Here is a 126,193-nt window from a genome sequence, read left to right as displayed (position 1 = left end):
TTTAAATATTAAAATATAAAAAAATCATCCATGTAATTACAAAACATAGACATATTCATTTACTAAAACTACTTGAAAAAATGTTTATACACATTTTGATTACAAAATACAAATCGTAGTTAGTAACATAATCCATTACATTAGACATTTTAGTTCTGTCTGTTTTTAGAATACTTTAGATTACTGTTCACATAACTCGTTTATCACATTGGTTTAAACAGTATAGTCTTGTACTGTATTGGTATAAAAATACAAGGAGTAACAAAGTATATTTCATTCGTTGCAATTAACAACATGACGTGTATTAAATCTTTCACAAACTTAGTTACTTTTTATGGAAAGTAATGCGTTACATTACTTTTGCGTTACTTGTTTTTTATATAAAATGTTTGATTTTTAGCCTAAGGCTGAAGGAAAAGTAAATTAACTTTTGTACAGTAGAACTGTAGGAAAAGGAAGTTAAACACACTTTAGCAATGAGAAACATGAAGAACAAATGTTAGTTCATCTACTTATCACACTGGTAAAAATAAGGGTGCTTTACAATGCCATAGAAGAATCTTTTTTGTCTAAATGGTTCCATAAAGAACCTTTAACATCTGAAGAACCTTTCTGTTTCACAAAAGGTTCTTTGTGGTGAAAGAAGGTCCTTCAGATTATAAAAAGGTGAGAAAGAGATGGTTCTTTAAAGAACCTTTGACTGAATGATTCTTTGTGGAACCAAAAATGGTTCTTCTAACGCATCACTGTGAAGAACCTTTTAAAGCACCTTTATTTTTAAGAGTGTAGTGTGGTTGAATTAGATTAATGGCATTAAGTCAGCGGCAAAGACATTGGTTAATAAAATGGGATTAAATACATAAAGAAAACTAAAAGTAATGCATTACTTTACTAGTTAGTTAAAAAAAGTAATCTGATTAACTTAATTAATACTTGTAATTGCTTTACTCCTCAACACTGGTGAAAATTATTAAAAAGATTTATTTTAAAAGTTTCGAGGATACTTTAAATAAATTAGATGAAAGAGGATCAGCTAACAAAAACAAAAGTTTATGACATGTAAATACAAAATAATGTGAATTGGTACATTTTAAGGTGTTTGAAAGACAAAAGCCTTCCAAAGACATAGAAATACATGGATAAACACCACAGAGCAATCTAACTGAAGTCACTTTAGTTTAAGTGAGCGTTTAAACAAGGGGGTTAACTATGTGGTATTAAAACAGTACATTACAAGCACTGAAATAACATATTTACTCAATAGTTAGCAATAGACTATGCATAGCAAAAACAACCATTCATGAATTGTTTACTAGAACAAGTGATTAGTTTATGTCTATAAGTCCATATCATGCATTTGACACAACATCAGCACATTTTTAATATTCATTGTAAATTTACAGTCAGTTTAAGTGCATATTAAATTCTGTTAGGCAGCGTCTCATTCACATCTAATACATGACTGCCATCTAGTGGTGTTGATGTGTACGTGCAGGAGAACATGAAAACTTTAAAGGGAGAGACTTACGAGAACGAATAGGTGCAGTAAACGAGAAAGATTTAGCCCATTTAGAAGATGTAAACGCCATTACAGCAAAAATTAGTTTTTTTTTTTAATTTATTTTTATTTTTTTTTAAATACAATAGCCTACATCATATATTGCAATGGTCAAATTGCCTATATAGTGTATAGCCTCTCCAGCAAGTATTTTTAATGGTTCTCTAGATTCACATAATATACATAGACAGGCTTATTTGTAAAAATAGGTCTATATGTGAATTTAAAAAAGACTAATATATTTATATTATCTTTTCGTATTAGAAACGGAAGTTATTGATTATCATAATCACAACAATAAGAATACCATAGCAATACTTACAACAATACAAACAAACATTGATTATCAGTTAGTGAATTTATTAATATTGAATTGCGTCTCTTATTAGCTTCCAATAATTTACAAAAAAAAAAAAAAAAAAAAAAAAAAAGTGGTCTATTTCAATAAGGCTGTCATGACACCACCTCTGGTGGTGAATGAACGTGCTGCACTGAATTCCCAAACTCATTTGAGCTTGAAATACCAAAACCATCCCGTTACTGATTTTAAAACATGACACGGAACAGATCAGAAGAGTTTTACCCGCCATAAGTTTTTAAAACATCAACATTCACAATTTTAAATTAATCAGATTATCACTAAAATGTTCTCCAACCCCCAGATCAAAAAGTCTTTCTCCTATATTTGTTTAAATTCTAGTTTTTTATTTATTGCCTTATGTTATCCTTTTGACTTGATTTTTCTAGTTCTTTTTTAGATAATCTTATTTTTTCTGTTTTAATTAGAATCAGAATCAGAATGAGCTTTATTGCCAGGTATGTTTACACACACTAGGAATTTGTTTTAGTGACAGAAGCTACACAGTGCAACAGAATGACAGTGACAAGACGACACAGATTATGTATACAAGACAGACAATGTGCAAATATAGCAGACACAATATACAAAAATATTCAATTTACTATGTACAGGTATATTAGGTGCTATATTTGAATGTAAGTAAGTATGTGCATTAAATAAAAAACTGAGTAATGAGTAAAGAGTGTATAATAGTGTTCCATGATCAAGTGTTCATGAGATGGATTGCCTGAGGAAAGAAACTGTTTTTGTGTCTGGTCGTTTTGGTGCTCAGTGCTCTGTAGCGCCGACCAGATGGTAAAAGTTCAAAAAGTGAGTGTGCTGGATGTGCGGGGTCCAAAATGATTTTGCCAGCCCTTTTTCATACTCTAAGTACAGATCCTGTAGGGTAGGGAGGGTTGTACCAATGATTTGTTCAGCAGTCCGGACTATCCGGGGTAGTCTTCTGAGATCAGAATTGGTAGCTGAGCTGAACCAGATGGTAATTGAAGTGCAGCCTCTGCTGGGCCTTTTTTGCAATGGAGTCTATGTGAATGTCCCACTTCAGGTCCTGAGAGATGGTGTTGCCAAGGAACCTGAATGACTCCACTGTGTTTACAGTGCTGTTCATGATGATGGGTGGGGGAAGAGCAGGGGGGTTCCTCCTAAAGTCCATGATCATCTCCACAGTTTTGAGCGTATTCAGCTCCAGGTTGTTATGACTGCACCAGACAGCCAGCTCTTTGACCTCCTGTCTGTAAGCAGACTCGTCACCATCCTGAATGAGGCCGATAAGTGTGGTGTCATCTGCAAACTTCAGTTTGACAGAGGGGTCTTTAGAGGTACAGTCAATAATATACAGGGAGAAGAGCAGTGGGGAGAGGACACAGCCCTGAGGGGCGCCAGTGCTGATAGTACGGGTGCTGGATGAGAATTTTCCAAGCCTCACTAGCTGCTGCCTGTCTGTCAGGAAGCTGTTGATCCACTGACAGACCGAGGTGGGCACAGAGAGCTGAATTAGATAGGTTTGGGATGATAGTGTTGAAGGCTGAACTGAAGTCCACAAACAGGATCCTCACATAAGTCCCTGAATTATCCAGATGTTGCAGGATGAAATGTAGACCCATGTTCACTGCATCATCTACAGACCTGTTTGCTTGATAAGCAAACTGCAGGGGGTCCAGTGATGTCCTTCAGATAAGCCAGAACCAGTTTTCATGACGACTTCATGACAACAGATGTTAGCGCCACAGGTCTGGGGTCGTTAAGTCCATTTATTTTGGGGTTTTTCGGAATGGGGATAATTGTTGACCGTTTGAATGTGGCGGGTACTTCACACAACTCCAGAGACCTATTGAAGATCTGTGAGAAGATGGGCGCCAGCTGATCAACACAGGTTTTCAGACAGGCTGGTGTCACACCGTCAGAGCCTGGTGCCTTTCTTCTTTTGTTCTTTTTGAAGACCTTGCGCACCTCATCTTCACTGAATTGAATGGGAGTTGCAGGAGTGGGGGGGTGTAACGAATACAAAGAGGAGGAAGCAAATGCAGTGAGAAAAACCAGGTTTATTGAAAGTTATGAAGATGATAGCGATGATGATGATGGTGAAGGTGATGGTGGTGATGATCTCCCGGCTGAGTGGCACAAGGGCTAGATGGCTGGTGAGATGAAGCGTGGTGGTTCCGTGATGAGTGCGTGAGTCCAGTGCAGATCCGACCTCGACAAACCAACAACGAAGACAAACCCAAACGTACATCCAACATCCACGACGACCAAGACGAACTGTCAGACAGGTGAGAAGAGATACAGGTGAGTATAGGTAGCCGGAGGGAAATGAGTGACACCTGGTGCGGGACTGATCAGACATACAACGTAAACGAACACGCAGATCACATGACATGAGAACACGGCAGATGTGTGAACAGTGACAGGGAGAGGGGTGATGTTGGAGGTGTAAATGGTGTTTCTCAAACCTACAATAGAACTCGTTCAGATCGTCTGCCATTTGCTGATTCTGCACAGTGCTGGGGGATGGTGTCCTGTAATCGGTGATGTATTTTAGACCTTTCCACACTGATGAAGAGTCACTGGAATGAAATGGTTCCTTATTTTTTCGGAATAATTTCTTTTTGCCACTTTGATCTCCTTTTCCAGTGTGCATTTGGCCTGTTTATACAAGACTTTGTCCCCTTTCCTATAAGCATCTTCTTTGGCATGACAGAGCTGTCGTAGTTTTGCAGTGAACCATGGTTTGTCAGTGTTGTAAGTTAAACAAGTCCTGGTAGGAATGCATATATCTTCACAGAAACTGATATATGAAGTTACTGTCTCTGTGAGCTCGTCCAGATCGGTGGCAGCCGCTTCAAAAACACTCCAATCAGTACATTCAAAAATTTGCCTGTAAAACCTGCTCTGTTTTGCTGGTCCATCTCTTTACAGACTTTGCTACAGGTTTAGCAGATTTAAGTTTTTGCCTGTATGTTGGTATAAGATGAACCAGGCAGTGATCTGAGAGTCCCAAAGCTGCCCGTGGGACAGAGTGATATGCATTCCTTTTGTGGTGTAACAGTGGTCCAATATGTTACTGTCTCTGGTAGGACATGTTGTCTGTATTTTTGGCAGTTTACGAGAGAGATTTGCATTATAAAAAAAACGCTACTTTTGGCACCCACAGCAATTTGCAGGGCTTTCCAGAACTTTTCCTTCCTCGTCCAGCCTGTTTTACCCTGGTTGCGTGTTCCCAGGCCTGTTGTGTTAACTGTCTGTCCGATTGATTGAGTAACAGTTAGTTAGTGATTTACCTCCGTAAGTAAGTTTGTTTGACAGATGCTATACATGACAAACAGGATATAAAAAAAAAAATTCTGGTAAATTCAATGGAATGTTTTTCTCAGTGAGTACTAGAGCTGAAACGATTCCTCGAGTAACTCGATTACAAAAAATGATCAAGGCAAATTTCTCTGCCTCGAAGCCTCTTTTTAATAATTTTAAAGCGTACGACTGTTTTTTTCGCAATGATTTTGTTTGTATGACACAATGCGCTTACGTCACCCACAAAGCGGAAGGAAACACGAGGAAGGAGTTGGAAGTGTTTTGATTTGAAGGCACGGACCAGTGCTGGCAGCAAAATGGAAGGGAGTGATAACAATGGCGACGAGCAAAGAGAAGAAACAAACGGGAGAAAACGACAGAAAATGTCCCAGGTTTGGGATCATTTCAAATTGAAATGTAAAAAGGGAGGCAGTGGTGTGTGTCCACTGCAAGACTGAGCTAGCTTAGCACAACCTACCTAGCTGACAAGGATCACTCGGTTGCTTTGTGTCAAACTCAAATGCAGTTACACCGCAGGCTTTTGACCAGCGAATGTGTGCAATTTATCCATCATTAAACCGACGACATCACATTACGTCAACATCACACCGGTGTGGTGATGCACAATATGAACCTTTATAAGTATTTATTTCATAAAGACAACGTTGCATTTATTCAAACAACAAGATATTTTACCGTTACAAGACGAAGACGTTCATCTGCTTCTGCTCTATGACTCTGACTGATGTGCTGAAACTTAAGTTTGCAGCGCTCAGAGGGCGGAGTTGTGAAGTTTGACTGACAGTTTGAGCGGTTTTAAGAGATGCACTTTTTAATGCCTTTAATTGGTTAAATATTTGTTAAAAAGACAAACAGACGTAAAGGGTTACCAATAGCATTGATGTATTAAAAAAACTCCCCAAAAAAAGGGCACTTCTGAGTGTAATTACAAAAAGGGCATGTGCTCTGCACAGGTTGAGCCTGTGCACGTGCCTGTGCTGCAGCATCTCAATAGAAAACGCCCACTCTACTCAGAGACCGGAGGACTGTCACCCGAGACCAGGTAAATTTAGTGTAACTTAGCGTTAAATCAGTGTGATTGCTAGTCGAGCTGAAGGCTGTCAAATAATGTATGTCAATTATGTAAGGGATAAACCATGATGGCCAGTACAATTATGTGAACATACATTGTTTTCTATTAGTGTACGCACACCGGCGGCGCCCAGCTAGGACGCTTTTCAAATTCCTGCCGCGCCACAGAGCGCCATCTGAATAGTTTTATATTAAATAACATATTTGTCTCAAATCGTCGTTAATACATTATACCAAGATACCACTGCTGCAAAATACTACTTACATTAGTTTTACAGCTAAAAAAAAAACCTATAGAATTTAACGTATAATAAATGTAATCGTTTTAATCTTATTTTTCTCTTGAGAAAATTTTTACCTTCGAAAAATATTATAGCATAGGCCTATGTAACGTTTGCCTGTCTTGATTAAATTCGCTGTCTTCGGCTGTCACCTATTGGAATTACTAGGTCACAATCGTCACAACACACTTTAAATAAATATAGAATGTGCGCGTCCAGTGTGCAATATCTCGAGTAGTTGCGATGCAGTGCTGGGTTTCTCGTCCGGTGTGCGACCCTCTTAAGCCTAATGTGATCCAAAACAGCAGGTGTAGTCATTTTAGTTTGATTACAATGAATAGGGTGTATAAATTCACAGCCATGAACTTACTGTGTGATAATGATATTTTGCCTTATGGATGATATTTATTACTAATCATTTTTTTCAGTAAAACATCACAGCTTCGTATGGACAGATATGTGTGAACAGCTACTTCATGTTCCACTGAGCAAGCAGCTGAGTTTTCTGACAGCCTTTTAAACATGATTGTCACAGACATGCGGCCATTGTCCATGGTGGAGGATGATGGCTTTAAAGCGATGATTTCCACTTTCTTCCTTCAAGACCCTTCTTCGTTAAAAAGATGGAGCAAAAGTATGAATGCATCAAAGGCAAGTTAAAGAATGCACTTCAGGAGACTGACAGCATTGCACTTACAACTGATATTTGGACGAGCGTTGCAACAGAGGCTTATCTGGGGGTGACATGTCACTATCTTGGGGAGGATTGGGAAATGTTGTCCCACTGCCTGACAACGATGCCCCTTGAAGAGAGACACACTTCAGTGGATTGAGAATGTAACTGCCAAATTCGACATTCCACCAGAGAAAATCAAGGCTGTTGTTCACGACAATGGTGCTAATGTTGTAGCAGCAGCAAAGATTTTGCAAGAAAGGCGTGGATGGGCATCAGTGCGATGTGCAGGGCACTCCCTCAACTTGGTTGTACAAAGCTCTCTAAAGATCCACCAAGCTATTTCTAAGTGTGTGGCTGCGGCGAGATGCCTTGTTGAACATTTTAAGAAGAGTGAACTTGCATGCACCAAGTTGAAGGAGAAGCAGAAGCAAATGGGCACTGAGACAAATGTGCTGCTGCAGGATGTATGTACACGCTGGAACAGCACCGATCAGATGTTGTCCAGGCTGCTAAAACAAAGATGGCCGGTGACTGCTACACTCTCTGACCCAGCAGTGACTCAGAAAGGAAAACACAACCTTGATCTCAAGCCTGAACAGTGGAACCTAATTGAGGAGGTTCTTGAGCCCTTTGAAGCAGCTACAGTGTTTCTGAGTGGACAGCAATATGTTACACTCTGCACTTCCACAGCTAGTGCTCAAACTTAAGAACAACATACAGAGTCTAGATCTTGAGACTGCACCATTGAAATCATTCCAGGCTCATGCAACAGAACAGATCGCAGCAAGATGGCAAGGGCTGGCAGAGTTTACACCAGCTGAATCTCCAAACATCACCCTGCTTGCTGCTGCTCTGGATCCTAGGTTTCGAAAACTGATGTTCTTGCCTGCTGACCATGTATTCAAGGTCCAAAGCACAATACAAACCATGGCACTTGCTGTTGCTGCCAAAAAGCAAACAAGGCAGCCCCCCGCAAGTAAAATTGGAGCATCCAGCACAGCACACGACTCCCCAGAAGTGCATGCCAAGAAAGTCACATCGTTCCTCGACATATTGGGATCAGACTCCAGCACCAGTGATGAAGAAGATGAGGATCTGCAGTTAAACCAAACTGTGCAGAGGGAGGTAGGCAAGTTTTGCAAAAGTATTCCAAAAGATAAATAACGAAAACAAAACACATTTTTAATTCTTTCGTTGTCACAACTATTTCACAGATCTTAATGTATTTCGGAGAACATCCGAAGGAAGGAAAATCCACTGTCATGGTGGAAAATGACTGTAGCGCGCTATCCAATACTGGCAAAACTGGCAAAGGCCGTGCTGTGTATTCCGGCCACATCCACACCATCAGAAAGTCTGTTTTCAGTAGCAGGAAACATTGCTTCAAAGTGCAGGGCAAGCCTCAGTTCTGAGCATGTTGATATGCTTACCTTTCTTCATTGCAATCACATGCTCCTTTAGCTAGAGAGAGAGACTATTATATTCTCATAAATATATTGGCTTAAAGCACTTAAAGTTAAGTTGCCAGATTTAAAGGCAGTGTTTTTGCATTACTATTGATTATTTATTTTTCTGTATGCCTAAGTTTTGATACTTGAAGAAAAAAAAAAGTCTTCTGAAAGTTATTTATTTTTATTTGTTTTTGTATCTCAGAAAATGCTTTATTTTGAACCCAGATTGTATGGCACATAAATGCACTTAATTCATTTCAGTCAACTTTGTTATTGTTCACAATTCAAGCATAGACAGTAAAAAAAAAGGGTAATAAATAAATGTTATTTTTGATAGAAAATATTGTTGCATATACTATGCATTTAAAAAATAAAAATGTTGATTTTTCCAAAAAAGGGCACTGACTAGTTGTTGTTCATTTTAAGGAACCTGTCTTATTTTTCTTGTATATTTAATATTGCTCTTTAATTAAGCAAAAATATGTTTTATCCGATTACTCGATTAATCGATGGAATTTTAGTGAGCACCACCATGTTCTATGGCAAGGGAAAGAAGAAAATGAATTTTCATGAACTGCAATGCTTTTGGTTTTATACTGTGGGATTACAAATTTAAGAATCTGTTTACGATATGCTGAACCTAGATTCTTACATAGCATCCTAGGAAAATCTAAAGTGAAGTACACTGAATTTAGCTTCTAGGGGTACAGATGATGACATTCGAAGAAGATCAAATCAGGCAGCCCCGGTGTCTGAGACATTAACCTTTTTGTTCTCAAGGTCCAGCTATTCCTTTGTCTCTATATGTTAATGTGAAGGTATGGGCAATACTGTAGCACATGTGCCTTTGAATGTGAAGGTGTGGGAAATACTGTCAGACTGATTGGATTTGTAAGGGTGTTTTGATCTCCTCGTAAAGTCAAAACTCAGGAACTTCTCGCGACACAGACCGTGCAATAAAACAATTCACTTCCTAATCTGGGAGAAAGATCTTGAAGAAAGACCATTTGCTTATCTGTCTCCTCACCCATCCCTAGGCTCCTCCTTTCCCTCTGGGCTTACAGTCCAGGTCACTAAAAGGTGACTTAGAAGTGTTGGGAGATACTTGCACAATGCAATATATATAACTTCAGAATTCACAATCATAACCTATTCATGTTTAGTACCATTTTCATGGTCTTATTGTGGTTGTAAATGTGATCTCAGTCCCACATCAGTGGAATATACCAATAAGAAAGATTTCAAATCTGAGGAAAACTCTGTTCCATTGATGAGGGGTCTACCCTACAGATGTTAAATTTCTACCCCAGGGTGCATGTGGCTATCATATCATCTACCGTCCCAGCAAAAGGCCTGTGTAGCCATTTGTATACTAAATTTACGACTGTTTTGTTATGATTTGGGTATTTAAAGAGAACTGACGAAACATTCAAGGAAGCATTTGTAAGCAGATCTTCCCACACGATTGCCGTGTGTCTCTCTATTTGCCAGGTATGATGACTCTCTGAAACAATTTCTTATTTTTTTATGTTTCCTGCTGATCCGTTGTGTAACTAAATGTTGATACATTCTTTTGAATTGATATGCGTATTGAATTGTTTGAACTGATATTTTACTATGCCTGGCAAAATAAACATTGTTTTTTAATTCATTTTAGACTGCTGAAATCATTATGACCAGTAAATTGTAAGGACGCTTTTGTGCGCATAAATATACGGTCAGGATAAGACAAACTGAAGGCTCGGGAATGAACGAAGCAGTAGGCGCGTTCTCTGAGACCTCCTGATTTCTGCTTATCACTGGAGTTAACAAGTTGTGTATGGGAAAGACTAAATAACCTATACTTTTTGTAAAAGCAAGTAGGCAGCTGACAAGAAGATATTAGGTCCCAACAACCTCTGATTAATTATCAGGCTGGCGATTTTGTGTTACGAGATTGGCGCTCCGGCCGACGCCAGACTCAGACGACATTAGGTTCCCAATGAACTAATAATTGAAAGTATAGCATGTCCAAAATAATCAGGTATCTAAATTATGACACAAATAAATTTATGATCAGTATTTAAATTTACTATTGTAATTTGAATTTAATAAATACCTAACATTGGAGTCAGATTCAAACGAAGAAGGAGTCAGAATTAAATTTTATTTACAGAAGCGCAAGAAAAGACATACACGAAGAACACCTTCACTCGATCCGCTGGACTTCGCTTCCGGGCCAGTGAATCATTTCTTTCAGATTAGCACATATGGCTTTGAATGATGCCATTGTCTCTATGATAATGTTAAGGTGTGGGAAATACTTTCAGAATGATTGAATTAGCACATATGGCTTTGAATGGTGCCATTGTCTCTATGATCATGTGAAGGTATGGGAAATACTGTCAGACTGACTGAATTTGCATGCTTTGTTTAAATTATCTACCCCTCACTCTGGAAATGTATATAAACTATAATGTATCTGACTTAGTCAGATGACTTTTGATGACTGCAGCGACGCACAGCTAGGATCTCAATAAAGAGAAACTTCTGCTTCAAGATATCCAAAACGTCTCCTGGGGCCTCATTTATAAAACTTTCTTACGCACTGATTTGATCTTAGAGTGTTTGTACGATCAAATCCACGTCAAAGTACAGATTTATAAAAACCGCCTTTGACGTGGAAAAGTACTTATCTCCACGTCAGATTCCAGCTTGGCGTACGACCGTTTCCTTGTGGTAATGCCTGGTATTGCAGATAGTTCAGCCTCACTATAATTTGATTTCTTGCGCTCCTTTTTACTTGCCATTGTCACAGAGTTTTTGCTTTAGGAATGAGCTCATTTTATATGTTAATTAATTAAGCAGGGGCATTTGACGGCGGAACATTCAGCTGCACACAATTCCACGATCATTTGTGATTTATAACCGAATGACTGGCGTACGCATGGATTTCGTGCGTACGTTCGTTTTCTCTAAATCGCTCTTACGATCAAATCAGAAAAGTTCTTAGATAAAATCAAGGATGGTTTCTACGCAAGAAAAAGTTCACAACAATACCAAGTTTTATGATACATGATAATACAATATTATTATTATTATTTTTAAATAATCATCAAAAAAGAATGGAATAAATAAAAGCCAATGGAATAAAAGTTGTTGGAAAGTATATAAGGTGTCATTTTTAAGTTCTGTGTTAAACCTTATAATACTGCAACACCAATTAAATCAACACAAACAACATTTCAAACAATACAATTATTTTTTATAGGTCCATCATAATGCATGCAGTAGAGGGTTAAATTCTAGTTTTTTATTTATCGCCTCTTGTTATCCTTTTGACTTGATTTTATTAGTTCTTTTTTTATATTATTTAAATAATAGTTTTTGGAAGTTTTACTTTTCCTATCCAAGTTGAATCTTGCTCCTATCTTCTTTAAATTCTAGTTTTTTATTTATTGCCTTTTGTTATCTTTTTTACTTGATTTTTCTAGTTCTTATTTTAGATATCTTATTATTTCTGTTTTACCCTTTTTCCCCATTTCCCCTAGTCATAGTTTTTGAAGTTTTACTTTTTATTCGTGTTTTCTCATGTCTCTTATCGTCTTGTCTTTTTTTATGTCTGTTGATTACCTGCCATGTCTCAGGATTTGGCCCCCTTGGTTGCTGCTTTTGGCACCCACAGCAGTTTGCGGGGCATTCCAGAACTTACCTTCCTCATCCAGCCTGTTTTACCCTAGTTGCATGTTCCCAGGCCTGTTGTGTTAACTGTCTGTCTGATTTTGCAGTACATGACAAACAGGATTTACAGTTATTCATAAGAATGATAACAAAAAAATTCTAGTGAATTCAATGGAATGTTTTCCTCCAGCAAAACATTTCCTGAATAATGGGAATATATAGCTCACTACAGAAACCCAGCAGGCATCACAAAGCCTGGCTTCTACAAACTGAAGACACAAAGAAACTACAGGTGAGTGAAGACTTTATAAATGTGTAAATAGTCACCAAAAGATAATAAACTACTTAGACCTTAACAATAATATTGCTGTGCAGATTATAAATAATTATAAGAAAAAAAATTGTACAGGATTCACCAAAGAAAAGATTTACTTCTTTTACAATTTTACTGGATTATAAAAAAAAAAAAAAAAAAAAAATTATAATAATTGTTCTGTGTAGTGTAAATATCAATGTAAAGATGCTCCGGTGGCAAGTGGATAGAAGAACACTGACAGGGTTTGTGAAAATAACACTTATTTTAAAGGCATTTTAAATCATTGTGAAAAAAAAAAAAAAAAAAAAAAAAAAACTAGTTACGTATTATAAAAAAAAAATGCATGAAAGTAGATAAAAGTTTGTTTTTCTAACCTGTTGCTTGACTTATATTTCGTTTTTATTTTTACTTCCCTTACAAATTTTAGAATAATAAGGTTGAAAATTCATTTTTTTTTCTTTATTATATTAGAGCAATGGAACCAAAGCCATTTGAAGTTGCAGCCCTAGGAAGACCTCTGTTTCCTGGGATGCTGTATGACTGCCGCAGTGATTCCTTTATTCCAGGTGCTGTCTACTTTTATTTTTTAATAGTTTATCTTTTTTATAATTCAGTGAATGGATTAAAGGTAGATGATGATGGGGCAATAGCCTTGTGGGCAGTGGGCAAGAGCTTTTGCCAATCCTGTTACTCTCTCTCTCTCTGCCCTGCTGTTTCTTTTTTTACCTATACTGTCCAGTCTAATAAAGACTGAAAATATGGTAACTTAGCTAAAACATGTTGAACCACTGTTTATTTAACAAACAAATAATTTTATATCTAACATGCTTGTTTTATTAATTAAAACCTTTCTGGTTGGATGATATGACTCTATTCCTCTATTATGAGGTCTATCTGGTAACACTTTAGAAGACTGTTCCATCATGAATGAATAACTACACAGAAACAAATGAGTAGCACTATAATGACATTCTAGCAACTAGGCTACTTTGAGGAAACACTTTCTAAAAATTATAAAGTAATAGCACTAAATGAGGTAGTTCCCAATTAGACAATAAGTAACTACTTTTTTCCATTCTTCCTGGAGGGCTACTAAGAACTACTATATACTCTATACTATGAACAACAATGCATACCGAGGAATTCCAAAGTGAAGGTCATGGTAACCCCATAATACTGACTTAAGTAATTCAGAAGAAATTACAATTTTTTAGAACAATATTTTTAGGTGAAAAGCATGATAACACTCTAGCAATGACTGAAGTCAATATGTTGAGTTTTGGAGAGTAAGTCTTACTACATTCTTTTATAGTAATTAATTAATACTATTTAGAAAAGTATTGTTAAGCAGTATTGTATAGACTCAAGTCCTCAATCATATTTCATCATTACCCTCATTTCGTTCCAAAGCCGTAAGATTTTAGTTCATCATCGGAAAACAAGTTAGGATGTTTTTATAAAAAAAAAAAAAAAAAAAAAACGAAAAACTTTCTGACCCTGCATAAAGCATGAAGCAGCAGAAAGCAATTGGAATGTTCTCACGGCCAGAAACACATTATGAATATTGTTAACATGACATCAGTGGCTAAGCCGTAATTTTCTAAAGCTTTAAGAATACTTTCTGAGTGAAAAGAAAACAAAAAAAGAAAAAGAAAAACTTTAAACAATTATTCTCTTCCAAGTCACCGTCTGCTGCAATTTACGAGAGTGTTACGATCGTGATCCATATTCAACATACAACACAAAATCTCCTATACATTTTGCTGATATAACTGCTTATTTCTGATGATCGTATAAGTAATATAGGGAGGTAATAGACAAGAAAAGCAGTTTTATATGATCCTGCAGTTTACTATCCATCTAAAATGAACTGTACTGTAAAACTACCCCATAAGTACTAATGTTTTTACATTTAAAAAGTATTATTGTTTGTATGTGCTGCGGTTGCAGCATCCGAGGGACTTTCGTATATATACTGTATCTATGCTTTCGCATGCTCAAAGTCTAGTGTAGTCTCAGCCTCAGACGTCACGCCCACGGAACGTTGGCTAAACGTCTGATGCATATGGTACACTTAACTGGAAACACTTCAGGAATGTCGAAGTCGTCATCTGATTCGTTGAATTTGACCGGATTTCCAGAAGACGCTAGTGTCGCGTTTACATTCGGTCCGCCGGGAAACAAAGCGCAGGCTGATTAACTCAGTGTTTTGCTAAAAGGTGCTTATGCAGACGCCATTGTTGTTATACACATTTGCGACGTTCGCGAACAAATTGCTGACTTACTGCTTGTTCTCCCTCTTCTTCGTTATCTTTCAATGCTGGTTATTTCAATGACTGACTTGTTGCACGCCAGATTGTTGTTGTGGGGGCATTTCGACGCACCGAACGTGACGCTGAACGAAACGAACTGTGATTGGTTGTTTGACATGTCGATCAAACGGTCTTATGGGCGGGCCTTGGCCAACTAAAGCTGCCATGAATACCAGACCTTCAGCCGTCAGTCTGAAGGTCTGGCTACGCGAGACTAAGTCTAGTGTGACCGCAGCTTCATTCTATGTGGTGACGTATATTTAAAGGAACCGTATGTAGGATTGTGGCCAAAACTGGTACTGCAATCACTTTCAAAATACTGTAGAACGGTGGTGTTTCCCCTCCCGCTCCCCCCTGACTCGTAGTGATGGGAAGTTCGGATCATTTTACCGACTCGGATCTTTGAGTCTCGGTCAGCAAAATGAACGAATCTTTTTTCGAGTCATTTCGTTCATTTAACAAAATATAATTAAAAAGCTATGTTTTACTTCCATAACACATGTAATGCTCATACACGTTTATATAACGTTGATCACATTACAAACAAGACAAAACTATAAACTATTAGAAACAAAAGATTTATGCATTTTTTACCTGGGTCTTCATGATTATAGCTCCCTCACTTCTATCTGTCCGGGTTCGAGTCGTTCGTTCATTACGTGACAAACCCATATAAGCTTAACTAAGGCAGTCTGACTCTGAGCCGGAAAGAGAATTGATTAGTTCATCTCTCGAGTCTTTGGGTCCGAGTCGTTCGTTCATCACGTGACAGCCCCATACGCTTAACCTATGCTGCTGGAGCCGGAAACAGAATTGATTAGTTCATCTCTCGAGTCTTCGGGTTTGAGTCCTTCCTTCATAGTTGCGCAATTGCGCATGCGCGACTGAACGAATCACTCCCCGAGACGACTCGTTCTTCTCGAGTCAAGAACGATCGTTCAAGAACGACCCATCACTACTGACTCGAGGTTGCCAGCTAAGCTGCAGGAGTAGGCTGCAACAAGGAGTTTCCAATGGCAAGTGACGAGTCCTACACAGAAATTTGTTTTTCTTCTGTTAATTATGTTTATGCTTCAAAAGAGATGTTTTGCGAAGTAATTATGTATCGCAAAAAATAACAGGTGGCGATTAGCCAAATATTTCGTAAAGATGGACTGTAATACCACATTTCAGTCGGAACATAGGTTGTTTTCATACCCTGCTAGTGGTGCGATATATAGCTTATACAATTGCTTTTTATGAACGCATTTTGCACGGCCGATCGTGGGAAATCCACTGTGTACTGAAGCAAAGTTAACCAAACATAGATGAATCTTACCTGTCCAGGAGAAAAATACCAATAATGGCGTCTAACTTCAAATTCTTCTCCGTTTTCAGCCGTCTCCGTCTTTCAAAGGCATATCCTATAAAAATCCTTTTTGTATATTTTATATACACGTTCATCTCTATACCTCAGTAAACACATCGCGTATATCTCTATACCACAGTAAAAACCACACGTTCATCTCTATGCCACAGTAAATACCACGGTATTGAGCATCTCAGCATCAGGGGCTTCAGTCAGGCTTTGAGTGAGTGAAATTTGGGGACCAGTATTAAAGTTTGAAAACTGGTATAAAAGTCTCATAGAAAAAACCCAATTGGAATTTGCAAAAAATATACTAATAAATAAAACTCAAGCTGAGTCTGACTCCAACCACAACCCTAACATCCATAAAGAAATTGACAAAAATCTAAAGTATAATTATGATGAAAAATGTAAAAATTAATTTAATCTCCAAAACAAACTCCAGTGTTATTCGGCCCTAAACAGAACCACCAAATTGGCAGATTACTTATCAATTAAACACGTCAAAGAAAGGCAGATTCTTACAAAATATCAACTCAGTGACAATGAATTAGAAATAGAAAAAGGAAGACACAAAAAAACATGGATTCCTAGAGAACAGCGAATGTGTAAACATTGTAAGTTCAGTCAAATAGAGGATGAGAAACACTTTCTTCTTGTCTGCCCCAAATACACCACTGCAAGGCAAATCTTCTTTCCACAATTGAAGCATTGAATTGTTCATTTTTGTCTCTAAATGACTCAGAGAAATTACACTTTATACTCGTTGAGGATGATGTGGCAGTCAAACTAGCTGCAAAACATGTATATACTATACACACCATACGAAATGGTTAATTAATTATATTTCATTTCACATATTGTTCATTATATATTTAGAAATGGGCATCCAATGACCCCTTTAAATTTGAACTACAAAGTCTCTTCATCTTATAAAGAATAAAAAAAAAAAAAAAAAAACTTAGGTTCCTGAAATATTATACAGAGTTATTTAAAGAAAAACCATGAATTTAGACCCTTTTCTTTATATGCGTTTGTTGGAATGTCTCATTTTAATGTCATTCACACTCTGGTGATTTTTTTTTCTTCTTTTGTTCAATTTCTTATTAATGTGTACACGTGTATAGTAATGTGTATGCATTAATACTAATACTTAACTTGCCATGTTTCGATCTGAGGTCAGTATAGTATTGTCAAAGACAGTTTGTGTCGGGTTTTTTTTTATTTATTAAAAGCTGCTAATATGAGTTAACTTTAAATTGAGTAATGTTGTATTCGTATGGGTCTGTATTGGCTAATATATCAATCTATATAATCTAAATGAGGAAAATAATCCCTATGATGGTGTTTACGGAAGACAATGAGGAACATATGCATATGTCCTCGGACTAGAAATTATGCTTTTCCATGGCAACACTACAAACGCCGGAACAGAGCCTATTTTGGTCAGGTGGTACAGCGGTCTTGTGGTACAAGTAGTAGCTCTCAGAACACTCCCAGTTCACAAGTTGTAATTACAAGTTCTACGAGGATGTGAAAGTTTTTACAAGTTGGAATCTCGCAATTACAGGAATTCCGCTATGGCGTAAACGCACCTATAACATGCATTTCTGCCTAGACTATCTGTACTTACAAAGAATTACAAACAAGTCTGGGGAAACGTCATTAAGTGCATGTGTAGACAGGTCATGCAGGCATCCCAGATCGTGTTCCGTCGCTGACGTCTCTCTTAACTGTCAAATAACGCTGCAACCTTAATTGATGCTCCATCTTGCAGCTTAATTTAAAAAAGAAGACTAAGTTGTCATATGCATTTACTTGACAAAAGCAAGGCTGGTTATAAAACTGTAGGCTATAGTAATTAATGGTTATGTGTTTTGCGCAGAACGATTGGTGTTTGACCTCATAGTACCGAGTTGAACAAGTAGTTTGAGTTGAACTCCAGATGATTCGAGACATGACTTGGGAAAGCCAGAACATGGGAAAAAAACTTGGTTGAATAAAAACAAACGGTCTAACTCCAAAATTCAGTACTGCAGTTCCTTGTAACATATTTCAATTTTCTAACATCTATAATTTGTTTAGAAACAATTCTCTGAATTGCCTTTACACAGACTTTAACACATTGAGGAATTTAACAAAAAGTTAAAACATACATCATACCTTGGAGCTGTTCGCCATGTGCAGTGTTGGGAAAGTTCATTTTCTACATGAACTAGTTCAAAGTTCAGTTCACACATTTTAAAATGAACTAGTTCAGTTCATAGTTCATAATTCAAATTTTTTGAACTAAGTTCGCAGGTTCCAAAATGAACTAGTTCATAGTTCTTTTATTTTTATGCGGAGTTGCTTCTTGAGACCCGACGGGCACAGTTTACACAAAAAGGTAAGATTTTTCCCACCTGGATCATCACTGACCTTTTCAAAAAATTATTTTAAGTGGACATATGAAGTTTCATTCATCATTGAGACAGAAGTAGTGCCGCTGCCTTCATCGGATTTTGCCTCTATTCATTTTTCGCAATTTGATGACGCATGCGCGGTGCGACTCTGTGGTGGCTGGTGTTGCCAGATCTGTCTTTTCCCCTATATAATAAGGCCCGTTGTAGATTGTGTTGTAGCGGTTGTAGCCTAGATATTGTGCAGTCAGTGGTTATAGCCGGGATTTTGCCTGGTTCCATAGAAATCTGGCACTCTCTAGAACAAAATTGAACTACGAGAGAACGACGTTCATAAACGCCAGAATGAGCGCGTTCACGTTCACGTTCATCAGGCAGATGTACAGCACGTTCAGTTCACGTTCACCCAGAATATGAACGAGTTCATGAACGATCGTTCAATGAACTCGTTCAGGCACAACACTGGCCATGTGTATCTTGGTCAGTTGCCATACTGCATATAGTTTTGATGTTACATTATTTCCTACACAACTGATAAAGTACCACTTCTTATTTCAGGTGTTACTTTGTGGGATAAGAAATCATTGAGTGAAGATTTGGACAGTCATCCACAGCTTCAGACAGATTTAAAGTTCAGTAGCTCGGATTCTCTCTCTAGTAAGTCTAGTCTCCTGGATGTAAGTGCCTCCGTGAAGGCCAGCTTCATGGGGGGGCTGGTGGAGGTAGGAGGATCTGCCAAATACCTGTGCGACACCAAATCCTCAAACCATCAGTCCAGAGTTACTATGTATTATAATGAAACCTCCAGATTCGACCAGCTCACTATGACACAGCTGGGCAAGATCACTTACCTTCAGGTGTTTGACCAGAAAACTGCAACTCATGTGGTCACTGCTGTTCTGTACGGAGCTCAGGCCTTCATGGTGTTTGACCAGATGTCTTCACAAGATGAAAAAAAGCAGGAGATCGAGGGACAACTGAAAGTCATGGTCAAGAAGCTTCCTGGATTTTCTATTGAGGGAGAAGGATCTGTAAAGATGACAGAAGATGAAAAGAGAATCACTGAGAATATCACCTGCACATTTCATGGTGACTTCCATCTTGAGCAGAGCCCTACCACATACATGGAGGCCTTGAATGTGTACAAGCGGCTCCCAACTCTGCTGAAGGAGAATCCACAGAATGCAGTTCCAGTAAAAGTCTGGCTATACCCTCTTCATTTACTGGACACAAAAGCTGCTCGGTTAGAGAGAGAAATCAGCACAAATTTGATTTCCAACACTGAAGATGTAATGGAGGAGCTGGAAGAGGTAGAGAGGAGATACAACGACCTGTCCAGAATAACAATTGTAAATGCTTTTGGTGACATTGAAGAGAGGCTGCACTCATTTCAAGAGTCATTTAGCATCTACAAGACAGTGCTCCAGAAAGCAGTGGCCAGGGTTTTGCCTGCTATTCGAGGAGGAGGGGAGAAGGAGCAATCACTGGAAGACATCTTGAAGATCCACTACAGCTCCCCTTTTAATGCTGACAAGCTTAACCAGTGGTTACATGATGCAAAATCTGAACTTCACATCTTGGATTCTCACACCAAGACACTGGAGCAGATCAGAATCGAAGATTTAGATGGTTTGAACGCCATCCTCCTTGATCCTGATATTGATGTTGTGGTGTGCTTGACCTTTACGTCTCTGAAATATGAAGATCCATATCTTCCATCCCTGAAAAAGTTCCTGTCATCTGACACGTTTAAAAAGCTAGATGGAAAGAAATCGGGGCCTTCTGTGGCATCTGACAGAAAATGGTTCAATAATCCAGACGTCATAAAAAAGATGAGACAAAACTTATCTCACTTCAGAGGTTTTTCAGAGGCCAATAAAGATGAAAAGAGAATCAACTTCATTATTTCCGCTGTCTCTGATCCATCCAATCCAGGGTCCTCTATTTATTTGTACGAAAGCGGGAATCTAACAGATGCACAGTTTGAGCCTGTGTCCAAACCACCTCCACCGAAAGTGAAGAATGTCCAGGACCAAGCTGTGTGCCTGAAACTGCAGAAGTCTCCAAGTGGCGTAACAGTGCAGTACAGAGTAGAGTACAAGGAGGTAACAGAAGATTCTGGAGCTGAGGAGGGGAACGAGTGGTCCGTCATAAACACAGATCGTGACGACTTCACTCTGACCGAATTGGATTCTGGAAAGCAGTACATGATCCGCTACAGAATAGTGGGTAAAGTGGGAGTGAGTGAACCCAGTGATACTGTCAGCACCGGACCATCTTCAGGTAAGTGTCATCTGCACATTTTCATAAATAATCTTTTTTCATTTGCTAGATTCACACAGTCAATGTTTAACAACTTTATTTAATTAACAGGAGTGACTCTCAAACTCAGCTTATACAGCATTGCAGCTGCTATTATATGAATGTGTACAGAGAGTGAAGTTTTATGAAAAAAATATATTATCCAGGAATGCAAACTGCTCACCTTTCACAAAATTCGTCACACAATTCCTAATGTAAATCTTAAGTGCAGATGTGACACACAAAAACAAGGAAATTTTAATGTTGCCTGAATTTATGTATAGTTCAACTTTAGTGATATCGAGCTGTCCCTCTATGGAAAAGAGATGGAATAGAAAAGATCTGTTGGCTATGTACAGCCGGAAAGAAATGTGCCAGTTTGCTTGTTAATGTTAATGAAAAGCTCAGGTATGCCTCGAAACCCAACCACACTACATCCTTAATGCAAATTTAGATGCATTTAAATGTAAATGTGTTCAGCATTCGGCAAAAAAAAAAAAAAAAAGTGCCAGAGTCCTTTCTAGCTGTACAATGTAAATCTACAATGAAAAAAATGAAACTTCACCATGCGAACATTTAAAGCCATTTGGATCAGATATGAGGCTGCCTCACATATTTTTATGTTACCTTGCATAAATCTCACTACAGACCAAGACAATATCAGTCCACTTCAGCTATGTATAGATAAGTCTACACTTTGGAGTAGTGTACAGTATCTAACAAATACTTAGTTTTGTTTAATGTTTGTTCTGAGAATAGACATGACTTTCTTTTCCTCCCTAGAATTCCTTCCAAACTGTATTATTCTAAGATAACATTTGGAAGCAATAAATACTACATTAAAATAATTCTAAGATAATGTTCTATGCATGTCTAATCAACATTACAGCGTCACCCACAGGTTTTTTGCATGTTATAATAAATGTAATATAAAGCCTACAAATTGTGAATCATAAACTAGCAGAATCTTAAAACTCTTTGAGTTACAGAACCCTTACATGAAAACATGCAACACAGTGAGATGTGTGTGTGCGGTGTGGCTCTTCTGATGTTAGACTTGACAGATAACTATTGCTGTCAAGTGCAGTTGTGTTCAAACAGCGCTGGTTGTGAGTCAGTTCAGTTTTTAGTTAAGAGAAGTGTGTGTAAATTTGATCTTATTTAGAACTCTATAACAGGACTGACCACCATATTCTGCTGTTGTGTAAATGTAGCAATTTTTTTTTCCATCTCTGCACAAGATGTGGTTGTGGGTGGGAAAGGAGGTGTTGAATTCTCCTTTAAGTCCTTTTCCAGCAGCATTCAGAAGATCAGCATTACTTACAGTGAGGTGTGTGAGGACTGTTTTCACTTTATCTTCTTTCATTCATACTACAGTATTTGCATCACAGTGTTTTCATTTAGTTACATGATTCACATGAAATACGTTTGTTCTTTTTAGATGACACTGAACACAATGCAGGTGACTTTCAACACTGGCCACATGGTGAATGTTGGTAATGTAAAAGGATCAACACAACAAACATTGCAACTTGAAGAAAATGATAATATTGTTGCTGCAACATTGTGGCCAAATTTGAATCTTAACAGATGTGGGGGTTTGGAATTCGTGATTGCCAAAAACAATGGTGAAAGAAAGTCGTTATCTGTTAAGTGTGAAAAACTTGGTCAGCCTGTGAGAGTAGACGTGAAGTCTGGAAAGTGTTATGGCATTAAGGGGAGAAGTGGAGATCAAATTGATGCTCTGGGTTTCTGCTTCATTTAGCGTCCAGTTTTACGCATCTGTTGTTGACAGTATCCAAATATCTGAACATCAGAAAAAATAAAAAATAATAACAGCAATCATTTACTAATTTTTCATGTATAAGCTAACTATACATTTTCAGATTTTGAGTAAATATGAATTATCAAATTTGAATCAGTAGTATTTTAATATTTTCAAATGTCAATCAGACAATTGTTTTGTAGTTAAATGGAAGCATGATAAACAATTAAATGACAACTTAATAGTATCAAATCTATCAATCCAGGGGTTGGCAACCTTTTTGACATTTTTAATTTTTTCACATACTGTTTTTATACAATACATTAGCATTTTAAAAAGTTCAGATAAATACGTATATATGTGATTACCATGCAAAAAATTTTTGAAGCATTTTTGCCATAAATTGTTTTTGAAACTTTTCAAAAGTTTCTTTATTTTAATGTTCAAATGACAAAAGACAACTGGGAGCTAGAAATCTTGCTGATTAAGAGGGGATCAAATACTTATTTTACTAATCAAAATGCAAATCAATTTAGAACTTTTTTGAAATGTGTTTTTCTGGATATATGTTGTTGTTATTCTGTCTCTTACTGTTCAATAAAATTATAGACTGATTATTTCTTTGTCAGTGAGAAAACATACGAAATCAGCAAGGGATCCATTTTTTTGTCCCTCACTGTACATATTACACCGCAGAGCTGTCTAACTGAACCCACATCCAGTTTATGTGAAAGTTCAAATTAAGAGAAAAGAGATGTATACAATAAATATGTGGTATTAAAACAGCACAGAACAAGCACTAAAATAACATATTTACTCAAATGTTAGCAATAGACCATACATAACAAAAGAGAAACAACCATTCATGAATTGTTTACTTGAACAAGTGATTAATTTATATGTTCATCTCATGCATTTGACAGTACATCAGCACATTCTTGGAGTCACGTGATGGCATGACAACAAAAATATTAATCTTTATATAATTATAATATTCATTAAACATAATACATTAAATACATCTATATTTTTTTTAATGTAGCCATCTGATAACAAAGCCTTTTTAATCTGATAGTGTGCCATGGTCATCCTAAAGTTTCCTTGGATGGACTATAACCAATGGTGGGCGGTCAGGGTCGGCAAAGCTCAAGTTTTCTTTGAAGGACTTGATTATATGTGACCCTGGACCACAAAACCAGTCATAAGGTTAAATTTTACAAAACTGAGATGTATACATCATATAAAAGCTCAATAAATAAGCTTTCTATTGATGTATGGTTTGTTAGGATAGGACAATATTTGGCCGAGATACATCTATTTGAAAATCTGGAATCTAAGGGTGCAAAAAAATCTAAATACTGAGAAAATCACCTTTAAAGTTCTTCAAATTAAGTCCTTAACAATGCATATTACTAATCAAAAATTACATTTTGATATATTTATAGTAGGAATTTTACAAAAAAATCTTCATGGAACATGATCTTAATTTCCTAATGATTTTTGGCATAAAAGAAAAATCAATAATTTTGACCCATACGTATTTTTGGCTATTGCTACAAATATAACCCAGCGACTTAAGACTGGTTTTGTGCTCCAGGGTCACATATTTCTTGAAGTAAAATCAGTAAAGTAAAATCACTCTCAATTAATGATCACTGCAAAACACTTTTACCTGAATCCAACATGTATAGCACCAACTCAAACAGAACACACAGACTCTTTAACTAAAATAAAACAGCAAAACGAAGTTTAAAAAAAGGAAAAGGTGATTTGATGAAAAAATAAATGTCTCATAAAGGAACTAAGAAGCCTTGCTATCAGAATGCAAAAGGACTGATGGCGTCATAGATCAAAACTTTTTAAACTATATATAAAAAACCCAAATCAATGTTAGCACTCCACAATGCCACGAATTGGGATTCTTACTTAATTAGTAATAATTTATTAACTTATGTACTACAGATTTTAAAAAATAATTAAAAATGATCAAAACACATTAAGTACATTTACAAAAAAAACCAACAACATAATAGCAGTCTTACATAAAAAAACCCCAAGTGCTCTATACTCTAAATATAAAAAAAACAAAAAAAAAAAAACATTCAAATCAATTTGGCATTATGCTTTACTGTACTCCTTCAAACTGGCATAGTACAAACTATATTATACTCTTCCTGTACACAAACAGCAAATATATGGTGAAAATCGGATATCAGACTGATTTTCGTCCAGAAGGCTGGAAGTCTGAGTTCAACCCTATTGAACATTTACATAAATGATTTTGCAGCAGCACTACAATGCTTTAGTAGTCCTGGCCTCACTCTACATGACTTAATGGTCAAAGGTCTGCTGCATGCAGAGAATTTAATCCTGCTGTTCTGAACAACAGCCATCTCCAGCATATGATGCAGTCAAATAAAACATTGTAATCAAAATAAATGCATATGCAAAAACAGAACAGAAACGGTAACTCTCTTATTGAATACTAAAAAGGAACTTTACATAACTTCCTAACAGAAACATCTAATCTGATTTAAGTCAACTTATGATTCGAAATACACAAAGAATATTCCAAATAAGTGTGAGTGTGTTTGTCAGAGATGCTAGAAGGACAGAGCTGTGTGTGTTTTTTGTGTATTTCTCACGTTCAGTGGTCCTGTTAAATGATCCTGATCTATTCTCCATGATCCACACTATAAAAACAAAAAAGATGTCACACTCAGCATACATAATAATGAGTTTATATCAAATAAAAATGGAATAGATTAAGAGAAGACTAAGATAAATCTCTAGTAATCTCTCATTTGTCTAAACTAAGGATCTTCTTTATATTCCAAACATGAAACCCCAAAATCTGAGTTTAAAAGAAATGTAAAAAAAAAAAAAAAAAAAAAGTACCCACAGATTTAACTTTACATTCATGAATCATTGTGTCTATAGACTTGCAAGCATTTTAATCAATAAGGTTGCGTGGTTGTTTTGCACACAGTATTAAACATTCCTGAAACTTCTGCCGTCACAACTCCAATGTGAATATAAAAAAAGATAAACTAATCAATTACACTTGCTGAAAGCAAACTTTGTGGTCAAAATTAGCCTAAAATGCTAAATAATAAGTCTGATTAGCAATAGCAAAGATCCATTTCCAAGAGCATAAACCTAAAATAACTTTTGTAAAAAACATTTCAAAAGTTGTAATTGCTCAGTTTGTGAAAACGTTAAGTAGAGTCAGATGTTAAAAATGTTAAATACAGTTTAATTTGTGAAATGTTCTCATAATTATTGTTTTATAAAGTCATAATTTATTATAATCCTATTTTTACCTTTTACTATGTGCAAAAGTTACTATTTACGTTTCATAGGGTGATTTTTGGTGAATTATAGGGCTATGAATATACTAGGGTCAGTTTGATCCTCAAACATAATTGTAATTATTATGATATTAATATATGAAACCCACAACAATTCAAAAACACACACAAATGTCCTATTGTCACAAATGTCCTATTTTTTTAACTTGTAGATAGTCACAAGTGAGATTTTGATTATATTGTTGACCACCGAACTAGGAAATGTCCCCAGTTTTCATTTGAGAAATCTGGTCACCGACAATGTATAATGGATCTATTTTTGCTTATGTCTCTGATTATGATAATAATTTACTTTCTAGAGCAGCAACAAGCTTTCAAATTATGTTTTGTGAATAGAGATTTGAGTCTTTGAGTTTCTCAGATGCTGCTGTTGAGCTGAATCGACAGAGTTCAAGAGTTCTTATTTCCATGTGCAGTATTTATGTGTATATACATATGTGCTACATGCAGAGATCTATATGAGTTTTCAAAGACTTTATAGCATGCACGAGCAAACACAAATGACAGGATGATTGATAGTGTTGAACATACTTTGAGTTTGTCTCACTCAGGTGTGAAGCCCGGGTCGGGATCCAGAAAACAACAGCCTTCCTCTTTCATGCAGCCAGATGAGCTACAAACACACACAAACATTCAGCATCACATCCTCTGGGACTGAATCATCTCAAACCAATTCACACACAGGAGTGTACAGATTTATGCAACTCTGCTTTAAATCAAGTCACTTTTTGCAAAGGTTCATTCATTAAAGGTCTAGTTAAGCTGGAGTAACTCAGTTTTGAAGGAACTGAACTTAGTAACGGTTTCTTTTCTGTATCTTCCCTTCTCACAACTTTGACACTTCAGTCAGTGAATAAATCATTTTCATTTTAAGTACAAACCCAAATGGTTTTGACATACTGGGGTCTGTGATTAAGACAAAAACCCAGCAGAGCAGAGACCATCTTTAATTTCATAAGTGAACCTTTATCTGTTTATCTTACCTCAGTATGTTGAGTTGACACGGTGAAATCCTCAGTCCAGAAACAGTGTCATAATTTGATAGAATTACACATTCAGTTTTATTTCCAATCACATAAATGAATACTTACTAAGCTTTTATGCAGTTGACCACAGCTAATATCTGTCTCCTGATACTCTCATCTGATGTGTCGTATTTCTTCAGATCAAATTCATCCAGCTCCTTTTCTGATATCTGAAGCATATAGGCGATTGTTAAGCAGTGAGCAAGAGATAGTTTATTCTCTGATTTCACAAACTCTTGAATCTCTAGAGTCTGATCCTCCATTTCCAGCAGACAGAGGAACAGACTGATGCATCTGTTAGCAGAGAGATGTTCATCAGCCTTGATTTTGTCTTTGATGTAATGTCTGATTCTCTGGATTGTCTCTGAGGTGTTCACTGTGTGTGTCAGTAGATCCTTAAAGAGCCTCTGATTGGACTCCAGTGAGATGCCCAGCAGGAACCGCAGGAAAAGATCCAGGTGTCCATTTACACTATCTAAGGATTTATTCACTGTTGATTCTAGTAGCATATACAAACATTTTGTTTGACTATACAACTGATATCTTCTATTCAATAATGGTTTTAGTGACTCCTCATTCTTGACTACATGGGAGTAAAACACAAAGAAAGCAGCTAGAAACTCCTGAAAGCTCAGGTGAATGAAGCAGTAGACTTTCCTCTGATGAATCACAGATTCCTGCTTAAAGATCTCAGTGCAAATCCCAGAATACACTGACGCATCAGTCACATCTATGCCGCTCTCAATCAGGTCCTCCTCATAGAACAACACATTGCCCTTCATCAGCTGATTGAAAGCCAGTTTAGCAAGTTTCACAATCACATCTCTGTTGGACTGGAGTTTCTCTGGAGCTCTCTCATCATACTTCTGATTCCTCATGTTGATCTGAGTCAGCAGGAAGTGGATGTACATTTCAGTCAGAGTTTGAGGGATTTCTGCACTGTCATCTTGTTTCAGGAGGTTTTGAAGCACAGTGGCTGAGATCCAACAGAAGACGGGTATGTGACACATGATGTGGAGGCTTCTTGATCTTCTAATGTGTGAGATGATTCTGTCAGCTTGATGCTCATCACTGATTTTCTTCTTCAAATATTCCTCCTTCTGATGGTCATTGAATCCCTGGATTGCTGTCACACGGTTGATGTATTTTGAGGGGATCTGAATGGCTGCTGCTGGTCTGGAGGTGATCCAGATGAGAGAAGAGGGAAGCAGATCTCCTCTGATGAGGTTTGACATCAACACACTCACTGATGAAGACTTATTCACATCACAAACTTTCTCATCATCTGAAAACATCAGTGTAATTCTGCTTTCATCCAGACCATCAAAGATGAACACAACGTTACACTCCTCATAAATCTTTGAGTTTAGATCATGAAGTTTAGGATGAAAGTCCAGCAGAAGTCTGTGAAGACTGTACTGGTGATCTTTAATCAAGTTCAGCTCTCGAAACGGAAGCACAAACATGTAATCTACATCCTGATTGGCTTTTCCCTCGGCCCAGTCTAGAATGAACTTCTGCACAGAGACGGTTTTTCCAATTCCAGCGATGCCTTTAGTAAGAACAGTCTTGATGTTGTCTTTCTCCTCATATCCTGGTTGATGCAAGGGTTTAAAGATGTCATTGCAGTAGATTGGAGTGTCTTGTGTTCTGGGTCTTTTCTCCATCTGTATAACCTCATGTTCTTCATTCACTCCTTCACTCTCTCCCTCTATGATGTAGAGCTGTGTGTAGATCCTGTTTAGGAGGGTTTGATTCTCCTGTTGTGTGATTCCCTCAAATAATCTCTCATACTTGTTCTTCATGCTGGTTTTGTGTTGGTCTTTGACTCTCTGCCTGATGAGAGTCTGACAGTCAGGGTCGGTGATTACTGATCTGTCACTCTTCATAGACACACAGCTGGGTTCTGGAGATGCTGCATTATGTGTGTTAACTTTCTTCAACCGCCTCCTGTGTTAAATGATTTTACAGAGATTTATCAGGTGTAAGTGCCACACAAATAGTTACAGAAAGTTGCAGTAAAATTATAAACCATATTTTGTTTAAAAGATATTTATAAAACAATCTAACACAAACTTTGTCACACTAAGTATTTTGAGAAAGGTCTTGTTAAATTTCACTATGGCAATTAAATCACATTTATACTCACTCAAAGTCGGAGATCACTGCTCCATCACTGAGATTAGGTCGTTCCTTTATGGATCTGTCACTCTTCATAGACACACAGCTGGGTTCTGGAGATGCTGCTTTATGTGTGTTAACAGCATCCAACATCCTCCTGTTTTAAATGATTTTACAGAGATTTAACAGGTAAAAGTGCCACACAAATAGTTATAGAAAGTTGCAGTAAAATTATAAACCACATTTTGTTTAAAAGATATGTATAAAACAATCTAACACAAACTTTGTCACACTAAGTATTTTGAGAAAGGTCTTGTTAAATTTCACTATGGCAATTAAATCACATTTATACTCACTCAGAGTCAAAGATCACTGCTCCATCACTGAGATCAGGTGGTTTCTCTATGGATATGTCACTCTTCATAGACACACAGCTGGGTTCTGGAGATGCTGCTTTATGTGTGTTAACTTTCTTCAACCGCCTCCTGTGTTAAATGATATTACAGAGATTTAACAGGTCTGTCACACAAATAGTTATAGAATGTGGCAATCTTGCACAACCTATGGCTCACTGAGTATCTTGAGAAAACTCTTAAGTTTCACTATGGCAATTAAATCACATTTATACTCACTCAGAGTCAAAGATCACTGCTCCATCACTGAGATCAGGTGGTTTCTCTATGGATATGTCACTCTTCATAGACACACAGCTGGGTTCTGGAGATGCTGCTTTATGTGTGTTAACAACATCCAACATCCTCCTGTATTAAATGATTTTACAGAGATTTAACAGGTCTGTCACACAAATAGTTATAGTATGTGGCAATCTTGCACAACCTATGGCTCACTGAGTATCTTGAGAAAACTCTTAAATTTCACTATGGCAATTAAATCACATTTATACTCACTCAGAGTCAAAGATCACTGCTCCATCACTGAGATCAGTTTGGCTCATCATGAATGTGATCAACTTTATACAAACACAGTGGCAGATTCTAGAAAAGCTAATTTTATGTGTGTGAACATCATCCTTTGTTTCTTCTCCTCACTGAGACTTTAGAAATAGACAACAAAAGCAACTGTTATTTTAGACATAATAATAATGAGAGAGAATAGAAAATTCTTGGATGCGCTTTTACAACTGTCTTTATGAATTCTTACAAAATAACACTAAGGGCAGTTGGGGCAAACCAGTTTTATTCTTTTCCAAACAGGCCTATGTCTAATACTAAGGGTAAATTAGCAGCAAATTTCCATTTTTGGGTGAACTATCTCTTTAAGATTACTATGTCTTTAATTCCAAGTTAATTTCATAAAATGAAGTCATTCGTCATAAACTGGCTCAAACGGTTTCTATTGTCACAATATAAACAGGAACAGAAAAAACAGTGGTGTATTTAGTGATACAGAACAGGTAAGTACAAATGAAGTGTTTGTGCTGTGGGTCACATATATTTTAAACATATAAAAGATTTATTCTTAGAATAGCTATTCGTGTCAATTATATTATGCTTCATTCTAGAATATACAAGTATACACCTGCATTAAACAATCATTCCACATTTTTCTTCCCCACATCAATAAAAATCCCTTTCAACAAAAGTAACCCACTGACTGATGTAAAAATACCATAGGATAGTAGAGCATGATTTATTTAAAACAAATCTGTATTCTTATGGAGTTTGAAAAATGCACAAACTCACACAAATACTAATCATAATGTTTTAGCTGATCCTGACCTGATGATGTCTGGCCACTGCATCTTTGGCCTTTTGGCCATTTAGTTGGATCTGACAGTGAGCATGGGCAATGAAACGTCACTTCGTTGCTAAGGGTTACATTTACATGTAATCAGTTAGTAGATGCTTTTATTCAATGTGACTTATTAGTGTAAGACAATCAGTCCTCTGCTGACAAACCATTGAAGTAACTGGAGAAGGCGTCCACATAATCCATATTTCTGTATTGTTAATCTTGATTTAAGCACTGACACTTCACTATTACAGAACTGTCACTTTCTGCCACCAGTTTGGCTGTGTGCACAAAACCCGTCATCGCGGTTCACAAAAACAGGATAGGATTTAGACATGCTATCAAATAGCCTATTAAATGATCGCAGCATTAAACTGTTCTGTTCTAACACCGATTTACATTATTCAAGAACATTGTTTCTCTCTGGATGTCTTTCATGTAATTCATTGCACAAAATAGAGGTGATTGAAATAGCTTCTCTTTTTCACTTTCACAAGTCACATGACCAGTTACAGAAATTAACCTTGAACATTTGTTAAAGGAATAGAGAGACAGAGGCAGCAGGAGATCGTATAGCACAAGTAAAATGCCAATTACTATTATTATTGACTTTTATTCTCATTTAAAACACTAGATAGCACAAAAATTCACCTCAGCACTTTTCTTTGCATTTGCATTTGAATATACATTTGGAAATGTGGTTGACCTTTAATACAATTTGATCCAATATTTTTATTTAATATTTTAACTTTTCTGACCACCTTGGAGATAAGCACCATATTTATAAGAAGACCATCATAGTAAAGTGAACAAATCACTTTCAAAATCGTAAAAATCAATGTTCAGTAAAAGCATATTAATACTGAATTTACCCACTGTGGGAATTGAGAAAAGCACTTTGTTTCTTAAGGTGTGCTTTCAGGCCTGTTGTACCCAATAAAGCAATAATTACACATGCAGATTCAGATTGATTTTACCAATGCATGAGAATTAATGTGTTGGTTGAAACCTACCTCTATTTCAACCATAAAAAACGCAAAACAAAATTCTTTCAGTTTATAAATCCATTCTGTCTCTTGATCCCAGCATTAAACCGATTCACATTATTCACAAACAGCTTTTCTATCCTGGTGTTGTCTGTGTTCTTCCTTTCACAAAATGGAGTCTGTTGAAATGGTTTTACTTTTGTCATAAACTGGTTTGAGCAGTTTTAAATTTTTACCTGTATGACCGGAAAAGAATCCAAAGAATGTTGGTTGTGTGTAAAATACCTGCTCAGGCGAACAGGTTTTCTTCATAACTTGATATGTCAACATCTAATCCAAATGCAAACACACGTAAAGACAAAAAGACAAATCATAGTTTAAGATTACATATTGCGGCCCCCTAGGATCATACGATCATTTAAAATAACATTAGTGCATTTAAGCAGATGCTTTTAATCAAAGCTACTTACAACAGAGGAAAATTAATAATTTGTCACAGAGTCAACAATATTCATCATGTATAATGCAGTTTATTAAAACGCTAGCATCATTAAGCCTTGAAAGATCTGGCTGTGAGGAAAGACTGAATCCACTGAAGCACTTCAAAACAGCACTGTTCGTAATCTGAACATGTATTTTTACAGCAGTATATTTATAACAGTGTTGACTGATTGAGTGATAAACACATGAAAAGAAACCAGACTTTTATTAATCAATTAAAACTTAAGAATAGAAGAGAGAAAGCATTTACAGCTGTGCGAGTTAAAGAAAGAGATAATGGGAGTGAGTTTTGTCCCCTCATATGTCCCCAGACAAAACAGATCCTAATAACTGCACAGGAATCTGTGTAACCAGTAATTTGGATATTTTGTTCTATAATAAACTCTTGGATTTCAGCTTTCTTAAAGCAGCACAATGTCATCAGCAAATCTCAAATTGGCATCCTCCCTAAACATCGAACCACTGACCATATTCATACACAACGCATAAACAAGTACACCAACAGAAAGATATTTGAACGGAATAATACTTGCATGCTTCATACATGAAAGCTTAATGTAGCAACTGCTTCAAGCTGGTGGAAAAAGGGTCAACAGAGACACAGAACTAGTAGAATCTACACCAAATCCAGCATAGAGGGGTTCAGTGAATGTGGTTTTAAATGTGTGTAAGCGTGTGAGTGTGTGTGTATCAGAGATGCTGTAGAAGGACAGGGTGCCGGCCGACCAGTTCAGATACACTGCTACTGTGTTAGAGCATGAAGAGCCATATACGATTGTGGTCTTGTTATGACTGACAGTAAATCTGTTATTAAAACAGTTTAGAGTCCAGGAATTTTCATTGGATCCAAACAAACACTCATTACTCTTTCCATTCCTTCTGATTCCTTTATATGCCACCGATATATGAACCATTCCGCTTATTTCAGCCTCCCAGTAACAGCGTCCAGACAGACTCTCTCTACACAGAACCTGAAGGCACTCATCAAACCTCTCTGGATGCTCAGGATACGGCTGCTTCTCTTCCGCATGTGACACCTTTCTGTTCCTCTCAGACAGAGACAGATGGGTGTTTGTGGTGTTTAAATCCAGTGTGAGATCACATGCATCTGAACACAAGAAAAGACATTTTAACATTACCAGTTTCTTATTAATTACCTACTCAGCCACAGACTAATCCATCTCAACATTTTCACAATAAACCTTTTTTTTTTTTTTTTTTTTTAAACCTTTCATAGTAACAGACATAAGATGTCTAATGTTGTGCTTTATGCCATTGCTTTGGTAAAGCATCTGTCATTTGAACTTAAAGAGCAGGTCATATGAGTTTTCAAAAAATATCTCTTTTGCAAATTGTAATGTAGCTATCCTTCAATGTAAACAGTCTGCAAAGTTGTTAATCAAAAAGTGCATTATACATTTTGATATTGTCTCTCAAATGAAAGAGTCGGCCTGTTACCGATCTACGTCACTCGGTAACACATTAGCATAATCCCCGCCTGCTGAGAAATAGGAACAGTCTGACCTGCCCACAAACACCTCCACTAGTCTGTTTACATTATGTCAAGAAAACGGTGTGTTGTGTGTCATGATAGCAAGTTTGTTTTTATTGCCGAAAGATGATAATGTGAAGAATTAGTGGTTAAAATAAATTTTTCCACAATAACACAGCAATACAATTCAATCCTTTGGATTTATATTTTCTTTATTTGGACTAACAAGCATCTCCGAACCACAACCTGCAAGTACGATTGATATGCTGATATGTGTATATTCTCAATTGAGTGCTCAATATCTAGTTTTTTTTTATTTTTTTATATGTGATGTATACCTAGTGCAGCTTCAGATTTCCAGTCTTGCTAAAATAGTTCTGATAATTCGCTGTGAACCCACTATTTCCTAAGAATGAGTTGATTAATGTAATGTAGACAGCCGTTGTTCTAATTACTTAAATAAATAATAATAATAATAATAAAGAATTTAGTGTAGCACACAGACTTTAAAATAATCGTAAAATTGCTGTATATTTTGCTGCACCAGCAGTTGCAGGGTTAATGAAGTGAGTAAAAGACCCAGTAGAGAGCAAGTTAAGGTCATTGCACACGTCTTTTTTTTTTTCTTTTTTTTGTTTCCTGTTAAAATGCTTGCTACGGATGTGAAAAGACAGAAAATAAAACCTGATCCAAACTTTTTTATGAAGGCGAAAGTTTTTTGTATTCAGTGTGCAATGACCTTTAGGCTGGTGTGCCTGCAAACTGTACTGTTTATTCAGGTAGTCACGTTAGCATTCGGCTGCATTTTGTGAAGTGTTTACAGTTTAGCAGCTAAACCTTAGCTGTAGGCACAATGTTTTATGCACATGGTGTTTTTATGTCATTATTTTAAGAAAGGATTGGAGCACTATTGTTTTATGTAAATGTGCATGCTACAGTTGGCAGGTCGTCAGAACAAAACCTGCCCAATTGCTACTCAAAACAAGCCCAATCACGTTTCAAGGGGGTCCAAATTTGCATTCCGGGGGAAAATATGACGTCATTTTTGGGGTCGCTTCAACCCGGACATGAAAAACAACCGCAGATGGTAGCGCTCACTAAGTTGCTAAAGCACTCCTCTCTGTGCCAATCACAACAGGCTTGTCCAGCTGACCAATCAGAGCAGAGTAGGAGTATGGAAGGGAGGGGTTTACAGGCATTATGCTCAAAGCTGATTCAAACTAACCATTTTGAAATCATGGACAAATGACTATGTATAAATGTATATTTTGGGAAAATTACAATGTTTTCTGACCTTAGATGCATTTAAACCTGTTTTAGGGGACTAAAACACAATACTAGGACATACATATGACCTGCTCTTTTATAAACACTCTGCACTACAATATAAAAACACTGTACATACTGTAATTTATGTTCCCTTTTCCTGGTTATCAAAAAGAATAATAATACCTATTTATCTGTTTTATAGGTCACTGCCAACTTTTTTTTTTTAATGCATCATTTAACAGTGATAAAATGTATCTGATTACAGAGGTGAAAATATTAAATTATTATTTTCGGCATACTCGTCACCATTTTAAGTCATAGCATGAAAAATATATTTAAAATCAGTTAATGTGCAAGGTTTAAATTATCATTAATGAAAGTCTATGTTCAGAACAGTGCAAAAACTATTAAAACTTTTATAAAGTCATATGAGAGTTTGAGAGTATCACACACCAGAGATGGGTTTATATATATATAAAAAAAAAAAAAGATTTCTCTCCAAAAAGGTGCCAGCTTCAGCCTTTTGTAATATAGAGATAAAAATTACTAATACTACCAAATCGTTAACACCACCTAATGCATTGAAATAGGCAAAGATTGTTAGTCAACACTAATTACATTGCAATTCCATATAATATAATGCTAATAAATCCCAGCAGCCCAATAATATCAGTTATAGCCAGAAATTAACTGGGATTACTTGGGGGAATCCTAAAATCCCCAAAAGTAATGTTTTAATAATGTTTTAATAATTGTTTTTATTTCAATTTTAATTAATAAGTAATATATTGTAATAGTAATGTAGGAGCCATATTTATCTTTCATAATTTTTCTACATATTTACTTGAATATTTTGTTGCTGTATTGTTAATTCTGTTTATTTCTCTGAGTGTGTGCCCTCTATAGGTGAGAGGGGAAAAAATGTTTAAAAGGAGATGCCACCCCTAACAGGAGGGGGGCGCTGTTGCGAGAGCACACAATTTCTTGACCGTGCACATGGAGCTAAGATGGCATGGTGCAACAAGCCAACAAGCAGTCTTTAAGTTGTTTGTTTCTGTTATGTTGGAATTCATTTTTACTTTGATTTAATTAACTTCAGTTATTGTTTGGAACACCGTCAAGCCTTTCTCTGGATCTATTCATGCAACTTGCACGCGTCAGAATATTGCATCAACACCTATCACAGTGGCCGAGAAACAAGGGACAAATTGGACATTGAAACTCGTTTTTACCACTACAGTAATGCCAATAAAAAAAATTTGAAATGCAACTTATTTGAAATAAAATATTAACTAAATATCTTGGCCTGTATGATTAATAAACTTTTTCTTTAACTGATACAGCATCTTGACCCTTTAATATGATTTGTCTGTTATTATGCATGCATGTGTCATTATTCAACTTAAATATGTAATAATTACATAAAATAAAATATTTTATATTTATCGGCAAATAAAGTGTTAGTAATACCATTTTACAGAACAGGTTTCATCTTAAACAGGTTTTCTGCATGTACTTAAAGAGTTTTTTGAACCATTTAAGAAATTAAAGAACTAAAGGCCTTTTTATTATAACAGTACACAAATTAAAATTAGAAAATAAACACTTGTCAAGTGTCAATATAAGCATTTCTCACTTATATTTAAGTGAATTAAAAATGCTGGAGTAAAATGAAAATACATTCCTGATCACAACTAAACAGAGGTTAGAGTCCACCTTAAAGTCTAGGTACAAGTCAGTTATTAAAGTTAATAAGTAGCTTAATTAAGTTAGCTTTTATAGTGCAATAGACTGATGCATTTCACTCTAAAATACATAACATTTTCTTACGAGGGACAATGAACCCCTTATAGAGGGCTCAACGTCTATGCACCATAGTCTCACAAACTTCTGTGGGAAACATTAACACAGCAATGATTAAGAGGTGTGTGTGTCCTACATTTCTTTAGTCCTGCTGTAATCCTTATTTCTCCTCCATGATCCACACTATAAACACAAACATGTGACACTTATTATACAGAACACAGCAAATACACACACACACACACACACAAATCCTATAAACAAAGTCAATTAAACCTTTTATTTGGGCCTTGGGCATTTCGGCTACAATATCAAAAAAAAAAAAAAGAAAAAGAAAAAGCTGATCGTTAGTCAGCATCTTAAGGTCACACATAACTCCTCCTCATTTAGACGGTAATATTTCGAGTTTGTATGTGCATAGATCTACAAGGATCTATGCACATACTGTATGAGTTTTAAATGACTTTATACAAACACACATGGCAGGATGATTGTTAGTGTTGAACATACTTGAGATTGTCCAGTCTGTAGTTTGGATCAGAGAGCAGCTTGACTAATGATTGTCCTGGGTGATTGTAGCTCAGATCCAGCTCTCTCAGGTGTGAGGGGTTTGAACTCAGAGCTGAAGCCAGAAAACAACAGCCTTCCTCTGTCACCATACAGCCAGATAATCTACAAACACCCAAAAACACCACATTTTTCTTTTTTAGTGCCTTAGAAAGGACGAAGTCATACAGTTTAATCCATATAATGAATACATAAATATAGAGAAGTACATTATGATTTGTGAAATACAGAGAATATATTTAGATTTTGGAAATCAATTTTGTCACTCATTATACAACTTGTCATTTCTTGCAGAATAATCAATGGAGAGAAATATACTGCTGGTGTAATTTATATTTGGTGTGACTCCTGTACGTCTGCTTTAACAAAATAACTCACTAATTCAGTGTTGCATCTTTCCTTTCTCCACAGATCACTGATTACAGGTTCAGTTCTTTTACTTCAGTGGTTTTACTCCATGTGACAGTGTTAATGAAGCAGATCTGATCTCAGTAACAGTTTCTATTAATTTGTGCTAATCATAACTTTGACATTTTAATTAGTGAGTGAATATTTAAAATAACTGACTGGAGAAAATGCAACCGCAAAGTCTTCAAACACACTGGGGTCTGCTGATATATTACAAACACCCAGAAGATCAGCGCCACACCAGAAGACAGAATCAGGTGAGACTTAATATAATTTTTCATACCTCAGTATGTCGAGCTGACAGTGTGAACTTCTCAGTCCCTCAGACAGCAGCTTTACTCCAGAATCCTGCAGGTTATTGTGACTCAGGTCCAGCTCTCTCAGTGAGTTTGATGATTGTAGAGATGAACACAAACTTTCACAGCACTGACCAGTGAGATTACAGCCTGCAAGTCTATAACAGAGAATTAAACTTTGTAAAAAGAAAAAAATATATAAATATATAAAATATAAAGAGGAGATGATAGGTTAAAACATAACCTATGTTTTGCACATGATTTTTATCACATTACTGATGAACATCAAGTCTTTCAATGGTTGAGAATTTTCAGTCATAAAAGTACAGAACCTAAGAGAAAGGTGAAATATTGAAATCTTAAAAGCTACTGGACAAATATCTGAAATGTTTATTCCAATGCGCAGTGTGAAGAAAAGGCTGAGCACTTTGTCAATAAGTGACTGGCTCTTTCATTTGCAAAGCTGGACATAACTTCAAAATCAACTTAAATATGTTTAAATTAGTCTGATACTATGTTTTTTTGTTATAACAGTTATTTATACATTTCTGTAGCTTCACTCATGTAATGCATTTAGAAAGAAAAAAAACTGTAGGCACCTTTTGAATTCCTGGGTCCTTTGTGGACCCCATTGTATCTGATCAGTAGCACAATAATAAAAAAAATTATGTTTTGAATGTTACCATGTTTTACTACAGTAACCACGTTTCTGTTAATTACAAAATTGAGGAATTCTTTGCACTATAACAGTCTACAAGAACTATGCCAAAAAACAGCAAGAAAATATCTATTTTATCAATATTTATGAGAAATGTTATTTGAATATCACTATATGAAATGTATAAGAACATACTATGAAAATTACCTGTATGAACTACACTGTCTTCAATGGATTTAATTCAATGCATACCCATTAAGAACAGCCTAAATTTATGAAAACTACACATTTTTCTAACAAAGAAACGATATTCTAAAATATTTATTTAACTTAAATAAAGTTTTAGATTCTCCTTTTCATGCTGCAATGGTTTATCAATAGGTGACAGCAGAGTAACTTGTGGACAACTTGTTTAGGCCCATGTCCTTTGTCAAATTTGGACTATTTAGTCTATGAAATTTAATTAAAATGGACATTAATTAAAATTTATAAGAATTAGTGTGTGTGTGTGTGTGCATGTGCAAGCATGTTTATTAAGGAAATGCAGTCCCATTAAGAAAAAGAGGAGAGAGGTGTAGGAAAGAGACAAAGTATTTTAACTAAATTAATTTGACCTCTTCACTGAATGTATATGGTGTAACAACCTAGTTTCAATGTTATATTCCATAGTAAGAAATTAAGATAAGTATTCACCAAAAATCTTAGCCTTAAAGGTATCTCCTTAATCTACATTTAAAAGCAACTCTTAAAAATTACAGAACTGCACTCCTAAATTAAAGTCCTTTAACATGTATATATGGAATTTTAAACACATTAAACAGTGTTTATTACCTCAGTATGAGTTGACCACGCGAACTCTTCAGTCCATTAGACAGAAGATGCACTCCTGAATCTTGCAGGTCATTGTTACTCAAGTCCAGCTCTCTCAGTGAGTTTGATGATTGTAGACATGAAGACAAACTTTCACAGCACTGAGCAGTGAGATTACAGATGGACAGCCTAAGCAGACCAGAATACACCCAGGAGATCAAGACCAGAGCAGATAGCATCTTTAATTTCATAATTAAGTGGTTTTTGTTTGTTTGTTTTTCTTACCTCAGTATGTTGAGTTGACAGTGTGAACTCTTTAGTCCATCAGACAGTAGCTTCACTCCTGAATCTCGCAGGTCATTGTCACTCAGGTCCAGCTCTCTCATTGAAGAGTTGGATGATTGTAGACATGAAGTCAAACTTTCACAGTACTGATCAGAGAGATTACAGCCAGCTAGTCTGTAACACAAGAAATGAGTGTCAAAACACATCAAATATTATTTTAACCTCCTCTGTATTATTCAAATCCTGATAATTCATCTTCACAACTTAACACAGTCTCTTTCTTTTGCTGCCTTGAAACATAAACATTATTTCTTTTGTCTGGACTCCGGTCTTGTATTTTGATTTACTGATTTATACTGTTGTTGTTTTTTCCATTACTGCCTATATTACACTACTACTGATTAAATGAATTTTATTTTGATTACTACTGCATGTTTAAGGGATTTTCAGGATCTAATTTTCCTTGACCTTTTGAACTCATACTTCATCTGTCTATAGAGGGTGTTAAAACACCAAAAGACAATTGCACTTTACTAAATATCTGCAAATGGCTCATTAGTGTAATGCTGACCAGCCAACTGCAGAGGAAGGTAAGCAACCATCACAATCGTGTTATTGTGTTCAGTGTTTTTTTTTTAGATTATGCCATTCCTGGTTTGCACTTCATGCATGTGCATTGAATGTTAAATAAGCTAATCATGATAACAAGGGGTTAAATGGATAGTTCACCCAAAAATGAATATTTACTGTTAATTTACTCACCCTCATCCAAGATGTAGGTGATTTTTTTTTTCAGTAGAACAAGAAAAAAAGACTTTTAGGTGAAACCATGGTCCTTGGTGATTCATAAAATGCAAATCAACAGTTATGTCACTTGAGAGTTAAAAACAACGCATATCATGCAAGAGAAAATCAATGCATGTGTCTCCTGATGATATTTTAAAGTCTTGTAAAGCAAAATGATAGATGTGTGCTAAAAATCTTCTTTAGTGTTCCACTGAAGAAAGAGGTTGGTGGGGTTTGGAATAGTTAGAATGTGTTTGGAAAAATATACTCAGAATATTTATGAGAATGATTCTCTACTAATCGGTTTAATCTCCAATCATACAAATTCATACTCACAGAGCTTTTCTGCAGTTCACCACAGCTGGTATCAGTCTCCTTCTACCCTCACATGATGTGTTAAATTTCTTTAGATCAAACTCATCCAGCACCTCCTCTGATATCTGAAGCATGTAGGCGATTGTTGAGCAGTGAGAAGGAGAAAGTTGATTCACGGAGTGATTCTTTGATTTCACAAACTCCTGGATCTCTCTGTACAGAGTCTGATCCTTCATTTCCAGCAGACAGAGGAACAGATTGATGCATCTGTCAGCTGAGATATTTTCATCACCTTTGATTTTGTCTTTAATGTACTGTGTGCCACTTTTGATAGTCTCTGAGCTGTTCACGGTGAGGGTCAGTAGATCCTGTAAGAGTCTCTGATTGGACTCCAGTGAGATGCCCAGCAGGAACCGCAGGAAAAGATCCAGATGTCCAGTTTTACTCTGTAAGGATTTATCAACTGCTGCTTTTAGTAGCTCATCCAGAGAATTTTCCCACTTATATCCTTCATTCAGAGACTTCAGTGATTCCTCATTCTTGCGTACATGTATGTAAAATTGAAAGACAGCAGCTAAAAACTCCTGAAAGCTCAAATGAATGAAGCAGTAGATTTTTCTCTGATTAAGATTTTCTCTAAAGATCTCGGTGCAAATCCCAGAATACACTGTAGCGTCAGTGACATCTATGCTGCTCTCAATCAGGTCCTTCTCATAGAACATCACATTGCCCTTCTTCAGCTGTTTGTAAGCCAGTTTAGCAAGTTTCAAAATCACAGATATTTTGCACTTCATGGATTTCTTTGATTTTCTCTCATCATATTTTTGATCTCTCATGTTGATCTGAGTCAGCAGGAAGTGGATGTACATTTCAGTCAGAGTTTGAGGGATTTCTGCACTGTCATCTTGTTTCAGGAGGTTTTGAAGCACAGTGGCTGAGATCCAGCAGAAGACTGGTATGTGACACATGATGTGGAGGCTTCTTGATCTTCTAATGTGTGAGATGATTCTGTCAGCTTGATGTTCATCACTGATTCTCTTCCTGAAATATTCCTCCTTCTGAGGCTCACTGAATCCCTGAATTTCTGTCACACGGTTGATGTATTTTGAGGGGATCTGATTGGCTGCTGCTGGTCTGGAGGTGATCCAGATGAGAGCAGAGGGTAGCAGCTTTCCTCTGATGAGGTTTGACATCAACACATCCACTGATGAAGACTCATTCACATCACAAACTTTCTGTATGTCTGTAAACATCAGTGTCATTCTGCTTTCATCCAGACCATCAAAGATGAACACAACTTTACACTCCTCATAAATCTTTGAGTCCAGATCTTGAAGTTCAGGATGAAAGTCCAGCAGAAGTCTGTGAAGACTGTACTGGTGATCTTTAATCAAGTTCAGCTCTCGAAATGGAAGCACAAACATGAAATCTACATCCTGATTGGCTTTTCCCTCGGCCCAGTCTAGAATGAACTTCTGCACAGAGACGGTTTTTCCAATTCCAGCGATGCCTTTAGTAAGAACAGTTTTGATTTTGTTTTTCTCTTGTTTTATTTGCTCCCCAGGTTCTGGTTGATGTAAGGGTTTAAAGATGTCATTACAGTCGATTGGTGTGTCTTGTGTTCTGACTGTTTTCTTCATCTGTAAAACCTCATGTTCTTCATTCACCCCTTCACTTTCTCCCTCTATGATGTAGAGCTGTGTGTAGATCCTGTTCAAAAGGGTTTGATTTTCTTGTTGTTTGATTCCCTCAAATAATCTCTCATAATTGTTCTTCATGCTGGCTTTGTGCTGGTCTTTGACTCTCTGCCTGATGAGGGTCTGACAGTTAGTGTAGGTCAGACGGGGTGTCAATGATCTGATCACATCATCTCTCTTTAATCTGCAGAAACATAGAGATGAAAAAGGGCTCTTATCAGTACAATGCCACCACAACCCACAATACTACAGGCACATAAATTCATTGTAGCTATACATATTTCTTATACATTTTTATTTGAACCAAATTCCCAAATTGTGTATCATCATAAAGATTTAAGACTCCAGCATCGATATGGGACCACGGTTTATGATAAAACAGTTACAGTATCTTCATAATTTATGTCAGGAGTACAAATGAATTGACCTGTAATTATTAAAATTTGAGTTGAAATTTCAGACTTTCAACCTCAGTGAGTTCTAATCAATCACACAGTGTTGTCATGACATAATGAGAGTGTTAAGTGTCAATTTTGGAAAAAAAGGGGGGAAAGAAGAACATAGAATGCTGCCATTTGTTTAAAAACAGCTGTTGGAAAAGCAAAAATGTTTTGCTTTTGTTAATCTTTTGTTAATCCAAATGTCTAATGTTTAAGTTTGACATAAGTAGGGACGTGTCTTGCTGGAGTCGGGGCTAATCGATCTGCCTTAAGTGGGAAAAATCTGAATTTTAAGAAATGCAGCAAAATATCACTCATATTACATGATCATAAACCCCACCCACCATATTCTGTAACAAATCTAAATTGTAATCATTCACATTCTGTTTTGGACATAAACACTTAGAAACATCTGTAACTCCTTATAAAAGCTTGTAAATAAATGATTAAGACAATGTGTATGGTCTGCGTGCTTTGGGGTGAATAAGAATATACAAAGTTCACATGAGAATGCTAACCAGGTTTAGCATTTAGCTGATTATAAAATTCTAATAATAATATATTTCTGCCTCACTATATGGCCAAAATCCAAAATAGAGCAAAATTGGAAATTATGAACGCTCAATGATGCTTTAAATTAAGTTTTAAGTGAATACATTCTATTAATCTCATAAACTGTTAGAAAGCCTCAAGAGCACCAACCTTTTTATTTCAGACATGTAATTTATGCACACCCTTATGGCGTTATAATTGTGCCTAAATGATTTACATACACGGGGTAAGAGCTGCGTAAGTGTACATACTGTAAGACTGTAAGCGTAAATTAAATTTGCAAATCATTTAGGCACAATTATAACGCCATACCCCCAGCCAAACTAGGGAGAGCTTGAGAAGGAATTCAAATCCAGAAAAACAAAATGTTTCCAGCAGAAACACAATAATACTCACTTAGGGTCAAAAGTCACTGTTCCACCACTGACTTCAGTGGGATGATGCATGGATCTGCATTTCTTTGTAGGCACATACCCGGCTCCTGGACATGCTGCTTCACGTTTCTGAACAGAAGGCTCTTTCTTTCTCTGCTCAGACAGACAGGCAGTACTACTGAAACAAACAAAATAGAAACATATTGTGTTTAGCACCACTACTATCAAATACTGTATAAACACTCCTCACTCAAAATCTAATGCAGTTCTGTCAGTGTTGGTAATGTGGTTTTCATTTGCATTACTCAGTTTTGAAGCATGTTGATTAATGCCAATTAAAGTTTATAATTCAAGAGCATGTTGTCATTTAATCTTTCTTTTGTGTCTTTTGAGAATGATCAGCCGTGACACACATAATGTTATAATGCTAGACACAGTGTGAAGAACAGAAATCCACCAACCAACCGGAGCAAAAAACTGATCCAGAAGAATAACTAACTTAGTTTTTTTTATTAGCATACATTAGTCAATGCTCAAAACAACAAAATATTTAATAGCTGTAAATTGAGAAAAAGATACAGTGACAACCTGACAATAACAAAAAAAGTAGTTTGTTTTACAGTAAACTTGGAAAGTTTTAAAGTATAAAATGTCTTGGTTTTGCTGAATAGCTTTTTTCCCCCCTTAACCTCATCAACGCTTTGAGTCAATGTCAGTTTTTCTGCACAGTGACAGATGTTTACCGCCCAGAAATGAAAGTGTCAATGAAGGTTTTACCAGGTAGACTCTAATGTCCCCACAATAGCAGACTGGTGTGTAAAAGTCTTGAATGTATTTTAAAGAGTCAATGCTGTGAACTTGACACATTTCACATACTTTGCAAAATCCATCATCTGAGTTTTTCTGGTAGAATGGGTACTACTTAACAGTAGTACATGCTGATAGTAACGTTTTTGCATGTTGAGGGGTGAGCTGAATAGCACTATATATGTTACATGTCACCTGTTGTTTCATGTCTTTTGCCTTTGTTTTGCACTGTTTGTCATTTGGTTTCTCCCATCTGGTTTTCCCCTGTCTCTGTGTTGATTTGGTTTAGCCCTATGATTAGTCTTCGTTTATGTTATCTGTATCACCTGTGTTTCTTGATTAGTTCCCCTTTATAAGTCTGTCTTTGAGTTTATTCCTTTGTCGGTCATTTAATGTGTTACGTGTGTGGTTTTTCCCTATATTTCATCTTGAAGATCATCATTAAAAGTATTTCTTATTTGAGTTTGCCTCCCGTCTCGTCATACCTGCACGGATCGTAGTGCTGAGGAACGGCTGTGGAGCTTGAGGCAGAGCAGTATGTAGAGGATTTCATTGAGCTTTACCATCAGGTGAGCTGGTCCGACGCCGCTTTCGGCTTTGTGTTTCTGTTGGGGTTGGACGAAGAATCTATTCGTTGTGATATCTCTGGTCATGATGTTCCGTTTGTCGAATTAGTCAATATCATTCTCTATTTAAACTGCTCCAATTTTGAGATAGAACAAATAGAGCATGACAGTTCTAAACAACGTCCAACCCCCTCAGAAACACATCACATCGCACCGGCTCACCCAACGCCAAGAACCTCTGCATACCGGTCCAATGGTTCAGACCGTCTGCCTCACCCAGAACATCCGGAGGTTTTCCAAAGCTCCATAGTCTTCCTCAGCCCAGTACCACCGGCGGCCGCTCAATCTGCACGCAAGATGGCTGCTATGCCCAAGTCTGCACGCAAAATGGCTGCAACGCCCAAATCGGCACGCAAGATGGCTACAAGGCCCAAGTCTGCACACAAAATGGCTGCATCGCCCAAATCTGCACGCAAGATGGCCTCCGCTCTTGAATCCCCGGCTGAGATGGCCGCTGTTCCTGATTTCCAGGCCGAGATGGCCTTTGTTCTAGATTTCCCGGCCAAGATGGCCGCTGTTCCTGATTTCCAGGCCGGGATGGCCGATGTTCCTGAGTTCCTGGCCGAGATGGCCTTTGATCCTGAATCTCCGTCTGAAGAGGCCACATTTCCTGATTTCCCGACCAAGATGGCCGCTGTTCCTGATTTCCAGGCCGAGATGGCCGATGTTCCTGAGTTCCCGGCCGAGATGGCCTTTGATCCTGAATCCCCGTCCGAAGAGGCCACATTTCCTGATTTCCCGGCCAAGAGGGCCGTAGTTCCTGATTTCCCGACCAAGATGGTCGACGGTTCTGAGTTCCCGGCCGAAAAGGATGTAAGGGACCTTATGGATATGGCACTGCCCATGGAGTTCACGGCCCCAATCCTCTCGCCAGAATCTCCACTGGTCCTGTCCGGCCGTCCAGAGTCTCAGCTGGTCCCGTCCGGCCGTCCAGAGTCTCAGCTGGTCCCGTCCGGCCGTCCAGAGTCTCAGCTGGTCCCGTCCGGCCGTCCAGAGTCTCAGCTGGTCCCGTCCGGCCGTCCAGAGTCTCAGCTGGTCCCGTCCGGCCGTCCAGAGTCTCAGCTGGTCCCGTCTGGCCGTCCAGAGTCTCAGCTGGTCCCGTCTGGCCGTCCAGAGTCTCAGCTGGTCCCGTCCGGCCGTCCAGAGCCTTCGCTGGTTACGTCCGGTCTTCCAGAGCCTCAGCTGGTCTCGTCCTGCCGTCCAGAGCCTTCGCTGGTCCAGTCCAGCTGTCCAGAGCCTCCGCTGGTCCAACCCAGCCTTCCAGAGCGTCCTCCCAATGAACTTCGAAATTTCCCCAAGAAAATTTTGGGGGGGGGGGGGGGCTACATACCCCTAGCCAACGTGGCCAGGCCAAGGACTGAGGCCAAGGCCACGGGGGCTGCCCAGCCATGGCTCCTTGTACTGTCTGCTCGGCCATGGCTTCCTGACCCGCCATGGCCTGATGAACTGTCTGCTCGGCCATGGCTTCCTGACCCGCCATGGCCTGATGAACTGTGTGTCCGGCCATGGCCTTCTGACCCTCCATGGCCATATGAACTGTCTGCTCGGCCATGGCCTGATGAACTGTCTGCTCGGCCATGGCCTGATGAACTGTCTGCTCGGCCATGGCTTCCTGACCCGCCATGGCCTGATGAACTGTGTGTCCGGCCATGGCCTTCTGACCCTCCATGGCCATATGAACTGTCTGCTCGGCCATGGCCTCCTGACCCGCCATGGCTCCTTGAACTGTCTGTCCGGCCATGGCCCCCTGACCCGCCATGGCCTTATGAACTGTCTGTCCGGCCATGGCCCCCTGACCCGCCATGGCTTTATGAACTGTCTGTCCAGCCATGGCCTCCTGACCCGCCATGGCCACGTGAGCTGTTGGCCAGGCCATGGACTCCTGATTCCCTGACCCGCCATGGCTCCCTGATCCGCCCTGGAGGCCTTCCCAAACCAGTAAGGTCCTGTCCTGTAACGGCCTCCAGGGCGCCCGCCCTCCCTCCCCGGTGTTTCCGTCACGGCGCGAGACGCGCCTACCGGGAGGGGGAGGTAATGTTACATGTCACCTGTTGTTTCATGTCTTTTGCCTTTGTTTTGCACTGTTTGTCATTTGGTTTCTCCCATCTGGTTTTCCCCTGTCTCTGTGTTGATTTGGTTTAGCCCTATTATTAGTCTTCGTTTATGTTATCTGTATCACCTGTGTTTCTTGATTAGTTCCCCTTTATAAGTCTGTCTTTGAGTTTATTCCTTTGTCGGTCATTTAATGTGTTACGTGTGTGGTTTTTCCATATGTTTCATCTTGAAGATCATCATTAAAAGTATTTCTTATTTGAGTTTGCCTCCCATCTCGTCATACCTGCACGGATCGTTACAATATATTTGTCTTCATCCCTTAGCAAGAAAACATCATAGTTTTGTTGCAAATGAATTAAAAATGTATAGTGCTCCATCTCAGCTTAATTATATAATTATGCACTGTTTAAAAAAATCTTTGAAAACATGTGCGCTGTATAGGCTGTGCGTATTACCGTCATGCTTGTGGTTTTTCATCTTTATACAGTCTGCTTAAACATTTAGAAATGTGCAGTGCTACCATTTATCTTTTTTCTGTTCAAGTTTTATTAAACTGTAGATCAAAATAAAATAGGCCTACACGGATAAATGATGTGAACGCACCCCGAAATAATTGCATACACAGATGCATGTTGCCATTATAATAGTCAATGCTGAACAACAGGCAAATAAAGTAAAGACTGAGGTTACAAAAGTGATTTAGTAAAGATAAGTGAGGGATTTTCTTTTCTTTTCTTCTTTGAGTATCAATAATGACAAGTGGCAGCGGCTGATGTCAATGCACGAATTCAATACACCCTTGTGTTCTTTCTCAACTCTTTACGTTCACTTAAGACATAACCAATTGTATTTATTGGATATTTTGATTTAATTCTGTGTGTATTTGTCCATTCTAATGTGTAAGAATGCTTGAAAGAGCTCAATCGAGTGTTCAGGCCGGAACATTGCATTTTGCAGTGGCAATGCACAGAACGGTTCAAGAACGGACACAGGTCGGGAACCCGCATCGGGACCGTTGTTTTCCATGCTCACGCTTCAGGTGCTGCACGCAAAGAGTTATTTTCCTTCCTGCACTTAAATAGTTAAAATATATATATATATAATATCATATTCAAACATATTTGAAAACCACTACAGAAAGAAAAATTTAGAAGTAGATTTGCCTTGCCAATTAAAGATTCACAATTTTCAAATTTAAAATTCCTTATCTTAATGCTTCCTTGAAACATTAATTTAGCTGTAAAATCGTATTGTACTTACTCAGAGGTCACTGCTCCATCACTGAGATTAGGTCGTATCCCTATGGATGCATCACTCTTCATAGACACACAGCTGGGTTCTGGAGATGCTGCTTTATGTGTGTGAACATCATCCTCCTCCCTACTCTTTTCACATCGACTCATTTTACAGGTAGCACTACTGAAACACACAGAAAATTAAAATAGACAAAGTGTAAAGAGCAAAAACCCACCAGAAGCAACCAAACTGATCCAGGACAAACACGTTATTACATGGTTCAAACTGTTAAAATTGCATTAGTGTTTCTGGCCATGGTCATTTATGATTTAAGTCTTCCTAGCACAGCAAACTACCAGATAAAGAAAAACACACAAAAAGACTGTATTATTTTTTTTAGCTGAGTAATAAGCTTATGCATGCCAAATGGTTTAAAACACTGAATGAGCAATTACATGACCCATTTTAGTAAGTTGTGCTTTATGTTATAATATACCGTTTTATGTCTTTTCATGTTTATTTCATATTATAGTGGTTAAGAAAAAGATATGATGGGGTTCACGTGCCGCTTTAACTGAGGCAGGATCATTCTGCATTATGGAGGGCCAAATTTGGCAGATTGTAATGACGATACTGTTTATTAAACTCAGTGTGCTACAAATAATATGAATTTCACATGTTAACAGAACACAGCACATAGACTATAGCGCTAGATAATAAGAAGTCATATTAGTAGCGATTCTTAACAAGATTTGTTAACAATATTAACATCCACACAGCTGACAGCAGTACCTGATGTAGATTGTTCAAGTCATGCATGAAATAGCCACTGCTTTTCTGCACTTTACTTCACACATATCTGTCAGTTCGATCTCTCACATGCTGCTACTGAAGCCTGCTTTTTCATTAGCAGGTGTGCCGTTAACACTGGTGTTCGGCAGAGAGGAGAACAATTTTCCACTAAAATTTTGATGTACATTGTCTCAGTTTATTACGCCAACATAAATGATGTGATCACAAAAGAAGCAGGAAAATAGGCATTACATGCATATTGTTAAGTCATAAAATGTAGATTTATATAGCAAAAATATAAATTCGCACATTTATATCTTTGGTTGCAAATCTGACCGTTTTAGTAGCAGTCTGGAGCCCTGAGACCTTGACATATCTCAGTCATCAAAGGCAAGACTTCTACTGCCTGTCCAAGCAATCGCCATTTCTTTGGCACTGTTGCCTTTGGTTTGTCACTGGGAGTTGCAATAGCATTTTTTTCGAGCTTTGCTGAAAAGGTTCATATGGAATACGATTTCATGCTTTCAAATATTTAAATATCTCCTTGAATGTTTGAAATCAAATGGTAATCACTCAGGGTCAGAGGTCACTGCTCAATCACTGAGATTAGGTCATATTCCAATGGAATGGATGCATCACTTTTCATAGACACACAGCATTCTCATCCCCCTCTGTCTTCTCTACTAAAATTACACAAAACAGGAAAATAACACAATATACATATGTAAATATACAGAATGAAACTACAGAATGAAACATTATGCTATATCAGTTTCAGTAAACCTGTACATTTTTTCACTACATACACTGACCCACACAGTACTAAAACTGTTAAAAGAAAGTATCATCTGAAAGACAACAAGCAAATACGCTTTTGTCAATCCATATCAAAGTTCAAAGGGTTATGAAACTGCAAATAAAGGAAACCTGAGTGCATGAATCCATTTGAGGAAAAAGAGATTCTTCATAAGAGATTGCTAAACACATTTTAGACCAGCTCACATTATTCACAAACATTTCTCTCCTGGTGTTTTTCCACATCATTCCTTTCGATATAAACAAAACTTGATATAAACTAGTTCAAAGGTTTCAACACGAAGTAGGAATCCAATAGTAGTAGTAACTGTATATTTTTTTTTTAAAGTATTTCAGAATCAAATTTTTTAATTTCCCCTCACTTTCTCTGTTGCGGTTAATGGACAAATGACACTTAATCCGGCACGCATAGCTGAAAAAAAGTTGTAATTTACTGCTGAATAAACATTAAATTAGTTCTATGTGAATATTGAGTTGTCTTGTCTCACATAGTAAGAGTGCATTTCAATAAAGGGGTGACAGAGACCTCTGGTGATAAAATGAATTTACTACACTGGACTCATTTTGTCTTGAAACACCAAACCATATATTAATATACAAAATGGGAAAATTCAAATTGTTATGTCTTTCATGTAACATCACTAAATAAGACTCCTCTCCATACAGGATTCGTTTAATTATTTTAACCAAGAAACTTGATGTAGCACTCAATGCCAACAAAACCATCTTATGCCACAAAGTGACTCTCATATGCATCATTGACTATATGGAAACTGCACAAACTTGTAAAGGTTAAACCTCTAATAAGATTAATGTACCTCATTTTCTCCTTAAACAATGTAACACGTTATAAGTCATGAACTACATTACCTAAAATGCACCGCAAGTTACTGGCACGGATTTCACTCTGTAGGAACGAATCGGAATCAATCAACAGTTTAATCAAAACTGAATGGAATTATGCCGCCTTCACTTGCTATCAGAAGTATTAAGCTGCCTTTACTAGCTATCGGAGTTATCATAAAGTAGAGTTTCCTCCGGCCTATTTACTACTGAGAAACTAAGAGATAATTTTGATACCAGTTTCCAGGTTGGGCGGGCCATAAACTTGAAACACGGTGGAGGCGACAACAACGCTATTCTTTATTTGTTTTATATCCACAACAACTAGGCTACGTCACCTTCTCTTTTCGCTAAAATAGTGCATATTTATAGACTATATTTTAATAATCATTGCAAGCATAATGTATATTTGGTAAACCGTGAAATAAGCATGTAGTTATTTGACAGAAATTCCAAAATAGTGAGCAATCGGACTGTCTAGCGCAGTGAATGATTGTAAAACCGGGATGCAACATTTTATTCTTTCCGATAACAAAACACTTGAAAGCGAGCTGGTAACCACGACTTCCTGTTCAAATTTCATTGCATTCAAATTTCCGATAGCACACGAAGGCAGCAAAAGACTCAGATAAACATTACCAAGACGCTTCATACATGTATAAAAACGAACACTTAAGATGTTATATCGTGCGTAAAATACGCCACAATTAACGTTACGTATTTAAAGCGATACAAGTTTATATGTTGTACTGAACATGAAAAACCTTTAATTTAACACACAACAGGTTCAACAACATTAAATTTTGTTCCGATCTCATTGTAATCTCTCTATTTAATATACTCAAACAGGAGCTTGTTTGAGTTGTCCATGAACAGTCACACATACCTCTCTCCGGGTTGTTTCCTGCAGACAGACAGGGACTGCTGCAACACCTGGGGAATGTACCATTGATCTAAGAGAGGGGTATATAATTTTGGCAACGCAAAAGAACATAAAACATCCTTCTAAACAAACACATGCAGTGCAGTAAAGTTTAAATGTTTCATAAGCACCCAGACTGGATGATGTAAACACAATTTCCACACTGCATATACGTAATATGTACTCCAACCCCTCCCCTTTAATAAACAATAGATCATTCCTTACTTAGTTTCTCTGCACCCAGGTAAGAAACGGCTGATCTGTGTAATAATAAAGGCCTAGCGTACACACGCGGGTATTTATATAAACGGGATTTTTTCCTCCTTCGTTTTGAAAAAAAAAATCTCATCCACTGAAAACGCAAAAACACGCTATAAATTGGTGTCAAGAGCATGCCAACCAACAGGTGGCGATATAACGCTAACCGTAAAGCCATGTTGGCCAATCAGAAGCATGGAAAAAGAGCGCGCACTCCGACGTCATAACCCAAAATCTCCGGTTTGAACAACAAGGCAACCGAATCTGATGATTTTATTTGGAAAATTTAATATTCATAAAAGAAGAAATAATTCTAAACCTTGTTTAAAGGTTTTTATGATTTTCATTCATATATAGTTTCTCTTAAGAGTTTTAAGTCTTAAGAGTGCAATGCATCAATAGTAAAAAATGTAAAGATACAATTGTATTATTAAAAGTTAAAGTTGATTGAAAAGTGAAATTATATACATTATGATTTTGAATATTTACATTTGGTTGTATTTATTCTGTCTTTTTTCCCCCCAAATTGTATCTTTATATATTTATATCTAAAATGTAAATTGTAAACCCTTTATTTGTATTTTTTGTTGTTGTTGTTGTTGTTGTTGTTGTTTTTATTTATTTTATTTTATTTGGATGTCTTGTTATATTTGTATATGTTTTAGTTGTAGTTTGTAAAATAAGGTAATAAAAAAAGAACAACAACTCTGCAACCGATCTTTAACCTTTGGCTCCAAAGAGACCTTTCACTTTATTGAAGGGGAATTTTTGTCCAAAGCAGAAGGCTTATCTTGCTTTGTTTATCCTTCTCTTTCTCTATTCGTTTATGACTCTACCGCTAAAGGAATTAATAAAATGTTTCTAGACTTCATATGGAAACACAAACTTCATTAAAAAAAACAGTCCCCAAAATAACCACTAGCCTATATGGAGTCAAGATATATTTTTGTTGTTGATATGGACTACGTTGACGAGAGTTATGTAGTAATGTTCACTGTGAATCTTACACTGCTATGTACCTGAGAGTAAACTGATTTGACCATCTCATTTTCACCAGTAAGAAAAAAGTGTTTTAAAGGATAACTATTGCCAAAATGCAACCTGGGCTGTTTTTTTTTTTTTTTTTTTTTTTTTACTGTAAACGAGACAAACTTATATCTAAAAGCATAATTACGACAAACAAGCCGTTTTTGAGATTGACCGTGATTTCGTTTTGTGGTCAATGGCCGGTGAATGGGAGTACTAGGGGCATTACTTTGAGCGCATCAAAATCGATATTTTTACAACACTAAGAGGGCTCGACACACCATGAAACTTTCCTCGAAGTATCGCCTGGGTCTCTACACATGAACTCCAGCATTGAGAACATTGTTTGTGTACACAGAGTTTACTAAAAAGAAAAGTTTTGAACAACTCACTTTCACTGTTTGAGTTTCCGCCGTCTTGTCAGTCAAGAAGTGTTGATCTCCGAATGCGAATGGACTCCATAGGACGAAATATTAGGCTTAGGCTCTTTTTACAACTAGAAGGTTAATATTGTTTTTCACTTGCGACAAAACAACGAATTAGCCGTGCATTTATATGGAAATATGCATTAGGAGCTATCTATCTTTACTCTCCTCGCATTCGGAGATCGCACCAGCTGGACGTACACCTGGTAAGACAAGGCTGGACCCAAAATGCAATTTAAGTGGTGCGTAAAATTGTTACCTGTTGCACCATCTAAGTTTTTGTTCATATCTGCTGGGAACTGTAAAGTCAACTAATTTGTTTCCCTAAGAAAAGATGCTGGTCTTTGTTCTGTAAAGCCAGGAGGTCACTGATTGACACAAATGAGTGTTTAGATTCCTGTAACTCTGCTTTAAATCAAACGATTTATAAAGGTTTTGAACAACATGAGAGGGAGCTAATAATAACAAAGTTTTTTTTTTCTTTCTGGGTGAATTATTTCTTTAGAAAACAGTGGGGTCTGCTGATGTATTGCAACGTCACAGGAAATCATGATCAGAGCAAAGGGCATCTTTAATTTCACAATAAAGTTAACAATCATTTGTTTTTTCTTACCTCAGTATGTTGAGTTGACAGTGTGGACTCTTCAGTCCATCAGACAGTAGCTTTACTCCTGAATCCTGCAACTCATTGTTACTTAGGTCCAGCTCTCTTAGTGAATTTGATGATTATAAATATGAAGTCAAACTTTCACAGCACTCATCAGTGAGATTACAGTCAGCAAGTCTACAGCAAAAAATAAAACTGTGTTCAGTAAAGAAGAGTATCTATTTAGGATAAAGTTGGTTTTAAATATTCTAAATATTAAATATATTTTTAATAATTATTTTGCAGCTTTATGTTAAAGTGCTTTATTTTTTTTTTTCAAGCCACACTCTATACTCCATAATGACATTCAACCTGACAGAGCTAGATCTACAGAGAAAAATGGCAGAAAAATGCAAATCCAGGTGCAAAAAGCTTGTCGCATTATACCTAAAAAGGCTTGCTACAGGTGCTTCAACAAACCCCTGAGTTAAGGGTTAAGGGTATTAATTTTTAATTTATTAAATCATTCCTTCATTTGCACATTGCAATTTGTTCCCATGATTTCATTACAATGAAGAATAGCCATATAACTAAAGGGTAGCCATGATTTACCTATGAAACAAAAAAAAGAGATTAATAAAATTAATAAAATATCCTTGTTTCAGTGAGTTTATATCTTTCTTCTGCATGCCATGTGTGTAGCTCTGTAATGAACACATTTTCAACTTACATAAAGGCTGGTGACAGTTTTACTTAATTATCACAGATGGTCATACTTTAATTATGACATTTGCCTCAAATTAACTTGTTGCTTATTAATAGTAAGGCCGTTGTTGAGTTTAGGTATTGGCATTGGGTCATGCAGAATGTGTGCTTTATAAATACTAATAAATAGCCAATATGTTATTAATAGTCATGCTAATAAGCACCTAGTTAACAGTGAGAATTGGTCCCTATACTAAAATGTTACCTTGCAGATTTACAGGATGGCAATTTTCACTGAAACTGAAATTTAATATTCAATCACATTAACTAATACTCACAAAGCTTTTGTGCAGTTCACCACAGCTGGTATCAGTTTCTTACTACCCTCATCTGATGTGTTATATTTCCTCAGATCAAGCTCATCCAGCTCCTCCTCTGATATCTGAATCATGTAGGCGATTGTTGAGCAGTGAGAAGAAGATAGTCGATTCACTGAGTGATTCTCTGATTTCACAGACTCCTCAATCTCTCTGTACAGAGTCTGATCCTTCATTTCCAGCAGACAGAGGAACAGATTAATGCAACTGTCAGCTGAGAGACTTTGATCACCTTTGATTTTGTCTTTGATGTACAGTGTGGCTCTCATGATAGCCTCAGTGCTGTTTGTGTCTGTCTGTGTCAGTAGATCCTGTAAGAGTCTCTAATTGGACTCCAGTGAGACGCCCAGCAGGAACCGCAGAAAAAGATCCAGGTGTCCATTTTCACTTTGTAAGGATTTATAAACTGCTGCTTTTAGTAACTGATACAGACAGTTTTTTCGACTGTACCGCTGGTATCTTATTTTCAGAATGGACTTCAGTGATTCCTCATTCTTCACTACATGGCAGTAAAACAGATAGAAAGCAGCTAGAAACTCCTGAAAGCTCAGATGAATGAAGCAGTAGGCTTTCCTCTGATGAAACACTAATTCTTCCTTAAAGATCTCAGTGCAAATCCCAGGATACACTGAGGTGTCAGTCACATCTATGCCGCTCTCAATCAGGTCCTCCTCATAGAACATCACATTGCCCTTCATCAGCTGATTGAAAGCCAGTTCAGCGAGTTTCACAATCACATCTCTGTTGGACTTCAGCAGTTTCTCTGGATCTCTCTCATCATACTTCTGATCCCTCATGTTGATCTGAGTCAGAAGGAAGTGGATGTACATTTCCGTCAGAGTTTGAGGGATTTCTGCACTGTCATCTTGTTTCGGGAGGTTTTGAAGCACAGTGGCTGAGATCCAGCAGAAGACAGGTATGTGACACATGATGTGGAGGCTTCTTGATCTTTTAATGTGTGAGATGATTCTGTCAGCTTGATGTTCATCACTGATTCTCTTCCTAAAATATTCCTCCTTCTGAGGCTCATTGAATCCCTGAATTTCTGTCACACGGTTGATGTATTTTGAGGGGATCTGATTGGCTGCTGCTGGTCTGCAGGTGATCCAGATGAGAGCAGAGGGAAGCAGATCTCCTCTGATGAGGTTTACATCAACACATCCACTGATGAAGACTTATTCACATCACAAACTTTCTTATCATCTGTAAACATCAGTGTCATTCTGCTTTCATCCAGACCATCAAAGATGAAAACAACTTTACATTCTTCATAAATCTTTGAGTCCAGATCTTGAAGTTCAGGATGAAAGTCCAGCAGAAGTCTGTGAAGACTGTACTGGTGATCTTTAATCAAGTTCAGCTCTCGAAATGGAAGCACAAACATGAAATCTACATCCTGATTGGCTTTTCCCTCAGTCCAGTCCAGAACGAACTTCTGCACAGAAACAGATGCCTTTAGTAAGAACAGTCTTGATTTTATCTTTCTCCAAAAATCCTGGTTGATGTAAGGGTTCAAAGATGCCATTGCAATATATTGGAGTGTCTTGTGTTTTGTCTGTTTTCTCCATCTGTAAAACCTCATGTTCTTCATTCACTCCTTCACTTTCTCCCTCTATGATGTAGAGCTGTGTGTAGATCCTGTTCAGAAGGGTTTGATTCTCTTCTAGCTTGATTCCCTCAAATAACCTCTCAGCTGGTTTTGTGCTGGTCTCTGACTCTCTGTCTGATGAAGTGTGACACAAAGCAAGTCTGAAGGAACATCGGTGATCTGACCACATTATGTTTCTTAACCCTGCAGAGACATTGAGATGAATAGACAAATTGTAAAAAAACAAAAAACAAAAAAAAACATTAAAAACGCCCATAATATGACATGACATTCACACGGAGGTGTTCATATAGTTCAAAGTGTCCGTCTAGCTGTCTAGACAAGCTTCTTTAACTTGACACTAATTTAATGACTGAGAATCTACTAAAAAGCCTTTGCAAACTTTATATTTTAGAAAATATCTGTCGATGTTCTTACGTCTATCTCATATGATTCATACTATATATGCTAATTGGGTATTGTTGATTTCCTGACATCACAAATGGAGTCACACAGGGTTGTGTTGTATGACTGAAAGAATTTTCTACATACTGTAGTTGAAATAATGCACTGTAGAAGCTGATGGACAGATAATATGAATAACGGACATATAATGTAGAGCTTTACCCAAGTACGAGATTTATACTCACTCAGGGTCAGAGGACCCTTTTTTATCACTGAAATTAGGGGGTTTATCTATGGACTCATCACTCTTCATAGACACACTGGAAAATGCTTCTTCATGTATGTGAACATCCTCCTCCTCCTCTCTGTTCTCATAGAGACTCATTTTACAGGCTGTGCTTTAGAAACCCAGAAAGGAATAAAAGAGGGAGAATAAAAAGAGAGAAAGAATAAAATGTGTTTTACCAATATAATCTTACTAAACTCCTCAGGGTTTATTTTTATTATTATTATTATTTTGTCAGTGAAACAAGCCAAGTAGGGTCTATCAGTGATTTAAGTTTTGCATTTTCAAAAAAAACCTTTGTTATAATCAATGACACTGCAAGAAATCTCTTATTTGCATTTTGTTGGTACTATGTTAGTTTTGATTAAATCGTTTGTGATGGAGCAGAATACGTGTTGCAGCAGCAAGATCACTGTACTCATGCAGGCAACAGACATTACTGTGGTCACCATACTTGGCCACATGTCACATCCTGTTCTGTCCTGTCCTGTCCTGATCCTGCCCTAAAGGATCATGTGACTGGAGTAATGATGCAGTCACAGCTTTGATATCACAGGAATAAATTATATTTAAAAATATATTCAACTAGAACAACTAGAACATTTTTAAATAGATTTTAAATAATAAAAAGATTTCAAAATTGTACTGTCTTTGCTGTACTTGGATCAAAAACAGATGCAGGTTTGGTGAGCAGAAGAAACTTCTTTTAAAAACATAAATGTACTGTTAAATAACTTTTGACTGCTGGTCTATACCACATATTTAATATAAATTATAAAGTATTTGTTTATATGCATGTCATGTGACCATTAAACAATATCAGAGAACCATGAATGTGTGAATGTCTTTGTTAAATTATTGAAATATACTTTCCAAAGCATTTTTTGTAGTATTGCGAATAACAGAGATTTTCTGAATATTCCATGAAAATATAAAAGTGCACTCATTTGCAATATTTTATTCATCAGTGATTTAATGTTAACATTTAATGATAATGATACCATTTTTCAATGTTTACTTTTGAAGTAACATTATTTTAAAAGCCTATGAGGATTTAAATAAAACCAAACCAGATTAGAATGTTGAGCAATAAGTTCTCATCTATGATGTCACAAAGATTCTCATCAGCACTGGCTCTCCACAGAGTTCTCTAAACATCAAGATACTTCAGTCAGAGTTTGATCAGTTTGAGTTGTTGAGATTTTAAACTAGAGGACATGGAGCACAAAATAAGCGACACAGCTTTTAATGTGTTTAATGATGTTCGCTTACATGGCGAACACACTGACGTCGTAATCAAGGTTCAGGGCAAAAATTTCAAAGTGCACAAGATCATCCTTTGTGGCTGCAGTCCTTATTTTAGGTGAGAATAGACACTTTTGCACAATGTTTTATAGAGAAGCGTTATTTTCAGAAGTGTTTTATCTTCAAATCTGCTCCACAGGACGCTTTTCTCCACCCAATGGACCAACATGGATGAACAATCCTACGATATTCCAGGATTGTCCTCGGACACCATGTCTCTTGTTATTCAATATGCATACGCAAGACCTGTCCTCATTACTGAAGAGAACGTGTCGGAGCTCTTGGTGGCGGCTGATCAGTTTTTAATCTCAGAGCTAATAGATGCCTGCTGCCATTTCTTAGAGGCAAACTTATGCCCAGAGAACTGCATTGGCACCTGCATACTAACAGAGCAATTCCACTCCTGCTCAAATCTCCACCGTAAAGCAGCGCTTTACATACTGCAGCACTTTGAGGACATGGTGCGAGTATCTGAGGAGTTCCTGGAACTCCCGCTGGGACATCTAGAGGAGATAATTGCTCAGGATGAGCTGAATGTCAGAAAGGAGGAGTTGGTTTTTGAGGCCATCCTTCACTGGATTGGTCGTGCTCCAGAAGACAGGAGAAAACACATTGCTGTGCTTCTTTCAAAGGTAAGACAGAGATACAAATTCATCTCCCACACTGTAAAAAAATTTCACCAGTTTCAACTTAAAATCTTAAGTTTAGCAGCTGCCTTAAAATGTTAAGTTATGTCAACTTAAGTCATTTAAACTCACAAGTTAATTCAACTAATTTTGATTGTAATAAGTTAAAATGACTTGTAATTTTAAGCTGATTTAACTTACAAACTTAAGGCAGCTGCCTATTTCTGTTGGTCACATTTGGTTTTAAAGGACTAGTTCACTTCCAGAACTAAAATGTACAGAGAATTTACTCACCTCCTTGTCTTCCAAGTGGTTCATGTCTTTCTTTCTTCAGTTGTAAGGAAATAGTTTTTTTAAAGGGAACACATGTCAGGAATTTTCTCCATATAGTGGACTTGTATGGTGCCCGCGAGTTTGAACTTTCAAAATGCAGTTTAAATGCAGATTTAAAGGACTCTAAATGATCCCAGACAAGGAAGAAACAATTTACAATTTATACACTTTTTAACCAAGAATGCTTGTCTTGTCTAGCTCTGCGTTCTGGTATGTCGAAAAACTTCCATCTCATTTTCTCCTCCAACTTCAAAATCATCCTACATTCACTTTGTAAACACTGGGTTGGTACTTCTGCAGCGATGTAGGATGATTTTGAAGTTGTAGGAGAAGATTATTTGGGAGTTTTTTGACATACCCTAACTGTATTGAACCAGAGTATGCATGTGCATCGCAGAGCTAGACAGGACGAGCATTTGTGCTTAAAAAGTGTATAAATTGTAATATATATATATATAAAAAAAGGATAGTTTCGCTAGATAAGAGCCCTTTGAAGCTGCATTGAAACTGCATTTTTAATCTTCAAACTTACGGTCGCCATAGAAGTCCACCATATGGAGAAAATTCCCAAAATGTTTTTCTCAAAAAACAATTTCTTTATTACTGAAGAAAGAAAGACATGAACATTTTGGATGACAAGAGGGTGAGTAAATTATCTGTATATTTTAGTTCTGGAAGTGAACTAATCCTTCAACTCTTTATTCACTTATTTTTCAGGTTCGAATGGGATTGATGTCACCAGATTACTTCATGAATGACGTAAGAAACAATGCACTGGTTTTGGAGAGCGAGGCATGTTCAGACATTATCATCAATGCAATGAAGGTCATTTTTGACCTCCACATGGAGGAACCCATCAGTTCAGAGCTCGTAAATCATCTGTCACGCCCACGTCTGCCCTTTGAGATCTTATTGGCCATCGGAGGGTGGAGCATAAGCAATCCCACCAATGAGGTTGAGGCATATGATTCAAGAGCGGACTGTTGGGTAAATGTGACTCAAGAAGATGAGCTTCCCAGAGCCTATCATGGCTTAGCGGTCCTGGATGGGTTTGTCTACTGTCTGGGTGGCTTTGACAGCGAGCATTATTTCAGCAGTGTGAGGAAATTCAATCCAATTACAATGACTTGGCAAGAGGTGAGCATTGTTTCTTATTCGAGCTTTTGATTTTACTAATAACAATTATTATGACTATGGATGGTGTATGTATTTGGACCAAATATTTTGAATTAGTTCTGCTCACCGAGCCTGCATTTATTTGATCCAAAATACAGCAAAAGCAGTAATAATTTGAAATATTTTTATTTTTTCAAACAAGTGCTTTCTATTTGAATATATTTTAAAATGTAATTTATTTCTGTGATCAAAGCTACATTTTCACATCAACACTACAGTCTTCAGTGTCACATGATCCTTCAGAAATCATTCTAATATGTTGATTTGCTGTTCAAGAAACAGTTATTATTATCAATATTTAAAACAGTTGAGTAATTTTTTTTTCAGGATGAAGGTTGATGAATAGAAAGATCTAAAGATCAGCATTTATCTGAAATAAAAAGCTTTTGTAACATTATACACTATACCATTGAAAATCTTGGAGATATTTTTTTTTAGGAGAGGGGCTAACAATTATATAAATGAATACTTTTATTTAGCAAGGATGCTTTAAATTGATCAAAACTGATTATAAAGACATTTTTTATGTTACAAAAGATTTATATTCCAGATAAAAATTGTTCTTCTGAACTGTATATTCATCAAAGAAACTTTAAAAATTCTACTACTGTTTTCAACATAATACAAATAATAATGCATGTTTTTTTTGAGCAGCAAATCAGAATATTAGGATGATTTCTGAAGGATCATGTTAATGGAGTAACAATACTAAAAATTCAACCTTGAAATCACAAAAATAAATTATGTTTATATATATTGTGGCGAGGCGTCTGCCCGCCCCCCTAATTTTCATCACCACCCCGTCCCGTATTCGCCGCCCTTCTCCAGGCTCCCGACGGGAGTGGGTGTGTAGGGGAGAGGAGGGGCGTGTAATCGGCTCGGGCTGGCGGCGTGTGATGGGGACACCTGATGTAAATGAAGCCTCATCACCGCCGCTGTTTAAATCCCGAGCGCGCCTCTCCTCGGGAGACCGGTCTCTTTCCCCCGTGCATGCACGCTGGTGTCCTCGCGGGTCCAGGAGGGGGTGAAGAGGGAATCCCGCGCCACAAGAGTTTGGAGAGCCGCCGGACCCGCGGTCCGGTTGAGGCCGCCAGAAGCCGCCGCCCCAGCGCCGGACAGCTCGAGAGGGATGAGCCTGCCGGAGATGCCGCCGCCCTAGCACCCCGGCGCTAGTATGGAAAGCGCCCGCGGCCGCCGGACTCCGCCCCTCTCCTGGACCCTTCCCCTCTGAACACTACCGTTCCGTCACGCTGCCCCAGCACCCGAGGACACCAGACTCCCCTTTTATTTTGGACACTGTTTTACTTTATGGACTCACTTTCCCTTATTTTCTGTTTAATAAAAGCCTCTCCGAGGCCTGACGCCACACCCACTGTGTCTGTCGTTTGCCCCTCCCGCCACAGTGGTGGAGAATGCGGGCAAGGCGGGGCTTAGACAGCGCAGTGGGCAACACCTGATGACGTCATCCCCTCTCGCTCGCCAAAGCTCGTGAAGACCCGGACGGGGACGGAGAACTACGGAGACGGCCTCCCAGCCGCAAGAAGGGTAAGTGATGTTTCAGTTAGTCACTTATCCTGCGGTTGGTTGAGGCTGTCGACTAATACCGGTTTTTCTGTCCCTGTTCCGGTACGCGGCGAGAGGGAGCGTTGCCTTGGAGAGGAATCCCCGCCCACTCCGACCGCTGGAGCCTGGATGAGGAAGGTAGCACTCCTGCGTGGGCGGCGACCTTAGGACGGGGATGTCGCTTGGGGGGGGGAATGTGGCGAGGCGTCTGCCCGCCCCCCTAATTTTCATCACCACCCCGTCCCGTATTCGCCGCCCTTCTCCAGGCTCCCGACGGGAGTGGGTGTGTAGGGGAGAGGAGGGGCGTGTAATCGGCTCGGGCTGGCGGCGTGTGATGGGGACACCTGATGTAAATGAAGCCTCATCACCGCCGCTGTTTAAATCCCGAGCGCGCCTCTCCTCGGGAGACCGGTCTCTTTCCCCCGTGCATGCACGCTGGTGTCCTCGCGGGTCCAGGAGGGGGTGAAGAGGGAATCCCGCGCCACAAGAGTTTGGAGAGCCGCCGGACCCGCGGTCCGGTTGAGGCCGCCAGAAGCCGCCGCCCCAGCGCCGGACAGCTCGAGAGGGATGAGCCTGCCGGAGATGCCGCCGCCCTAGCACCCCGGCGCTAGTATGGAAAGCGCCCGCGGCCGCCGGACTCCGCCCCTCTCCTGGACCCTTCCCCTCTGAACACTACCGTTCCGTCACGCTGCCCCAGCACCCGAGGACACCAGACTCCCCTTTTATTTTGGACACTGTTTTACTTTATGGACTCACTTTCCCTTATTTTCTGTTTAATAAAAGCCTCTCCGAGGCCTGACGCCACACCCACTGTGTCTGTCGTTTGCCCCTCCCGCCACAATATATATATATATATATATATATATATATATATATATATATATATTAAAATAGAAAAAAGTTAATAGTAAAAATATTTTACAATTTTACTGTTTTTTCTATTCTTTGGATCAAATAAATGCATACTTGGTGAGCAGAAGAGACTTATTTAAAAAACATTTAAAACCTTGACTTGTAGTGTATTTGGCCAGTGTTCGAAAATCTAGTAGTCAAAACTTGAGCTACATTTCAATGTTTGTTGATATTTGTTGGTATTACACAACAGGTGGCCCCCATGTACGAACGGCGATGTTATGTCAGTGTTGCTGTCCTGGACGGCCTCATTTATGCCATCGGAGGTTTTAATGGATTTGCACGGTTAAAAACAGCAGAACGTTACAATACAAACGCCAACCAGTGGACAATGATGGCACCCATGAATGTACGGAGGAGTGATGCCAGCGCCACCACACTGCGGGGCAAGGTAAGCATATTTACCCACGACTCCACACTCTACTATTCACAATAAGTTTTGTAGAAAACATGCTGGATACTGTCAGTGTGTCATATTGTATTTGTATGCATTTGGCAGGTTTATATCTGTGGTGGTTTCACTGGGGTCGAGTGTCTCTTCTCAGCTGAGAGCTTTAACCCAGTAACGAACCAGTGGAGCCTCATCGCTCCCATGAGAAGCCGGCGCAGTGGTGTTGGTGTGATCACTTATGGAAATCTAGTTTATGCTGTGAGTATCTCTGTTATTTTTGTAGCAATTAAATGTGACCCTAGATCACAAAACCAGTCAGAAGGGTACATTTTTTGAAATTAAGATGTGTGCATCATCTGAAAGCTGAATAAATAAGGACAATATTTGGTTGAGATACAACTATTTGAAAATCTGGAATCTAAGGGTGCAAAAAAATCTAAATATTGAGAAAATTGCCCAAATGAAGTTCTTAGCGATGCATATTACTAATCAAAAATTACGTTTTGATATATTTACGGTAGGATGTTTACAAAATATCTTCATGGAACATGATCTTTAATTAATATCTTAATGATTTTTTGGCATAAAAGAAAAATTAATAATTTGACCCATATAATGCATTTTTGGCTATTGCTACAAAACCCTGTGCTACTTAAGACTTTTGTGGGCCAGGGTCACATATATTATTATAATTTTTTAATGTTTGTTTTTAGAATTTGAATAAGTGTTTATTATTTTTATATTTTCTAGTTTTATTTATTTTTTTGTTATATATTTCAGTTAATTTGTTTGTAATTTTGCATCATTTGTATTATTTTTACTTTAAAAAAAATTAAACATTAAACGCAACTTAAACTAAATGTTGCTTTTGCAACTATTTGAAATAAGTTTGTTTTTTATATTTTATTTTAGTTTGATTTTAAGTGATTTTTATGCTTTTTTATGTATCATACACATGCACAGTACTATGAAAACACAAAATATGGTGTTTAAAGGAGCCACAATATCGAAAAAACATACATACTCAAAAATGCATGCATGGCTGCACAACATTTTAAATGCACATTTATGTTTTAAGGTTGGTGGTTTTGATGGTGCCGCTCGTTTGCGAAGTGCCGAGGCCTACGACCCTCTTAATGACACCTGGCATGATATACAGTCTATGATAAACCCACGCAGCAACTTCGGCATTGAGGTGAGATACAGACATGTAATGAGAATTCTGCTGAAATTGCAGTTTTCAAGCTTCTCTTTGGTTGCATACTTATCATGTTACACATAGTTATTTGAATCCCTAAACTGCAGGTGGTGGACGATCAGCTGGTTGTTGTCGGGGGGTTTAATGGTAACAGCACCTGCCGTGATGTGGAGTATTACGACTGGAGGACCAATGAATGGTAAATTTCACAAACACTACGGCTCTCTGGTCATTACACACTGCATGATATGCATACAAATGAATTGTGCAACCTATTTGTGCAAAAAAAAATTTTTTTTCAAAAGTAGAATTGATTGGATCTTGAAAGTGTCTTTATGCACAGGGATGAAGCCTGCGACATGAGCGTTTCCCGCAGTGCTGTGAGCTGCTGTGTCATATCCGGGTTACCTGATGTCACACAGTATGTGGTGGATCGAGACGCTTTACAAACATTAGATGAGTCTGAGAGTGACTGATCGAACTCCAATGGATGTCTGGCATTTGAACGAGAATGCACACTAAAACTTCCTGAAGAAACATCAGAAGTGACATGCCATATGAAATGAGTAAATGCAGTTAAAAAAAATGTGTGTTGGATTGTGCACTTTATATTTAAGGAATAGTTTCTTCATTGGAACAAAGTTTGGAGAAATGTAGCATTGCATCACTTGCTCACCAGTGGATCCTCTGCAGTGAATGGGTGCCGTCAGAATGAGAGTCTAACAGCTGATGAAACATCACAATAATCCACATGTAATCCACACCGCTCCAGTCCATCAATTAGTCTTGTGATGTGAAAAGCTGCTTGTTTGTAAGAACAAAAAATGCAATATTAAGAGATCTATTTTATATATTAGAGATATATTAGATTATTTTATTACACGGCTCTTTGGAATGCTTGATTCTGATTGGTCAGTTGAGACATTTGCAGGTTCGTTCTTTTCAAATAATCACCGCTCCAAAGTAATAACGCATAGCCGGTACTACTTGTATGTTTAAAATCCCTCCGTGCCAACAAAGATTACCGTTTGGCGCCATCTTGTGACAAACACTGGACAACCACAATTAACAATGGAAAATTTCGACATTAATCTATTTAAATTGTCTTACTAACGTACATAGTTTGAAGGTTAGTCACGTGGTACTATATCGTTTCGCGGAAGGATAAAAATGTTATTTTAAAACAAATATGCCAATAAAAGGTTTCAAATTCATATTCATGTCCAGTTTTTTCCTTATGTGGCAAGTAGCCGTGTAATAAGCGGGATAATGTACAGGCAGCCGGTAGTTATCGCAGAAATAAGCCCCTTCAGTGTGATACAAGACCCTCCGCTTCGCGTCGGGTCCTGATCACACTGTCGGGGCTTATTTCTGCGATAACTACCGGCTGCCTGTACATTATCCCTTACTTAACCATAAACCATCACATAGTCATAATACATAATGCTTCCTTTGATGGCACCCATTCAAGTGATGGAATGCTACATTTCTCCAAACTGTTATTATAATTAAACAAACTCATATCTTGGATGGCCTAAAGGTAAGTGCATATGTTCACAATTTTCATTTTTGAATGAACAATTCGTTTACACTCAGGGATGCTGAGGTCAGTGTTGATCTTCAAAACCTGAAAGTTTTTTTTTTTTTTTGTGCAATAAGTGACAAATGCAAAAATGCAAAAACAAATGTCTTGTTTACTGAGTAAATGCTTCTTTTCAAATGCATTCTGTTTGTAAACTTTGTATGTTACCTGTTTTCAATGTTAAATTAAGGATGCGCATGAGAATTCTATGGAAGCCAACCAAAAATACTGACAAATTCATCAAGAAATGATCGCAAACAACAAAATAATTCCAGTGGAAACCTGTTTTACACCATAGAATTTAAAACATAAAAGAGGTAATTATCTAAAAAAAAAAAAAATTTTCTCAGAATTGTGAGATACAAACTCTTAATTGCGAGAAAAATTTAAGAAAAAGTGCAATTACCTTTTTTTTCTTTTTTTTAATCCTGTGGTCTAAAACAGGTTTCAATAGGGATTCTTTCATTGCTTCTGATCTTTTCTTATTGAATCTGTAAGCATTTATAGTTTCTGTGTGTAGCGGACCAAATGGTCCTACGTTGCTGACATTAGTATCATTACATTATTTATTTAATACAATTATGATAATTTCCAAGCTCCCTAAGACTATTCAATATAGCATTAAATTGGGTCAGTTTTCCTGTGCATCACTATTTTATATATTATATAATATATATATATATATATATTTTTTTTTTTTTGCAAAAAAATGCATGCTCTTCACTGCATTTATCAAATATCAAATCAAATACAGCTGAAACTCCAAAATTTCATATAAATTATGACACTGATTCCAAAAACGTCAGACATGGTATGAGTGATCATTTATTCATTGTCCTTTGAATAAATAGATAGAACATTTATTAAAATGTCTCAGTAAGACTTTCCATCTGTTTTACATTTTAACATACATTTTTGATTCCCTGTCAGTCATACAACATTAGATGATTTATTATATCAGATTCAGTCAACATAATTTAATTACTGACACAAAGTGTTTCAACAACAGTTCAGTAAGAGTAAAATCAAGAAGCGTTTAAACTAAAATGATAAGATCTAAATGCCCAAAACAACAAATGCCCCGTATCCATATGAAACAACAACCAATTAAACACAAAGTTATAAATAATACCAGAATAAATCAACGATCGAAACTTATATATACATATTCAACAACTTGATCTGCATACGATAAAATAAAATGAACGCTGTCTGTAATATCACTCTGTGAAAAATCACTTGAGCTGAGCACTTCACCAATCATTAGTGAGCAAGAGACGCTATTCTACTGATTATGAAACATTTAATTCGACCACTAAAGCAAATACTCCGACAGAACTGACACCGCCATATCGACAAAGACGACGTGAGGATGCGTTTCTGGCACGAAAATAGTCAAATTGAGCAAAGGCGATGGGTTTTCAATCCAAACAGACAGCTGAAATAAAGTGCACACACACAAATCCTGATATTCTACAGCAGCACATAAACACACTTTAAACATTTATCATGCACGACAATGCCAGTGACAACACTGAGGTGAACATTAGAAAGAGAACAGCTCTATGGGGTCTCGCATGCCACACGCACAAGTACAAACACCGGTGTACGGTAAAGATTTCCTCATGGTGAAGTAAAGGGCTAGAGAAATGCCTTCCAGAAGAGAATTAGCCATACTAATATTGTATACTTCTATTTTCTCAAATGCAATGCAAGTTGCATTTGAACTTTTCGAGAAACGGCTTATATTTGAGCTAGTAGCACAACAGAAATGTTCAACCAGATTGTCACACACACATACGATACGGTAAGAAATTAAATCAAATATGATGCCACAGTATTTTTCTCGGACACATCACTTGAGATCGCCGGCATCGCCTTGGATGGTCTTCTTGATACGCAGCAACATAGTGGTCTGCCATTGGTCCAGACGGGAGATCGAATCAAAGTCCTTCACCTGGATAATTAAAAACGTGATTTTGAGATGTCAAAATGAGCAAAAATGGACTGCGTCTGATTTTTTTTCTTTATAGATGTATATATATAATTTTCAGGGTGTGTATGCTTGGGGGTATTATAATTGTCTCAAATTAAAACCATAAAAACATTTTCGTTACTTGAATAAATGAACATTATTCGAAATAAAATTAATTTAGCTTAACTTGATGTACTAAACTAGCTAAAACTGAAAAAAAAAAACCATAATAAAAACTACAAACATAAAAAAAAGACTAAAAAACGAAAAACTACAATGAAAACAGAAAACGTGGAAAAAAAAATTCTGTATAAATACAAACCTCCAAAACCTTCAAGAATATTTATAAACAAAATCAGCTTTTTTTTAAATTAATTTATTTGAGTCTAAACCTCAGTTAGTGAGATTTAATATGTGACAACTAGCCCCGGTCTTCCTTATACTCCCGTTCAACTTACGGCTTCAGTGAACGCCTCGCTGTTCTGCTCCTCATGAGCCTCCAAAAGTTTCTGTACAGAAAGACAACAATCACTGCAAACGCTGAAGCAAAATATGAATACCATATTACATATGCATTCTGATTGACTGCCTTACAGTGTTTATATTTTCTATTGCTAATCAAATTAAACAAATGTACTTACTTTCAACAGCTTACATTCTCTTGAATCAGAGAAGGCTGGAAACATCCCTTCATACTTTTCAATGGCAAGCTGAATCCAAACAAACAGAACATTTACAAAAGATGAGCTGTTGGACAATATTGAAAATGTTTACTCCACTAGGTGTCAGTGCAAGACAAGACAACTGCATAACCAGCTTTCTGCACATTTAAAAACAGTACTAAGAGACTAAATAGCCTACAAACCTTTTACTACAAGTTAAAAACAACTGACCTTTGCGTTTAATTCATCCACTATGAAGTGGCACAGAGCTGCCTTCCAGAAGTACTCTTTCGCGTTGTATTTCAGCAGAGGGTTGTCCATTGTGCTGGTTGCAACCTGAATGTGAAGAGACCTTTAACTTTAATTTCCTCTGTGTTCATTTACAGAAAGGAAAAGGATATGGTTAGATGCATAGGTTGTTAGCATAGGACAACATTTGGCCGAGATAAAACTGAGGGTGCAAAAAAAAATCTAAATAAGCAAATATTCTAAAGAAAACAGAAAATCTTATTCAAATTAAATATTTGAAAAATTCTATTAATGAGGAATATAAAAGTATCTAAAATACTGAAATAACACAGTTTAATAATAATAACAATAATGATTTAATAATTCATTAATTAATTTATAAATATTTCTTAATAATAATAAAAATAATAATAATAATAAAAGAACAACTGAATGTGTACCACCAACCTGCTCAAAGATCTTGATGGCTATTGAGATTTCTTTAATACCACTGTTATTTTAGTATCATTGTTATACATAGTTTAATTTATTTTATATATTGTTTTTTTTTTTATTTAGTTAGAATTATAATGAAAACAGAAAATCTGAAAATAAATTCAAATATTAATGAAGAATATAAAAGTCTCGAAAATACTGAAATAACAGTTTAATTGTAATAATAATCAATTATTTATTTATTTTTGCATTTATTTTATAAAAATAATTAATTAATAATAACAGATATTTTTTAAATTTTTTATTCTTTGATATGGATTATGGATATCATACTCTGGTGTCAATGTTTAGACAGTATAATCTAGGAGAAGTTAGTTTTTTTAGTTAGAATTCTAGTGAAAACAGACAATCTAATAATTTATTAATAAATACTAATGTAGAATATAAAGGTATTTTTAAAAACATTTAAATAACACAGTTTAATAAAAAAAAAAGTAAAAAAAAAGATCTAATATTAATGAAGAATATAAAAGAATCTAATAATAATATTTTATTTATTTTTGCATTTATTTTATATATAAAAAATAACATATACATTTTTTATGGATATGGAAAAATCTAAAAATTAAAATAAATTAAAAAAAAAATTTAAATTTATTATACAAAATATAAATGAAGAATATAAAAATGTCTAAAAAAAGATACTGAAATAACACAGTTTAATAATAATAATAATAATTTATTTATTTTCACACTTTTTAGTAAAAAATAATAACAAAAAATTTGACTGTGTCCCACAAACCTGCTTAAAGATCTCAATGTTGTTTTTAATACCACTATTATTTTAGTATCATTGCCATACATAGTTTTATTTATTTTATACATTCTGTTTTCTTTTTAAAATTCAGTTAGAATTCTAATGAAATCAGATTTTTTTTTAAAGGATCTAATAATAACCATTTATTTATTGTTGCGTTTATTTTACATATAAAAAAATAACATATTATAATTTTTTTGGGGATATGGAATTTTTTTTTTTTAAATATTAATGAAGAATATATATATAAAAAAAAAAATACTGAAATAACACAGTTTAAAAATAATAATAATCATTTATTTATTTATTTTCACGCTTTTTAAAAAATAATGATAACAGAACATTTGAGTGTGTCCCACAAACCTGCTCAAAGATCTCGATGGCTTTAGGATACAGCTCGAGCTGAGCGCTGTATGAGCCCACCTTCAGCAGACACTTATTAGCGGAGCTTAACAAGAACGCATAAAACAATGCAAGTGAGCATTTACAACCCACAATAAAAGAAAATGGAAGATAATTATAAATAATGAATGACATACTAATGCAAACACAAACCTGTTTGACTCTTCGCCTTTGTAATAGTCCGCGGCCTGCTCGTAATGGGCGATGGCCTGAAACAACATCACAGGCCGGTTAGACTGACATTCAATAGCATTTTTGGAAAAATGACACATAAAATGGCATCTAATAGATGTTTAATGTCATACGGGACCTTTTCAATATCCACTAGCTCAGATTCATAGACCTCTGCAATAGTCATGTGATGCTTTGCAGCAATCGTGAACCTTCCCTGTCAATCGTACACATAAATGAGAGATTAAATGTTATGTAACATTTACATATTTAGCAAACAGGCACATTCAGGTTAACAAACCATATTGCATTATATGCATTCATTTTATGCATCAATATGTGCATTTAAATGTGAAAGCAAAGTCTCAGTTTCTTACCATGTCTGTGTAAATATCGATGGCTGCGTTTAAACAGTTGATAGCCTCTGTGATTCATTCAAACAGAAGGGAACAAAATTTCAACATTCAAATGAAATGCTTACAAAACAGCTCATCAGGAGGTCATCTTCACACAACATCTTTTAATCAATTATTAAATCAAGCAACAAAACAATAATGTTTTATGAAACCACTATTATTTTAGCAATATTGATATACTATTACAGTTTGGTTTTCATATATTCCATTTTCTTTTTCAATTTATTTAGAATAATTTTGTCATGTATTTTTGCGATTTTTATTTGTTTTTCTTTTAATCTATACAATAATTAAATCTACTTTGAAATATCTCAATATAGTTTTACCAATTTGTTGTTTTTTTTAATTTCAGTTTTAGTTTTTTTTTTGTACTTCAACACCGTTAAGCAAAAATTTTTTTCCTTGCTGTTTTATAATTGTGAAATTTACTAACAATTTCAGTAAATTTTATTTTGTTGCATTATCTTTAATTTTATTTCAAGGATTTTTTTTTTTATAGTTTTAGTTTACTAAACAATAATAACCCTTATTATTATTATTATTATTTTTATTTTTTGTGGAAATCACATTCTGGTGTCAATGTTTAGACACAGTATAACTTGAGAGAAATGTGATTTTTTTTTTTTTTAATATTACTGTTATTGTAGTATCATTGTTATACATAGTTCTATTTATTTAAGTTATATATTTTGTTTTCTTTTTTAAATTTAGTTAGAAATTTAATAATTGTATGCCATTTTTATTAGTTTTTTTATTTGTATTTCAGTTTTAGTTAGTTATTTTAGTTCTTTAACACTGAAAAATTAAGCTGTAAATAAAGCGAATATTATTGGAGAAAATGTTACATTTGAATTATTCTGCTTCAGTGTTTTACTTGCTGTTTTGTAATTGTTTGTGGAATTTACTAGCAGTTTCAGAGTAAAGATCATTGCTTCTGCAAGTTTTTTTTTTATTACATTTAACGTTTATTTTATTTCAAGGAACAAATGTTTTTATGGTTTTAGTTTTAATTAATAATAACCCTAATCTAAACTTTTTTTTTTTTTTTTTTGCAATGATTAAAGAAAAAACCCCACCTTGAGGATCTGCCTTCTTATAAGCATTTCCAGCATCAACGAAGCTGGTGGCTGAGTCCAATTTGTTCTGCATCTGCATGTGAAGCCTTGCAGCTTGGCAGAAAGCACTGCCTGCAGCTACAAAAGCAAAACACATCAGTCTTTAGATCACTGACAATAATGACACAGAAACAGGGCGAATGCTTAAAATAGACAAAATACACATCAAAGCATAATTATGACAGTGTATTGTGGATAGATCATTTAAAACTGCATTAGAGCACAAAGATGGCCTTTCAAATGATGCATTGGAGTGACTAGTCTAGATCTAATAACAATCCAAACAGCAATACTAAATATTAAACATTCAGTGAAATAATACACAATACAAAATGTCTTATGCATACCACTCCAGTTTTTGGCCATCTTGAACATGTTGGCAGCTCTGGCATACATTTCACATGCATCCTCAACCTTATGATTACCCCTGTGAAGACATCAACATTTCTTTCATTAAGTGATTTAAAGCAATTCCAAAATCAATATAGTATAATAGTACGCCCTATGCATTAAATACAAAGCAGTTGCATTGGATGCATGTCGCATCACGGAAATATTTGACATTGGAAATACTGAGAAACGCATGGATGCATACAGGCTCAATTTATTCATTTTCCAAAACAAACAGACAAATAATAAGGTGTTTGCATTATATAGACATATGCTACTTGAAAATATTACAGGACATTGAATGTCTTTGAATGTCAGATCGTGACCAGCATTGTCGTCTCACCCGAACATCCCTCCGAGAAATGAACCCGATGATTTGACTTTTTTGTCCGCCTCTGCCATCAGTTGCATGGCTTCCTTCTCTTTCCCAGAATTATCCATGATTGACTGTGTGGTGTTCAGGAAGATCTGCGGTCGGATCGGTGAAGGCCCGGGGTTTGTTGATATAGAGTGCGGCTTTAATGCAGAATCATGAAGGATGCTCGTTTCCTCCTCCTCCTCCTCTTCTTCCTCCTCCCCCTCCTGCTGCTGCTGCTGTCGGGTGATGCTGATGATGCGCGTTCTTGAGAGAGAAACTGCGACACTATTTGGTTGAAAGACGTAGCCACGCCCTATTATTATCATAATGGGAAACGATCAGGAAACGATTCAATAAATAAATACGGAAATATTTAATATAGATGTCAATATTTAAGATTATAAATTATATATATATATATATATATATATATATATATATTAAGAAACAATCTAAAAAATGTCTAGAAAAATAAGTAATGGTTAAAACTATGGGGTAAAAAGCGTAGAGGCTACATACATTTCGAAATCAATGTTTTATTAAAGCGTTATTCTGCTAAAATAATTAAGATTTAAATATAACGTCGTAAGGAAAGCTAATACTTCATAAGTGATTGTAAAACAAATAAATAGTCTGTACCGTCTGTCCTGAATACTACGATGTTTACGGCTCTGCGCATTAACGGAAGTGGCGTCATTATAGCGCCAAACTTGAAGCCTGGCTAGTGGCTAGTGCTAGTAGTCACAGATTGAGGAAGTAAACAAACCGTGGTAGCTGTAAGTAACGTTATTTATGTTAAAATGCCTTTTTAAATACAATATTGTTGTTCTTTTTTTTCACATTCATTCTTATAAATTTAATTTGAGCCGTTAAACTTATACATTTAAACATTTTTAACAGTTAAGGCGAGACATTGCATTGTGAATAAGGTAATTTTTACTAATAGTTATCGCCTTGATCACATTGATAAATGCAAACTTTTTTGTATTACAAGTTTTCTAAAATGTTAGGTTTATATATGTAAACGAGTCATTATTTAATTAAATGTGCGCTAATTTGTATACATTTGTAGTATAAAAATGTAAACACAGGATGAAGTCAGTTTCAAAATACTTTTTTTATATTAACGTTACATATTGGAGACAACAGTTTTTACTGAGGGAATTTTGGGTATCTCATTTTTGTCACTGCATAATTCAGAAGATGCTGAAATTCAGAACAGAGAGAAATCAGTATATTTTCACAGTTTTGGGGGGAATAAAATATTGTATATAATCAAGCAAACTATATATGAGCAAATCCGTCTGTAAAAGTTTGACAGGAGACAGGAATACAAATGTAAAGTCTGCTGTAGGTAACTGCTACTGAAGTGGAGATTTGTGGCTCAGTGTAGGAGAATTAAAAAAACATTTTGAGAAAAGGGCCTTTAAAAATATGTATTGTAAATGAAATCTAATGACAGGAAATAGATGAAGTGCTATAAAAGAAACCTTCACAGTGTCTTTTGGATGTTTTCTTTTCTCTAGTCTGAAAGAAAAACTTGATGAAAAGCCAAAAAGCTTAAAATATCAAACTTGACAGGAAAAAACTGTGTTTTTGCCTGCAGTGTCTCCCCTTAATTGCCTGTTACTATATTCCAGGTTGTCAGCAGGTCCTAAAAAAGTATGTCTTAAATACAGATTCGATGAATGAAATATTTTTGGTCACATTACTGTTAAAATATCTTAAGTCTGATATACCTAATAACTGTTTACAATCATTGGACAGACCAAAGATTTTTTTTCCTTTTTTATTGATAAATTGTAATATTTTGACATGGAAGGTGATGCATAAAATTCAAAAGTAAAAAAAATGGCCTTTATATACATTTTTTATAATAAATTTGTTACACCAACAACAAAAAAAAACTCTTTTATAGGGGTATTTTGTGTGGAATTGTCTGCTGATATGAAAAGTTCACTGTATATTGTAGTAATAAACATTCTTTATGAGAGCGATAATATTTAGGTTTTTTTTTCATTTAACGCAATAAATGTTACATGCATGTAATATGTATTTCCATTACAGGTTTAAGTCTTAAGTTTCATATAAGGTGGTATTAAAAAGGCCTAAAAAGTCTTGCTTTTTATCTTACCTGTAGAAACCCTGTATTCATAAAGTCAAATGGAATGATAAATTACCAAATTTTGAACAATTTAATGTTGATATTTGGAGACAATAGAAAAAAGTAAAAACAACTATACAGTTGTTTAGTAAGTACAAGTTTATGTAAAAAGCCTTTATCTTGTAATTTTTCTCCTTTTTCATTTATTTATTGTATTCTTTCATATATCTGTGTTGTCCCTTACATGTAAGGATTTATGTGCTCTTGTTTGTGCAATATGTTTTGTTCTTGTTAAAGTAAAAAAAAAAAGTTTCTTACATTTAGGTTATTAAAATATTGCATAGCATACTGATAGAATTCTTGTTTATTTGTATCATAATAAGCTTGTTGAGAAAGTGTCAGTAAACAGAGAGTCTGCATTGATAATGTTTTAATCATAATCAGGATGATCATGTTTCTGTGTCACATTGATAGCTTTGTGATTTTGCTTTCAGACTTTAGAGGCTGAAGGATGAGCAGTCAGGGTTCTGCTCGAGGGTCATGGAGGGGTGGAAACAACTCAGCTGGAGGGTGGAGAGGAGGAGGAGGGTGGAGAGGAGGAAGAGGATGGAGTAATGGTCAGTACAGAGGCTGGAGAGGCCGTCAGTGGAGCAGAGGAGGAGGAGGAGGAAGAGGAGGGAACTATACTACCAACAATACACAACATGGTAAGTTTCTTAGGTATTAGTTAGGAACAGCTTTTTAGTAGTAGTAATAAATAATGTAGTTTACATTTATATTTATGCATTTAGCAGATACATTTATGCCAGGTTTTCTTGGAAACATACAATTGATTTTGTATTTAACCCCTTAACCGTCACTGTCCACCCTTTGGGATGCCCAAGTTCACCATTTTACAAATAAATCCTAATTTAATCATGACAAGCTATATATCGTTGGAAAGGGCTAAGGTTTTCTTAATAGATATTTGACTGTTTTGTTTTACGAATTATGTAGGAAAAATAATGACAAGAGTGCACCTCAAAAATCTACTTCATAACAGGAGTTCTGACCTTTGTCACAAACAGACTTCCCTGCTGCCTTTTTCCCTATTACACATTAAAAATCATAAGAAACTATATATCAGTTGAAAACTTAATTTCAAAATTCATCCTTTGAAAGCCATTTTAAAATCAGACGTTGCATTAATGTGAAAAATGTACATCAGAATCATATTACTAAATGGTTTTTAATCATGAATTCTAAAAAATTAAGTTTAAATTCTTCATTTTCACGTCTCTGTTCAAAAATGGGAGTGACAGTTAAGGGTTTAAGAGAGCGTAATTTATTACGGGTTAATTGTTTGTTACACTGACATTTACCACAAGGGGTTTCTGGGTCTTAAAAAAGTCTTTTTATCCCTTCCAAAAGTCTAATTTATCCCTTCCACAAATTAATTAAGGCCTTAAAAACTCTTAAATAAGAGCATAAAATCTTTAAAATGAGTACTAACGTGGTATTGAATGTTGCTTGCCATATCTTCCTGGGTATTTTTGTTTTCCAGTATAAATATCTAAACATCCTTAAATCAAGATACATTTACTTGAGATGCAAAATGAGCATATGAAGTCTTGAAAAATTGCTTAAAATGCATTTATGCTAAAAACAAGACCAAGCATCTGCCAATGGGCAATGAAAACTTGTTTTGCATATTGTCTGTATTTATATATCTAAGCCCAATTGCATATATTTGTTCTTGATTAATTCATGAAATCACTTCAAAAAACAAGCCTGGGTATGTAATTTTGCTTCCGAAGTACAAAACAAGTTTCTGATTCTGATTTTGTTGTGTGATCAGAAGGTACTGTAAAAGTCTAGTGTTTTGAGCTTAATTTCAAACCGATTTCAAGCAATTTTTTGTGTAATATAAATTAAAAAGTAATGGAGATCTATTGAATGTTGCATTAACTTTGAAGCATTGCCAATACAATACATTTACTTTTAGGAAACATATTGTAGTGTTGTGTTCCACTCAATTTATTACTTTTTCTTTACTTGCCCATAGAAAGGTATTTAAAATTACCTTCTTTAAACCTGCAGAAATGCACAACCATCTGATAAGCTAATGTTTATTGATTTATATTTGTTTTTTGTTGCACAGGATCTACTCCACAAGTTGGTCAGGCACGAGTAAGTCAAGCAACTCTTGACATCATGTGTCCATACAAAGGATGGCAACTCTATTTTTCTGAAGGTTTTATATTTTCTCATTTCTCATTATAGTTAAACGTGTATTTTTGAGCTGTTAAATAGACAGTATGTACATTTTTAATATTTTCTTGCTTTTGATTCATGATTGCATCAGTGTGTCTCTTGCATTTGTTCCTTTTCCAGGTTTTGTCGAAAGTTCACCATATGTTGAGAAGATTAAAGTGTTTGAGCAGTACTTCACATCGCAGATTGATCTTTATGATAAGGTATCAGAGTTCATAGCATGGTTCACATTAATTCCAGTTTTCTTCAATAAAAACCAAAAAATCTAATATTTAATCTCAGGATGAGATTGAAAGGAAAGGCAGCATTTTGGTGGACTACAAGGACCTTCTGTCTAACAAACTGATTTCAAACACACTACCTGATCTTGCTAAAGATCTTAAAGAAATGCCTGAGAAGATTCTGGACTGCTTGGGTGTTGCAATTCATCAGGTGGGGTTTGTTATGCATTTACAGTACATAAATTACATGACTCTGATAAACAAACTGAAATAATTAAATGCTTCTCCACAGGTGCTGACTGTGGATCTGGAGAGGCATGCAGCAGAACTGCAGGGACAGGAAGAGCTTCCTGCGGGCCTAAGGCCCATAATCAATATCCCACATATCAGCGCCAGGTGAAACGGTTTACTTGCCTATATGAGTCAAGTCGAGTCAAATTTGTGACCCTGGACCACAAAACCAGTCTTAAGTCGCTGGGGTATATTTGTAGCAATAGCCAAAAATACATTGCATGGGTCAAAATTTTTGATTTTTCTTTTATGCCAAAAATCATTAAGAAATTAAGTAAAGTTCATGTTCCATGAAGATTTTTTTGTAAAATTCCTACTGTTAACTTATCAAAATGTAATTTTTGATTTGTAATATGCATTATTAAGAACCTAATTTGGACAACTTTAAAGGTGATTTTCTCAGTCTCTTTGATTTTTTTGCATCCTCAGATTTCTGATTTCCAATAGATGTATCTCAGCCAAATATTGTCCTATCCTAACAAACCATACATCAATAGAAAGCTTATTTATTGAGCTGTATAAATCTCAGTTTTGTCAAATTTAACCTTATGACTGGTTTTGTGGTCCAGGGTCACATTTATTTATGCAGCGCTTTTCACAATACACATTGTTTCGGAGCAGCTTTATAGAAAATCATGTTGTTAATATTTATATAATTTAATATCATCATGCCTTATAGTTGCATTTAGCAAATTAAAACTGGGTGATGATATTGTTACATTTGCAAGATTTTCTATGTAGTACACATCGTCCTTTGTGAATAAACTTTATATAAAGAGCTTGCCAATAATATATTTTTGCAACAAAATAATACATTTAGTTTTTATTTATTTTCTCTCTTTTTAGGGTGTATAACTACGAGCCACTTACTCCTTTGAAAAGTCTGAGGGCAAATTTATACGGCAAGTTTGTTGTGATCAGAGGTACCGTGGTGAGAGTGAGTAACATTAAACCGCTCTGCAGTAAGCTGGCGTTCGTTTGTAAAAGCTGTGGAGGCACACAGAGCGTCACACTGCCTGATGGGAAATACACCATACCCACTAAGGTACAGTGTGTTTCCAGCTTTAGACAAACATTACTTAAGTTTTGTGCAGCTTCACCCATATATACTAATGCAGTGGAATAAACTCATTTCACTAGGACTACAGAGCAAATTACAAATAGAACAAAGAATAATCCGTAAACAGTAGACTACTCATAAAATCAGATGTATTGCACATAGTAAGCAGTAACTGTATCAAAGGTTTGCTGTATTAAGTGATGCCTAACATTGTTTTTTTTCCCTTTCAGTGTTTGCAGACTGAATGTCGTGGTCGGTCGTTCACTCCAAACAGAAGTTCACCTTTAACACTGACTGTCGACTGGCAGACAATAAAGTATGTAAATGTATAATTGCATGAAAATGTATCCAAGCAGAACTAATTTTTTTTTCTTTTTTAATATGTATGCCCCCCCCCCCTTTCATAAGCATATATTATTTTAAATTAATTTAATTAAATAAATGAATACATTTTTTTAATTAATTGTTTTTAATTAATTTATGTATTTAATTCAAGTGAGTGTTTGCATTGCTATTTTAGAATAATATCTATACTATTATAGTAATTGTGACCCTGGACCACAAAACCTGTCATACGTAGCACAGGTTTTTACAAATTTGTAGCAATAGCCGAAAATACACTGTATATGTCAAAATTATAGATTTTTCTTTTATGCCAAAAATCATTAGGACCCTTATGACACATTCATTAATATTTTTATTTTTATTATATTTAAGCCATTTTTATTTGTTGATTATGTTTTTTCACTTTTAGCCATTTTAGTACTTCCAATTAAACTTACTTTATTTCCATTAGATGCCAAATCAACATTTCTAAATTTCTAGTTTTAAGTTTGTTTGTTTAGTACTTATATTTTGTAGTTACTTAAGTTTTGCAGTTTATATTTATATTTAATTTATTTATTTTAATATATTTTATATATTTAATTTAATTTGAGCTTTATTTCTATTACTGAAAACTGACGTGAGATGTATTGCAGTGTTGTTTTCGTCAACGATGACGAAATCATTTCGTTGACGCCACTTTTTTTCATGACGATAACGAGACGATGACGAGATAAAAATGGCTCGTGATGACTAAAACATGACGAGACGTGTTTGAGTTTTCGTTGACGAGACGAGAATAGACGAAAATGTTAGTGGGTGGTCCGTCAGACGTTTAAAATGCATAACAATTCCGCTTATTGTGCATGCCAATTAAAACTTAAAAAGTATCTGACGCTATGGCAAGCCGTTTTAGCATTAAATACTCTTTGCTATACTAGTATGGCAAGCCGTTTAGCATTCCATCCTTGTTTGTCTTTTATGTTCTAAAACATTCCTTCATTATTGTAATTATTGGTGAAAATAGTCGATCCGGAAGCTCACATTGTGTTGAACTATAGATCTGCTATTTTCAGAACTTATAAGTGACACTACCCAACAGCAAAATACTTACTGACCTACATTAATTTGTTAAAAGACTACTTTTTTCCCTTTTTTTGACTAAAACTAGACTAAAACCTTTTTGACTTTTCGTCGACTAAAACTAGACTAAAACCTTTTTGACTTTTCGTCGACTAAAATTGGACTAAAACTATCACATATAGAAGTGACTAAAATTTGACTAAAACTAAGAAGCATTTTAGTCCAAAAGACTAAGACTAAATCTAAGATGGTTGTCAAAAACAACACTGATGTATTGTAGAACAAACTTATTGTTGTCCTTTATTGCTTTCTCTTGCTGTGCTCTTCACAGGGTTCAAGAGCTGATGTCAGGTGACCAACGCGAGTCCGGTCGGATCCCACGCACCATTGAATGTGAGCTCACGCAGGACCTTGTGGACAGCTGTGTGCCTGGAGACATGGTTACCATCACAGGGGTCATTAAAGTGTCCAATGAAGAGGGTACAAGACATTGTCCACACTGTCAATCTAACGGTCTTTAGAAAGCTAGAGCTTCATAGATTCTGGAAAGGCACTTTCTCATGAAAAATAGGTTGATTCTCTTCTATTTAGTTTCTCAGTAACAAGGACTTAACAGAAACAATCATATTACAGTCTGACTAGTGCTATTTTTTACATCTGACCTCAATGGGTTGTACAAACAGGACACCCTCGGGTGGCTTCTGTCTGACTCAGTTTTTGCATGATGGTCACATTCACTATACAGAGAGGATCTTTGTGTTGAGCTATTATACCCCTTTCATGATGTAGTTATTTAAACTGAAATTAATATATGTGACCCTGGACCACAAAACCAGTTCTGAGGGTCAGTTTTTTGAAACTGAGATTTATGCATTAGCACAAAACCTGAACAAATAAGCTATGATTTGTTAGGACAGGACAATATTTGTGCAAGAATCAACTGTTTGAAAGTCTAAAATCTGAGGGTGCACAAAAAAAATCTAAATATTGAGAAAATAGCCTTTAAATTTGTTCAAATGAAGTTCTTAGCAATGCATCATTTTAATCAAAAATAAAGTTTTGACATATGTAAGCCTAATGATTTTTGGTATAAAAAAATGGGGAATGTTGACCCATAAAATGTATTTTTAGCTATTTTTACAAATTTGCCCATGGTTTTGTGGTCCAGGGTCACATATTTTATCCATTTATTTGTTTAATTAATGCAAATAACCCACCATTGTCTGGATGGGCCTGATAAAATGACACAAGGCCACTATTTACACAGAGTATAAATATTTGCACTTGCATATGCAGTACTTTTACTTTTTTGTGCTATTTACGCTTAGTATATACCATATTTTCAATATTATTTATATGATCAATATTATTTTGTCCAGTAACTATCCTTTTTAGAGTATTGATGTTTCTAAGATTAATTGTCCTGTTAATGGTATGTGTTTGTGTCTTTTTTCAGGAAATGGCAGAAACAAGGACAAGTGCATGTTCCTGTTGTACATTCAGGCAAATTCTGTCAGCAACTCGAAGGGACAGAAAAGCAAAGTGTCATCTGAATCTGAGGACCAGGGACCTTCAGTGGAGTTCTCCATCAAAGATCTCTATGCCATCCAAGAGATCCAAGCGCAAGAGGACTTATTCAAACTCATAGTGAAGTCAGTATCATCTAAATTTTATAACATGCTGACAGTTGCATATATTAGCAAGCGAAGAAGCTTCTATGACTTTGTCAATTTTATTGCAGCTCTCTTTGTCCTGCCATTTATGGCCATTTGGTGAGTGTCCAAATACTGTGTATATACTCTCATATAATTTTGTTTCTGAGTTTGATTTATATTCATAAAGATATTGCAGTTGAAGTAAAATATAACTCTTTTATCTTGACCGCTATCTCTGTTTTCTCAGCTTGTTAAAGCAGGATTGGCTCTGGCTCTGTTTGGTGGGTGTCAAAAGTATGTTGACGATAAAAATCGTATCCCAATAAGAGGAGACCCGCATATGCTTATCGTTGGAGACCCTGGACTTGGTAAAAGTCAGATGTTACAGGTACATGATCTTATCTAAGTCACTCTAATGCATTTATCACTCAGTCAGATGATTTGAAGTCTATTAAAATGCCATATGTGTACTGTTTTTATGATCGCGTGTGTCTAGGCCGTGTGTAACGTGGCTCCACGGGGTGTATATGTTTGTGGAAACACAACCACCACCTCAGGACTGACTGTATCTCTATCCCGGGACAGCGGATCAGGAGATTACGCTCTTGAGGCTGGAGCACTGGTGTTGGGAGATCAAGGTATTTAACTTACAACATCGACATCTCAATTAATTTAGGATACAAACATTGAAGGTTAATACTTGGTAATGTGATATGTAATATTTAATATTCTCCACAGGCATCTGTTGCATTGATGAATTTGATAAGATGGGCAGCCAGCATCAGGCTCTTCTGGAGGCCATGGAGCAGCAGAGCATCAGTCTGGCTAAAGCTGGGATTGTCTGCACACTTCCTGCTCGAACCTCTATCATTGCAGCGGCCAATCCAGTCGGAGGGCATTACAATAAAGCCAAGACTGTCTCTGAGAACCTGAAGTGAGTTTATGCTTAGTAGTAGATACTGCTAATGCTTTTTGTTAGACATTGATTATACAGTGGATCAAAGATACAGTAATAAGCAACAAATACAGCTGTAGAGTCTTTGTAACAAACCAATAAGTCTAATATGATAAGCCAGGTGAAGAGAATTATTCATCAAAGAGCTGCTGACAGCACAAAGTAGTACTGAGGTCTTCTTTCGGGTTTACGCCAAAATAAAAGTCAACATTCATAAATGTTAGTATTGTAAATTTACCGCTGTTCTGTAAAATAAAATAAAGTAACACAAAAATAATTAAAGCTGCGAGCAGCGATGAACGGGCCCTCGCACCTGGGCTCACCGCCAACCGGTGGCTTCAGGAAATCAGCAAACGCTGGGCAGTATGCTTTTAATACAGTAAATATAGAAAAAATATGTCATAAGTCATTTAAATGTGCCAAACTAGCCTCTGCCAGATGGTGGCGCTATGCCTATAACTGATTATTGGCATGTAGATGTGTTCAGGCCAGCACTATTATCAAACATATGAAGTTTGGTGCAGATTGACCTTGGTATGTTTGAGTTAGTGAAAGATATGAGATATCCTGCTGCCAACAAGTGGCGCTATGATAATATCTGAATATTAGTCTTTAGGTGTCTTCAGGCCAGGACTCTTACCAAACCTGTGAATTTTGTGGCAGATCAGACATTTTATGGCTAAGTTATAACAACTCAATGAAAACTCAAGATCTTCACAATTTAACATCTCTAAGGCCTCAAGATCAGACTGACCAAATATAATGTTGATTTAATTAAATGCAATCAATGCAAGGACTTCAGATAATGCCAACTCTGAACCAATATGCAAAAATTTCCCTATACTCTGATGATGATGATGATAAGAACATGATTCATGATGATAACAAAATGTTATTATTGCTTGCTTTACGTCCACCACTTCTGCTTAAATGTCATCGTTACCTATCTGTACAATTTGTGTGTGGATATTGCTTTGCTGGTGACTCCTCCTGTTATGAGACATCACTCTTAAGCGCTACATAACTAAGAATCAATAAGGAAGACGGTGCCCAGTTGGCACATGCGTTCACAGTAACCCTCTGCTAGTTTGGATTTTAAGTTTACAGAATTGAAAGGGTTAGACTTTAAAATCAACACACAGACACATACACACAAAATATAAAATGTTGCCATTCAGTTTTATTTGTTAGCATTAACTATATTAGTTAACATGACCAATAAATAAATAGCATTTATTAATGTTAATTAATATTAAGCTAAAAAAGTATTCATATATAGTTTATGTACTGTGAATTAACATGAACATGAACACAGTTCATGTGGGTGAACAGCAATACACAATAAAGTGCTCTATAAACGCTTCATTCTTTCAAAATATCTTTAAAAACAAGTTGAGTATTGAAAGGGGCAAAATATATATATATATATATATATATATATATATATATATATAAAACTCGTCTTAAAATTTTATAATTTTCAGATGTTTTGAACAGATAACAGCAAAGCTTGTTTTGTTGTCCAAGTTTGTCTTGAAATTGTTAATTTAAATTTTATATTCAATAAATAACACTATGAAAATAAATGTCTATCAATGAAGATAAATCGCTAATGCTAAAAGTTGCATTTTTCTTAATCTTTTGCTATGTGACTGAATAGGACAAGTTCATGGTACAGTTCAGTAAAAAAACTGCAACAACTGCAAAATACTAACAATGAAAGACTTAGTGACCCTTTATATTTTCTCAAAATATCCGACTCTCAAAGATCAGACATATTTATGTCGATTACACTATATATATATATATATATATATATATATATATATATATATATATATATATATATGTGTGTGTGTGTGTGTGTATTTCTTCCTCAAAGATGGTCTATTGCAAAACAGTTTCACTCTCTCTATCTCCCTTTCACCCCTCCCCCCTGCACTCTCTCACTCAGACTGTAATTCTGTGGTGACTGAACACACACACATAATGACATTCAGCCTGCTGAGTGACAGCAGGTTTCTGATTTATTTTTTTAATTTTCTTTAATTCATAGAAGCTTGTATAAAATTTATATTAACAGCACTTGCTCAGAATGATAAGATCTCTGTGTGAAAAAAGTTTTAAAGAGTTTGGATGCTGCACTTTAAAGATATAAAAAAAACTACGCTCATCTTTTTTACTATATCTTTAAAAAATCACCACGTCAACACCGTTCAAGATATCCCAAATCCGCTCGCAATTTAACATCTTCAGAATCTTCTCTTCATGTTAAAAAAGTTTGGTGTGAAAAGCTTGTTGTTCTTAGAAGTAGTGTGAATTTGTTTACAGCCTGATTTTTCCAAAAATCCACATTCAAATCAAAATAGCCGGCTTCCTGTTGGTCTTAGCTAATGAGTTTGATTTAGAAAGTTGTCCAGATTGATGAGAACAATATATGTACAGAGTTTGGTGACTGTAGGAAAAACTAACCCCCCAACTTTTGTCAAAAGATGGCGCTATAGAGTGCCTGCTCCACGCCCATTTATGACCTTTCGCCAGTGTCTAACTATCCTTAATATTGATGTGTGTGTTGAGTTTCATGAAATTCTAAGCATGTTATCTGCCTCGAAAAGACAGGAATCTAATTTTAAAGTTTGACACGTTGCCATGGCAACAGCATTCGATTTATCATCGACCCCTTTACATATTCTTATCGGCCGTGTTTTGACATGATTTTGATGAAGTTTAAAGAAAATCGAGTAAAATTAAGAGGCTGATTTCAAAGCATTTTGAAAATGACACACTTCCGCCTCCCAGTTGGTGGCGCTATAACTTTGACTCATAATAGTCACATTTATGGAATCGGCATCATACAACGAACAAACTGGTGAAGTTTCATCAGAATCAGGCAATGTGTGCAACAGTTATTAGACACTTCCTGTTTCTCATTTCTCGCCATAACTTTGTCGCCTTGCCACGGCCAAACCGTTCGAGATATCAAAAATCTCCTCGCAATTTAGCGTCCCCAATGTCTTGAGATCATGCTGACCGAGTTTGGTGACAATCCCATGGAATTCCTGGGAGGAGTACGTTAAATTCCAGAGCATGCGCTTTTTAAACAGCCCTAAATATCTCACTTCCTGTTGCGTGGAGCCTATGACATAGAGTACAAAAGTTGTTTGGCTCAGTGAGATCTATATGTGTACCGAGTTTCATATCAATACATGCAAGTATGTGTGCGCAGTACATCAAGTTTTCAAACTGTGTTCCAGGGGGCGCTGTAGAGGCCCTGAACCACGCCCGGGTCCCAGCCTCTGTGGCGTCCTGATGGCCGCAGATTCCGACGTGTGTGCAAATTTTCAAGAGTTTTTGAGTATGTTAAGGCCCCCAAAAGTGCCCGGAAGGTGTAAAAAAATAAAAAAAAAAAAAAAAATAAGAACCCTTAGAAGAACAATAGGGCCTTCGCCCTTTTGGGCTCGGGCCCTAATAATTATCATTACAACTGCTCTATTAATACATTTATTATAACATTCTCCTTTGCTCAACAAGGCTGCATTTATTGGTACATTTAAAAACACAGGCCTGATTCAGGAAGGGGGTCAAAGAATATTATTTTACTAACTTATTATTATTAAGTTCAATTGTGGTTTGTTGGTTGGCTATAATGTCTACTAGAATGTTGAAAATATTCAGTGTTAAATAAATATTTCTAAAATGTTGTTTCGAAAGGTTTTTTTGCTTTGAAAAGCAAGACAAAACTGTAAAAAGCAATCATTTATGCAATGATGAAAAAAAATTGACAAAATACATGGGGGGGGGAAACACAAAAATACGTTTTCGGTAATCTGCCTGTGGCCCAGTGTGTAATTTTGTTCAGCTTCGGTCAAGGATTTTCATTTCAGTGCATCTCTATTAATAATAAACACTTTGTCTGCCAAGTAACATAGTTTATAAGTCTTACAATTCATATGCGTATTTTGACTATTTTATAATGTTGAACATCAGATTTGATTGCTTAAAAAATTAGTTCACTTCCAGAACAATGTACAGATAGTTTACTCACCCTTATGTCATCCAAGATGTTCAAATCTTTCTTTCTTCAGTCGTAAAGAAATAGTTTTTTGAGGAAAACATTTTAGCAATTTTCTTTATATAGTGGACTTCTATGGTGCCCGCGAGTTTGAATTTCCAAAATGCAGTTTAAATGCAGCTTCAAAAGGGTTCTAAACGATCCCAGCCAAGGAAGAATGGTCTTATCTAGCGAAACAATCTGTTGATTTTATAAAAAAAATTACAATTTATATACTTTTTAACTTCAAATGCTTGTCTTTTCTAGCTGTGTGATGCGCATGCGTATTCTGTGCACTCCGGTTCAATACAGTTAGGGTAAAAAAGGAAAAACAGCGATGTAGGATGATTTTGAAGTTGAAATGGGAGTTTTTCAACATACCCTAACTGTATTGAACCAGAAAACACGGAGTATACACACAGAGCTAGAAAAGATGAGCATTTGAGGTAAAAAAAAAAAAAAAAAAAAAAACTCAGTATAGTTCATTTCAGTATATAAATTGTCTTTTTTTTTTTTTTTAAGAAAAGAACTGATCGTTTCACTAGATAACACCCTTCTTCCTTGGTTGGGATTGAGTCCTTTGAAGCTGCATTTAAACTGCATTTCGGAAGTTCAAACTCGGGGGCACCATAGAAGTCCATTTTATGGAGAAATTCCTGAAATGTTTTCCTCAAAAAAAATAATTTCTTTACAACTGAAGAAAGAAAGACATGAACATCTTGGATGACAAGGGGGTGAGTTAATTATCTGTAAGTTTTTTGTTCTGAAAGTGAACTTCTCCTTTAAAAGTGCTGCTTGTGTCTGTCTAGAATGGGAAGTGCACTGCTGTCCAGGTTCGATCTGGTCTTCATCTTGTTGGACACACCTAATGAGGACCACGACCACCTGCTGTCCGAACATGTGATGGCCATGCGTGCAGGAAAGAACGGCGCGGTCAGCGGTGCTGCCGTCACACGCTACAGCACACAGGAGTCCAGCATCTCCATTCTGGAGGTGTCCTCAGAGAAACCTCTCTCTGACACACTCAAAGTAATGTCACTTCACTTGCTCATGATTTCTACTAATCATTCATGGTAACACTTTACAAATTTGCTATTTATTTGTTTTTTAAATGTGACCCTGAACCACAAAACCAGACTTAAGTAGCATGAGTATATTTGTAGCAACAGCCAAAAAAATCAATTGTATGGGCCAAACTTATCAATTTTTCTTTTTTGCCAAAAATCATTAGGATATTAAGTAAAGATCATGTTACATGGAGATTTGTTTTAATTTCCTAACATAAATATATCAAAACTTAATTTTTGATTAGTAATATGCAATACTAAGAACTTAATTTGGACAACTTTAAAGGCGATTTTTATTTTTATTTTATTTTTTTGCACCCTCAGATTGCAGATATTTAAATAGTTGTATCTCAAAATATTGTCCTATCCTAACAAAAAATATATCCATGGAAAGCTTATATTTATTTATTTTAAAAAGTTTACTCTTATGACTTGTTTTGTGGTCCAGGGTCACAGATTAACAATACTTTTATAGCATTTATTATTCATTAGGAATATATTTTTAAATCTACAACAACTACTGATGATTTAAACCTCATATGTTGATCATTTAGTTAATTTATGCTGTACAGTATGTTTTATTAAAGGGATAGTTCACCCAAAAATGAAAATTTTATGTTTATCTGCTTACTCCCAGGGCATCCAAGATGTAGGTTTGTTTCTTCAGTAGAACACAAATGAAGATTTTAACTCAAACTGTTGCAGTCTGTCAGTCATATAATGGTAGTCAATGGTTACCAAATATTTAAGTGTAAAAAAACATACACAGACAAATCCAATTTACCCTTTGATCCACGGCAATGTTCAGCTGTATGGAGATTTGTCTGTGTATGTTTCTTTTTACATTGACTGCCATTATATGACTGACAGACTGCAACGGTTTGAGTTAAAAGTCTTCGTTTGTGTTCTACTGAAGAAACAAAGTCACCTACATCTTGGATGCCCTGGGGGTAAGCAGATAAACATCAAATTATAATTGGGTGAACTATCCCTTTAATGCACCTACGACTATTAGTTGGTACTGTAGTGTAAATTACAGCTGTACTAATGTTCTTGTCTCTTTTTAATCATCCATAGCTGGTTCCTGGAGAGGCTTTTGACCCCATCCCTCACCAGCTCCTGCGGAAGTACGTGGGTTACGCCCGGCACTACGTTCATCCCACTCTCTCTGCAGAGGCTGCGCAGGTGCTGCAGGACTTTTACCTGGAGCTGCGCAAACAGAACCAGACGGCCGACAGCACGCCCATCACCACCCGCCAGCTGGAGTCCCTCATCCGACTCACAGAGGTGACACAAATGACCACAGAATGACTGTGATATAAAATCTAATCTAATGATGACAAAACAACGTCTACTCCACTGTGTTTGTTTTTATTAGCCTTTATTTTTTGACATTGACACTTTCAAGATCTTTTTTAAAATTGTCAAAGGCCATTAGTTTACATCACAGACACAGTGCAGCAAAATCATTTGTTACTATATGTGACCCTGGACCACAAAACCAGTCATAAGGTTAAATTTTACAAAACTGAGATGTATACATCATATGAAAGCTCAATAAATAAGCTTTCTATTGATGTATGGTTTGTTAGGATAGGACAATATTTGGCCGAGATGCATCTATTTGAAAATCAGGAATCTAAGGGTGCAAAAAAATCTAAATACTGAGAAAATCCCACTCCAAATTAGGTTCTTAACAATGCATATTACAAATCAAAAATTACATTTTAATATATTTACAGTAGGAATTTTACAAAAAATCTTCTTGGAACATGATGTTTACTTAATTTCCTAATGATTTTTGGCATAAAAGAAAAATCAATAATTTTGACCCATGCAATGTATTTTTGGCTATTGCTACAAATATACCCCAGCGACTTAAGACTGGTTTTGTGGTCCAGGGTCACATATTCATTTTGTTAAATAAAAATGTGGACAACGCCAGGTAAAAGTTTATAAAAAAAATAAAATAATAATTCTTCTGCTCAACAAGGCTGCATTTACTAGCAAAAATCTTGTAAAAACAGTGAAATATATCATTTTAAAATAGCCGTTTCTATGTGAATACATTGTAAAATGTAATTTATTCCTCTGATCGAACTGAATTTTCAGCATCATTACTCCAGTCTTCTTCAGTGCCACATGATCCTTCCGAAATCATATTAATATGCTGATCTGCTGCTTAAGAAACATTGCTGATTATTATTAATGTTGAAAACAGATGTACTGCTTCATATTTTTGGAAAACTATTAATTATATTACTGTTTTTACTGTATTTCTAATTAAATAAATGCAGCCTTGATGAGTTGAAGAGGCTTCTTTCAAAAACATAAATGTAATCCAAACCTTTTGTCAATACTGGTTAGTTTTCTACAGGCATGAACTAAAAGATAAAAAAAAAAAGTACAGTTTCGGGCGTCTAAACAATAAATTAATTCTCCTTAGTCAAACTTCTTTTTTTCTCTCTTTTTCTCTGCAGGCAAGAGCTCGTGTTGAGCTCAGAGAAAAAGCTACACAAAGTGATGCAGAGGATGTTGTGGAGATCATGAAACACAGGTGACACATAAAACAATAGGACACTATTGTTGGCCGAAATACAATTATTTGAAAATATGGAATCTGAGAGTGCAAAAAAATCTAAATATTGAGAAAATCGTCTTTGAATTAGTCCAAGTGAAGCATATTACTATCAAAAATTACATTTGATATTTGTGGTAGAAAATTTACAAAATCTCTTTATGGAACATGATCTTTACTTCTTATCTCAATGATTTTTGGCATAAAAGAAAAATTGATCATTTTGACCCATACAATATATTGTTGGCTATTGCTACAAATATACCCATGCCACTTAAGACTGGTTTTGTGATCCAGAGTCACGTACAGCAGTCTTGATTATATTTCCTCAGTTGGTAAATTGCTAACAAAATGGTTAATTATTATTTCATGCAACAAAAAAGTGTTCATGATCTTCTGCGTTTAGCTTGGCCGACACTTACTCTGATGAATTTGGCCGTCTGGATTTTGACCGCTCTCAGCTGGGCTCTGGGATGAGCAACCGCTCCAAAGTCAAGAAATATGTCACAGCGCTAAACAGACTCGCTGAACGCACCAGCAAAAGCATGTTTGAGCTGCAGGAACTAAAACAGCTCGCCAAAGATCTGCAAATACAGGTGAACACCATCTACAATACATGCATTTAAGATGATGCTTTTAAGTTCTCTTTTAATGCTTCTGCTTTCTCAGGTTGTGGATTTCGAAGGCTTCATCGGTGCTCTCAATGAGCAGGGTTACCTTCTGAAGAAGGGGCACAGGACCTATCAGCTTCAAACCATATGAATCAAAGCGTCTCTTATGATGTTTGCACACTTATGGTGTCATGCTGTTGTTTTTGTTTTTTAATGCAACAGATATTATATTTATAACATACAGTGTATTGTTTGTTTACACTGTATGGTTCGGTATTTCCTTGTTATGAACTTGTACATTGTTTTTATGTACATAAATAGACATACTTGTCTTAGTATGGATCTGTAAATTGTATATACAAAACCAAACCTGAACCACATTTATGAACATTGAAACAATGTTTAAATAGATTTGTATTGTATATGATTGATAGAAATGTTCATTGATAGATCTATTCTATGAAATATAAAGTAACCTTATAAGAAGCCACACATGTGCAGACAATACATGTAATTGCAATAGATTAAAAATAAAATAGCATGCATATGAATGCTGTATTCATTAACAAGTTCTAAAAAGCCATCTCTAAATAAATAAGCAAAAATGTATCAAAATGACAGATTTTAAAAGTTTTTTTTTTACTGTTCTTATATGAAGTTTTATGACATTTTATAATACATTCATTAGCTAATAAATTGCATATATTATACATTATATTAATGTTTATTTAAATTTATTAGCTGATAAACTAAAAATTGCAGTTTTTGGTCAAATAAAAGATAATGTTATTAATTAATTATAGTAGGATTTTTAATGTTTTTTAAGTCTATTCTGCTCACCAAGCTTGCGTTTATTTGATCCAAAATACAGCAAAACAGTAAAATTCTGAAATATTTTTACTATTTAAAATAACTTTTCTATTTGAATATATTTTAAAATTGAATTTATTGCTATGATTTCAAAGCTGAATTTTTGCATCGTTACTCCAGTCACATGGTCCTTCAGAAATCATTCTAATATTCTGACTTGCTACTCAAAAAACATGTATTAGTATTATTATGTTGAAAACATTTAAATTATAATTTTTTCAGCTTTCTTTGATGGATAGAAAGTTCAGAAGAACAGTGTTTATCTGAAATAGAAATATTTTGTAACATTATAAATGTCTTCATCATCACTTTGATCAATTTAAATCGTCCTTGCCAAATAAAGTATTCATTTCTATAATTTAATTTCCCCCAAAAAGTACTGGCTCAAAGCTTTTGAATAGTATGCGTATAATATTACAAAAGCTTTTTATTTTATATAAATGCTGATCTTTGGATTTTTGTAGTCATCAAAAGAATCCTGACAAAATGTACTCAACTATTTGAAATATTTATAATAAAAACAGAAATGTTTCTTGAGCAGCAAATCAACATATTAGAATGATTTTTGAAGGATCATGTGACACTTAAAACTGGAGAAATTGTGCAGAAAATGTATCTTTGATCACAGAAATCATTCTAATTGCTGACTTGCTGCTCAGAAAAACATTTATTAATATTATTATTATGATGATAACAGCTAAATAGAATTTCTTTGATGAGTAGAAAGTTCAGCATTTATCTGAAATAGAAATCTTTTGTAACAGTATAAATGTCTTTGTCATCTCTTTTGATAAATCCAAATCATCCTTGCTAAATAATAGTATCAATTTCTATAATTTTTTGACTCAAAGCTTTTGAATAGTATAGTGTATAATATTACAAAAGCTTTTTATTTTAGATAAATGCTGATCTTTGGATTTTTCTATTCAAATAATCCTGAAAAAATGTACTTGTTTTAAATATTGATAACAAAAACAGAAAGGTTTCTTGAGCAGCAAATCAACATTTTAGAATGATTTATGTAGGATCATGTGACACTGAAGACTGGAGAAAAGATGCTGACAATAAATTGCATTTTAAAATGCATTCAAATAGAAATAAATTATTTTAAATAGTAAAATATTTCACAATATTAGTGCTTACGCTGTATTTTGGATCACATAAATGCAGGCTTGGTGAGCACGAGACATTTCTTCAAAAAAAAAAAAAATTAAAAATCCTATTGTTCAAAAACCTTTGGTAATGTATCTCATATTTATTTTCATTTCTCTTATTAGTGCGCGTTCCCTTTAATTCCCCGCCCCCTTCTACAGAACTGTCGTGAACATTGACGAAGCAGAACACGGCAGGACAGAAACATGTGGGTCGACAGAAATGAATGTCTCAAATAAAAAGTAATATGAACGAATTAATTTCGAAAAATGCCGCTGTATGCTCGGTTAGACAGATCGGAGATATCGCTCATCTAGTTTTATTGAGGTAAAGCCGCTGACATGTTTTTGACGGCTTGTAGGAAGAGCTGGTTGAGCTGTGCTAAAGGACAAATAACACACAGACTGACTGTCAGCACTGCTGCCACCTGCCACTACGGCTGCCATGACAAAACATCTGCTAACTTTCCGCAGAAGAACACTACAACACAACTCAAATGGCTTCAGAGACTGAAGAACAGATGCTGGAGCTCCTCTTTGGACCTTCACAGAGAAGTCAGCCAGAAATCAGACCAGCTCTTCTCTGTTGTTTGTAGAGCAAAACTCCCGAAACATCAGTGCAGGCTGTATCTGCCGCTGTCGAGCAGTAGTTTTGGTCTGTATGCTACAAATGGGTTTTGCACTGAAGCATCTAGAAAGCCAGTTTTGGAAGAAAAATCCTCTGGACAGGATTCAAGGGAAAAGAGGGAAGATCAAGGAGCCTCTTCACCTGGAGCTAATGAGGGACATTTCCAGTTTAAAGAGCTGGTGAGTGAGGCAGGCATGTTATTTGACTTTTTACACTATTTTTACACTTGTTTTGACCTTGGGTGTTAGTAAATTACAGCTGGGGTTTTGAAACTGGTGTCTGGAGAGCCACAAGGGCCATAAGTTCAGAGAAAAAGTGTTAAAATGTGAAAAGATTTCTTTCAATTTAATCAAGTGTAAATTATTAAATTGTAGTACAATGATGCAGAAAAAATTACAAAAATAAACCATAATGAAGTTTAATATTTCAAAATAAACAATAAAAAAACATGCAAATGCATATGCATGCTGCATTTATTGATTCATTACATTTAACTAAATACATGTAAATTATTAAGTTGTATTAAAAAGATGCAGAAATAATTACAAAAATAAAAGCAAACCATAATGAAATGTAATATTTCAAAATAAACAATAAAAAAATAACATGCAAATGCATATGAACGCTGCATTTATTGATTCATTAAATTTAAATAAATTAATTAAATTGTATTAAAATGACGTAGAAATAATGACAAAAAGTAATATTTTAAAATAAAGAAATAAAATAACATGCAAATGCATATGAATGTTGCATTTATTGATTCATTAAATTTAAATTAATCAATGTAAGTTAATTAAATTGTATTAAAGTGATGAAGAAATAATTGTAAAATAAAAGTAAACTATAATAAAGTGTAATATTTCAAAATAAAGTAAACAATAAAAAAAACATGCAAATGCATATGAATGCTGTATTTATTGATTCATTAAATGTAAATAAATAAATGTAAATGAATTAAATTGTATTAAAATGACGCAGAAATAATTACAAAAAAGAGTAATATTTTAAAATAAAAGTAAACAAATAAAATAATATGCAAATGCATATGAATGCTGTGTTTATTAAAATGTTGTAAAAATCCATCTAAATAAATGTAAAAAGTCAAAATGACAAATTCTAAAAGTTTTTTTATTGTTTAAATGTTAATTTCTATTAACTATTATCACATTATATTCCTTCTCCTGACCTTTTACGCTATTAAATTACAGCTGGGGTTTTCAAACTAGTGTCTGGGGAGCTACAATGGCCATAAGTTCAGAGAAAAAGTGTAAAAATCTGAAAATAGATTTCTTTAAATTAAAATAAATAAATGTAAATTTATTAAATTACGAAAAAAATATATTACAAAAAAGTGCAATATTTTAAAATAAAGTAAACATATAAAATAGCATGCAAATGCATATGAACGCTGTATTTATTAAAGTCTAAATAAAGTCTAAATGTAAAAAATCAATCCAAATGACAAATTCTGAAAGCTTTTTTATTGTTTATATGTTAATTTCTATTAACTATTATGACATGTTATGTTACATTCATTAGCTAATAAATGGTGTATATATAATACATTATTAATGTTTATTTAAATTTATAAGCTGATGAATTGCAGTTTTTGGTAAAATAAAAGATGTTACAGTTAATGTTATTAATTGTATATGAATTAGTATATTACATTAAAAAAACAAAAGTGTTGTTTTTTCAAACACTGCTTCATCAACTAAAAATATTGAGAAGGAAAATCTTTTTTTGCAGTGTTCTTTGCAAAAAGTGAAATTTGCTTTAATATCTACAACATGTATTGACATCAAGTGTGATTTAAATATTGTTTGTTCATGCATATTCAAAACCTCATGTAATGTCATTTTTGCACAGTATGAGAATCCATGGACGATCCCTAATTACCTCTGTATGGCCCGGATTGTTCTGTCTCCTGTCCTGGGATATTTAATCATAGAGCAGTATTTCCACGTCTCTCTAGGGCTTTTTGTACTGGCGGGAGCAACAGACTTGGTAAGTTAAAAAAAATGTGATCTGTATGCTTAATTTTTTTTTTATTTTAATGCTTAATGAACTATCCTTAAGCTGTTCTATTGATTATTGGTTTCTCTTTCAGTTGGACGGCTACATTGCACGTAACTGGCCCAATCAGAAGTCAGCCTTGGGAAGTGCTCTGGATCCACTGGCTGATAAGATTCTCATCAGTGTTCTTTACGTCAGTCTGACATATGCACAACTCATCCCAGGTGAGATGACAGATCTTGTGAAAACCTAAATTCTGTCATTGTAGTTTGAACAGCAGACCCAGATTTAAAGGGATTATTCCTAAAAGGGATCTCAGGCCATCCAAGATGTAGATTACTTTTTTCTTCAGTATAACAGAAAAAATATGTCTATTTTTCTGATTTTTAGCTTAAACCGTGATTCTTGGTGATTCAAAAAATGCAAGTCAGTGGCTATTGGCATTTTGAGAGTCCAAAAAAAGGATATCAGGGATCACAAAATCATATAATGAAGACGTAGGAAGCAAAACGATCCGTCTGTGCAAAAAAACTGAACATTATTACTGAAAGACCAGTTCGCAAAATCATCTGAAGCAGCACAGATCTACATGGTACACAGTCAAAACTGGCTTTCAGACGTCTTGACAGTCACTCCGACTCGAAATGATCCAAAATAGTGGCAAACAGACCAGTTGTTTTGGTTTATAAGGCCTCAAAATGTCTTCAGGAGCCACAGGTTTTAATTTTGTGTTTCTTAATGTGCTGTTTTTGGCTCTTAAAGTGCCTTTCACCACTGACCTTCATCTTATGATTCTTGAAGGCTCACGGTTTGAGGTAAAAATCTATCTGCTGAAGAAAAAAGTTATCTGCACTGCTGCTCAAAAGTTTGGGGTCAGTACGATTTTTTAATGCTTTTTAAAGGAGACTTTTCTGCTCATCAAGGCTGCGTTTATTTGATCAAAAATACAGAAAAAAACTGTAATATTGTGAAATGTAAATGCAATTTAAAACAGTGGTTTTCTATTTTAATATACGTCTATAATTATATAATTTATTCCTGTGATGCAAAGCTGAATTTTCAGCATCATTACTCCAGTATTCAGTGTCACATGATTCTTCAGAAATCATTCTAATATTTTATTATCAGTGTTGGAAACAGTGGTGCTGCTTAATATTATTTTGAAACCTGTGATACTTTTTTTTTTTTTAGAATTCTTTGATAAATAAAACATTAAAAAGAACATAATTTAATGAGTTAAATTAAGAAAAAGTGATAGTAAAGACTGTATTGTTAGAAAAGAACTCTATTTTGAATAAATGCTGCTCTTTTGAACTTTTTAATCATCAAAAATCCTGAAAAAAGTATCACACTTTCCAAAAAGTATTAAGCAGCACAACTGTTTCCAACATTGATAATAAAATTTATAAATTGGTATATTAGAATGATTTCTGAAAGATCATGTGACGCTGAAGAATGGAGTAATGGCTGATTCAGCTTGGCATCATAGAAATTAATCATATTTTAAAGTATATTCAAATAAAAAAACTGTTAATTTGAAGTGCAATAATATTTTATAATACTACTTTTTCTCTGTGTTTTTTTATCAAATAAATGAAACTTATTATTATGAGTAGAAGAGACTTAAAAAAAGCATTAAAAATCTTACTGATCCCAAACTTTTGAGCAACAGTGTACATTTTGGATGGCCTGAGGATGAGTAAATTAACAGAAAAGTTTCATATTTGAGTGAACTGTCCCTTTAATTCATCAGAACACATTTAACACTTAGAACAGGAAGAATCCTCTTGAGGAAGCTGCGGTTTAAGTGTGAAAATCTTGGTTTAGTGGTGCTCTTTTATTTCCCTTTGAGAGGTTTGAACAGCTTTTTGCTTACCAGCCCACACCCATCAAGCTGCTACATCAATCCATATTCAGTCTTTGAAGATTTTATAAAACACAGAGTTCGTTATAATAGTTAGATCAAATGTTTTAAACATGATGTTTCTTTCTGAATCAGTTGTTAATAGTTAGGCCAGCAGTATTAGGTTTGTCTCTCACTCATGAGTCTCTTGTCTTTCCTCACAGCTCCACTGACAGCATTGATCCTTTCCAGAGACATAGCGCTGATTGCTGCTGTTTTCTATGTGCGCTACAAAACAGTTCCACCTCCAGTAAGTCTTCAATTTTGAAATCATTCTTTTGGTGCTTTATTGTCTTATTGTGATTAGCTATTTCAAATTAATGCAATAGAGTGTAACAGTCAAAACAGAAAAAAACTGTAAAAATCAAATGCATACATACAATATAATTTTGTATAATGACTGCAATTCCGATCATAGAAAGCAGTATCTGCCGATCCGATCACAATACTAATCTATTTAAAGCCGCATTTTATTTAAATCAGTTTTTTTTTATTTGAGGGGTGGAGCGGAGCATTTTTTAGACATATTTCAACAATATATATTTCTCACCTAAATGTTTGATCATACAGCGCATTTTGTTTTTAGAACTGCGCAATTATTGCACAATAGCTTGCACACAGCACAAGCCTAATTTCCACAAACACATTTATCCATTATTTTGATTTGAAATCCAAACATTGTTATTGAAAATGCTTTTTCAGATTTGTGATTAGTTTTTTTACACAGTACAGTACACTGTCGCCTCTGGCTTGCTTAGTTGGGGACACTTTCCAGCGATATCATATACTATTGTGATTTCCGGATTTCTAATTGATTGTTTACAATAATGCGTTACTTACACACTATTGTGCTGTTTAATTACTGTGCAGTGCTTTGACACAATCCGTATTGTTAAAAGCGCTATATAAATAAAGGTGACTTGACTTGACTTGACAGTAATCTAAGTTAGAATCACCTAGAATCATTTTTGCTGTGTAATCATCGCTTTGTTTTTATTTTCTCTTCAGGTAACACTCAGTAAATTCTTCAACCCGTGTTACACCACTGCTCGCCTGAAACCAACACTCATCAGCAAGGTGGACCATTTAATCTTTTCACCAAAACATGAATATTTCTCCCTATAAATGGTGAAATTTACATATTACACATTTTTCAAAATCTTTTTCTTTTTTAATTAAATGTTAATAATAAAAAAGGCATGTATAATTATTTGAAATATAAGGCGTTTACAATTGAATAATGGTGTTACAAAAATTACATTATTAAAATCTGTATTTATTTATTTTTTTAAATAATAAAAAAAAAATGTTGTTTTTTCTTAGATTCAGTGTTTTTTTTTTTTTTTGTGGATTCCATTTTACTTAAAATGTTTTGCAATAATAGGGCCCTATTTTAATATATTTAATAACTGTATTACTATTATATTATTAGATGTACATTCTGCTATACAGTAGTAATTTATTTCTGGCAATCATTTGGCCATAATAGTTTTTTTTTTTTTTTTTTGCATTTTTAATGTTTAATGTTTCAGTTTGTATTTCTTCCAATATTAGATTATTATTAGATTTTCTTTTTTGACCAACACTGAGAGTATATTATTTTTATTTTATGACTTATAATGACCATTATGATGGTCATTACTATAAATCTGTTGTTTTTAGAGCTACGAAACAATTAGTCACGATTAATCAATTCAAAATAAAAGTTTGTTTGCATACTGTATGTGTATGTACTGTGTATATTTATTATGTATAATATATAAATACACACACATATTTGTAGATATTTAAAAAATATATGTTTTATATAATTTTTATTATATAAAAATATTTTACATAAAGTATAAAAGTTAACTATTTTCCTTAATATATACATGCATGTGTGTGTATTTATTTTTATAATACATATACACAGTACACACACATATACACACACAACTGATTAATTGCCACTAATCCTTTTGCAGCTCTAATTATTTTGTGAAAAATATGCTGTTAAAATAGAAAAAATAATATGTGTGTGTGTGTGTGTGTGTGTGTGTGTGTGTGTGTGTGTGTGTGTGTGTGTGTGTGTGTGTGTGTGTGTGTGTGTGTGTGTGTTTCAGATCAACACAGCGGTGCAGTTGTTTCTGGTGGCGGCGTCTCTCGCTGCGCCTGTGTTTCACTACACTGACAGTGTTTTACTGCAGTCACTGTGGTGAGGTTTTACTTCTTCAATCACAATCACATCCTGATATCAATGTCATTGATGCATATTCTGATTACTGAGTCCAATTCCAACAAATGTGCATTCTGTTTGTTTACAGGTACATTACCGCTCTGACGACTACAGTATCCGGTTACAGCTACTATCATTACGGTAAAAAGACCGTTGAGGTGCTGAACAACACAAAGTAGTTGTACAGTCATCTGAGATTGAGCTTTGACCAAGTGGTTTGGATAATCAGTCTCTGCGCAGAATGGAAACTGATGCCACATCTTGCTTTTGTAATTAAGACACTTTAGTCTGTACAAAGTCAAAATTTATTTTTTTGCTTACAATATTAAATTGATGCGGTGTCACTTTTGATCAGCATATGGTTTTCAACTCCACAGGAAACTTTTTTTAAAATCACTTTTAATGAACTTAAGTCAATTTGTCAGAATAAAAATATACAACAAATGCACATAGTGAAGTATTCTGAGGTTCCATCATTTGCTTTTTCAGTAAGTGCAATAGGACTGGGAAAAGAAAGGTTCTACATATTTGCTGCGTACAATATACAAAAGAAATACAAAGAGTCTGAAGACAATGATCAGATTAAGTATTTATTTGAATATTAGCTAAGTGAAATCCAAATTGCACAAGACTGTGAATTGCGATGTAAAAAAACAGAAGTAACAGAGTAATATGCTTTTCTGTTGAAGTAGTTGATTTAGACTGAGCATACAACTATAAATAACGAGTTTTAAGTAGTCACTAAATAATTAAATGCAGTTTTTAAGTTTATTAAAATTGTACTGAAAAACTGTTTTCTATGCACTCCTGTTATTTTATATATATATTTTTAGAACATTTACAATCCTATCTTCCAAGTTTTTTGATGAAGTAAAAATTGTGCAACCCCTGCATTCTAATTCCAAAGCTTTCTGTCTGTTTGTGTAAATGATGAACTGACTGTTATTTTAATATAATTAATGTTTTTTTTATTATTATTTTAAAATATAATTTATAACATATATTTTAACTTTATATTTTAAAATGTTTTTTTTTGTTTTTAATATCAAATGGCATGTAGTTTTAAATATTTTTAATTCTTTTTTTTTATTTTAATTGTATTTGTTTTTGTTGGTTTTATTAGTTTTTTTTTCTTTTTTTCCAGTTTATTAATTTTAGTACTTAAACTAAATGTAAAAAAAAAGGAAATTATTTTAAAAAAATATTTGTGCAAATATTTTAGTTTATCTCAGTAAACATTTATAAAATGTTTAATAGTCTACAGTAATAACAACTGATTTCATTCACATATTTTACTTTAGTTGTGGTGTGCATAAAATCAAATGTATTTTATAAATGCACAAGATTCTGGACTTCAGTGGGGGTCATGCAACATATGCAGGTAAGATTTAACAATATAAGTTATTACCTATTAAATACTACTGGCTAAATACATATCTAATAAACTCTTATTTACAGAACATTTTCCAATAATTTCCTCTGTATAAGCCAGGAGTTCTCCCATGCTGCTGTATATAAAGGTATATGAGGTAAGTTCTTCCACTCCTGTTCTTTTCTATGGGTTAATGAATATTGGGTTGGGAATGGCGATTAATCGTGTCAGATGTGGGTTCGCTACTGGTATTTTCTTACTCTGTTTATACAGACAGATGGTCAGTACTATCACAGTCACCATCAGGACGCAGCACACTGCTAACAGACTGTACAAATACACCTCTGTATTTAAACCCATCCGGACAGAGGCGCATTTTGGGCCTGATGATCCTGCGCCGTTGACGGCTTGAATACAGATATGATAGATGTGACCAGCAGTCAGGTTTGATACGAACCCCTCACGGAAAGCAGAGCTGAAACTCATGTTCTTCTGCACTAAACCTCCGTGTCGGATGACTAACCAGTACTCCAGTACCGGTGAATAAGGCGCACACCATTTAACTAGCGCTAAGTTGTGAGTGACCGCTGTGACAGTGAGCGAGGGGCTGTCTGGAGGCTGGTAGCTTAAGGTCACGCCGGGACAGATGCATGAGTGGTTGGGTCCGTTGAAGCAGGTCTCCTGAAGGTGAACGCAGGGGTCAAAGTTGCAGTTTGTTGATTTGGTTGCATTCCGTCCAACTTCCAGATTTTTAAGCTTCACTATCATGGGACTCTGTGTTGTTTTACTCGTGAAGTTAGTGTCTTCAGATGAATTTAGAGATTGATGTAATGTGACCGTAGGAATGCTTGTTGCTGGATTTGACTTGGTTGTTGTATTTGATTCCAGAGTTATGGAAGTGACGGCTGTCTTGGTTAAGATTGTAGTGAGGACTGATTCAGTAGTTGCACTCGATGGCACTGGAATGGTGTTGTTTTCAGTAGGAATACTGGAGTTGACATCTGTTTGAATATTTGCATTTATACCTGTAGGTGTAAACGCAAAGAAGTTCTCAATGCTTCACAATGTCAAGCAGAATTGTTAGTATGGACATATACTGTTATTATATATTCAGTACAACTATATGCAATATAGTTTGTTCAGTAAGATTAAAAAAAAATGTCTCTTCTGTTCACCAAGTCTGCATTTATTTGCTTAAAATTACAGTAAAAAGTCAACTACTTATTACAATTTAAAGTTATTGTTTTCTGTTGTAATTTATTTTAAATTTAATTTATTCTTGAGATGAAAGCTACATTTTCAGCGCCAATATCTCTATTGCAATTATCAATTCTAATAGTCAATGTTACTGTTTGGCCAACCACAAATGCCTTTTGTTCCTCTTTTCGTTGGTTTGTTATAACTTTTGGCAGTCTGTAGGACTCCAAATGTTTTTCCCGTTCGGACTAATTAGTACAGCCCAAAACATGAGAGTAACTGACCATTTTCAGCAGCAATAATCAGCAAAGTAAGCAAGTTTCATTCGGTTCAGTGGCATTGGTTACGTTATGTGCCGCCACCAATATGTCCGATGGATGACGCGCTGTGAAAATGCTCTGTAGCTGCGTTTCCATTATAGATCTGCGTAAAACTTTGGCGCTATTTTATAAATGTCGATTTAAAAAGTATTGCGAATTTACAGTGTTTCCATTAAAATAACTGTATGTAAGAAATTTATTTTAGTTAATCATAAAATGGCCCTGACATGTCACTAGACATTAAGAAATCATGTTCATTTCAAATACTTATATCGCTGACAACTATGGTCCGGCCAGGATATTGTCATTTAAAAGTGAAAGTTGCAGCCCACAACTGATGTTATTGTTGTCATTTTGTGTTTTGGCCTGAGGCTCCACCCTCCAGCTATCTGCCAATCACGAAGTCAGTAGAGTTTCGTCATCCGGGTTGCCAGCTCTGCTCTAGTTACAGCTGCAGCTGCGAACGTGTCGGATAAAACATGTATAACGTTACGAAACCTAAAAGACCTCGTTATGAATCCGAAATACGTCGTGACAAAGTCTGAAATAAAACAAGGATTTGTATAGGAGATACGTTTGAAAGATGGAGACGGCTAAGAACGGATCCTGCAGCTTAGCTGGCAACCTCGAGTCAGGGGGGAGGGGAGGGGATACACCGTTCTACAATATTTTGAAAGTGATTGCAGTACCAGTTTTGGCCACAATCCTACATACAGTTCCTTTAACCGATGTTATGCGACTGAAACATATTTTTTTCCTCGTGATAAATCACGGCAATGGATTTTTGTGGGATTTTGTTTATATTTAATCGAATCAGTGTTGTTTTTGACAACCATCTTAGATTTAGTCTTAGTCTTAGTCTTTTGGACTAAAATGGTTATTAGTTTTAGTCAAATTTTAGTCACTTCTATATGTGATAGTTTTAGTCCAATTTTAGTCGACGAAAAGTCAAAAAGGTTTTAGTCTAGTTTTAGTCAAAAAAGGGGGAAAAGTAGTCTTTTAACAAATTAATGTAGGTCAGTAAGTATTTTGCTGTTGGGTAGTGTCACTTAAGTTCTGAAAATAGCAGATCTATAGTTCAACACAATGTGAGCTTCCGGATTGACTATTTTCACCAATAATTACAATAATGAAGGAATGTTTTAAAACGTAAAAGACAAACAAGGATGGAATGCTAAAGCGGCTTGCCATAGCCTACTAGTATGACAAGGAGTTTTTAATGCTAAAACGGCTTGCCATAGCGGCAGATATTTTCCGGTTTTAGTTGGCATGCACAATAAGCAGAAATGTCATGCATTTTAAACGTCTGACGGACCACCCACTAACATTTTCGTCTATTCTCGTCTCGTCAACGAAAACTCACACACGTCTCGTCATGTTTTAGTCATCAACGAGCCATTTTTATGTCGTCAACGTCTCGTTATCGTCATGGAAAAAAGTGGCATCAACGAAATGATTTCGTCATCGTCATCGTTGACGAAAACAACACTGAATCGAATGTGACCTGTAAATGCGGAGAAAAAAAAAACGTTTTCATTGCTGTTTTGTGGAATATTACCTTTTCGAATTGCCTGAAAAACCATCTCATGTGAGCGTAAAAAAACTTTTTTGCAATATATTGAAGTTTTTGTGCAATTGACACGTTTCTATTAGGCGTATTTTCAATTTGCACAATTTAAAGGGTAATTGAAACACAGCTACCATGCAGATTTGCGGCACAAGAAACATGTCTGATTATTGTAGCTTAAGCGATTAACCGATGTTATGTGTCAATAGCTGTGTTTCCATTAACCTTTAAATTGCGCAAATTGAAACTGAAAATTGAAAATACGCCTAATGGAAATGCATCAATTGTGCAAAAACTCCCATATATTGCAAAAATGTTTAAACGCTCACCAGTGTTGTTTTTGACAACCATCTTAGATTAAGTCTTAGTCTTAGTCTTTTGGACTAAAATGCTTCTTAGTTTTAGTCAAATTTTAGTCACTTCTATATGTGATAGTTTTAGTCCAATTTTAGTCGACGAAAAGTCAAAAAGGTTTTAGTCTAGTTTTAGTCGACGAAAAGTCAAAAAGGTTTTAGTCTAGTTTTAGTCAAAAAAAGGGGAAAAAGTAGTCTTTTAACAAATTAATGTAGGTCAGTAAGTATTTTGCTGTTGAGTAGTGTCACTTATAAGTTCTGAAAATAGCAGATCTATAGTTCAACACAATGTGAGCTTCCGGATCGACTATTTTCACCAATAATTACAATAATGAAGGAATGTTTTAGAAAATAAAAGACAAACAAGGATGGAATGCTAAAACGGCTTGCCATACTAGTATAGCAAAGAGTATTTAATGCTAAAACGGCTTGCCATAGCGGCAGATACTTTTTAAGTTTTAATTGGCATGCACAATAAGCGGATATGTCATGCATTTTAAACGTCTGACGGACCACCCACTAACATTTTCGTCTATTCTCGTCTCGTCAACGAAAACTCACACACGTCTCGTCATGTTTTAGTCATCAACGAGACATTTTTATCTCGTTATCGTCATGAAAAAAAGTGGCGTCAACGAAATGATTTCGTCATCGTTGACGAAAACAATACTGACGCTCACATGAGGTGGTTTTTCGGGCAATTCGAAAAGGGAATATTTAGCAAAACGGCAATGGAAACTTTTTTTTTTTTCGCATTTACAGGTCCCATTCGATTAAATATATCCAAAATCCCACAAAAATCCATTGCCATGACTTATCACGAGAGGAAAAAAATAAGTTTTAGTCGCATAACATCAGTTAATGGAAACGCCGTCATTTTGCAATACTTTTTAATCTACATTTATAAAATAGTGCCAAAGTTTTGGACAAATCTGTAATGGAAATGCAGCTTGAAACTTTTTTTTTTGTATGATATATGGGAGTTTTTGCGCAATTGAAACATTCCCATTCCCTATTTTCAATTTGCACAATTTAAAGGGTAATGGAAATGCAGTTAATGTTGGAAATAGTTGTGCTACTTCATGTTTTTGTGGAAATCTTATTTTATTTTTCAGAATTCTTTTATGAATTTATATCTTTACTGTTACTTTTGATCAACTTAATGTGTTCTACTCCTTGCTAAAAAAAGTATTAATCTCATAACATTCCTTCATTAGAAAAAATCACTTTTTCTTTATCTCTCTGCATATAAAGCAATGCATTTTCATACCGCATTTAGGGTATGGGTTGTCTCCGATGGGAAAACACAGTGGTGATGTTGCGTTAGTGTTGATGTCCTGAATGCTCCTGGAGTTTAGTTTCAGAGGATCCTGTGTTCTCACACACACAGCAGTCCAGAAAAACATCACAACAAAGTGTGACGTCACTTCCATTATCTGTTGATCAGAGCAGTTTATTTCAGTAGTTTTTCAATAAGTAATGGTTTTTCAACTGTTTTCCTCCACAGGATATAGCAGTGCCACCAACATCATCTTTAAATTATGACTCAGATGTGAAGTACAAGGTCAGTGAGTCAGACTCAAAATGCCTGAAAATTCTTACTTAATATTTAAAGCTGAAAGCCGCTATGTGCTATTTACTATAGATTTTTTATTGTTAATAATAATTGGCACCTAAAACAAACCATTTTGTTAAATCATAATTAGTTATAATTAATAAATAATAATTAATTGTAAGTAATAATAAATAAATATTACAATGAAGTATAGTTTCATTTTAGCTAGTTGCCAAGAAAGCAATTCTCATTTAGTTTCACTCGAAAACATTAACTAAAATTAAAACGGAAAATCTAAAAATAAATCTCAATAATACTAAAATAACACTGATGCATATCTAATGCATTTTGAGCAACTAAACATGCAGGTGACACTTACTTGTTTATTATGAAACTGAACAACTTTCTGCAAGTTACCAATTTCTAAGTGTTCTGTTGTTGCCATTCTCAGGTTAGATACATTTACGTTCAGGAAAAAGTATTTAAAAAAACAGACACATAATAAAGTGACTGGCCACCATCCACTTCGTTTTAGCCATTGCTATTGCATTGCTTTGCATTATATTGATTATACAATTGAGTTGAAAAGTTAAAGTACATCTTGCAGAATGTGTAAAACGTTAATTATTTTAGCAAAATAGGAGGGATCATACAAAATGCATGTTATTTTTTATTTAGTACTGACCTGAATAAGACATTTCACATAAAAGACATTTACAAAATAGCGCACAGGAGAAAATAATTGTTGAATTTATAAAAAATGAGCCCATTTAAAAGTTTACATACACTTAATTTTGTTTAGTTGTTCATGAGTCCCTTGTTTGTCCTGAACAGTTAAACTGCTCTGTGTTCTTCAGAAAAATCCCTCAGGTCACACAAACTTTTTGGTTTTTCAGCATTTTTGTGTATTTGAACCCTTTTCAACAATGACTATATGATATAAAGATCCATCTTTTCACACTGAGGACAACTGAGGGACTCATATGCAACTATTACAGAAGTTTTAAACACTTACTGATGCTCCAGAAGGAAAGGAAGGGTGAAAACTTTTGAACGGGATGAGGATGTGTAGCCTACACTTTTCTTATTTTGCCTAAATATCACATTTTTTCATTTATTATTGCCCTTCGGAAGCTACAGAAGATACTTGCATGTTCCCCAGAAGACAAAATAAGTTGAATTTACCTTGAACTTCAAAAAGTTTTCACCCCTGGATCTTAATGCATTGTTTTTCCTTCTGGAGCTTCGGTGAGTGTTTGAACCTTCTGTAATAGTTGCATATGAGTCTCTTAGTTGTCCTCAGTGTGAAAAGATGAATCCCAAAATCATACAGTCATTGTTGGAAAGAGTTCAAATACACAAAAATGCTGGCAAACCAAAGAATCTGTGGGACCTGAAGGATTTTTCTGAAGAACAGCAGGCAGTTTAACTGTTCAGGACAAACAACTATCACTAAACAAAAACACAGCTCTGGATCATTGAGGTAACAACACAGTATTAACAATCAAGTGTATGTAAACTTTTGAACAGGGTGATTTTTATAAATTCAGCTATTATTTGCTTTTGTGCATATATGTGAAACATCTTATTCAGGTTCAGTAATAATAAAAAAATAACATGCATTTTGTATCATCCTACCTATTTTGCTCAAATAATTAACATTTTGCAGATTCTGCAAGGTGTATGTAAACTTTTGACCTCAACTGTACATTTATTATAATGCTCCTATGAACACAAAGCCTCAATGTACTCACACAGATCTTCATCCGTCTCAGTGAAGAAACTCAGCATCAGTCTCAGGATGTTATAGTGCATGAAGCGACAGAAACCGTCGCTTTTGAGTGTGAGTTTCTCAGGATGAGTTGAGGAATGCAGAGATCGAGTGGGAGGAAGTTAACCAGTTGAACATCCAGGCTAACATCTGACGAGGTTTCACATGTTTGACTAGGCGATAGTTTCCCTCTCACTTCTATTCTCATGTCTATTTATCCAGGTCAGCAACTGCATTTCTGATAAATGTCTCATGAGCTATTTAAGATTGCAGATTAAAATTGATTGAAGGTGTCATCAAGGTAAAATCAAATTGTTTAGGGTGTGTTTGTGTATGTGTTTGTGTGAGTGTGTGTGTGTGTGTGTGTGTGTGTGTGAGGGAGTCACCCGGCACCATGCTCACCCCGCACGGATGTCTTTTCTCATGCATTTTTCACTGACACACTCCCTGATAACACTTGACTAATAAGTGCTGAGATGATGGGCTTCGCTTTCCCACTATGGGTGGTTTTACATGAAGTGTTTTGGGTGAAACTCAATGCAAAAAAATAAAGTATGAGTTTGTACCTGATCCGATCTTTAAAATGACCTTTATACACTTAAAAATAAAGGTGCTTTAAAAGGTTCCTCACAGTAATGGCATAGAAGAACCATCTCTTGCTTTCCTTTTTAAATTCTGAAGAACCTTCTTTCGCTGCATAGAACCTTTTGTGAAACCGAAAGGTTCTTTAGATGTTAAAGGTTCTTTATGGAAGCATTTATAAAGGTTCTTCTATGGCATCGTGAAGCACCTTTATTTTTAAGAGTACACATATGTTATATTAAATCTTTATCAATTGGACTTGTCACCACATCAAGCAAAGTTGTACACTATCTGATAAAACAGATGACAGATTTAACTTGCATTAAGGGTTCGACTCATACATTTCTACTTTTCGGCTACTGTTTTGGAGGCTGATTTTCATGTGATCCTGATCAAGTTAGAGTTTTGAGGTTTTAGACCTTTTATTCCTTTTCCTTAATTTTTTACATTGGCAACATAGGCTTTTGGTTTTCATAAAAAAATTACAATTCAAAATAAAATTGTTATCAGGATAAGTTCAAAATTGTCAAAAAAAAAAATGATGATTATATATATTAGTGGTATTAGTTTATAAACAATACGTGTAATACTGCTTTACGTTGTTGTTTTTCCAACAAAATATTAAACAGTTTTCCAATTCATTTATTTGCATTTTTGTTTTTGTTTTTCTGAGCAAAAAATAAATATATCAAACATTTTTCCCTAATTTCCAGAAAAGACAGACTAAAATGTCATTCAGTGTAACAATCTTGTCAGGTATATTCACAACAGAAATCAGTGTATGACATATTAAAAGATGAATTACTTTTACCTCAAATACTAATTAGTTGTAATTCTACATTTTTTTTAAATTTGCCATTAACCTAGGTTTTGCTCATTTGTCAGTAAGCATTTTTTACTCATTTAAAACCTAAAAAATTGAATATACTCCATTATTCTTTTATATATTAATATGTACAAGTCAGAATAAGCATGTTGTTTGAATTTTTGCATAAATATTGTTACAGTGAATCACAGTGTTTTGACGTTATTTAACTTAAAAGTAATTTGAAACCTTAGAAGCAGTCACTTTCCTTAGATTTAATGTGCTTTCTATGGACATAAAATCACTAAATTTATTTTGATGCGGACGTCTTTGACCCATGAATATATATATATATATATATATATATATATATATATATATATATATATATATATATATATATTATATTATATTATATTAGTACTTATTTTTAGCTTGTTTTAAGAAATTAACCTTCATTCACTTGCTTTGAAAAAATGCCAATGCCAATATTTTTATCATGAGATTGTTTGCATATTTTTTCTGTATTTATATGACTTAACTGTTCGCAAATGCTTGTAATGCTGTATTTCTATTGATGTTTTATTGTTGTGATGTATTATTGTTTGTCATAAAAGTATTTGTATAACTGGCCCGCCTGTCTTGGCCAGGACACTCCTATAAAAGATTTTAAATCATACTGAGATTGTCACCTAGTTAAATAAAGGCTTAATAATAATAATAAAAGTAATATCAGAGCTTAATGAGTAATGCAAACATACAGTGATCCAAAAAGTATTTTCATTTATAGGTCATGCACACTAATTTAAAAAAAATAGTATTATTTAATTTCCAATATATATTCATGCATATATATGTGTGTGTGTGTGTGTGTGTGTGTGTGTGTGTGTGTGTGTGTGTGTGTGTGTGTGTGTGTGTGTGTGTGTGTGTGTGTGTGTTTATGTTTTCAATATTATTGAACATAATGCTTCATAAATAAAGTTGCCAATTAATAATAGTTGAACTAACTACATTATATAAAAAAAAAAAAAACATTTAGACATTCAAGTGCAATTCAAGAATCCACCTTTTAAATACAAACAAGCTAATAGCGTCTTATCATTTAACTTTAATTTCATAATACACAAATGCAAGTTGGTTTATATTGGTGGTCTCTTTATGATTAGTTTTTTGTATTCTTTGCTCAACAGAGGGCAGCATTGCTTCATTTTGATCAATTTTGGCATAAACGTCTTTTATCTTTATATACTGTAGTACTGGATGTGCAGAAAGTGCTGTATGTTTAACCCATAATCAAAGTGCATTTAATGCATTTTCGTTCTTTTGTAAGTTCTGTATATACAACCCGTTTATGTTATGATGTTGTGATTTGTAGGTTATCAACATCTAATTATTTGAGATGTACACATCAAGAGTATGTAAGTTACAGTAGTTCCTAACACAATTAGTGGTTGTAATACTCCTACAAAAAATTGCTGAACGTTTCTAATGTGGTTTAAAGGAGATTCTTTCTAATTTGTGGTTTCCCAGTAAACAATAACTGTAGTAACTACAGTGTTTTGGCGGTAGCTATGGTGAATATGGTCATTTTTTGTGCAGCACTCACTCATTGGACCTGCTTAATCATGACCACATCCACAAACATTTGCATGCCTACGCACACGCTTACCAAAAGAAACGCTCACCTCATGACCTGAGCCAGAGTTCATGCTCAAGACCTTCAACTCTTCAACCTCAGCTAGAACCATGCTGCATAATGTTTCTCATTTAATTAGTTCTTGTTATTAAGGTCAGTTACTGATATCACATCTGATGCATCTTCATGTCATCTGAAGAGGTTCAAATGTGATAAATTCAAAACCTGGGGAAGGATTTCAGCAGATAATGACTTGAATTTGGGTCTGTTTCCCATGTAAAGTTATTATATGACCTTAGAAGACTTAAAATATAGTGCACAAGTCATATGTACTATCCTGATGCTTTTTTGTCATTTTAGGAGCTCACTGACTTTGGTGCCTGTTTAATTTTGAAGAAAGCAGTGTGAACAGCCTTGAAAATAATCCAAAGAAGAAAGAAACTTGAGATTTTTAACAATAAGAGGTGAGGAAATGCATTGCTTTAATGAAAGCGATTCAATTTTTACACTACTGTTCAAAGGTTTGAGAAAAAAATGAATACTTTTAATTACCAAGGATGCATTCAATTGTTCAAAAGTGATAGTAAAGACATTTATAATGTTACCAAAGATTTTTAATTCACATAAATGCTGTTCAAGTATTTTGAAACTGAAAATATATCACAGTTTCCACCAAAATATGGAGCAGCGCAACTCTTTTCAACATTGATTTTAATATCAACATTATTGTTTTAAAAGAAATCTATTCTGGTCACCAAGAATACATTAAAACAGCAATTTTGTGAAATATTATTGCAATTTAATATACCTGTTTTCTATTTAAATTCGTGGTTTTCATGACCATATGAAGCTGCACAACTGTTTTCAGCATTAATAATAACAGAAGTGTGTCTTGAGCAACAAATAAGCATATCACAATGATTTCTGATGTGACACTGAAGACTGGCGTAATGATGCTGAAAATGCAGCTTTGATCACAGGAATAAATTACATTTTAATATATATACAAATAGAAAATGGCTATTTAAAATGGTAAAAATATTTCACAATTTTACTGTTTTTACTGGAAAAGAAAATTAGAGATTTGTAACCATGTGAGGTGAGAAAATGCCTACATATTGGCTGAAGTTTTACTGTTTAAAATTTTGAGGTGTTTTTGACAGAAATTATTACTTTTATTCACCAAGGATGCATTAAATTGTTGAAATGTGATAGTAAAGACATTCATAATGTTACAAAGGTCTTCTAGTTCATTTATAAATGCTATTCAAATATTTTGAAAATAAAAATATATCATCGTTTCCACCAAAATATGAAGCAGCACAACTGTTTTCAACATTGATTTTAATATCAACATTATTGTTTTAGAAATAAGTCACCAAGGCTGGATTTATTAAAAAAATAAATAAAAACACACACAGTAAAACGGTAATATTGTGAAATATTATTACAATTTAAATTCCTGCTTTCTATTTAAATTCATGGTTAATCTTTAATAACCTTGAGGGGGTTTTTTTTGTTTTGTTTTTTGAAAAAACTTCAATCAAAATGTTTCAAATAAGGCAGGGTAAGTTTATATAAAATGTATTGCTCATATATATATATATATATATATATATATATATATATATATATATATATATATATATATATATAAAATTTTAGTTGAGATTTAGATCTTTCACTTCATTTATTATTTCTTTTTGTTTATTTAGTTTCAGTTATTTGGAAAAAAAAAAATAAAATGTTAGCCAGGCGGTAACTCAAAATAAGTAAAATTTCAATAATAAGATTAGCAAATATTGGTTTATTGCTGATTTTATATATATATATATATATGTATGTATGTGTGTGTGTGTGTGTGTGTGTGTGTGTGTGTGTGTATATGTATGTATATGTATGTATATATAAGTAATGATATAATGATGCTGAAAATGCAGCTTTTACCACAGGAATAAATTACATTTTTAAATATATCCAAATAGGTAACAGCTATTTGGAATTAAAATAATATTTTTTACTTTTTTGCTGCATTTTAAATCAAATAAATACAGCCTAAGTGAGCATAAGAACATACCAAAACACTTTTTATTATAATAGGTAATTTTTATTAAAAATTGATTTTTTTATGTTATAATTTTGTGTAATTATTTTACTTATTTTTTTTAGCCAACTATAATAACTCTGATTTTCTTAAGCATTTAGTTATTCCTTTAGTAATTTTTAGTTATGTTTTTCTCTAAACTATTTATATTAATTTATTTACATTTTATTTATTTATATTTTTATTCTAATACATTCATACTTTAGTCATTTTCAGTCAATATGTTTTTCTGTAAATGTATGTATGTATATATATATATATAATTGTTTTATTTATTTATATTTTTACACTCATACTTTTTAAATATTATATTATATTGATTCATTTTTTTGTAATATTTTCTTTCATTTCTAGTAGAGTTTTTTTTTTTTTTTTTTTTTTTTTTTTAGTCACGTATAATAACCTTGATGTAAGCTGTCATCTTAAAAAAAAAACTTTTCAATCAAAATGTTTCAAATAAGGTAGGGTAAGTTTATATAAAATATATTTATCATATGTGTATATATATAATTATCTAAGTAATGATGCTGAAAATGCAGCTTTGACCACAGGAATAAATTACGGTTATAAATATATCCAAATAGATTACAGCTATTTGGAATTAAAATAATATTTCTCATTTTTTACTTTTTTGCTGCATTTTAAATCAAATAAATGCAGCCTTAGTGAGCATAAGAACAGACCAAAATCAAACTTTTGAACACTTTTTATTATAATAGGTCATTTTTATTAAAAATGGATTTTTGAATGTTATATTTTTGTGAGATTACAGCTATTTTGAATGAAAATAATATTTCATATTTTGTCTATTTTTCCTGCATTTTTAATCCAATAGCTGCAGCCTTGGTGAGCAGAGGAACATAAAAAAAAATCTCCCCGACTTCAAACTTTTGACCACTGTATGTTTCTGAAAAGCAGCCTTCAGGAAGAGAAGAACAACAGCATCAAAACCTCCCTCGCCGAAGCACCTGTGAACGAACGCGGTAGGAAAACACACACATTCTCCATAATAAGCGTATTGTCTGGCTAACAGTTATTCTTTATGGACACAATGGGCAAAACTCCCAAGTTGTGCAGCTCAGACGCGGTGGTGTCTTGGTTTGCATCCTCGGAAAGCCGAAACCTCAGCGCTCTTATTGTCTTTCTAAACAAAATCATCTGGCAGCTCTCCCAAAGCCCTCCGGCCACAGACACCTGCCTGTCGTCCTGAGCGGGACGTGTGTGTACAGTGGCACTGCGGGATTCAAGCTTCTGCATGTTAGCGGCCCATTGAGGAGATGTACTTTCCCTCCGCTATTTTAATCATGTATTCATCAGCAACACTTGAAAGCGATGACAGCGCGCCCTGATGTGTTTACACACCTTGCCCACATTGCGTGTCCCAGGATGCATTGGGACGTGTGGGTTTGGACACAATGGATGGCTTGTGTTTTTGTTTTAGAGTCCGGCATGTCCTCCTCCGAGTCTCCTACGAGATTGGCAGCTTTTTCTTTTATTCTGTCGGTGTAAAAACGCTTGCCCTCACATGTCGGCCTGTAAATCCTCGGATGGGTTGCATCACATGCGCCGATGATTATATCCTTGCCTTTCATTCAGATCTTCCCTTTCAGCCTTTTGCAACAAGATAATATTGGGCTGAGCGTAGAAACGCCGTGTGATGGAATGTAGCGATCCGGAAAAATAGACATTCAGTTGATAAGCCTGACACTTGACTATCATGCTTTTTTTTTTTTTCAGGTGACCTGTGATATGCCTATTTTCTAATTTAATACAATTTATTACATGTTATATGTGACCCTGGACCACAAAACCAGTCTTAAGTCGCTGGGGTATATTTGTAGCAATAGCCAAAAATACATTGTATGGGTCAAAATTATTGATTTTTATTTTATGCCAAAAATCATTAGGAAATTAAGTAAAGATCATGTTCCATGAAGATTTTTTGTAAAATTCCTACTGTAAATATATCAAAATGTAATTTTTGATTAGTTATATGCATTGTTAAGAACTTAATTTGGACAACTTTAAAGGTGATTTCCTCACTATTTTGATTTTTTTGCACCCTCAGATTCCAGATTTTCAAATAGATGTATCTCGGCCAAATAGTGTCCTATCCTAACAAACCATACATCAATAGTAAGCTTATTTATTCAGCTTTCATATGATGTATACATCTCAGTTTTGTAAAATTTAACCTTATGATTGGTTTTGTGGTCCAGGGTCACATATTACTAGTATTTTTTGACAGTTAAGTAAACTGGAGGAATCTTAATTATTTGATGTGTTTGTATGAACCAGTGTTGTTTTAGTATTATTGAGATGATTTTTTTTTTTTTTTAGTATATATACTTTACTTCAACTATAATAACCTTGAACTTTAGTCATTTTTTATATATTTTTAATGTCTAATTTGTATGTATATTTTTATTTATATAAATATTTATTTTATATTTTATTATAATATAATATATAAAAGCATGAATAAACCATAAAAATATCTCTATGAAATAAAATATGTGTATATATATATATATATATATATATATATATATATATATATATATATATATAATTTTTTTTTTTTTTTTCATAGAGATATTTTTATGGTTTATTCATGCTTTTAATTCGTTTTTTCATATTTTAGATTTTCATTTTTTGTAGTTTTTTTTATTAAAACAAAAAATCATTATATATATTTTTTTCTCTCTGTTTTTTTTAATTATTTTTACTTAAGTTTTAGTTATTTTAGTAAATGAGTATCTAAAACTAATTAGATCTTTTAGTATTTTAGTATATAAAACTAAATGAAGATAAAGAATGTTGCTTTGGCAACTGGCTAAAAAAATAATTTCTATTATAGTAAATAATAGATTTGATCTTTTTTATTATAATAGGTCATTTTTATTATATTTTTTATATTATAATTTAATGGGCAATAGTTTAAAGTATTTTATTTTACTTCATTTCTTTTTTCACTTATTTTACTTCCTTTGTCTTTTTCAGTTTTTTCTATAAAACATGCTTTAGTCATTTTTATTATTATTTTTAATGTCTATATTTTTATGTATATTTTTATTTATATAAATTAAATGTATTTATTTATTTTAGAATTTATTATAATATATTTTATACATTTTTAATAGAAAATATTGGGTAATTAAAATATATATATATTTTAAATTAGATCTTTTTCTTTAACATTAGAAACGGTAAGAAAATGGAATTAAAATGTAACAAATTATTTTAAAAAGTGAAGTAATACATGTTTTCTTGGAAATATTGTTTTAAATACTTTATCTGTCTTTTCTGTGTCTCTTAAACTAGGACAAACCTCAGTGACGTCTTCCTCCAGGAAGTGACATCATTGTGGTGGGAAAACAGCAGCACAAACATCAGTGAGTATTAAAAAATGCTTCCGTAGACCAGGAATGACACGCATTCAAAGTCTAATGAGGATCCTCAATTTGAAAAGAGATCAACCACTATCTTGATGACAACACTTTCTCATCTAAAAGTTTGCATTAATGCACTGCGCAACCAAACTATGTGTTTGACGTCATTTAACGCACGGTTGCTGATTGTTGCCCCTCTCAAAATCTCTGTGAACACTTCAGATCTTTCGCTGACAGTTAAGTGTGGCCATAAAGTTGTCAAAACATTGAGTTGGAGGTCTTTAAATACAGAGCAGATGCAGTAATTATGGTATAAGTAGGGAGCGTCTCACAGTAGCAAACCCCACAACACAGCTGACACATCAAACAAACGCCACAGAATCCATCTTAGACTGTCAGCTCAAATGAAAGACAAATGCAGAGTTGCTGATAGATAGATCACTCATGCATTTCAGACTGATGTTCTTAATGCAGTTTATTAAAGGGAGAGTTCGCCAGATCCTTAATGCTTAGTGGAGGAGCTGCGTTCAAAGCTGCTGTAAAATGTCAATAAACAGATTACAATTAGGCCAATTAACTATATTACTTGGCAGAACACCCATATGCAAAAAATAAATATATATATGTATGTGTATGTATGTATATATATATATATATATATATATATATATATATATATATATATATATATATATATATATATTTCCCATTTGACCTATTTTTAAATAAAATAAATAATTATATATATATTACATGACTAAAGTCAAAATGTGGTGGGAAAACAGCTCAAAAAGTTGAAATGACGAGTAAAAAAATTGAAATATTACTATATATATATATATATATATATATATATATAGTAATATTTCAATTTACTTTTTGACTTTTTGAGCTGTTTTCCCACCACATTTTGACTTTATTCATGAAATTTTAACTTTATTCTCATAATTTTGACATTATTGTCAATATATATATATAAAAATATATGGACAAATATATACTTTTCAATGTAAATAATAATGAAAATATATTTCATATATTTAAATATATATATATATATATATATATATATATATATATATATATGTGCTGTATGGGTTTACTTAATTTACTGAACATTTATCTTTAATCATATTGTTGTTGCCAGGCTTCACCTCATTTTAATACGACGGCGTTTTAGTGCCACATAAAAAAAAAAATCTAAGATTACTAGAATATAAAATATATACTAGAATATATAATATTTTAGGAATAAAGTCAAAATTGCAAGAATAAAGGTGAAATATTATGAGTCAAAATGAAGAGAATAAAGTCAATATTTCGGCTTTATTCTCGTAATTTAGACTTTATTCTCAAAACATTTTGATTTTTTTCTAATAATTTTAAATTTATTGTCAAAATATTTCAAGAAAAAGTCGAAATTCAGAGAATAAAGTTGAAATATTTTAAGAAAATCTAAATTCAGAGATTATAGTTGAAATGTTTTGAGAATAAAGTAAAAATTATGAGAATAAAGCCAAAATGCTTAGAGAATAATATAAAATAATGTTTTAATATAAATAAATAAATATTATAACTTTATTCTCATAATTGCTATTAATTAATTCTCGTAACTGACTTTATTCTCATAAATATTCTCAAGATGAAGTCGAAATATTTTGACTTTATTCTGTGAATTTCGACTTGAAATATTTTGACAATAAATGTAAAATTATTAGAAAAACATTTCATAATTTGTCATAATTTCGACTTTATTCTCAAAACATTTTAGCTTTATTCTTAAAATATTTCAACTTTATTCTTATAATTTACACTTTATTATCAAAACATTTTAACTTTATTCTCAAAATATTTAAACTTTATTCTTGAAATTGCAACTTTATTTAAGAAAACATTTCGACTTTATTCTCGTAGTTTTGACTTTATTCTTGTAATAACTTTATTCTTGAAACATTTAGACTTTATTTTCAAAATATTAAGACTTTAACCCGCTAATTTTAGATTTTTTCAATTTTTTAACATGGCACTAAAACCCTGTCATATTTTAAAATGTACCAAAAATGCAAAATAAAATTTAAATGAAAAAAATAAAATAAAATAAAATAAGAAAACAAAAGCCACAGTTAAAATTAAATAGTGCCATTCAAACAATATGTGATCCTGGACCACAAAACCAGTCATAAGGTTAAATTTGACAAAACTGAGATGTATACATCACATGAAAGCTCAATAAATAAGCTTTCTATTGATATATGATTTGTTAGGATAGGACAATATTTGGCTGAGATACATCTATTTGAATATCTGGAATCTGAGGGTGCAAAAAAATCAAAATACTGAGAAAATCACCTTTAAAGTTGTCCAAATTAAGTTCTTAACAATGCATATTACTAATCAAAAATTACATTTTGATATATTTACAGTAGGAATTTTACAAAAAATCTTCATGGAACATGATCTTTACTTAATTTCCTAATGATTTTTGGAAAATAATTTTGACCCATACCATGTATTTTTGGCTATTGCTACAAATATACCCCAGCGACTTAAGACTGGTTTTGTGGTCCAGGGTCACATATGTTAATCAATTAATATTTCTTAAACATAAAATGTGTTATTTTTTCAGTCCTTAATGGTTTGCATTTCTGTTTGTTGCACAATAAATCTGTGCTCAACTGTGTGTGGTCATAAATCAGTTTCAATGGCTGTCATTATAAATGGATATCAGTTAGCTGGCTTAGGCAACCAACTGTAATCTAGACCCAGCAAAAAAAAAAAAAAAATCACAATCCACAAAAATTAGCTGAGCATCACAACCGACGGCATCTGTTTCCAATATGTAGCGCGGCGGAAGGGTGGGTGCTTCATTTAGTGGCAAAAAACTACAGCCTACTTTATCTTTAAATAGCCTGCGGCTTTGGGCTGGACGGATGTGTGGCTTATTGTTGTATCCCAGATTCCATGAATCTAGACTACAGCTTCTGTCCTTTGAAGACAACAAGTGTACAATTAGAAGGGAATGTTTGCAATGCTCTTCTGCAGCCCCTGCGTGCTGCGCCGGACCCAGATGCAGCAGATACTGTCCGTGTGTGTAGCCTCGCGCAGGATGGGGCGCATCGACCACATGAAAGCGCTCTCTGACTCATTAACCTCCTGCTCTTTCAAAGCCTTTGAAACAGAGAATAATTATAATTTACTGCACTAAAAACTAGGCAGGACTTTTGCTGCAAGTGTCGGCGCTTCTGAGCGCTGCGGTTTATCAGGAAAGGGGAAGTGCTGGAGCTTTTATGATGGGACGTGATAAAACTGAAAGTAGCTGTTGATTCATACTGATAAAACGCACCGCTCCGATCCACTGCCAGTTTACAATTTGTCAAAACAACATACTGAATGCAGAAATATGGAAAGTGTTATATATTCTTACTGCAGCATTTTTATTTCATACATTGGTGAAGAAAAGGTGCGAGATTCATGTAAATATATTTTAAAATGTGCAATAAACGCAAAAGAAAAAGCTACAGTAGACTGTTTAAATTTTAATTAATTTTAAAATTTTAATTTTAATAAATTTTATTTTTTTAAATCACAGTGGACTTTAAATTTTTCTAAATATTTTTTTTTTTCATTTTTCAATTTTAATAGTAATAAAATGTAATTTAAATGTTTTTTATTCATTCAAGATAAAGATATAAAAATATATATTTTGTTCTGTATGCAATCCATTGATATTTAAAAATGAAAATTTCTTTGTTTTAAAACATTTAAAATGTTAAAAAATTTAAAATGTTTAAAATGCATTTTAAATGTTAATGTTAAAAATTTAAAATGAAATATAATAAATATAAAACTTTGATTTTCAGTCATATTTCTATTGCCATGTTTTAAAATAAACAAAATGCAAAAAATAAAGCACAAAAAAGATAAAAAATTGATTTATAGAAATATAAATATAAATAGTAATATAATGTAATTTAAATGAATTTTAACATAAAAATATATAAAAATGTATATTTTGTTCTGTATGCAATTCATTGATATTAAAAAATTTCAATTTGCACATTTTTTAAATCTATTTTAAAATGCTCTAAATATATTAAATAATAATAATAATAATAATAATAATATAATTTTAATATACATTTAATATATTTCACTGTAATTAACATGAAAATAAGGTTGTTGTTTTTTGTTTTTGTTTTTTGCTGTATTCATTAACTGTTTAACTATTGGTTGAACTTTGATTTTCAGTCATATTTCTATTGCCATGTTTTTAAATATACAAAAATGCAAAAAAAAAAAAAATCTATATAAATGGTAATATAATGTAATTTAAATTTATGGTTACCTGTATTATAACCTGTATTTTAACATAAATTTTTTTTTTAAATATATATTTCGTTTTGTATGCATTTCATTGATATTTAAAAACTTAAATTCCCACATTTTAAAATATATTTCAAAATGTTTTTAATATATTCAATATGAATAATAATACATTTAAATTTTAATATATAAAAATACAAATCAATACAAACAATTTCAGTTTCACATTTTTAAACATACAAAAAAGGCAAAAATAATATATATTTAATATATTAAATTATATATTATTATAATTTAAAATTTACAAAAAAAAATCGGTTTTGTTTTTTGCTATATGGATCTAGTTTAACTATTTATTGAACATGTTGATCATAAATTTCTATTCTATTGCCATGCTTAAAAATATAGAAAATAACATCACAGTGGACTTTGAATATATATTTTCAATATATATGATAATAAAATATATTTTATTTGTATTTTCACATTTATTTTAACATAAAATGTATGAATGTAGTTCAGCTAATATTGAACATTGACCTTTAATCATATTTCTGTCGTCATGTTTTAAAATATACAAAAAATATACACAATGGACTTTAAATCTACATTTTTTAAAATGCAAGTAATAATAAATAGTTTTTTATCTCTCTTTTCACCTGTATTTATAAACATAAAAATATAAAAAATGTATATTCTGCTGTATGGGTTTAGTAACATATTAGATTAACATATTAAATGTTAATCTTTAATCATATTGCTGTTTCATGTTTTACTTCAAATGCAAAACAACATACTGTCAACATGAATAATTAAAATATCATTTAAACAATAATTTAATTTTCTTAATATAAAACAGAAACATGTCAAAAGTATATTTTGTGCTATAGTTGACCTGTTGCTCTGTTTACTGAACAGATATTCATTTTAATTTACTGCACAAAAATCTTAGGCAGTACTTTTGCATTTTTGGATTCTGCATGCGGTTTTAATCAGGAAATGGGGAAGTGGTTTATGATGAGGAATGATAAAACCGAGATTATCTCTTTAATAGCTGTATGTCATTTTAGGACACTGCATTGCATTATGGGCTCCATGCATGCTTGAATGGCATTCAATCTTGCTTATTTTTCCTCTCAGAGCAGGAAATTCCAGTTTCTGCTGATGCAAATGTATGACAAATTCACAAACTTTGATACTCTTAGCAGTAGCCACAATCATCTGTGATCATTTCCTACCCAAAAGCGACCGCAGAAAAACATCTGTCCAGTTTAATGAGAAGAACAGAGCTTGAGCTGCTCTATCTGCTAGAAAATATTGTGTCATTATTAGTCATGTGTTTCCTTAGGCAAGTATCACTTGAACTGTTACTCATACTTAATGATAGTGAATGGGATCAGACCGCTAACACTAAGTGTTTAATTTTGTGTGATTTGTCCTGCAGTTTTGATTTTTTCGGCATCCATGAATGATTCCTCAAATCATGTGTGCTGTTATACTTTTTAATTTTAATTTTAGATAACATTTTTAAATGTGTTTTTGTTGTCTTTATTACTTTAATGTTTTATTTTTTAATATTTAATATTAATATTATTTATAAAATATTTTAATTCTATATATTTTAGCATGTTTGAAAAATACACTACCACTCAAACGTTTGGGATCAGTTATATTTTTTTAGCATCTATAATACTTAGATGCTCATCAAGGCTGCATTTATTGTTAAAAAAAAAAACAGAAAAAAATTGTAATATTTATTCCTGTGATGCAAAGCTGAATTTTTATCAGAATTCCTTCAGCTTTTCAGGAACCTGCGATTCTTTTTTTTTTAGCATTCTTTATGAATAAAAAGTTAAAAAGAACAGCATTTATTCAAAATATGAATCAATATACAATGAAGTATTTTCTATCAGTTTTAATCAATTTAACACATCCTTGTGAATAAAAGTATTGATTTCTTAAAAAAGAAATAAAAAAGAAAGAATAAAAATGTACTGACCCCAAACATTTAGATGTTTTTTTTTTTTTTTTTTGTATTGTTACAATTTTATAATGATTAAATTAAAATGGAAATCTTTTGTAACGATTTTATATTGTTACAAAAGATTTCTAGTTTAAAATAAATGCTGTTCTTTTTAACTTTTTATTTGTTAAAGAATCCTGGTCAAAAAAATCACAGGTTCATTTGAGTAATGATGCTGAAAATTCAGCTTTGTATCACAGGATCAAATTATATTTCAATATATGTTCACATAGAAAACAGTTATTTTATTATTATTATTTTTTTTATCAAATAAATGCAGCCTTGATGAGCATAAGAAACAATCCCAAACTTTTGAGTGGCAGTGTATATAAATTCCTTTTTTATAGTTCTTATAATTTGAACTTTTATTTTAATTTTAGTTTTAAAATTAAAATATTTTTTCATCTATTTACGTTTGTTGTATTTATTTTTTATTTTTGAAAAATGTTCTATATTTTAAAAAATAAAAATTGTAATTTTAATATTAATGCTATTTATAAAATTTTTGTTATTTTAATTTTTGAATATATATGTATCTACGTAAATAATTAATTGTGATTTTGTTTTAGTTATTTTACTCAAGTCAAATTAAATAAAATGAGAAATGCAGCATGAATACAGTAGTTTTTTATCTGCACTTTATTTTAGTCATAATTTATGTGATTTCAAGTAACAAACTTTTCAAAAAAGAATAGAAATTTACTGACCCCAAACATTTAGGTTTTAGGTATTTTATATTGTTACAAAAGATTTCTATTTTAAATAAACGCTGTTCTTTTCAACTTTTTATTTCAACAAAAGATCGCAGGTTCCACTGGAGTAGTGATGCTGAAAATTCAGCTTTGTATCACAGGAATAAATTACATTTTAAAATATATTCACATATAAAACAGTTATTTTAAATTGAAATAATATTTCACAATATTAAATTTTTTTTAATCAAATAAGTGCAGCCTTGATGGTTTAAAAACCATTAAAAATCGTAGTGATCCCAAACTTTTGAGCAGCAGCGTATATCAATTCCTATTTTATAGTTCTTATATTTTGAACTTTTATTTTAATTTTAGTTTTAAAATTTAAATACAGTTTTTATTTAAAATTTGTTGTATTTCCTTTTAAAAATGTTTTTTTTTTTTAAATGGTTCTAAAATTTTATTTTAGTCATAATTTGTAATTTCAAGTAACAAAATTATATAAAAAAAGAAAAGAATAAAAATTTACTGACCCCAAACGTTTAGATGGTATTTTATATTGTTACAAAAGATTTTAATTTTTAATAAATGCTGTTCTTTTCAACGTTTTATTTGTTAAATAATATTTTATATTAGTTTTAAAGTTTTATTTTCATTTGTTGTATTTTTTTTTTATTGTTTTTGAAATGTAATATTAGTATCATTTATTTTAAAAAATCATATTTGAATATATATGTATCTACATAATTATTTTTATTTAGTTTTAGTTATTTTACTCAAGTTAAATTAAATCAAATGAGAAATGCAGCATGAATACAGTAGTTTTTATCTGTATTTTATTTCAGTCATTTATGTGATTTCAAGTAGCAAAAATGTGTGTGCATTTTAATGGCTTTAGTTTTAGTTAACTTTAATAAACCTGTGACCCACATTGAAGGACGTGAGCCACATTTAGAGACTGGAAGATCAGAGACGTGAGGTAAATAACCACCTAGCAAATTACATACAGTATACTTCCTTTACCCCTAGTTTGAATAATGTATATAAAAGGTTTATAGCTGATAACCCAGATTTAAATGCTGAAACTGTTGTTTTAGAAAAGCTAAAGTCCTGGTGGAAACTATAAATGGAAGTTGCACTGAAATCCACAAAATTCCACTGGTCAGGCCGCGCTCAAGCCACAGAGATCAATGTCACACACATTGACAGCTGCGGCTGGGGTCCGTCGTCTGTGCCAGCGTGCCGAAATAAAGCCCGCCTGTCCAACTCCCTCTATCCCTTACCCACAATACTAACAGCGGGAAAGATCTTCAT

At 34.6% G+C, this 126,193-nt stretch overlaps 7 protein-coding genes and 1 pseudogene across 7 annotated transcripts; 4 read left to right on the top strand and 4 right to left on the bottom strand.

Moving 5' to 3' along the window:
* The first annotated feature begins 13,158 nt into the window (after window positions 1-13,158).
* Window positions 13,159-22,808, top strand: LOC141296248 (neoverrucotoxin subunit alpha-like). Its single transcript, XM_073827516.1, has 4 exons — window positions 13,159-13,249; window positions 19,301-21,031; window positions 22,285-22,373; window positions 22,485-22,808. Exons 1-4 carry the CDS (start codon window positions 13,159-13,161, stop codon window positions 22,806-22,808), a joined length of 2,235 nt encoding a protein of 744 aa, XP_073683617.1.
* Window positions 22,809-24,931: 2,123 nt separating this feature from the next.
* Window positions 24,932-28,507, bottom strand: LOC141296363 (protein NLRC3-like). Its single transcript, XM_073827609.1, has 3 exons — window positions 27,271-28,507; window positions 26,711-26,792; window positions 24,932-25,501 (listed from the first exon to the last, which is right to left on the bottom strand). Exons 1-2 carry the CDS (start codon window positions 28,497-28,499, stop codon window positions 26,723-26,725), a joined length of 1,299 nt encoding a protein of 432 aa, XP_073683710.1. The 5' UTR covers window positions 28,500-28,507; the 3' UTR covers window positions 24,932-25,501; window positions 26,711-26,722.
* Window positions 28,508-32,577: 4,070 nt separating this feature from the next.
* On the bottom strand, window positions 32,578-49,219 carry LOC141295818 (NACHT, LRR and PYD domains-containing protein 3-like). The gene is made up of 9 exons (XM_073827092.1): window positions 49,065-49,219; window positions 44,339-44,494; window positions 41,275-43,134; window positions 40,153-40,326; window positions 39,889-40,056; window positions 38,387-38,557; window positions 37,639-37,800; window positions 37,265-37,311; window positions 32,578-33,672 (listed from the first exon to the last, which is right to left on the bottom strand). The coding sequence occupies exons 1-9, from the start codon at window positions 49,205-49,207 to the stop codon at window positions 33,134-33,136; spliced, it is 3,420 nt and encodes a 1,139-aa protein (XP_073683193.1). The 5' UTR covers window positions 49,208-49,219; the 3' UTR covers window positions 32,578-33,133.
* Window positions 49,220-55,747: 6,528 nt separating this feature from the next.
* Window positions 55,748-58,168, bottom strand: LOC141296247 (NLR family CARD domain-containing protein 3-like; annotated as a pseudogene).
* A 1,118-nt stretch (window positions 58,169-59,286) lies between these two features.
* Window positions 59,287-66,049, top strand: klhl10a (kelch-like family member 10a). Its single transcript, XM_073827301.1, has 8 exons — window positions 59,287-59,432; window positions 59,514-60,006; window positions 61,051-61,470; window positions 64,178-64,375; window positions 64,484-64,633; window positions 65,454-65,570; window positions 65,681-65,772; window positions 65,917-66,049. Exons 1-8 carry the CDS (start codon window positions 59,287-59,289, stop codon window positions 66,047-66,049), a joined length of 1,749 nt encoding a protein of 582 aa, XP_073683402.1.
* Window positions 66,050-67,962: 1,913 nt separating this feature from the next.
* Window positions 67,963-74,383, bottom strand: napba (N-ethylmaleimide-sensitive factor attachment protein, beta a). The gene is made up of 11 exons (XM_073826892.1): window positions 74,131-74,383; window positions 73,745-73,824; window positions 73,359-73,475; window positions 72,244-72,290; window positions 72,006-72,083; window positions 71,849-71,904; window positions 71,657-71,741; window positions 70,024-70,128; window positions 69,772-69,840; window positions 69,589-69,639; window positions 67,963-69,112 (listed from the first exon to the last, which is right to left on the bottom strand). Exons 1-11 carry the CDS (start codon window positions 74,226-74,228, stop codon window positions 69,011-69,013), a joined length of 888 nt encoding a protein of 295 aa, XP_073682993.1. The 5' UTR covers window positions 74,229-74,383; the 3' UTR covers window positions 67,963-69,010.
* Window positions 74,384-76,760: 2,377 nt separating this feature from the next.
* On the top strand, window positions 76,761-92,911 carry mcm8 (minichromosome maintenance 8 homologous recombination repair factor). Its single transcript, XM_073827247.1, has 18 exons — window positions 76,761-76,956; window positions 78,390-78,482; window positions 78,623-78,705; window positions 78,785-78,934; window positions 79,016-79,119; window positions 79,861-80,059; window positions 80,305-80,390; window positions 81,813-81,961; window positions 82,938-83,133; window positions 83,223-83,253; window positions 83,384-83,524; window positions 83,633-83,774; window positions 83,875-84,070; window positions 88,952-89,171; window positions 90,287-90,496; window positions 91,690-91,766; window positions 92,194-92,383; window positions 92,457-92,911. The coding sequence occupies exons 1-18, from the start codon at window positions 76,761-76,763 to the stop codon at window positions 92,547-92,549; spliced, it is 2,556 nt and encodes an 851-aa protein (XP_073683348.1). The 3' UTR covers window positions 92,550-92,911.
* Window positions 92,912-94,609: 1,698 nt separating this feature from the next.
* crls1 (cardiolipin synthase 1) lies at window positions 94,610-101,635 on the top strand. The gene is made up of 7 exons (XM_073827298.1): window positions 94,610-95,226; window positions 96,920-97,057; window positions 97,161-97,290; window positions 99,134-99,219; window positions 99,978-100,046; window positions 101,075-101,166; window positions 101,276-101,635. The coding sequence occupies exons 1-7, from the start codon at window positions 94,762-94,764 to the stop codon at window positions 101,364-101,366; spliced, it is 1,071 nt and encodes a 356-aa protein (XP_073683399.1). The 5' UTR covers window positions 94,610-94,761; the 3' UTR covers window positions 101,367-101,635.
* The last annotated feature ends 24,558 nt before the right edge of the window (window positions 101,636-126,193 follow it).

The sequence above is a fragment of the Garra rufa genome, chromosome 21, assembly GCF_049309525.1.
Source record: "Garra rufa chromosome 21, GarRuf1.0, whole genome shotgun sequence".
Lineage (NCBI taxonomy): Eukaryota > Metazoa > Chordata > Actinopteri > Cypriniformes > Cyprinidae > Garra > Garra rufa.
The sequence above is the reverse complement of the archived record's forward strand: the minus strand, read 5'-3'. Positions and strand labels throughout refer to the sequence as shown.

Coding starts and splice junctions, on each gene's coding strand:
- LOC141296248 (XM_073827516.1), top strand. CDS start 13,159: ATGGAACCAAAGCCATTTGAAGTTGCAGCCCTAGGAAGACCTCTGTTT. Junction 13,250..19,300: donor CAGTGATTCCTTTATTCCAG/GTGCTGTCTACT, acceptor TTCTTATTTCAG/GTGTTACTTTGTGGGATAAG. Junction 22,374..22,484: donor TCAGCATTACTTACAGTGAG/GTGTGTGAGGAC, acceptor TGTTCTTTTTAG/ATGACACTGAACACAATGCA.
- LOC141296363 (XM_073827609.1), bottom strand. CDS start 28,499: ATGTTTTCAGATGATGAGAAAGTTTGTGATGTGAATAAGTCTTCATCA. Junction 26,793..27,270: donor GTCAACTGCATAAAAGCTTA/GTAAGTATTCAT, acceptor GTGTGTTTGTAG/CTCATCTGGCTGCATGAAAG.
- LOC141295818 (XM_073827092.1), bottom strand. CDS start 49,207: ATGAGTCGATGTGAAAAGAGTAGGGAGGAGGATGATGTTCACACACAT. Junction 37,801..38,386: donor TGTCAGCTCGACATACTGAG/GTATGAAAAATT, acceptor GGGTGTTTGTAG/ATTATCTGGCTGTATGGTGA. Junction 37,312..37,638: donor TACAGACTGGACAATCTCAA/GTATGTTCAACA, acceptor TTGTGTTTATAG/TGTGGATCATGGAGGAGAAA.
- klhl10a (XM_073827301.1), top strand. CDS start 59,287: ATGGAGCACAAAATAAGCGACACAGCTTTTAATGTGTTTAATGATGTT. Junction 64,634..65,453: donor ATGGAAATCTAGTTTATGCT/GTGAGTATCTCT, acceptor TTATGTTTTAAG/GTTGGTGGTTTTGATGGTGC. Junction 65,571..65,680: donor GCAGCAACTTCGGCATTGAG/GTGAGATACAGA, acceptor CCTAAACTGCAG/GTGGTGGACGATCAGCTGGT.
- napba (XM_073826892.1), bottom strand. CDS start 74,228: ATGGATAATTCTGGGAAAGAGAAGGAAGCCATGCAACTGATGGCAGAG. Junction 71,742..71,848: donor AAAGGCGAAGAGTCAAACAG/GTTTGTGTTTGC, acceptor GTTCTTGTTAAG/CTCCGCTAATAAGTGTCTGC. Junction 69,841..70,023: donor TGGATGAATTAAACGCAAAG/GTCAGTTGTTTT, acceptor GTTTGGATTCAG/CTTGCCATTGAAAAGTATGA.
- mcm8 (XM_073827247.1), top strand. CDS start 76,761: ATGAGCAGTCAGGGTTCTGCTCGAGGGTCATGGAGGGGTGGAAACAAC. Junction 83,134..83,222: donor TTATTCAAACTCATAGTGAA/GTCAGTATCATC, acceptor ATTTTATTGCAG/CTCTCTTTGTCCTGCCATTT. Junction 92,384..92,456: donor CCAAAGATCTGCAAATACAG/GTGAACACCATC, acceptor CTGCTTTCTCAG/GTTGTGGATTTCGAAGGCTT.
- crls1 (XM_073827298.1), top strand. CDS start 94,762: ATGTTTTTGACGGCTTGTAGGAAGAGCTGGTTGAGCTGTGCTAAAGGA. Junction 97,058..97,160: donor TGGCGGGAGCAACAGACTTG/GTAAGTTAAAAA, acceptor TTTCTCTTTCAG/TTGGACGGCTACATTGCACG. Junction 99,220..99,977: donor ACAAAACAGTTCCACCTCCA/GTAAGTCTTCAA, acceptor TTTTCTCTTCAG/GTAACACTCAGTAAATTCTT.